Source organism: Rhineura floridana, chromosome 3 (assembly GCF_030035675.1).
Source record: "Rhineura floridana isolate rRhiFlo1 chromosome 3, rRhiFlo1.hap2, whole genome shotgun sequence".
Taxonomy (NCBI): Eukaryota; Metazoa; Chordata; class Lepidosauria; order Squamata; family Rhineuridae; genus Rhineura; species Rhineura floridana.
Genome location: NC_084482.1, coordinates 200,550,665 through 200,693,269, shown reverse-complemented (window position 1 = coordinate 200,693,269; position 142,605 = coordinate 200,550,665). Strand labels below are relative to the sequence as shown.

Below are 142,605 nucleotides of genomic sequence, written 5' to 3'. Positions count from 1 at the left end.
CCACAAATCAGAAGAGCAGAAGACTTATCAGGAGGTTCGTTCTATATAATGTAGGAAATGGACCTTTAGTGTGGCGGCACCTACCCTGTGGAATTTCCTCCCCTTAAATATTAGGCAGGCGCCATCTCTGCTATCTTTTCAGTGCCTTTTGAAGACTTTCCTCTTCCAACAAGCCTTTTAAGTTGAGACCTATCCCAGTCTGTGTCTGTGTTAGAATTGCTTTTAATATGCCTTTTAATATCTTTAACCCTTTTTTAAAAAGATGTTTTTAAAGTTTTTTTTACTGTTTTTAACATTGTTTTGTTTTAATGTCTTTTAAGGTCTTTTAAGGTCTTTTTATGATGTTTTAAAGTGTTTTTAATGTTTCTGTTTGCCACCCTGGGCTCCTGCTGGAAAGAAGGGCGGGCTAAAAATAAAATAATAAATAAATAAATAAGACTTCCCCTGCTTCCCCCTCCCCAGACAATGCCCCAAAGTAATGCTGAAAAACATTACAATTACTCCACAAAAGTAATAACATTGCTCCTAGTTCTATTACAATCAAATTGTAAAGGAATTGCTCACTCGTTCCTCAAAAAAATGATGAATTACAAGTAATGTGTTACTTGTAACAAATTACTTCCAAGCTCTGCTTATTGTCAACACCGACTGGCAATGATTCTCCAGGGGTTCAGGCAGTTTTTTCAGCCCTGCCTAGAGACGCTGGGGATTGATCCTCAGATCTTCTGCATGCAAAGCAGATGGTTCAGTCCTTGGCATTTCTCGGCAGGGATGGAAAAAGCTCCTGCCTGAAACCCTGGAGAGTTGCCTAGAGGTGATGCTGAGCGAGACGGGAGTGGGGCGGGAGACCATTAGGCCTGCGAGATCACATGTGACGCTCCAAACTCCCTCTCTGGCCTTCAGGACTCTCCCCAGGCTCCACCACTCACTGGCCTTGCTTCACAGTCCCCTTGTGGGTTTTTGCCTGGCTGGAATCAGTCCTCTTGCTTGCCTGGAAGAAGGGGGATGTGTGACTGTGTGTAGAAACTGGCCTACTGTAGAAAGGTCGCATTTACATTTTTTGTTGCGCCCACTTTTGCCTCTGGCCCCATCCACCATTGGCATGTGGCCCCCAGGAAGTTCCTGAGAAGGATATATGGCCCTCAGGCTAAATAACGTTTCCTCATTCCTGAGTTAGATCCCATGGTTTGACTTGGTCTAAGGCAGCTTCTTACATTCCTGTGTCCAGTCACCATGTGTACCTCGAAATGTGGGGAGGTGCCACATTCCTTTGCCCTCAGGAAGCAAAATGTCTTGGGTCAGCCCGGCAGGAGGGAAGACGTCCAACAGGGGAATGAGGGGAAGGCAAAGAGACTCCTCCTGACAGAGAAGTCTCGGAGGAAAACTAGAGAATGGGCTAAGCAGGAAACTGGAGTTGAGGAAAGCTGACATCTTGACTTGGAAACAACCAACTAGGCCAGAGGCCTCTAATAAGATATTTTAATGGTCGGCTGCCTGTTTGGCCTTGTGCCACTGACTGGGCAGCTGCAATGGGACTGATTAGGAAGGCTTTGCCGAAGTACAGCTTTGACACATCTCTCCTGGCTGGAGGTAGAGATGGCGGGGGAGAAATTCCGTTCGGTTCGCATTTAAAGGCAAGCCTACCTAAATTGCAATTTCCAAAACAATACAGGAACCATTCTTTGAAATTTACATTTGGCCACAATGCCAAGCAATGTGTACAAAAATGCATACACTAGGATAAGTTGTGCATATCTTAATGGAAACAGCACACACGAATGCAGTGGATAAGGGGATATGGCTTGGTAAAAATGTCTATATTTGGTAAACTATGAAGAGAAATTCTCACAAGAATGCTGATGAATTTTTATGAGAACTTTTTTTTTACCATAAATTGATACAGAAACGTGGAGAATTTAACCTCAGATTGGAAAAATTCAAAACTGAAATAGACAGATTTGCCTATCTCTACTGGAAGGTGCTGGTGGTGGCATGCCCGTCATGCACTTGGTGAACCTCACAACAGATGTGGGATTTGTCCTTCCTTAGCTCTTGTCCAACTAGGGTTGCCAGGTTCAGGGCCTGAGACTGATCCTGTATCTTTAGAAGAGAAAGTCAGCCAAGTGCAGGTGTTCTTGCAACCCTGTAATGGGAAAAACCACAAGGTGGAATTCTCCCTTCCCCCTGCACAACTTTTAAAGATACAGAAGACCTCTTGGTTGCCAGGCCCTATGTGCAACACATGTCCACAATGGGAAGAGTTTTCTTGCCTGATGTGGAGATGCAATCTTGTGGACCCTCTTTTTCTCAGCCCAGGTTCGCAGCAACCCCATTAATGTGTTCTGATCCACTGCGCCTGCATTCTTGAGGGCACAGTGCCCCCTCCAAGGTTCTGTCTCTCTCCCCCTCCAATTCTCCCCACCCATTTTGCATGTTGACGAGAGTTCCCTGGGTAACAGGAAACCTTTCTCCTCCCATTCATTGTGTGGGGCAGGAAACCTTTGACAATGGAGCACAGTCGGCAGGATGTCCCTTGTTCTTGAAGTGGGTGGGGGGGGTATGACGGCGAGGAACTTGTTACACAGTCACACAACACGTCTGCAGATATGGGGGGCTCCATGGGTGGGTGGCACCCAAGGGACACTTCTTGATCCGGTGCTGTCCAATTGCTTGGTGTTGGTTTTTGACACCCTGCTCCAGACACCTGGGTTCTTCATTCCGAGATCAATCCTGGAGCTGAAAGAAAGGGTGGGGGCAATCTGGAAAGTGGAGAGTGGCCTTGAAACAGGATGGAGTCTTTGTTGTTGCTGACATTGATTCCACTCGCTCAAGGTAAGTATAAGTAAAGTAAGCCAACCTGCTTACTTTGCGGGGTGGTGGGCTAGAGCCTTGGACACTGCAGGGATGCTGAAGGGGAGGGTTGCCAACTTTTCAGCCCACCTCTGCAGCTGTGCCTTTAACGGCAGCATGGTCTGACTGCAGCAATGAGCTTACAAAGCTTGTGTTGGTATGGAGATCAGTGTTTATCACTTGATTTAACTGCTGCAGATCAAGCTGCCCTTAAAGACATAGCTGTAATGAATGGTTGAAAAGCTGGCAACCAGCTATATAGGGTTTTTCTTAAAAAATACTTTTTGCATGCATGCAGTTGATGTTTTGGATATATGTAACTGTTTTCCATCTGTATGGTTGTATGTGTGAGCATACACAAAATGCTGTACAACTGCATTCATGGCTATGTGGGGATTTCAACCCTGGTCCAGGTCGTAGTCCAACACCTTAACCATTACACCACACTGGCTCTCTGTGTATTGGACAGATATATGTAAAACAGGTTGGGGTGGGTACTTGTAGCCCTCTGGATATTCCTGGACTATGGCTTCCATCATCCCTGACCACTGGTCATGCTGGCTGGGGCTGATAGGAATTAGAGTCCAACAGCGTCTGGAGGGCCACAGGTTTTCCATTCCATTGTAAAAAGTGTGCGTGAATAACTAAGCAAAAAATGAAGAATTCAGGAATTGTGGCAAACTGTGAAACAGGTGTGAGGGACTCATATAACTGAATGCTGCTCCATATCAAAAAAGTTTAAAAGTTCCTGCATGTAGAAGGCCAGCATCTCAGGGGAGAAGATGGTGCTTGAACCCATCTCTGTGACATGCTAGTTTTTTATGTACAGTTTAAAAAAAAGAAGTCTGAAGGAGCATTTGATCACATTGACCTCCCATCTTGCAATCCAAAACAGTGCAGCCCAGAAATGGATTTACCAGCTCCTTTTTTGTTTATGAGAATTAAGCCAGTTGATTGATCCATCTAGTGTTATGTCATTGGTCTGTTTTGCCCCCTTACTAGGTCTATCCTGCGCCCGCATTCCCTGCAAGAATGGAGGAGTCTGTTTGAGTCACTCCAATGGGACTTTCTCCTGCCTGTAAGTTTCCAGGATTCCAGTTCCTTCCTCAAGGGGTGGGGAGGGTTTCGCCCCAGAAGATCACCCCATGCAGATTTCCCTTCACAACATTCTGCCCATCGTGGGGTAGGAGTGGGAGTGAGCTGGCGATTCCCCATCATTGCATCTCCAGACTGGGGAAAGCTGTGCTAGTTGCATTGTTTTCTGCCCGTTGTACAGCTGACATCACTGAGCCAGTGCTAGCTGTGGTCAGTTGAGAGAGGACCTGAATATAAATCTCTTCTCGTATATGAGAAGGTCGGTGGATGACCTTGGGCTAATCACCTTCTTTTAGTCTGACCTACACCACAAGGTTGTTGTGAGGATCAAAAGGGGGAGGGAAAGAAACTGTATGCCACCCTAAACTTCTTTTAGGAACATCAGACTTATACGTATCTGGACCATTGGTCCATAGGCTGTATTGTCTACACTGACTGGCAGGAAATCTTTCCTAGCCCTACCTGGAGATGCCGGGGATTGAACCCGGGGCATTTTCCATACAAAGCAGGTGCTCTACCACTGAGGTATAAGGGCATAGGAAGCTGCCTTATATTGAGTCAGATCTTTGGTCAATCTAGCTCAGTATTGCCTACACTGACTGGCAGCATCTCTCCAGGGTTTCAGGCAGGGTTCTGTTCCAGCCCTCCCTGGAAATGTCAGCAACAGAACCAGGGACCTTCTGCATGCAAAGGAGATGCTCTACCACTGAGCTACAGCCCTTCCCTATAATAAATAAATAATGCATCTGGGTTAAGGCAGCAAGGCACTGAAGCTAGAGGGGGTAAAGTTTCCAGGAAGGTGTTCTCATTTTAGAAGTGAACCATGCAAAGAATGACTCAGTCTTTATTTATTACCCTTTATCCTCCCCTGCCCTTCCTCTAAAGAGCTCAGGGTGACATTCTTCTTCATTTCCTATCACACCTTCTTTTGTCATCACAACAACCCTGCGAGGTAGGTTAGACTGAGAAACAGTCAGTGGTGTTTTGCTAGAAAAAAAATTGCACAAAATTTGCATATGCGGATTTATATGTATTGATGCAAATTTTGGCCAAATTTCAGAGGGGGCAGGGAGGGAAAACTAATTCTGGCTCCCTCTTACTCTGAGCTACGGAGTGTCAACAGGATTTTCTGGGGCCAGGACACGGTATGTGGATTGGGCCGTCTGCAAATATTGGGGGGAAGGGGTTACTGGCCCTGTGCTTTGAAGTGCATCCAGCTTCCCTGTAAACAAAGTCTTAAATAAAAAAGTCGCTCAGAGAGCAACTCTTCCCAGAGTTCCCTGGGAAGAGGGATTGGCTGTTAAACCACTCTTGGAATTGTAGCTCTGTGAGAGGAATAGAGGCCTCCTAGCAGCACCCTTGACAAAACTATAGTTCCCAGGATTCTTTTTTTGGGGGGAAGCCATAAGTGTGAGTGTTTATAGTGATATGAGAATGCTTTAAATGTATGGTGCAGAAGTAGTCTTTGATCCTATAATATTGTTCAAATCCAAGTTAAAGGAAAGCCTTTGGGGTGGGGGTCATCCGTGTTGTCTTTTTGCCTCGGCAGTTGCCTTGCTGGCTACGTGGGAGAGATGTGCCAGTTTGTGGACCCCTGCACCCCTGGGCGCTGCCAGAATGGGGGCACCTGCACCCTCATGAACCTTCGCCCCCCAACCCCCCCTGCCTATACTTGCCTGTGCCCCCCTGGTTTCACTGGGGAGGAATGCAAGGGAGCAGTTGGAGACCCCTGCTTCCCTTCACCCTGCCAACATGGAGGAACGTGCCAGTGGCTCTCCGGAAAAGGGTACCGATGCCAGTGCATGCCAGGATGGACAGGTATGGCAAGAAAAAAAGAGAGACACCCACCCACCTGAGGCTATTGTTTGGAAAGGTTTGTATCCAATGCTAATCCTACTCAGAACAGATTCATTACAATTAACAGATGTGTTTAACTTCGGTCCATTACTTTCGTTGGGTCTGCTCTGAGTAGAACTTTATTGGACACAACCCACAATGTGATATGGGTTGGATTAGGAAGAACAGGACACTGCCCCACATCTAGACACAGCGGGTGCATCTGCCCATCTCGGTTTCTCTCGTCGTTTAATTTTCCTCAATCTTAAATTCAGTTCTCCGCAATCCCACCTCAGTTTCTGATTCATTTTAAAAAGTCTTCCTGGAAATTCAGTAGTATTTTAGTGCTATTTTCTCTTAAAACATACATTTTTGCTTGCCGTTTCCCCTAATATAATACATTTTAATGATACTTTGTTGATAAATGATTTTGTTGATGCGATTGCCGCCCTAGGCTCCTTTGGGAGGATGGGGAGGATATACATTCAACAACAACAACAACAACAACAACGTTTATTTTAATGCACATTTTGTGCTGGTATACACATATTTGTACCCATTACTTGGCTGGAGAACTGCATTGCAAAAACGCAGAGAAGTGTGAATTTCAAAGGATGGCTGCGTTATTATTCATGTTCTGTTTCGGAAAGTGCAAATGAGGGAAGTTCAACTCTGAATGTGAACTGGATCAAATTTCTCACCCCCCTTCTCTACTTGTATCAAGTCAAGCTAATTGCAGGGGAGCAGATTTTGCCTAAAGATTAGGAGAAATTGTCTAATAGTGAGAGCTTTTTGGCAGCAGAACAGACTGCCTCAGCAGGTGGTGGGCTCTCTTTGGCTGGAGGTGTTTAAAGCAGAGACTGGATGGACAGCCATCTGTCAGCGATGCTGTAATTGCAGCCTGCGTGGCAGATCCTGCAATGAGCAGAGGTTGGACTAGATGACCTCTAAAATCCCTTCAGACTCTAAAATCCTAAGATTTTGTTATTATTATTTATTGCCTGTTTGTTTATTTCATGAGTGGGGAACATTTGGCCCTACAGATGTTGCTGAACTATAACTCCCGTCAGCAAGCATGGTCAATGGCCAAATATGGGGTCTGTAGTTCAGCAACATCGGGTGGGGTAAAGATTCCCCACATCTACTTTATGATAGATAGATAGATAGATAGATAGATAGATAGATAGATAGATAGATAGATAGATAGATAGATAGGATGGGAATTCAAATTCCCATAGATCTATCAGTGACTATTGGCCATGATAGCTTGAGGGAGCCTCCATGTTAAGAGGCAATCTACCACTGAATACCAGTTGCTGCACAGGCAATAGCAGGAAGGATTATTGCCTGTATGCCCCCCCCCCATTTGTGGGCTTCCCGGAACCACCTGGAGGACTACTGTCAGAAACAGGATGCTGGATTACATTGACCTTTCATGTTAATGTTGGAGGGAAGGGAGAATCTGGGAGCCATTGACTTCCGTGTTTGGTTTCTTCCCAGGAAAGAATTGCCAGCTGATGGACTTCTGCCCGGCGAATCCTTGTGCCAATGGAGGGACTTGCGTCATCACTTACCCGGTCATCGTCTGCCAGTGCCAGCCGGGCTTTGAAGGGCACACCTGCCAACACGATGTCAACGAGTGCTTTGGGGACCCTAACCCCTGCCTCAATGGAGGCAGCTGCATTAATAACATTGGCTCTTTCCGCTGTGTCTGCCCGCCCAGCTCCACTGGTCCACTCTGCCAGTACCGCCTAGGACCCTGCTCCCCAGAGATCTGCCTCCATGGCAGCACCTGCCACCACATCAATGACAAGTACCATGGCTGCCTGTGTCTCCCAGGTAAGCGATTGGGCACAGTGGCAAAACCACACGGTTCTGCCTGGACTGAGTATGGCTGAGTTTAGGAAGCTGCCTTATAGCAAGTCAGAGCATTGCTCCATCTAGCTCAGTATTGTCGACACTGACTGGCAGCAGCTCTCCAGTATTTCAGGCAAGGATCTCTCCCAGGCCTGCCTGGGGATGCCAGGAGGGGACTGAACTTGGGGTCTCCTGCAGGTAAAGCAGATGCTCTCCCACTGAGCTATGGCCCTTCCCCAGTATAGATACCCCTTCCATCAGGCCATGAGTGCAACAGCACTCCCCCACGCGTGTTCTCCAGCGAACGGTATCCAGAGGCTGCCTCTGATCCTAAAGCTGGCTACTAAGCCATTGTGATTAGCAGCCATTGACAGCTTTATCCTCTGTGAATTTGTCTAATCGTGTTTTCTGCCCCCATAGGCTACACAGGCCAATACTGCGAGGTGAACCCAGATGACTGTGTGGGGCATCAGTGCCACAATGGGGGCACCTGCCAGGATGGAGTGGGGTCATATACCTGCCACTGCCTACCAGGTTGGACAGGTAATGTGCAAGTATGCTCCCCCCTCAATAGGAACATAGGTAGCTACCTTCTATTGAGTAAGACCAATGGCTCATCTCGGTCAGTATTGTCTACTCTGATTGGCAGCAGCTTTCCAGGGTTTCAGATAGGGGGTATTCTTAGCCCTAAAGTCAGTGTGGTGTAGTGGTTAGAGTATTATAATAATAATAATAATAAATTTTATTTTTCAGTCGCCTATCTGTCCGGGTTAGGGACACTCTAGGCGACGAACAACAAGAATAAAACAATACATATATATATAATAACATCATCAAATTTTAAAATTAAAAAGCCATCCTTTAATTCATAAATTACTCTATCTCAATCTTGTAGGCCTGCCTGAACAGCCAGGTCTTCAAGGCTCGGCGATAGCTGGACAAGGAGGGAGCATGTCTGAGATCAAAAGGGAGGGAGTTCCAGAGGGTGGGGGCCACAATAGAAAATGCCCTCTCTCTGGTCCGCACCAGCCTGGCTGTTCTCACAGGTGGGACCGAGAGAAGGTCTTGCGAGGCTGATCTTGTCAGGCGGCATAATCGGTGATTCTGGAGGCGTTCCTTCAGATATACTGGGCCGAACCCGTATAGGGTTTTAAAGGTCAGCACCAACACCTTGAATTGGGCCCGGTAGACAACTGGTAGCCAATGAAGATCTAATAACACTGGGGTAATGTGATCCCAGCGACGGCTATGCGTGATCAAGCGTGCCGCCGCATTCTGTACCAGCTGTAATTTCCGGACCGTTTTCAAGGGTAACCCCACGTAGAGTGCATTGCAGTAGTCTAAGCGAGAGGAGACCAGGGCATGTATCACTTGGGGGAGCAGATGACCAGGAAGATAGGGTCGCAGTCTCCGTATCAGATGTAATTGATACCAAGCTGCCTGGCTCACTGCTGTAATCTGAGCCTCCATGGACAGCTGGGAGTCAAGTATGACCCCAAGACTGCGGACCTGGTCCTTCAGGGGCAAATTTACCCCATTAAGCATCAGGTCAGTAATTCCTAACCTCCTTTTATCTCCCACAAGTAATACCTCAGTCTTGTCGGGGTTCAGCTTCAGCCTATTCTCTCCCATCCATCCACTTACGGATTCCAGGCACTTGGACATGGTGTTCACAGCCAACTCTGGTGAGGATTTAAATGAGATATAGAGCTGAGTGTCATCTGCATACTGATGACACTGCAACCCAAAACTCCTGATGATTGCTCCCAGCGGTTTCACATAGATGTTGAATAGCATGGGAGAGAGGATAGAGCCCTGTGGCACTCCACAATGAAGGGGCCAAGGGTCTGAAACCTCATCTCCCAATGCCACCCGTTGCTGCCTATCCGAGAGATAGGAACGGAACCACTGCAAAACAGTGCCTCCTATTCCTAATCCCTCTAGGCGATTTAAGAGGATACCGTGGTCAACGGTATCGAAAGCCGCTGAAAGGTCCAGGAGGACAAGGAAGGTGTATTCACCCCTATCCAATGCCCTCCTCATATCATCCACCAGAGCGACCAAGGCTGTTTCCGTTCCATGACCAGTCCTGAAACCCGATTGGTATGGATCTAAATAATCCGTTTCCTCCAAGTGTGTCTGTAACTGCGCAGCCACCACCCTCTCAATCACCTTGCCCAAGAATGGTAAGTTAGAGACTGGGCGAAAGTTGTTTAACTCCTGGGGATCCAAGGACGGTTTTTTTAGGATGGGCTTTATTACCGCTTCCTTGAGGGCTGATGGCATTGCACCCTCTTGCAAGGATGCATTCACCACCGCCTTGATCCCTTTGCCCAGTCTCTCTTTACAGCTCATGATGAGCCATGAAGGGCAAGGATCAACCAGACAGGTGGTTGGCTTCACAGTACCGAGCACCTTGTCCACTTCCTCAGAGAGAAGAGGCTGAAACCGATCCCAACAGACCGGAATGCAACTGGCCGACTCTGGCCCACTTCCTGTCTCCACGGCGAGCGGAAGCATGCTCTTCAGGCGCTCGATTTTATCGGCAAAGTGTTTAGCAAAAGTATCACAGGAGATTTTAGAATGTTCCATGGGTTCCTGAGCGACTGGACCGACCAGGCTTCGGACCACTTGGAACAATCTCCTGGGACACCACTCTGCCGACGCAATAGAGGCAGCAAAGAAATTGGATTTAGACGTAAGAGATGAGGGTTCAAATCCCTGCTCAGCCATGAAGCTCACTAGGTGATCTTGGGCCAGTCATTGCCTTTCCGACTAACCTACTTCAGAGGGTTGTTTGGAGGATAAAACTGGGAGAGGAAGAAGCATGTGTGCCACTTTGAGCTCCTTGGAGAAAAGGTGGGATATAAATGCAATGACTGACTGAATGAATGAAAACATGAAAATGCCAAGAACTGAACCTGGGATGTTCTGCATGCAAAGCACATGCTCGACCACTGAGCTAGGGCCCTTCCCCACAAAAACATATGAGACTGCCTTATACCAAGTCAGACGATTAGTTTATCGAGCTCAGTCTTGTCTGTCCAAGGAGGGTTTCCAAAGGGCTCTAGGGGATTTTCCGACTGAGAAGACTGGCGCTCCTGTTGAAGCCCTGGTTGAACTGTGGAATACGGAGATGACCCGGGCGGTTGACACAATCGCTCCCATGCGCCCCCTTCTATGTAGAGCTCATACAGCTCCATGGTATACCCCGGAGCTGAGAGCGATGAAGCAAGAGAGGAGGAGGCTTGAGTGCAGATGGAGGCGGACTCCTGACGAATGCAATTATGCTTTGGTAAGTGCCTGCTCTAAGCGATATACAGCAGCGGTGAGGACAGCAAAAAGGAGTTACTTTGCTGTCAGTATTAAGGCATCACTCTCCCGCCCAGCGGAGCTTTTTAAAACTGTACAAGGGCTTTTACATCTTGGCCCTCGGGATACTATAGATCCATCTGTAGCCCGTTGTGATGAGTTCGCCGGACACTTCCAAACTAAGATCGCTTGCATTCGTCGGGACTTAGACTCCAATATTATAGCAGTTGGATTCAATGAAGCATCCAGACCACGGTCTTGTCCTCATTTATTGGATGAGTTTCAGTTGGTGCAGCTTGAGGATGTTGACAAGATCCTTGGACTGGTGCTGGATCCTTGCCCCTCTTGGCTGGTGAAAGCTGGCAGGACCGGAACCGCCGGCTGGGCCAAGGAGGTCATCAATGCCTCTTTGCGAGAGGGTGCGGTCCCTGACTGCCTAAAAGCGGCGGTAGTGAGACCGCTCCTGAAGAAACCCTCCTTGGACCCAGATAACTTGAACAACTATAGACCTGTGGCGAATGTTCCGTTCCTGGGCAAGGTTCTGGAACGGGTGGTGGCCGGCCAGCTCCAGGGACTCTTGGATGACACTGATTATCTTGATCCGTTTCAATCTGGTTTTAGGCCTGGGTTTGGTACCGAAACAGCCTTGGTCGCCCTGTATGATGACCTTTGTCGGGAGAGGGACAGGGGGAGTGTGACCCTGTTGATTCTCCTTGATCTCTCAGCCGCTTTTGATACCATCGACCATGGTATCCTTCTGGGACGGCTCACGGAGTTGGGAGTTGGGGGTACTGCTTGGCGGTGGCTCCGCTCCTACTTGGTGGGTCGTCACCAGAAGGTAGTGCTTGGGGAACACTACTCGACACCCTGGACTCTCCATTGTGGAGTCCCACAGGGATCGGTACTGTCCCCCATGCTTTTCAACATCTATATGAAGCCGCTGGGTGCGGTCATCAGGAGTTTTGGAGTGCGTTGTCACCAGTACGCTGATGACACGCAACTCTACTTCTCCTTTGCATCTTCCTCAGGTGAGGCTGTTAACGTACTAAACCGTTGCCTGGCCACGATAATGGATTGGATGGGAGCTAACAGACTGAAGCTTAATCCAGACAAGACTGAGACGCTGTTAGTGAGTGACTTCTCTGCCCAGATGGTGGATGTTTACCCTGTTCTGGATGGGGTTACACTCCCCTTGAAAGAACAGGTTCGTAGCTTGGGAGTTCTTTTCGACCCTTCCCTGTCTCTTGAGGCTCAGGTAGCCTCAGTGGCATGGAATGCTTTCTACCATCTCCGATCGGTAGCCCAGCTACGTCCCTATCTGGACAGTGACGACCTTGCCTCCGTCATTCATGCTCTGGTAACTTCTAGATTGGACTACTGCAATGCGCTCTACGTTGGGCTGCCCTTGAAGATAGTTCGGAAACTACAGTTAGTCCAGAATGCAGCGGCCAGATTGTTGACGCAGACCAGAAGGTCCGCTCATATAACACCTGTTTTGGCCCGTCTGCACTGGCTTCCTATTTGTTTCCGGGCTAAATTCAGTGCTGGTTTTGACCTATAAAGCCTTACACGGCATGGGACCGCAATACCTGGTGGAGCGCCTCTCCCAATATGAAACTACCCGTACACTGCACTCAACATCTAAGGCCCTCCTCCGAGTACCATCCCATCAAGAAGCTCGGAGGATGGTGACTAGAAATAGGGCCTTTTCGGTTGTGGCTTCCGAACTGTGGAATGGTCTTTGCGATGAGGTGCGCCTGGCGCCGACGCTGCTATCTTTTCGGTGCCAGGTGAAAACCTTTTTATACTCCCAGGCATTTTAAAGTGTATTTTTATAGTATTTTATTACTATGTTGTATTCAGGATGTTGTTTGGTTCTTGTATTGTTTGTATGTTTTTGTTTTTTGAGTTATGGTATTTATTGTATTTATATATTGTCCTTGCTTTTACCTTTTATGTACACCGCCCAGAGAGCCTTCGGGCTTCGGGCGGTATATAAATTAAATTAAATAAATAAAATAAATAAATACACTGACTGGCAGCAGCTCTCCAGGATTACAGGCAGAGTCCTTCCTGGAGATGCCGGGAATTGAACCTGGGAGCTTCTGAAAGCAAAGGCTGGTGGAACATTGCCCCATTTGCCCTAATAGACCAGCCTCTGATGTCTCCAGTGTCCTCTCATCTGGGGAAACAGTGGCAGCTGGTGGCTCTGTATCAGTGGGGCAGTGGTATCCACTCTAGGTTCTAGTCCAAAGTTTCAGATTAAAAACCAGAGTAGATTCCACTGCCCCACTGACACGAAGCCACCAGCTGCCACTGTGGAATAAAGTTTTCAGGGCTCAAGGAAAGCAATGATTATGTAGTGATATGCATTGATGGGTTCTGAACTGAAGGCTTATCTACATGGAAGCATTTCTTCATAGCAAATACACTGCTTTTACCTTCGCTATTGATTTGCACCGTCCACGGTTCCTGCTCAATGGTAGCTGCCAATTGTTTTTTCCCATTCACACAAGTGGGCATTCCTTAGGAAGGATTAGTCTCGCTGTTTTCTTATGGCCCCGTCCTCTAACCACCCTGGGCTCCTGCTGGGAGGAAGGGCAGGATATAAATCAAATAATAAATAATTAATATACATTTCCTCTCCTTCTGGATGCTTGGTGACCGAGCATGCTCAGTCCGTTCTACCAGCTGCAGTAGGTTCCTTTAAGAAAAATCTGGAAGTGTGAATGTCTGTGTTTTCCCTGCCTATGGTTGGTAGGATGCAGCTGAAATACAAATCTTTGTTTGAGCAGTGTTATAAAGGCACCATTTGCAGCAATACAGAAAAGGTCAGCAAAATGAAGGAAAGCAACTAGAAGTTGCTTGTCAGCCCACAGGAAATGAAAGAAGGTAGGAGGAGGTAGTGGGCGTGAAGGGGGAAACACACCCACCTGAAAGCATCAGAGCAAAGCGTCTGTAACTAGAGCAGCCTTTCCCAACCAGTGTGCCTTGTTGGACCACAACCCCCATCAGCCTCAGCCAGCATTGCCAATGACTGAGGCTGATGGGGGTTGTGGTCCAACAACATCTGGAGGCACACTGGTTCGGAAAGGCTGTACTAGAGAAACAGAGTGGAGACTTTTTTTCTCCCCTTTTTGTATTATCAGCAGATTGGGTTGGTACAGATTTACAGGGGGGAAACTGTGTGATCTGTTTGCCAGTAACATCATGTGAACCATGTGAACTAAAAGGGGAAGTGAGTAGCACCAAACCAGTAAACCACCTTGTAGATGAAAAAAAATCCAAGAGTAGTTGCAGAACTCTCACAAGAAGAGGTCAGCTCAGTGTGTTGGCAGCAACAGGGGAAAATATGCAAATTAAACATTAGGAATGGGATCAAAATAAAATAGTTGGCATCACAATTAAATAGCTGCCAATCCTCCAGCTTCCAATGGATAAACAAGGAAGCCAGGAAGCTCCCAGCTTCCTTAATTATCCCTTGTCTTCCTGCGCAGCAAAGTGTATGCAAAATAGCCTGTCTGGCTATCATAGGGAAGCTACTGGCCTAGTGCTGTCTGAGATGCAAAATCTGGGGAGATATCCCATGGTGGGTGGCTGTGCTGTAATGGTCAGAGCACCACACTCTCACACTCATACATTTTAGCCTTAAGTCGGGATGTTCCCCATCCAAGCTGACCTTCCATTTCCCTGACAGAAGTTTGTTTGCTTGTTTCTTTTTATTAAATTTATATCCTGCCTTTCCTCCCAGAAACAGCCCAGGGTGGCAAAGAAAAAAACTAAAAGCACTTTAAAACATATTTTTAAAAGTCTTTAAAAATACATTAAAACAAAACATCATTAAAAAACAACTTAAAAAACTTCTTATAAAGCAGTTCCAGCACAGACACAGACTGGGATAAGATCTCTACTTAAAAGGCTTGTTGAAAGAGGAAAGTCTCCAGCAGGCACCAAACAGATAACAGTAGGGTTGCCAGGTTCTTGGCCTGAGACTGATCCTGTATCTTTAGGAGGCCGGGCCTGGCAACCAAGAGGTCTTCTGTATCTTTAAAAGTTGTGCAGATGGAAGGGAGAATTCCACCTTGTGGTTTTTCCCATTACAGCGTTGCAAGAACACCTGCACTTGGCTGACTTTCTCTTCTCCTAAAGATACAGGATCAGTCTCAGGCCAGGAACCTGGCATCCCTAGATAACAGAGATGGCACCTGTCTAATATTTAAGAGGAGGGAATTCCACAGTGTCGGTGCCACAACACTAAATGTCTGCTTCCTGTTTTGTGTGGAACAGGCCTCCTTATAAGATAGTATCTGCAAAAGGCCTTCACCTGCAGAATGCAGTGATCAACTGGGTATATAAGGGGTGAGACAATCTTTCAGATATCCTGGTTCCAACCTGCATACAGCTTTGTACATCAAAACCAGAACTTTGAATTTGGTCCAGTAGCTAATGGGCAGCCAGTACAATTCTTTCAGTAGCAGGATAACATGTTGGCAATACCCTGCTCCAGTGAACAATTTTTGCATTTTGTACCTGCTACAGCTTCCAGACCAGCCTCAAGGGCAGCCCCACATAGAGCGCATTACAGTAATCCAGCCTGGAGGTTACCAGTGCATGGACCACAGTTGCACTGTTAACATCCTGTTGCAGACACGTTGAGAATGTTTGCAAACATTGCAAGATACTACGACAGCCCAGGCAATCCCATGGAACTGCTGTATACCAAATTAGACCATTGGTGTTTCTATTCTAACTAGATGATATGTTGCAAGGCTTCCTCCAAATGTCTTTTCTGCCCTGCTACCTGAGATCCTTTTACTTAAAGATGCTAAGGACTGAACCTGGGATCTTGGGCATGGCCTGAGCCACTGAGCTATGAGTCCTCCCCAGAACTTGGAAAAGTTACTTTTTTGAACTACAACTTCCATCAGCCCAATCCAGTGGCCATGCTGGCTGGGGCTGATGGGAGTTGTAGTTCAAAAAAAGTAACTTTTCCAAGCTCTGGTCCTCCCAAAGGTGGCTGGAGAGAGGGGCTGCTCACAGGCATGGAGGTGAAAAATAGATGACTGGTTCTTTATATGTTGTGTGCAAGCTGGAATGTTTATGAACATTCCGTGAGATCACCACAATGCTGCCAATACTGACAGAGGAGATGCTGTAGGCTGGGGCTATTGTATGGAGGTGTGCAAGGCTGGTGAAAAATTTAGGGAGTACCAGAGGATGGGGCCAGTTTCTGTCAAGGGCTGTTCTGCCAACCACCTGTATCTGCTCCCACAGGGCTCTTTTGCCACCTGCATGATGCCTGCCTCAGCAGCCCATGTCATCCTGATGCGCATTGTGACACTGACCTCCTGACTGGCCAGGCTGTCTGCACATGCCAGCAAGGTTATGCTGGCCCCATGTGCTATGAGGATATCAACGAGTGCCAGATGGGTAAGATGGGTCAGGTGGGGTGGAGGAAAAGTATGCATCATCATAAGTGGAATCTGATCAGGAAGGCAACCTTACCGTTTTCCCAGGTATAATTTGAGGCACATGTTACCCTTCCTAGGAAAACATTTTGTTTCTAGAGTGGAAAGAACCTGCCCCCATGTGAAGAAGGGATGTGATGCCTGCCCTTTTAAACATTCACCTTCTCTGGCACGCTGCTCTGGAATCCCCATTGCAAGGAGGCTGCTGTAGGACTCAGCTTTTACATCTCTCAGATATGCAGGAGGAGAATTCCCCTTGATGGTGGCCCAGCGCCCATGCTTGGCTAGATTGGACACTGACTGAGGGCCCAGGGGCTTGAAAGGGCCCCCTCATCAGCCTGATCCAATCACACTGATATTTACTGCCCTGCCTGCCAGGCCCCTGGATGTTTTGCAAGAGCAGGTGGCAGTGCCACCTTTGAACAAGAGCCAAGTTCAGCTCTAATCCATGGTGACCAGCTGCCATTTTAAATTACAAGAAATGTAATGCTCTGAGTAGGGTTGCCAGGTTCAGGGCCTGAGACTGATCCTGTATCCTTAGGAGAAGAGAAAGTCAGCCAAGAGCAGGTGTTCTTGCCACACTGTAATGGGAAAAACCAGAAGGTGGAATTCTCCCTTCCCCCTGCACAACTTTTAAAGATACAGAAGACCTGTTGGTTGCCAGGCCCAGCCTCCCAGAGGTCTTCTGTATCTTTAAAACTTGTGGAGGGGGGGAGGGAGAATTCCACCTTGTGCTTTTTCACATTACAGGGTTGCAAGAACACCTGCACTTGGCTGACTTTCTCTTCTCCTAAAGATACAGGACCAGTCTCAGGCCCTGAACCTGGCAACCCTAGGACTCATGAGTGAATGAGTTCTGCCTATCAGTAATATAGCCTTGTAAATAAGCTCACATATGTTACTAGCCTGCAATTTTATTTATTTATTTTACTAGCCTGCTGGAGGCTGGCAGAGAAAGTGTGGATGGCTCCATCCCTCCAGCATCAGCCCACCCATTGCATTTCTGTGGGGGGCGGGAGCTATACTCTGTGATGGCTGCTGCCCATTGGGACTGGGAGGGTGCAAGGCAGACAGGCCAACAGAAGATGGAGCCAGAGCCAATGACAGGCAGAGCCAGCTCTTTCTCCTTTTGTCCCCATCCTGTTCTCCAAGGGGCATCACTGAGACTCAGGAGGAAGCTGACAGCCAAAGCTACCTTCTGGACTGGTTGTAAGTGAGAAAGGTGGGCTTGGAGGAATCAAGACTGAGGGTGGTGGAGCAGTGCCCCGTTTGCCCTAATGGACCAGCCTCCACTGTCTATACTGGGTGCAGAGGAAGGACAGAGTGCTTCATCCTTCCTCTGCTAGCCCACTCACTTGCCTGCCTGCAATTCCTTTTTGCCTATGGCCACCAGGCTAGTGTGTTCAAATGATTGAGAAGAGGTGGGTCAGCGCAGTGAATCATGCAGAGACATGGCAGGCCACCCCACCTGTGGGTGGGGGTGCTTTGGATGGTTGGGCTGGCAGGAGTCTTTGGATATTTGATGAGTCCTTTCCTTGCAGCACATGGGCCTAGTGTGTCCTGGTAGCTACACAATTTGGGAATTACTGTGAGCATTTCCAGGCTGTCACTATTTCTGGGTGGGATTCAGTCAGCTACTGCCAAATTCACATTGCACAATTATAGCTGACTTGGAGCTCTTGTGTAACAAACCTGCTTCCTCCCCAAATAAGAACAGTGATGGCAAAATGCATTGGAAAGTGCGGAATAACACTTTCTGTGACACAGTGTTGCTTAACCTTTCCCATTAACAAATCAGAAGGAATGCTCATTAGATAACCACTGTCGTCTAACCTCTCCGCAAACAAGTCAAAATGAAACTTCATTAAATAAATAAATAACATCATCTAGATCTAATCTCCCTGCAAACAAATCTAACCAACTTCACAGGGTTGTTATGAGGATAAAAGGGGGAGGGGGAGAACCATTTTTGTACCTCGCCTTGAGCTCCTTGGAGGGAAGATGTGATCTAATTGCAGTAACTAAATAAATCAGAATGAATACTCATTGAATAGCCAATGCCATCTAATCTCTCAGCAAACAGATCAGAATGAACGTTCAATCTGGAAGCGCCCTGTGTTAGTGGTAGGGATGGGATCCGTTGGGCGGTGCTGGTTTGAAAACATCCCGTCGACCTAATGGGCTGGCATTGATTCAAGTTCGTTTTTTGTCTGCAAGCCGCTACTTTTACTGATCTGTTTTTGTTGGAATGTATGAGGTTCAACTCTAACTTGGTGGGTTGAGGCTGCATGGGGTTAAAAAGGGTAGCTAGGGAGGAGACCTCCTTGTTGCCAGGCTATACTTGTCCTTTGATCCTTGCCGTCTCTCCCCCCCAGACATCTTTCCTTTGTCTCTCCTCTCAACCAGGATGAGAGCTGCAGTGCAGACTGCTCCAACATAGTTAGTTAGCTAGATGTAAGGACTCTTTCCTATCAAGCATGTACTTCCAGAATAAAGTAGTTGTTTCTTATTTTAAAGCTTAAAGTCTCTGTCTGACTAATTTGCAAGGAAGGTAGAATCTTAGCAAAGATTCAAACACACACACGTAAGCTCACTCAATACTCTCCATTCCGCTACGCAAATCAATAGAAGTCCGACAGTTTTCCCCCTCAGAAAAATATTGATACTATCAATATTTTAAAGGAAATATTGATAAATGAAGGAAATATTGATAAAATATCAATGTTAATATCAATATTTTAGATACAGATTTTTTTAAAAAATCCATTTCTGAAAATAGCAGTGGAAAATCACTGTATAAAAATCCAATCCGCATCAATAGGCAATAAGTGAATTAATGGAAAATATGATACCAAATCCGAATTGAGCAGAATTCTAGCACATCCAGAGTGGCAGTGTGGCGTAGTGGTTAGAGTGTTGCACTATGACCTGGAAGAGCACGGTTCGATTCCCCACACAGCCATGAAGCTCACTGGGTGACCTTGGGCCAGTCACTGCCGCTCAGCCTCAGAGGGAGGCAATGGTAAACCCCCTCTGAATACCGCTTACCATGAAAACCCTATTCATAGAGTCGCCATAAGTCAGAATCGACTTGGGCAGTCCATTTCCATTTTCTAGCACATCCCTGGTTGGTGGATGGATATGTTCTTTCCTTGCATTTATTCCTCTCGTCTCCTCACTGCCCATCCAGGTGCAGACCCCTGTGAACATGGTGGAAGCTGCCACAACACGCCCGGCTCCTTCACCTGTCGCTGCCCCATGGGCTACACAGGCTCTCGCTGCGAAGCAAACCTCAATGAGTGTCTCAGCCAGCCTTGCCATAACGGAGCCTCTTGCCTCGACTTGCTGGGCCAGTTCCAATGTCTCTGCCCCTCCGGTAAGGAGCAAGCTTGGTGCGGTGGGAGACAAGGGCGGGGTAGTAAAAATCATGGGTGGTATAAATCATGGGAACTGTCGTTTGTTAAGGGTGCTGGGAGTTTGTAACTCTGTCAGGGGAAAAGGATTCCTTGGGGGAAGTCATGTGCTTTGAATGTGTGTTGGGTGTGTTTTAGATGTATGGTGCTGATCTGCTGTACACTAGCTCCCCCCCAACCAAAAAATCTCAGATCTTTCTGCTGTTGATATCTGTCCATGTAGGGTTCAGCGGGCCCCTGTGCGAAGTGGAAGAATGTGTCAGTGATAGCTGCCTCAATGGAGGAACCTGTCTCCGACAGATCCACAGAGTTGCCTGCCAGTGTCCTCCTGGTAAGTGAGGAAGGTGGAAAGAGAGGCCAGCTCTAAAACCAGGAAGGGGCTTGTCTAGGGTTACTGCTCTCTCCTATTCAGCTCTTTGCTCCCAATCATGTCCTCAGCCCGATGTCTAGAGAAGGATAAATTCGTCAGGTTCAGTTTCTCATTTCCCCCTCCCAGTCTTAAGTTCTCCACATTTTTGCATCTGTTTGTGGATTTTTTCTTAAAAGTCCTCATGAAAATTCATCAGCATTTTAGTGCTCATTTTTCCTAATCCATCCATTTTTGCATGCAATTTTGCTTAATATAATGCACTGTCGTGCATCACGTGTGCATTTTTAGGCACCTAATATACACATTTTCACCTAATATACACATTTTCATACGCATTATTCGGAGAACAGTGCAAAATATGGAGAAGTGTCAATTTCAAAAGATAGCTGTGGTTCACATATTGCCACCCTAGGCTCCTACTGGAAGGAAGGGTGGGATATAAATCTAATAAATAAATAATAATGAATACTATTTTGGGGGGAAGTGCAAATCCTAATGTGAACAAAACTAATGTCTTCCCTATCCCTACCTGGGACAGCAGCAGCATAGTTGGGTTGACAGCACCTCTGTCTGTTTTTCACAGAGAACATACAAAGCCAGTTGTTTTGCATGTCAGACCATCTAGACTAGTAATGTCTAGGAACGTTGGGTTGAATCCAGCCCTAGTCCTACTCAGAGTAAACCCACTGAAGTTAATAGTCATGGCTAACCCAGGTTCATTAATTTCAATGGGTTTAGTCTGAGTGGAACTTAGCTGGATACAACCCATTGCCTTCCCTGCAGGGATGCCCCATCTGTGGAGTGCCCTCCCCTCACAGATACGATCCGTGTGATGATACTGTTCTCCTTTTGGCACCAAGTGCAGATGTATTTATTTTCCCAGGAATTCTAAGCTTTGTAAATTGATTGCTGTTTAACCTGCTCTGTTGCGGCTTTATTTGCTTGATGGTGTGTTTCACTATGTGTTGTTTGTCTTGTGATCTGGCTGTGTTTATTTTGTGTCCTGTATCCTGCACCTAAACAGGAAGCTGCATAACACCATCTAGCTTAGTATTATCCACGCTGACCCACAGTGGCTCTCCAGAGTTTCAGACAGGGGTCTTTTCCCCAGCCCTACCTGGAGAGGCTGGGGACTGACCATGGGACCTTCTGCATGCAAAGCAGATGCTCTACCCACTGTACTACGGCCCCTTTCCTCCACTTTGATTGGCAGTGACTCGTCAGGGTCTCAAGGCAGAGTCTTTCCCACCACCTGCTACCTGAGACCCTTCTAACTGGAGGTGCCAAAGACTGAACCTGAGACCTGCATGCAAAGCATGTGCTCTGCAGCCCCTACCTTTAACTCTCCATCCCTCTAAAGTTGTACTGTGTGTAGGTGTCTCATGTCTTTATCAACCCTTTTTCATTTTTGTTGTACAGAGCCTTCTCCCACTCCCAGGTGAGTGTGAGCCTAGTATCCACGTGGTTCAGATGATCAGCTGCAATGATTGCAAAAGCTGGAAGGACTGTGACTGCATGTCACATCATCCACTCACCATCTTTTTAATCTGATGGACAGCCTTGATTCCCCCTGCTCCACCTCACCCCCAATGACATGTTCTAACTGGCTGAGTCCCCAGGGTGCAACAGCTTTTCCTGATTCACCCCATCCACCCAGGATTCGGTCCACAGTAATCTTTGACCTTTTGCCCTGCTCCTCTTAGGTTTTGAGGGACCCCAATGCAAGCTGGAGGTGGACAGCTGTGCCAGTTCCCCCTGCAGGAATGGGGGCCAGTGCCAAAACTCTGCAGGGGTTTTCCATTGCACCTGCCCCCAAGGTAACGTGTGTGTGTGTGTGTGTGTGTGTGTGTGTGTGTGTGTGTGTGTGTGTGTGTGTGTGTGTGTAAGAAAGAGAGGGGGGCATGGGGACAGAGGAAGGTAAGAAGGCCAGGTTCAGTAATTTGGAAGCACTGGGCAAGACCCATCAATGTGTTCCCTTAACTCATGCTACTCGACTCAGCTCCCATCATCCTTGACTACTGGCTGTCTGGGCTGGGGCTGATGGGAGTTGGGAGTCCAACAACATCTGGAGGGCCATGCAAGTTCCCCATTCCTTCCTTAATTGGTAAGGGTCAGAAGGGTCAGAAGGCAAAACAGGGCATGTGAATAAAGCAGAATGCTATTTTGTGTTATTATTTATTGTCGTCATCACAAGCACCACCATTACACAAGGCCAGGGGTAACCAATTTCATGCCCTCCAGACATTGTTGGACTACAGCTCACATCATCTGTGACCATTGGCCATGCCGGCTGGGGCTGATGGGCATTATTGTCCAGCAACATATGGAGGGCACCACATTGGCTATCCCATGCACTAGGTGCTTTACAAAGATTTTTTAAAAGATAATGGTCCCTGCTTACAGGCTTAAAAGCTAAGAGACACATTTGTTTGTTTATTGAAAGTATTTGTAACCCAACTTTCACCCAAAGGTCCCAGGGTGGAAAAGCATAAACTTCAAATCAAACTACCAGACCAACGTGATATAATAAAACAAAAGAAAAGACAAGGAATTTATGGGGAAACAAGGAAATCCATGCATTAAGTCTTCATGTAGATCAGGGCCAGCTCCACATTTGAGGGTCTTGGGCAAAGTGAACTCTGGTGGGGCCCCTTTTCTTTTCATGGGCCTCTCATGTGAGTTGGCATCAGCATAGAGCAACATACTGAGCACAGTAATACTGGCAGCACTGGGTGAGTAGGCCTAGTCACCATGTTAATTTCCTACAATCCCCCAGAGTAATGCTATATGAGGTGCCTAGCCACCATTTAAATTTCCCACAGTGCACCAGAGCAATGCTATATCAGGGCCTAGCCATTGTATAAATGTCCCACAACCATCTAGAGTGATGCAATACGAGATATCTAGCCATTGTTTTAATTCCACACAGTGCCCTAGAGTGATGCTGTTTAGGGACTTAGTTGCCATTTTAATTTCCCACAATACCCCAGAATATGGATGGAAATATCTGTTAATTTCAGTTCTCTCATCTTCTCATTTTTCCAATCTTAAATTCAGCTTTCCACATTTCTGCAGCAATTTGTGATTTTTTTAAAAAAAATCCTCATGAAAGTTCTCCAGCATTTTAGTGTGAATTTCTCCCAATAAACACATTTTTGTCAGCATTGATCAATGTACACATTTTTTGCAAGTAACTTCTCTTCATATAATGCATTCTTATGTTATTTTCACTCATATATTCATTTTTATACAGACTTTCCCTTAACATATGCATTTTTGTAAATATTATTTGGTTGGCGAACTACACTGCAAAATTTGACTCAGTGCAAATTTCGAAGGATGGCTCTGTTTCGGTTCTCGTGTTGGAAAGTGTGAATTTGATCGATTCAGCTTGAAATGCAAACTGAACTGAATTTCTCGCCGATCTCTACCCCAGAGAGATGCTATACTGGGGCTTAGCTGCCATTTTAAACTCCCACAGTGCCCAGGACCTAGAGTGATGTCATGTCAGGGGAACTATGGGAAATTAATATGGCCACTAGACCCAGCTGCCTAGTGGTGCTTGAGTATTGCACCTGATAAAGTTACATTAACACATAATAAGCATGCTGTGAACTTCTGTTCGTTCATGGGAAATTCAAAGCAGGGATGGATATTCTGGTTCTTTCCAGCCTTCAAGGTTATAAGATGCCATGTAGAACAGAGTGGAATTATGGGGAAGGGAGAGGTGAAAGAGCAGGACCAGTGTGGATAAAGGCCAATGACAGTGTTGAGGATTCCCCTTCTTGCAGGTTTCGAGGGACACCAGTGTGAGAGAGATGCAGACTTATGCCGCAGCGCCCCCTGTGAGCATGGAACCTGCTTGAATGCACCGGGCTCCTTCACTTGCATTTGCTCTTCAGGCTTCACAGGACCCCACTGTTCAGAGCTCAGCGACCCTTGCCAGAATTGGCAGTGCCTCAACGGGGGCAGTTGCCAAGGGACAGAATTTGGGTATGGACGGGAAAATTGGGAGAAGGGTGTGTAGGGGTGAAGCATGATTCCCAGAAGTAATCTCTGTTAACACAACATTGGTTTTAAGCCTCATTCCCAAGGGCTTAATTTGAAACTAAACTTACCAACAAACATGCTTCCCCAAAATATGTAATGCTTCTCTCATTTAAGATTTTTTCCCCTTAGGAATGAAACTGAATAGACCAGAATTTTCTCTCTTAGCAATAAAATTGACTAGACCAGAAATTGACTACATCAGACCTGATCTAGTCTCATAAATTTCACTACCTTGTTGGTTTGTATTGGGCTGGGGCAGACACCCCTAGCCTGGTGCCCTCCAGATTATTTATTTATTTGATTTATATCCTGCCCTTCCTCCTAGTGGGAGCCCAATATAGTTTTGCACTATAACTCCCATCACCGTAAACCAGGGAGGATCTTCTCATCTGGGGTGAAATTAACTAGACCAGATGGAGCCTGAGGTCTGGTCTAATAAATTTAACTGCTCTATTGATCTGTATTGGGCTAGGGCATCCTTCTTTAAGGACCAGTGCTTTCCCAGTGGGCAGTATGGACTGTGCTGGCTGGAGCTGATGGGAACTGTATAGTCCAAAACTGCTGTGATGCACCAGCTAGACAAGGAGAAGAGGTTACACTTAAGCAACTACATTTTTACACAGTGCATAGCTGAATTGTGGAATTCATTTCACGGTTTGTAATGATGACTACCAGCCTGAACAGCTTTAAAAGGTGGTTAGGCAAATTCATGGAGAGGAAGGCTATCAATGACCTCTAGTTGTGATGGCTGTCTGCTGCCTCCAGTATCGGAGGTGGTATGCTTGCCTCTTAATACCAATTACGGGGGATCTCAAGTGGAAAGAGTGCTGTTGCTCTTCTTGTGTTCTTATGTAATAATTTGGCATTCAGTGACATTAGGATAGGAATTGGCAGGCTTTTCCCCTTTGCAAAGAAGCTCTCTCTCGCTTATCCCCGCCCTGTTTCCAGTGCCCCAGTTATTAAGTTACCACGCCTGGATCAGGGCTAGCATCATGTGGTGCTTCCAGATTGTTGCTATTTTGTGCATATTTGGATTGCACAAAAAAAGTTCCTTTGGAGCTCTTGCACCAACAAACCTGCTCTTCCCCAAAAAAGAAATCAGACTCTTTGGAGTAGGAAAGTGATGGGAAAATGCACTGAAAAGTGTGGGATAATACTTGCTTGAAAGCGCTATATAAATATTGAAAATAACAGTAATCTCTCTCACTCTCTTTCTCTCTCTTTCTCTCTCTCTCTCCCCAGGCTGCACTGTCTCTGTCCTCCAGGTTGGACAGGCCGGGACTGTGGCATGGAAGTAAATGCCTGCGATTCCAGTCCCTGCCACCAGGGGGCCACTTGCCTGAGTCGTCAAGGTGCCTTCAGCTGCACCTGCCCCAGCGGCTACGTAGGTAACATGCCCCTCAATCCCAAACCCCAGCGGGGCTTCCCAACACTGATGATTTCCCATAATCCTGGCCAGTTCTCTCCCCTCATCCCAGCCCCCCATGACGCCTCCCCTCTTTATAAACACAGATTACAGACCTCTCTGCTTCCTTCCCTTGTCACCCCTCCAGGAGTGACATGCAATGAAGATGTGGATGAATGCATATCCAGCCCCTGCCTCAACTCTGGATCCTGCCTTAACAGCCCTGGAACCTTCCACTGCCTTTGCCCTGAGGGTCACACAGGAATGAAATGCCAGGAAAGTCTTGACCTTTGCTCACTCGGTGAGTCTGTGGGACTGCGTCAATATTTCCTCCTACAATGCAGGACTTGCTTCATAAGAACGTTATGATTTGTGTATTGGCAGCAGGGCAAATGAGGATGGGCAAATATGTCTGTTTCTGTTTCTCTCCGTTTCTCATTTTCCAGTCTTAAATTCACTTCTCCACATTTCCACATTAGTTCTAAGGATGAATTTTTTTAGGTCCCCATGAAAACCCATCAGCATTTAAATGTGAATATCTCCTAATATATACATCTGTGTGCCGTCTACCTAGCACACATATTTGCAAAGCGATTTCCCCTAAAATAATGCATTTGTATTTTTATAGAAACTTTACCCTACCTTTTTATGTACATTACTCGGCTGGAAAAAAATACATTGCAAAATATGGAAAAGTATGAATGGCTGTGTTTCAGTTCGCATATTGTGTTAGAAAGTGCAAATTAGGTGGGTTTGCCTTTAAATACAAACAGAATTGAATTTGGTTGCAGCAGCAGGGCAACCTTCTTGAAGCGCAGCTAGAGATAGCTCATCATTGGCGTTATACCTCTCCGTTTACATGACAAAGCTGGTGTCCTAAAGTGTGGTCCATAGCTTTGTCTGGGAAGCTAACACAGCAAAATTGACTGCTGGGGGAGGCAAATATACAGACTATTTTATAGACAGCTGGACTGGGGCATCACTACCGGGGTGCGGAGGGTGCGGACCGCACCCGGGTGACACCCTGAGAGGGGTGACACCCAGAGCTGCCCCGCCCCGTGCCGTTGCCCAGCAAAGGAGCCGAGAAGCACTCCAGGGCAGCGCAGCCAGCTCCTCTTCGGAGGCGGGTGGGCGAGACAGAAAGCAGGTGCCCGCTCGCTGGGGGTGAAGCCAGGACGGGCCTTCCACTGCCAGCCTGGAGTGTGGGTGCAGGGGCACGCACGCACGCACGCAGGAGAGCACACGCCAGAGGTCCGCACCCCCCTTTACTCCCGCTAGTGATGCCGCTGCATCTGGAGTCCCTTCATTGTGTTTATAAACAGGGATTCTGGGACTCTAGTCTGTTACCACTGAGTTCCTAGAGCTCCTTTTGGAAGGATTTATTGCCAAGACATCTATGGCCTCTCCTTGTTCAGGTTTTTTGATGGTGCATTTGTTATATGCGTGTTCTGCTGAACTTGAAAACCCAAATTGTATTCAACTAACTTTTACTCAGAGTAGACCCATTGCAATTAATGGGCCTAAGTTAGTTGTGGCCATTAATTTCAGTGGGTTTGCTCTGAGTAAAAGTGAGTTGAATGCAGCCATATTTATATGTATATCCATCAGTAGAAAAGACCTCCCCCATCCCTAAGTTGTAATCAGACCATGTTAATAATTAACATATTCCATATTTTTATTGTTTAAATCCAGTTTTCAACAAAATAATAAACACAAAACATATTATAAGGCGCAATCACACCTCCACACACACCCAAGCCTGTTGCAATGAGATTTGCAGATTCTCCCCTCCCAGAATGCATTTCAGTTAAAAAGAAAAGTGGAAGACTAAGGCTACATTCAGACATGAGGTTTCTTGTGTTAGTTGTACTGATTATAATGATAGTGCTTCTGTCCCGATTTAGAACATTCCTTTCCCTCTACGGTACCTGTCACCTTATGGAACTGGCTTTTTAACTGATATACCACCGTGTTGCGCTAAATTTCATTCACATCAGTGGGTGTGGTGTGACACAATAATGAATGTCATTGGCCATGTTGCTACTCCCCCACCCTTTCCACACATGCACTCTTCTGTTCCCCCATGATTCCCCCATGAAAACTGCTGGAAAGAACTGTATGCCAGTATATTGCCCCAAAGTTTGTCACTTTATTCCTGCAATTTTCTGGATTAATTGGATTGCAAACAATTTTTTTTCTGGAAGTAGTTAACACAGAAATGAGTGTTTAACTTTCACTATATTCTGCTAGATTTCCAGAAGTGATTTTTACGTCATGTAAAAGATCAAATAAAATGTGGAAATTATCAGGTAAGGTAATGTCAGGAAAACGGAATAAACTGCTGTCTGAATGCTGCCTAGGTCATGAATATGGTGGAAGACTTATCATATGATGGGCCTTAATTCCCGAGTAATAGGATTGGGCTGTACATAGCTTTATTTACTTCTGGCAGAGCCCTTGTGCCTTTAAACTTCTTAACAACAGGCAGAACTACAACAGTTTAAGATTTTCCCATTACTGCATTGATGGGGAACCTCCATGCCACAGGCCTAATTAGGTCTGGCAAGGGTCCTAATTTCTGCAACACCATTTTCCCCAAACAAAACCGGACTCTCTGTCAGTGCCAGTCAGTTGTTCAACACTGACAGCGAGCCCCTTTAAAGTTGTCACATGGTGTCATAATGATTGATAGGTGGGTGGCCCCAGCCATCTGTCCAAGCGATTGACAGAGGTGGGGGACGTCAGTAATGATCACTGCATTGCCTGGCCAGGCCCAGAAGCTGAAATTCTTCAAAGCACTTGACAGCACTGCCAGATACAAAAAGTTGGCACACTTAAACCTGTTACTAAGTGAAAAAATCTATTTACTTTGTTCTCTGTCTGTTTCTTTCCCTCCATCACAACAGACTCCTGCAGGAATGGAGGCCAGTGTGTAACAAAGGGGTCTGCACCCCACTGCCTGTGCCCCCCAGGCTGGGGAGGCTCACAGTGCGAGCAGAGGACAAGCCAGAATGGAGACAATTGCACAGATCAGGCTGGAGGGCACAGCTGCCAGGTGAGCCTGAAAGGAACAGAATCCGCCTCCTGGGTCTGAAGAACTCCCAAAAAGGGTTGCCAACTGAGGTCATGTCCAGACAACCTGTTTACTGAGCATCCGTCCTGATTTACTGTATTTGAACAAAGTTTGCAGGGAGCTTGGATGACATCTGCTGTTGAGCATTCTGATTTGTTTGCATGGAGCATGGTGACGTTGCACGAATCAAGAGTTATCCCACGTTTTCCACTGTGTATTCCCATCATTTTCCTTAAGAACATAACGGCATAAGAAGAGCCCTGCTGGATCAGGCCACATGCCTACCACAGCCCGGCACTTTGTTCTCCCAGTGGCCAGCCAGATGCCCCAATGGGAAGCCCAAACGCAGGACCTGAGCGCAAGAGCCCTCTCCCCACTTGCGGCTCCAAGCAACTGACCAGCTGCTGAGAGTCGCAGGTGGGGAGAGTTCTCTTGCGCAAGAATGTATTTATTTATTTATTTTATTTAATTTATATACCGCCCTAAGCCAAAAAGGCTCTCTGGGCGGTGTACATAAGAGATAAAACAAGCACAATATATAAATACAATAAGTATAACAAAATCAAAGATCAAAACAAACAATAACAAAGAACCAACAACGTCAAAATACAACAATAATGAAAATACGGATAAAATACACTATAAAATACAATTTAAAATACAATTTAAAATGCCTGGGAGTATAAAAAGGTTTTCACCTGGCGCCGAAAGGATAGCAACGTCGGCGCCAGGCGTACCTCATCAGGGAGACTATTCCACAGTTCGGGGGCCACTACCGAAAAGGCCCTAGTTCTAGTCACAACCCTCCGGGCTTCTCGATGGGATGGCACCCGGAGGAGGGCCTTAGATGTTGAGCGCAGTGTACGGGTAGGTTCATATTGGGAGAGGCGTTCCACCAGGTATTGTGGTCCCATGCCGTGTAGGGCTTTATAGGTCAAAACCAGCACTTTGAATTTATCCCGGAAACAAATAGGAAGCCAGTGCAGACGAGCCAGAACAGGTGTTATATGAGCAGACCTTCTGGTCCGCGTCAGTAATCTGGCCGCTGCATTCTGGACTAGCTGTAGTTTCCGAACTATCTTCCAGGGCAGCCCAACGTAGAGCGCACTGCAGTAGTCCAGCCTAGAAGTTACCAGAGCGTGAACAACTGAGGCGAGGTCGTCACTGTCCAGATAGGGACATAGTTGGGCTACCAGTCGAAGATGGTAGAAAGCATTCCGTGCCACCGAGGCCACCTGGGTCTCGAGAGACAAGGAAGGATCGAAAAGAACTCCGAAGCTACGAACCTGTTCCTTCAAGGGGAGTATAACCCCATCAAGAACAGGATGAACATAAGTTGGATTTTGCGATAAGAAAAGTGATGGGGAAAGGCCTTGCAAAGTGTGGGTTAACATTCACTTGACATGACATCACCTAACCCTCCCTGCAAACGAATCAGAATGAAGGCGCAATAGACAGGTCATTTGGAGGTGACTGAAGTTACACAAAAAGGGAGTGTGGAGAAAAAACATTTGTGGGCGGTATTCAAAGAAAGTGTCCTGTCGGCGCAAGGATTTCTGCTTGTGCAATGGGACTTTCCCCCCCTGCACACACCCTGTGGTCTCCCCAAATCCGCTCCAGACAGTTGAGAAAGCCCCTACAACAGGTTTGAGGGGTGTGTAGGGAGAGGAGAGGGGTAGCATGTTTCGCTGTGCAAGCAGAAATCCTTGCACTGATGGAACAATTCCCTTAGCACTATGTTGGTTTCCACCCTGTGATTTTCCACTTCAAATATGGTTGTTGTGAATCACCTCTGCATCTTTCCAGCTGCAGCAGTGCCTACCTAAGGAGAAGTGCCTGAATGGGGGAACCTGTACCAAGATGTTGGATGGATTCCGGTGCTTGTGCCCCCCGGGGACCAAAGGTAAGTGGGAGAACAATTTAACCATCGGCAGAAGAAGTGCACATTACACGCAGGCCCAGCGCCAGGAATTGGCCAAGTTGGGCAATGGCTGAGGGCCCAGGGGCTTGGAAGGGCCCCTCACCAGCTTGATCTGGCCACATAACCATGTACCACCCTCCCTTCTGGGCACAGATGGTTTTCAGTGGTGGGTGTTGGTGCCACTTTTATGAGAGCCAAGCTCAGCTCATAGCCTTGAGTTAACACGGGAGTATGAATGCCTGAGTAGGGGTAGGGGTTACCCCATTGTTCCACAAGAACAATGCTTTGTGTGCATGCTCTAGTCTAAGGCCTTCAAATGTGTATAAACACATGTGTTACCTTTTTCTCAGGGAGTTCCTCAGTCCTATGATGGCCTGTTGGAATATCCCCAATGCATTGGTTAATAAAGACTTATAATTGCTAAACTCAGAGTGGTTATTTTCCACAACAGGGTGCCTCCGGAAATGGCTAATCCCCCAGTCTCATTCTCCCCTTCTGTGACTATGTCGCCCTGCATCCTTCCTTACATGTCCTTTCCACCTTCCGCAGGTCCCAACTGTGATTTGGACCCCTGTTCCCTTCCTGGTCCCCACTGCTACCATGGGGGGACCTGCCAGGCTCAGCCTGAAGGATTTTCTTGCATCTGCCCCCCTGGGTATGTTGGCGAGCGGTGCCAAGGGGTTGTGGATGCCTGCTTCTCCCAGCCTTGCCACCGGCCTGGTGCCCATCACTGCCAATCCCACGAAGAGGGTTTCCACTGTTCGTGCCTATCAGAATACACAGGTGAGGGACGTGGAGCGCGGGAGACATGGGAGAGGATGTCTGCATGCTTTTAAGAAGACAGGTTCACCAATGCCTTTTAAAAAGAAAAGTGTACATGAGAAATTTAATTATTCTAGATTTATTTTTATTTTATTTATTTATTACATTTATACCCCACATTTCCTTCAAGGAGCTCAAGGTCACATTCAGACACAGTTCTCCCTCTCCTCATTTTATCCTCACAACAGCTCTGTGAGGTAGGTTAGGCTGAGAAGCAGTGACTGGCCCATGTACACCTAGCAAGCTTCACGGCTGAGTGGGGATTTGAACCCTGGTCTCCACTTATAACTGAAGCATCGAAATGGCCAACAATAACCATTTTTATTTTTTTTTATTTTTTTTCAATAATTTTTATTCAGATTTTCATAAAACATACAAGACAAAATCATAAAACATTCAAAGACAAAAAACAAAATCAAAAATAGTTAAACAAAAAGAAAAAAAGAAAAAAAAAACAAAAATAAAAAATAAAGAGTAAAATATTGACTTCCCATTTGTCAAAGATCAAATCAGTTATAAGTCTATAATATATAACAATCCTGTCTCTTAAGTCATATTATAAAATCACTTTCCTCCAGTAGTTATCTTACTTAATCATCAAATCTCATAAACATTACTTTATTCTTTCCACAAAAAGTCAAAGAGAGGTTTCAATTCTTTAAGAAATATATCTATCAATTTTTTTTTCCAGATAAGCATATCGATTAATCCATCTCATTACTAATTATGATAATCTTATTGTCATAACCATAGTCAAAATAAACATTTCAATTAATCCATCACATCAGAATCTGTTAGGTTCAATAATTTCAGTAGCCATTGTTCTATTATCTCTATTAGTTCCATTTTCCATCTTCCATCTTCAGTAGTCTTGTTAAGTCCAGTAATTTCAATATCCAATCTTCCATTATCAGTATTCCATAATAATCTTGCTGTCAAAGCCATAGTCATATAGTAAGAGTCTGATGGGGATTACCTCTATCCCAAATATTTTCTTGCCATCCATTCTGAATAGGTTGCTGAAATACTGCTGTAAAATCATATCTCTGTTCTTTTTTTCAAAATACACTGGGTCATCTCTTAAAAGTTTTTCCATTGTCACATGGCTGCAGTTAATTCCATAGATTTTCTCTATATTGGGCTCCATCACATCATTCCAGTCCAGAAGATTATCCATGCCATTGATAACTTTATCTCTAGAATCTTCATTCATTTCTTCAGAGATAACATTGAGTTCCAAACAATAGATTTTATTTCTAAAGTCCATAGACTCCAAATCTTGTTCCTGTTCCACGTTGGTTCCAATCTCCGGGATCTCCTCTCTCACAGGGACCCCTATTCCAGTCTCCAGGGTCACCTCTCTCACAGGGACCCCTGTTCCAATCTCCGGGGTCTCCTCTCTCACAGGGACCCCTTCCAGGGTCACCTCTCTCACAGGGACCCTTATATCTTTAATCTCCTGCTTCATTTTACTCAATTCAATTTTCATTATCTCAATCTCATCCATTATTTTCTGAAACATAGTTATTTCCAGATTTTCAGCCACTTTCTTAATTGCCATTTTAAAAGAAAAATATAGGAAAACCACTTCTTATTTCAGCAACAATTGGGTTAATACTCCAAACTTGGTGACATCACAGTATAAACAGAGCAGACAGCCTTATCTCTCCAATAGTTAAGTAAACAAAATGCAGTTCCCAGGATCGAAACAATTAATGGCAATCGTCAAGAAACAGATTCGTCAAAATAAAATAGACCAAAAAGAGAGTAGTCTCAAAACAGTATAATATTTTTCAAAATAAAAATCTGGAATAGAAATCCCTCTTCTGTGTATATCTTTAGAATGCAAATCCAGGACAGCTTTTTGCAACAAAAACAGAGATAAGCTATTAATTAGTGCGTAGCAGAGAGAAGTTATGGCTCCCCAGTGAGATGTCAAAAACTGATCAATCTGGCAAATCTCTTTTAAACAGCAACAATTTAAGTCAAGTAAAAGAAAAATATAGAAAGAAGGGTGCTTGCCTGTTAGTGCGTTCTCTCTTAGAAGATAAGGTGAACGTTCGCTTTATCAGATAGAGCTTGCTGTTAAAAATCCGTCCCACCTTCGTCGGCTGGACCTCGTCCCATAAATTAATGAGATCTGGTCGTCCCAACAAAAATAGGCTTTGAGGTTAATCTCTTCGTTTCTCCCTACCCGGGAGAAGTTTAATCAGTCAAAAAAAAGAAAAAATCTGACTGATATATCTGAATAAGCTTCTTTTGAGGCAGGAGCCCGTCTCAAAAGCAGGCACAGGCTAAGTCACCCTTCCCGGAAGTCAACAATAACCATTTTTAAAAATCACAAGAACCCCTTCCCCTAAAGACAGCAGATAAAACAACAAATAAGATTTTAAAAAACATTATTTATTTTCAATTTTTTCCAAGGCTCAGGGAAAAGTAGAGAACTGAGGTGAGTTGCACAGAGGGGACAAATTGCAGCAAGCAAACAAGAAAAACAACAACGCATCCCTTACACTTCTTTGTTTTCCTCCTTTCAGGGATTCTGTGTGAATCTTTGATTGACAGTTGTCAATCAGATCCCTGCCTGAATGGCGGAAGCTGTAGTGTCATGCCGGGTAACCCTCTTGAATTCATCTGCCACTGTCCACAGGTATGAATGGGACGGAGGGGCTGTAGCCAGATTGTGCGGAGGGATGGTGCTGCTTAAGTTCTGAAATGAGTGTATCCCAGCAGGTCATAAGCATGTATAGAAGCCATAGCCCTTGGCCTAAAATCTCAAATTACGGGGGCTGGGGGTTGTGGCTGGTAGGAAATAGGACACTGCAATAGGCTTGGGGGAGAAATTAAATTCAGTTCATAGTTTAAGGCGAACCTACTTAATCTGCATGTTTTGAAACAATACATGAACCAAAACACAGCCATTTTTTTAAATTCACCCTTCTCCAAATTTTGCAATGCAGTTTTCCAGGCAAGTAATGTGTACAAAAAGGCATACCTTAAAGGGTGATTGTGCATGCAACCTACAAAAATTCATCCTATTAGGGCAAATTGCTTTGCAAAAGTATGTACATTAGGCAAAATTTCATACAGAAATGTGTACACTGAGGCAAAATTCATTCTAAAATTTTCATGAGGACTTTAAAAAAAAATCACAAACTGATGTGGAAGCATGGTGGACTGAATTTAAGACTGGGAAAATGAGAAACGGAGAAAATCCAAAATTGAAAGATTTGCCCAACCTTACTCTGCAGTCCTGGGATGCTGTCTTGTTAGGCAATCTGTTCAGTCCAAGGATGCTTCCAGAATGGGTGTCTATTGTGGGATTGGTGCTCCTCATGCCTGCAGAGTCCACACAACGTCATGCAGCCTGTATTCCCCCAATTTAACCCAGATTTACCTTTTCTGGAGAAAGTCCAATGTCAAAAACATCTGTTGCCAACAACCCATTTGTGATACCTGGATGGCCCCATCTGGAAGCACCCGAAAACAACATCACAGGGAGGAGATGGGCGTAGTCCCCATCAGGGTAGACCCAGAGGGAGGAGGTGTTCCAGGCCTTGACCAGTTGTTGTGATGTAAGCACTGATGTCAGGCAAGGCAAGGTTCAGGCAGAACTCAGGCTGGATGCAAGGCAAGGGAGGACTTAGGAGGGGTGGGGATAGGATTTGTCCTTTTCATCAAATTGTTGAATGTAGATATGTACAATTTCTGGAAATTTTGAAGCCATGTGGGGAAAAACTGTTATCCCCCAGTTTGTTTGTTTTTTCAGGAGGAAGTGGAATTTTTTGGGGGGAAATGGAAAAATACGCAATCCTTTTTGTTAGCACTTTTTACAGCTTGAAAGTCCTTTAGGAACATAAAATGTATTGTGTATAACTTGGTTTGCCATTAAGTTATCACGTTTGGTATATTAAAAGGACAGTTTATTCGGAGAATAAATTACAAATTGAATTTGCTTTCTAATTTTTTTGTTATAAATGGAGCTACTCGCTGCAGAATTGTAAGGAAGGTAGCGTGCCTTTGGTTTTGCCCGTTTATGCGGCACAGGCAAAAAACACACCCAATAAAAACAGGAGAAACCATCAACATTATAGTAAAAAAAAAGAGAACTATTATGTATTCTAAAGATTATTACATCTCCTACAGTCCTCCACAGTGTCAAGCAGACATAAATCATTCATTGCTGCTGAAGGTACTGGGGGAAAGAGGGGCCAGGGGAGCGAAGGCTCAGAGAATACCCTGTGAAATCTAATCAATCTCCATTTCTGAGCCATCGCTATTGGCTTCTGCTTCTTCTGATTTGTCATCATATTTGTCATGGACTTCTGAAAACTGAGGGCTTGCTTCGGTTAGAACAAGTGCCTATTCACTTTCTCATGCCATAGTCCAAAATGTTGCAATTTTTCCAGTGTTTTGGAAAACAAACAAACAGCGCTTTTTGGGGAAACTTTTTTCCCTTTAATTTTTCAGGCCTTCACGTCTCAACTTGGATGAGCACTTTTTGTTTATTGTAATTTGTTTGTTGCTGCTGCTGCTATTTATTTATTTATTCCCATTTATGAATTGCTTCCCATGAGATATCCTAAAGCAATTTACAATATGGACTTACCATATGGGAGCCCATCTCTGTACTAAAGACACTGCTTTTACCATCGTGATAGATTTGCAAGGTTATCTTCAAATCCGCTGTCTTCTATTCACACTAGCAGATGTTCCTCTGGGAAGGACTAGTGTTGCTGTTTCCTTGTGGCCTCACCCTCTAATTTTACATGTTTACTCCCTCCGGTTCAAGGCTGAAGCAGGGATAGCACCTCAATGTGCAACTGACAAGAAAAAATGAATCTGACTAGATCCCCCCCTCCGCTTCTCCCTTCTCCAAGCCTGAGTGAAAGGCAAAGTAGGCAGTGGTTGTGGCAGTTTTGCAGGCAGCAGAGAGAGAGGGACTGGGTGATGGGGCATAAGAGAGCCCACCCACTAAAAAAACATTGAAGCAAAATGCCTACAAGGAAGGGCGCAGTGCAGCTGAGACGGTTTTTCCTTTCCTTTTTGCATTTATTAGAGGATTGGGTTAATACGGATTTAAAGGGGGAAACTGCGTGATAACTTCTGCTTGCCTGCAACATCATGTGAACCATGTGAATTACAAGGGGATGCAAGTAGCACCAGACACACACGAAATCGCCGTGTGGATGAGCCCTAAAGTAAAAGCCTATATAAGGCAGTTACATATAAAAGAACAGTCAAAACAACTGCATTTAATCAAAAATGTTTTAGCTGCTTTTGCACTTAATGTAGCCACAGGTTGATGAGACATCTTTTTGTATTAAACAATGAATAAATATAAATAGTAGTGATGATAATAATGGGTGGTATCCAATTATTTAGAGTAGATCCATTGAAATGAATGGACCTAAGTAAGCCAGCATGAGCATTGGATACAACCCCAAAACAATAAATTCTAATCACGCCGTCCTGTTTCCAAGACTCACATAAAATTTGTTGGAAATTTCTTAAGCTGGTGAGGCTAATTTTACAAAAGCAAGAAGCCGAACCTTTAGTGTCATCGGCCCAGTCCTGTGGAATGCTCTGACAACAGAGATTCAGCAGGCACCTTCCGTTCTGTTCTTTAAAATGCGTGCTGAAAACATTTCTATGTCGCCAGGCTTATGCAGGCAATCGAAAAGTTGTCTCTGCAGTAGTTGGTTAATGATTTCTGATTTTAAATTTTTATATAGCTTTATTGTGTACTTATTTACAGCGTAAACCGCTTTGATTTTTTTAATGAATAGTGGTGTATAAATGTTTTTATAAATAATATAAATGGATAAATTTTAAAAATGACCTTTACTCCCCATCTAGGGTTATGATGGAGTGACCTGTGATCAGCACGGCCCCCCTTGTGGCTCACTCTACTGCCACAACGGAGGGGTTTGCATAGCCCGTCCATCTGGGCTCCGGTGCCTCTGTATGGCAGGGTTCTCTGGGCCAGACTGCAGCCTACCCCCATGCTCTCCAGGGCCCTGCTCCACCTCCAATACTACCATGACCTCCGAGTGTCGACTGGTGGCAGGAGACGGGCGCTGCGACCGGGCCTGCAGCTCCCCTGAGACCAACTGGGATGGTGGTGACTGTTCCCTGGGGGTGCTTGAACCTTGGGGATCCTGCCCAAAACAGGAGCTGTGCCAGGTGGCTTTCCAGGATGGGGGTTGCCAGCACCGTTGCCATAGCGAGGATTGCCTGTACGACGGATTTGACTGTGCCCAGTGGAAGCTGTGCAAGTGGGTCACCGGCAGGGGTGTGCCGCAAGCGGGGGAGGTGGAGGCAGTGGAAGCTAGTGGCTCCAGGTTTTAATTCTAAGTTTCAAGGAGCTATCCAAGCTACTTTTAAGATCTGTTTTTATGATGTTTTAAAGTGTTTTAGTGCTTTGTTTGCCACCCTGGGCTCCTGCTGGGAGGAAGGGTGAGATACAAATTTAATTAATTAATTAATAATAAATACTGAAACCTATTCGCAGAAAACTGTACTGCTGTTCGGAAGGTTGGTCTAAAACCCAGAGCGGATTCACTGCCCCACTGACATTGGAGCCCCAAATCTCCACTGGCTGCAGGGGAGCCCGGAGATCCCCTCACACCTTTTGATCAAGAGGGCTTTTGAGTATGCAGTTGGATACAAAATGTGAAGTTGGGGGGAAAATTGTGTGGCTGGAAAGCACATTAGGCATGGGTTCTTATTAAAAACACCTCCTGTTTGGCCAGAACCTCCTTTTCTTCACCTTAATCTTTGAGCAGGTAACACTTCGTCACATCCTTTTAAATACCCTTAAAGTACTGCCTCTGTTTTTTGTACCCATTCCTGTCTTAGTGAAGACAGATTCACAAAAGAATCCCCACCGTTTAGTAGACAAGAACTACTGTGTCCTATGGTAAAGCTGCCACTGTATGCAAGGAACAAAGCATGTTTTGCGTTCATTTGGTGTTTTTTTTTAATGTGGGTTGTCTGATGGGGAAGCCCTGCTTTCCTTTGGGAGGGGTAGGGGGTAGGGAAGGAAAAGTCTGAACCTCCCAAGGTCTAGTGCTATATAGGTGAAGGAGAAAATGTTCTCTGCATCCCTTTCTCTGCACGATTCATCATGTTGTGAACCTCTCCTCCTCAGCCCTTCCTATCAGCAATATTGCCGGGACCACTTCTCCGACGGACACTGCGACAGAGGCTGCCATGTGGCCTCCTGCGGCTGGGATGGGGGAGATTGCTGGTCTCATCCTGCCCCCCTGGAGGAGGCGACATTGGGGCTGGCCGTCCTGCTGCCCCGAGAGGGCCTACTCCATTTCTTGTATTCCCTGGCGGTTGCCATGAAGACGGGAATACGAGTTCAGCGGGATCCCCAGGGCAGAGAAAGGATCTACCCCTACACAGGGAGGGAATTGCTTGGAAGCAGGAGCAATTGGACAGAGGTTCAGCCGGAGGCTTCTGCAGAGACCGTAGGGTAAGAGGGAGCCTACATTTCTCTCCATGCACACAACTCGGTTTGCTTGCCCCTCGTGCACCTTAGCACAAGCACCCTATATAACTGCTGGTTATGTGGCATTCGTAGCTCAGTGAGCTCATTACAGGCCTCTCCACACAACCTGTTCATTGAACATTCATCTTGGTTTGCTTGCAGAAAGCTTAAGTGGAGGTTAGACTGTGCCCAGTCTTTATTGAGCATTCATTCTTATTTCTTTTCGGGAAGATTATACAATGAGCCTTCATCCTGCATTCATCCCGATTTGTTTATGGGGTCTTTACACATCTCCCCATGAATCATTTGTTCATCCCACACTTTTCAATGCATTTCCTCATCACTTTCCTTACTGCAGTCTTTTTTTTTTAAGTGGATTTGTTGTGCTAGTGCGACAGAACACTTTAATCCACTCTAATTGCACAAACCTAACTTTCCGGTGTGCACTTGAATCCTTCTTGTAAAATACTGACTGATTTCTGATGGGATAAGTTCACGCATCGCTACTTCTGAAAGAGAGTGTGGGGAACCCAGCCAGACAAAAAAAGTGCTCCATTCCCTAGCTGAGGAGGAGAAGGGAAGCAATCATATTTTTTCTTAGGGTTTCCCGCCCCTGCAAGGCTTTTTATTTATTTATTTAATAGCATGCCCCATCCCCAAGACTTGAAGGAAGGCAGCAAAGCAAAGATCTGTAAAACAGAATAACATTCCTTGGAAACGGTTACATTTCCGCACCTTTGTCTGACTAAGCCCAAACAGGTTAGTCTTCCAAGGCTTCCTAAACCTGTTTGAGCTAAATTCTTTCCATTATTTGAAAATAAGTGTCGATATCTGAAGCCACAAAGCATAAACACCAAAGATACTATAATAGTAGTAGTAATAGTAATAACTATGGTCCGAATCTATGGTCTGAATGCACATGAGGCCACCACCTTGCTGAAGCTAAGTGGGGTCAGGTCTGGTCAGTGCCTGGATGGGAGACCACCTGGGAACCACATGTAAGCCGCCTTGGGTTCCATGGTGAAAGAAAGGTGGGGCATAAATGTAACAAACAAGTAAACAAATAAACTATAGGCATATAGATATATTTATTTATTGACTGATTTGATTTGATTTATATCCTGCCCTTCCTCCCAGCAGGAGCCCAGAGCAGCAAACAAAAGCACTAAAAACACTTTAAAACATCATAAAAACAGACTTTAAAATACATTAAACAGAAAACATCTTTAAAAACATTTAAAAAAGAAAAAAAGTTAAAAACATTGTTTTTTAAAAAAAAGGTTTAAAAAATATTAAAAAGCAATTCCAACACAGACGCAGATATATGAAAATGATAACATCACAGCAGTAATTAACTCTCTCTCTCTCTCTCTCTCTCTCTATATATATATACACAGTAGGGCCCCACTCATACAGCGGGTTACGTTCCAGACCTCCGCCTAAAAGCGAAACATGCCGAAAAGTGGAACTCCGTCAATAAAATGGCGCCCGAAGCTCGAAAAACGCCATAAAAGCAGAACAAGCGCCATGTGTGTGGGGCCTTACTCTAATTGAAAGCTGCTGTATTAGTGGGCCGCCGAAAAGCGGGGTCCTACTGTATATATATTCAAACCATATTAGGCAGACATTGCACAATACTATACAAATCCTTGTACAGATATTACACACACAAATCAGAAAAATGAAAGAAATATTACTTTGAATAGCTTCTGCAAATGTCACAGTTATTGCAAATTCTTGTTTTCTATCCTATTCAACATATCTGCTCTAATTTGCTACCTAAGAAAATCATCTGAGCCATCAAATAACAATTTTTGTAGCACTGCCAAGTTGTTTGTTTCATGTATAAACCTTATTTATCAACAAATTATATTCAATAAATAGATCCCATCTTTCTTATAAAAGGTTGCTCACTTACATGCTCAAGCTTTAACAATGTTCTGTCTTGCCCCCTCTATAATGAGTTTCTGCCGGGCCGTGAAGACCTGGCTCTTCAGGCAGGCTTTTGTAGTGGGCTAGATTTTATCGTCATTGTTTTCAGATTTTTAATGTCTTTTATATTTGTATGCCTATTTTGTACGTTGCCCAGAGTGGCTGGATAGCCAGCCAGATGGGCAACTAAGAAATTCAATAAATAAATTACTTCCATCAATAGGACTAAATTATCATTACATTCTACTACAGGACGATATCTATTATTCACTCATTGTAAAACAGGTGCAGGAAACCTTTGGCCCTCCAGATGTTGTTGGACTACAACTCCCATCAGCCTCAGCATGCATGGACAATGGCCAGGCATGATGGGAGAGTTGTAGTTTAGCAACATCTGGAGATTCCCCCATGCCTCTTGTGAAGACCCGAGGCACATCTGGATCGATGTAGGTTTCTTTTTTACAAGAATCCACACCAAAGTTCTTCAGCCCATTTTTGTGGCTCTAAACATCTGCCGAGAAAACCTGTTTCCTTTGTTCAGAGCTGGGGAACCTCTTTCAGCCTGAGGCCACATTCCATAGCGGGGAACATTCGGGGGGGGGGAGAGAGATGTGCTAGTGATGGGTGGGGCTAGAAGCAAATGTAGGCGGGGCCAAAGTGGGCAGAGCAAAGAGCAGGCAACATTCCAGCCATGCAAAGACTGGAGGTTTCTGCGCACAGGCACCTCTCTCTCCCCAAGAAAAGAAGAGGCATTATCACCATTCAAAGACACATTCCAGCCAGGCAAAAGCATTCACAGAGAGCACAGAGCAGGGCCAGTGAGGGGTGTGGCCTGAGGAGAAGAGATGTATCCTATGGGGGGAAGCCCTGACGACTGGATAGAGAAGCTTGGAGGGCCACATTCAGCACCTGGACCTCTGGCTCCCCATTCCTTTGTTCTTGAGCCAGTGTGGCGTAGTGGCCAGAGTGTCAGACTGGGATCTGGGAGACCAGGGTTCAAATCCCCGCCCAGCCAGGAAGCTCATTGGATGACCTTGGACTAGTCACTGTCTCTCAGCCTAAGCTACTTCACAGGGTTCTTGTGAGGATGCAATTGGGAGAGGAGAATCATGCTCATATGCTACCTTGACTAGGGTTGCCATATTCCAGTTCCACAAATCCGGGTAGGTTAATTTGCATATTATGTAAAGTATTTGCATATTATTTGCATGTTATGCATATTATTTGCATATTAACATTTGGATTGTCCAGTTGTTTTGTTTTTGTGTCTAGGAATTACCACCAAAAACTGGGGAAAGATGTGAGAAATCTTTTTTTTTAAAGCAACATTTTCAGCCTTAAATGCCTAGACTCTACTTTCCAACACTATGGAGTATTTAGTGATTGATTAAGAGAATTTATATCCTGCCCTTTTGCTGTTAAAAACAGAGCTCAGCACAGCTTACAAATATAATAAAAACAATAAAAATACACAATCAATATAAAAACATAATAAAAACACAAAATAGCAACAAACAAAGTAAGTCAGGGCAGCAGTACAGTTAACCATATACGATATATTTCAAAGATGTGGTGGGTGGAGAAAAACAAGAAGCCAAAATGTTAGGAAAAGGAGTCTTTCACACCACATGCTCAGTTCTAAATACTGTTGCAGCAAGTTTTACAAGTTCCTCCAGTATTCCACTGGTGCAGGCACTCAGACATTCAAAGTATTTGTATGTTTCTTAGGTTGTATAAAAGCAGAGCTTTGCTTAACTCAAAATTTCTTCTCCTTTTCATCAACCACATCTACACAGGTTCCACCTCCATACTCAAAATGAAACTGGGCCTGGAAGTGTGCAACAACTCCACACATACCTTGCTAATTAGATTACCAATGCCAGGATGTCTGTCTTATCGACTACTCTCCTGCTCCCCCCCCCCCCAGACATCATGAAAGACCCAGTCCTGGGCTCAGAAAGAAAATAAATATCTGGTCCTCTTCAAAGTATTGATAAGCCTCTTGTTTTAATTGAAATAATAATTATAAATTCTTGTTCTTATCACTAATGGGAGTTAATTATCTTGCATATGCTGCTGTTGCTTCTATAGCTGTAACAGAGTGAGGTTAAAGATAAGTGAAATGCAAATAGGAAAAAAAAACACAGAAGGCAGTAACACTTTCCTAAATGTAATACCATACCAACCACAACAAGATTCCTATGAGTAAGGCAAAAAACTAAGCATCTCACAACCAGTCAGGATTCCTAACCAAAAACCAAAAATATGATAAATGAAGAAATATTTATATAAGCATGACTATCAAATATATTTATTATTTACACAAACTGTAAAGATATTTATAGTGCAATCCTAGGTTTATTTATTCAGAAGCAAGTCCCAGCATATTCAGTGGGGCTTACTCAAACAGGGACAGAAATGCAACCTCAAGTGATAAGCAACTTCATTCACACAAGCCAAAATTCCGAATCATGCCACTTTACGCTGTTTTGCAACTGTTTATACTTGTTTTTATGGTTATTGGATTTTAAATGGCTTTATTTCTTGTTGTGAACTGCCTTGGTTTCCAACCCTACCTCACAGGGTTGTTGGAAAGACTCCATACACGCACACGCACACACTGCAGATGTATAAATACATACAGCCCATATAATAGTTTATTGTCAAACCAGCTGGTCATTGCAGAAAAATCAGTATTAGTTTTAAAAAAAATCAGTATTACTCTCCTACAGAATAAAAACTGTAATACCTAAGTAAGCCCTGCCTACTTGCTTTAAAATAGGACTGGAGGGCACAAACACAATTCTTTTTTACACTCACTCCAAAGTCCCATTGATTTTCAGCACATTCATAACCATGTCTACTCAAAAGTAAGTCCAATTGAATTCAATGGGATTTATTCTGGGCATATGGGATTAGCATGCTTTTACCCCCACAAAAGCAAGTATTGGGAAGGTTTTGAAAACACTGCCCAGGATCTGACTCCTGCACACAAGTGGAAAAGAAACTGAAATGTATATACTTACCCAATTTATGAGATTTCAGATAAACAGGGGGGGGGGAACCACCATTTTGTTTTCTAGACACTGCCTCAGGTGAATGAAACTGAAACACAATCCCTGATTGGCTGCAATGCTGAACGGGTTAAAGCTACGAAGTGCTATAGTACTGTATACAGTACTGTTTAAAGAAAGATTTAACAGTCGGGGGGGCGGCTGACGTTTTTATGTATATCTCGAGAACCGGACCACCTAGAAACTTAATTTTTTTTTTAAATTAAAGCTGAGAATCCGGGCCACCTAAGGGGCTAGCCGGGCGCCGGGTGGCATGCATAGAATCCAGGTAAAACCCAGCTAACCGGGCAATATGGCAACCCTAACCTTGACCTTATTGGAGGAAAGGTGGGATATAAATATAATAATAATAATAAATAACTTTGGGCCTTGTCTTATTTGTTGCAGATTTACCATCTTCTTGGCAGTGGATGGGAACCAGTGCCCAGGACAGTGCCTCACCTCCCCCAAGTCCCTGCTGAATTTCTTGGCGGCCTTGTCAGCCAAAGGAACTCTTGAGTCCCTTGTGCCCTATCCAGTGGTCACTGCCTGGGTTGAGTCAACGGGAAATGGTAGGCATACAGTGTTTGAGTGTTTGAGAAAAGAAAAAGGGCCCTTAGCTGGTTAGGACAGAGTGGGATTTTACTTTATATATTATATATATTACATTTCTGCCTGCCTTTCCTCCAAGGAGCTCAAGGTGGCATTTACAGTTCTCCTCCTGCCTATTTTTAATCCTCACCCTGAGAGGTAGGTTAGGCCGAGAGACAGTGATTAGCCCAAGGTCACCCAGTCAGCTTCAGGGCTGAGTGGGGATTTGAAGCCTGGTCTCCCAGGTTCTAGTTCAACACCCTAACCACTACACCACACTGGCTCTTCTAAGATGTGGTTTCTGGTTCTGGGTGAAGATGTGATGGCTCAGTGGTGGGCTGCAATGTCAGATTTTATTGCCAGGACAAGAACTTTCAGGACTGAGGACAGCAACATCCAGAGGCCCTGTTAGGTCTTGAGGAAAATTGGCATTTGGAAATTTGGGGATATTCCCTAACTATGCAGTTTAGTAATTTTGACACAGCCCCTTTGCAGCAAAGAAGTTGCTTGCTGGTTTCACTTGCTCCTTCTTGTTAGTTACACAAGGCTAGAACCAGCAGAAAGGCCTAGCTGTGGACTTAATTAAGTTTCACTGGGTGTTTGCGGAATTGGGCCATTCTTGAACACTCGGACTTAAATTATATATATAAAAAAGATTTGATAACTATTTCTCATAACTTTTTAAAAATACCATATACTCCAAGGCCCCATCTCCACCTTACATTTAAAGCACTATGGCTTCCCCCAAAGAATCCCAGGAACTATAGTTTGTAAAGGGTGCTGAGAGTTGTTAGGGGACTCCTATTCCCCTCACAGAGCTACAACTCCCAGAGTTCCCTGGGAAGAGATTTTGATTGTTAAACCACTTCAGGAATTGTATCTCAGTCAGGGGAACAATTCTCTGCACCCTTAACAAACTACAGTTTCCAGGGGACTTTGGGGGAAATTGTGACAGTTTAAAGTGGTATGGTACTGCTTTAAATGTTTAGTACAGATGGGGCCCAAGTTGCCTCAATTCAGCAGGGACAGATTCTGTCTTCTATACCTGTCTCTGGTAAATGTGGGCCAATTTATAACTTATGTCATTCATACTTTTAATGTCCTTAAACTGGCCCATGGGTGTCCATGGGAATTATCCCCAGGGGTGGGGTTAAAGTAAATACCCCAAATTAAAAATAATAATAAACACAAATAAATGAGAGATGAGAGCAGGCAAGTTTCTCACTAAACAAATGAGGAGAATAGTGCCTGCATATTTTGCCTTATATCTCAAACGCTAGAAACATAAACTTTTAAAAAATGAAACCTTGGAATCTGGGCATTATGATGCATTTGGTGAGGTGGTGTCCCCTTGTCCTCTCCTGACAAACTGGCCACTTTTATTTTGCAGAACAAGTTAGACAAGGAGACGTACCTTTTCTTCCAGACATTTGATAGATTAAGATTGATAGATTAAGATTACGTTTTGTTTTTAATATGCTGCCAAATCTTCCTGTGGCCGTGGGTGGTGGTATTGTTTTGTTTTGTTGTTTATTGTTATGTTTTCATAGTTTATTTGTTTTGTTTTAATATTGTGTAAGTTGCTTGGGGACTTTCAGGTATCAAGTGACTAATAAATCTAATAAATAATAATATTAATAACAATAATAATAGATTCAAAATGTGCTCCCAATTTGGATCAGGGGCCTCGCCTTGTACCAGTTTCCTGCTAGAAATCCTTTCATCCCTCTCCAGCCCACTTTTTGCCCCCCAAGGAGCTGTTTTTCAGTAAACAACACTTTTGGGGCCAAATAGCAATGGAACGTTACCAGAGAATTCTTAGCACCCTCACCAAGCTACATTTCCCAGAATTCTTTAGGGGGAAGCCATGACCTTTAAACTGGTGTGAACCTGATACAAGTTGGTCATGTAGATTGGGGGTGGCTGGGCAGGAAGACTCACCGTTCACAATTTCTCATCTTCCCATCTTCCCATAATCAGATCCCCAGGCCTCCGTTTCCCATTTTTCTGGGCCCCTCATTTACAGCGTGGGGGCTGGAGTCCTGGCAATAGCACTGGGTATCTTTCTTGGGGTATGGAGGATCCGCCGGCCCCAGCGGCGCGAACACGGTGCTCTCTGGTTCCCCCCTGGATTTGCTCCACTCCCAGCCAAGAAGCGGCGCTGTCGGAGGGACCCTGTGGGAGAAGACGCCATCAGGCTAAAGTGAGTATCAAAGGCAAGGCTGCAGGCAACGTTTGCACTGATGAAACCAAGAGCAAGGACAACTTGATATTTGATTTACTTACATAGGACCATAGGAAGCTATATAGGAATTAAATCATGGGCCCATCTAGGTCAGTATTGACTACACTGACTGGCAGCAGCTCTCCAAGGGTTTCAGGCAGGAGTCTTTCCCAGCCCTACCTGGAGATGCCGGGGATTGAACCTAGGACCTTCTGTATGCATTTTGTTGGAAGATTCGGAATAGACAAAGGAAAGTACTTCTTCAAACAACGCATTGTTCAACAATGGAATTGGCTCCCACAAGAAGTAGTGATGGCCACCAACCTGGATGGCTTTAAAAGACAATTAGACAAATCAATGGAGGATAAGGCTATGAATGGCTGCTAGTAACCCCGATGTCCATGTTCTCCCTCCACTGTCGGAGGCAGTGTGCCTCTGAATGCCAGTTGCTGGGAATCACAAGTCTGGAGAGTGCTCTTCTGCTCAGGTCCTGCTTGTGGGCTTCCCATTGGGGCATCTGGTTGACCACTGTAAGAACAGGATGCTGGACCAGGTGGGCCACTGGCCTGATCCAGGAGGGCTCTCCTTGTGTTTGTAAAGTTCTTCTGCAAAGCAGTTGCTGTACCACTGAGCTGTGGCCCTTACATACATTTACTTATTCACTGAGAATATTTCTCCCCTGCTGTATAACCCAAGGACTTTCAGAGCAGATTTCAAGTTTAAAATATATTCAGAAAACATCACAAATAGTTTAAGAGAGTAGTAGTGGGGGTGCAGGGGGACAAAGCAAAACCCCTTCAGCAGACAAAACTCCAGCACAAGCACCTAAAAGACTGGGGCAAATAAAAGTGTCTTCATATGGGGTGTGTGTGTTATGTGCCTTCAAGTTGATTTCGACTTATGGCAACCCTCTGAATCAGTGACCTCCAATAGCATCTGTCATGAACTGCCCTGTTCAGATCTTGTAAGTTCAGGTCTGTGGCTTCCTTTATGGAATCAGTTCATCTCTTGTTTGGCCTTCCTCTTCTTCTACTCCCTTCTGTTTTCCCAGCATTATTGTCTTTTCTAGTGAATCATGTCTTCTCATGATGTGTCCAAAGTATGATAACCTCAGTTTCATCATTTTAGCTTCTAGTGACAGTTCTGGTTTAATTTGTTCTAACACCCAATTGTTTGTCTTTTTCACAGTCCATGGTATGCACAAAGCTCTCCTCCAACACCACATTTCAAATGAGTTGATTTTTCTCTTATCTACTTTTTTCACTGTCCAACTTTCACATCCATGCATAGAGATCAGGAATACCATGGTCTGAATGATCCTGACTTTAGTATTCAGTTATACTTCTTTGCCTTTGAGGACCTTTTCTAGTTCTCTCATAGCTGCCGTTCCCAGTCCTAGCCTTCTTCTGCTTCCTTGACTATTGTCTCCATTTTGGTTAATGATTGCACCAAGGTATTGATATTTATTTATTAATTATTTTATTTATATCCCACCCTTCCTCCCAGCAGGAGGAATCCTTGACAAGTTCAGTGTCCTCATTGTCAACTTTGAAGTTACATAAATCTCCTGTTGTCATTACTTTAATCTTCTTGACGTTCAGCTGGTACCACATTTTTTAAAAAATAGGGCCAAGTACCACTACCCAGGCTACCACCACTGAGAAGGCCCTTCCACTTTCAGAAGGTGGGATGATTTGAAGAAGAGCCTCTTAGGAAGATCTTAATATTCAGGAGGAGGCGGAACAAGAAGGAGAGTGGAAGGTCAGGGCTGCCCCTACTGTGAGGCAGAGTGAAGCTGCTGCCTCAAGGGGCAGATGCTGAAGGGCAGGGAGCAAGGGCAAGGTGATGGAGGACAGGGTTGGGTGGGCCACGTGGCCAGCCTGGTGCCCCCTAAGCTAGCCTTGCTGCTCTCAGGTTTGATGGGGAATGCTGGTCACATCACCCATGTAAGAGATATACACACACCCTGAACAAATCCTGGGAACTGTAGTTAATATATTAAGAGTGCTGGGAATTGTAGCTCTGTGAATGATTGCACTACAATTCCCAGGACTCTTTGGGGGAAGACATGTGCTTTAAGTGTGCTTTAAGTCAGGGGTTCTCAAACTGTGGTCTGCAAGCTTCATTCTGGTGGCCCACAGTGTGTGTGTGTGGATTTGTGGTTGAAGATGAGAGACAGCACATCCATCACACTAACTATTCATATTTTAATTGTATTTTTATTGCTGCTTTTACTTCTGACATTGTACCACACTTTGAATTCTATGGATAGATCAGATATGACATTTCTTTTCTTAGACAAGAAATAAAAGAAGCAATAAAAATGCAATTAAAAAACCATACAGCATCTAACTCAGTGCACTGCAGTTGTTACATCAAGCAGAGAAATCATTAAGCAGCCCCACCAAGACCCTCAGCAATCTTCAAGCGGTCCATGGGGGGAAATGTTTGGGGAATCACGGCTTTAAATGGATGGTGTGGATGTCACCGCTGTCCTGTTGCTGGTGTTGAAGCAACTTTCATCTGCCAGTCTGGTTACAAATGTAAGGACATAAAAAGAGCCTGCTGGATCAGGCCAGTAGCCCATCTAGACCAGCATTCTGTTCTCACATTGGCCACCAGATGGTTGGCTTTTGTACATGGAATGGGAGGGAGGGTCCCATCTTGTCCTTTGACTTGGGCAGCAGACAGTCTTGGGACGGCCCCAGGAAGAGACTTGTTGGTTTGGCCTGAAAGGCTGCGGAAGTCTGATGTACCTGATGTAAGGAGGGAGCATAGTTCAGTGGTTCTGCATGCAGAAGATCCTTGGTTCAATCTTGAGCTTCTCCAGTTAAAAGGAACTAGTTAACAGGCGGCAGGAAGACTCTCTGCCTAAGATTCTGGAGAGTGGCAGCCAGAGTAGACACTACTAGGCTAGATGGACAAGTAATTTGACATGGGATGGATGAGGAATCAGCCTGAGGGTCACATTATCTTTTGGATAATCTTCTGGGAAGGGCACATTGCAGTGGTGGGCGGGGCCAGAGACAAAAGTGGGTGGAGAAATTAATGTTAATTTTGTTGGAAGTGTGGCAAGAGCAACTCCCTTTGGGGTCTCTTTGCATGCCTGAGGGGAGATAGAGAGAGAATCCTCCAGCTGGGTAGGCCTCCCATCCTTTCCTCTGTTCCTCTACCCATTGTAAATTCATACTCTTGGGGAGCTGACCTCACCTCCACAATCTCCTTCCTCCTCCTTCTCCATCCAGCTGAGGGAGAGGAGACATTTTGTCTTTGTTCCTGTTCTCTAGCATGGAGCGAATGAGGAAGCCTGGCCAACTTAGTTAGCTCGAACTAGTTATGCCTTTCCTATCGACTTTGTTGTTATGTGCCTTCAAGTTGATTCCGACTTATGGTGACCCTATGAATCAGCAACCTCCAATAGCATAAATCTCCCTGTTCAGATCTTGTAAGTTCAGCTTTTCTTATTTTACAAAGTCTAAAGTTTCAGTGATTTGAATGCAGGGTAAAAAGCCTGCTCCTTTCAGGTAAATCATACAACACACATAACTTAACTCGGCTGCATCGTTGGTTAAATTCTCTGCTAATGCCTATCAGATTTTACCATCATGCAGTAGGGTACTTTCTCCGCACATCACATTTCTCCTCCATCCAGGCTAGCGAGACGCATTATCAGAGTTCGAGGACACATTCCAGCCAGGCAAAAAGACTCAAGGAAGGGGCAAAGCAGAGCCAATGAGGGGAGAGTTCTGAGGGCCAGATTGAGATGCCTGGAGGGCCGCATTCAGACAAATAGTTAGACCTGATATCAAACAGCTTCCTATGTTCCTACCTATTAAGGAGCGGGAGCATCCTGTGTTGCAGTTTGCTGGTGCTTCCGGACAACCTGTTTGTTGAGCATTCATCCTGATTCATGTGCAGGGAGATTAGATGACGTCAGCTATTTACTGAGCATTCATTTTTATTTGTTTGCGGGGAGGTTAGATGCTGCTGCTCAAAGCAAGTGTTATCCCACACTTTCCCAGCACATTTTCCCACCTTTTTCCTTATTGGGAAAAAGTCCAGTCTTTGGGAGAGAACTGGTTTGTTTTGCTCAAGAAATCCCAACCAACTCTTAGCAGCGCAGCGTGAATTTGCCGGTATGTTATTAAATCCCCCCTGAAAATAGCAACAGTCTGGCAGTGCCCTCATTGAGCTTTTATTTTTTCTACCTTGTACTCTCTCCCCCCAATGCAGGCCAAGAAAGGCAGGTGCTGAATTTGTAGAGGACACTGACATGTGCTCCAGTCCCCACTTTGACGGACCACTGAACATCACAGATATGGAGGTATTTGGGGCTTATTGAAGAGAAACTTAGGCCGCCAGGACTGGACTGCAGGGTGCAGTTCTGGAGCCCCACAGATGGTGTCACAATAGCAGTTGTCACATCTTTTTTAATACTAATCACAGAGCAACTGTGGTGCTGTAGTTGAAGTGAAGGGAGACAGTGAGGAGAAAACAAATGTGGGCCCCATTTTATTTATTATTATTATTATTTATTTATTATTTAATTTGTATCCCACCCTTCCTCCCAGCAGGAGCCCAGGGCAGCAAACAAAGTGCTAAAAACACTTTAAAACATCATAAAAACAGATAATTTTGCTTCTGCACAAGACAAAAGAAAGAAAAAGGGACATATCAGTTCCCTTTCTTCCACCTCCTGTGTGGAATAAGCAACCTGGGTATCACTGGCAGTGGAGAGGAAGTAGCGAAGGGAGGGCTCAGACCTGTCAGACTCAGTACCAGTGTGCAAGGGTTATTCTAACATGCAGCCAGACACATTTGGTGCAGTGTCAACAAAACTGTGCCCTGTGAAATAAGTTTTTGTGCAGCTGAGCATATGGGATTTAGTAAGGAGCTAAGATAGTTTCTAAAAAAAGAAACATATGAGAAAAGATAAAAAGAAATAGGAAATGAAGATAAATACTGGTCCCTTTCAAATCTTCATAACCTTATATTTATAGTCAGCACTTTTTTGGTAAAAAAATGAGGCGCCGGTACTCATATCTTCATAAAAATACTGTGGGTGGCAGCACAAAATGGCTTGCATGGGCAACAAAAAAAAGAGGTACTGGTATGAAGTATTGTCACAAAACAAGACCTGCTAATGGTATATTATAGGACAAATTACTTGAATAGTTCAGGGGCAGGCAGTGCGCTGGCTGCTTGTGCAGTAGGAAAAAAAGGTTAGAATAAACCATGCAAGTGTGAAGAGATGTTTTGGAGACATGTTGGCCTGTTCCACTAGGGGGGAACCAGAACATTGAGAGCAAGCTTTTATACAGCCTTTCTTCTGCAGGGTGATCCTGATTCCATCTCCATCCTAGAGCAAGGCCAGCCTAAGCCAAAGAAGCAGGTGCAGTTCAGCACGCTGATCTCCACTCAGGACGCCAGGCCAAAGGCTGTCAAGACTCAAAAGCCAGGTAAAGAGAAAAGGTGGCCTTCCAGGTGAGCTGTTGGCAAGACAGGAAGTTTTGCCCCTGCACCGTAAAAAAGAGTGATCCCACCCACAGGGCTGGTTCCAACCTATAGAAGAAACCTGCTGTCTTGGGAAGGGCGATTTCAGAGGCTCATCCCTCCACAAATGAAGTGTGTGTAAGAGAGTTACTGCTAGAGATAAATAAACATGTCAGTTTCTGTTTCTCCAAGTTTCTCATTTTTTCCATCTTGAGTTCAGCTCTCCACATTTTCATATCAGTTTGCAAATTTTTATTCTAAAAAGGCCTCATGAGAATTCAGCAGCGCTTGAGTGCACATTTCCCTAATACATACATTTTTATATCAATTTTGCCTAATACACATGTTTGTAAGCAACTTCCCTTGATATAATGCATAAAAACAGAGATTGCATTTCTGTCATGTTTGGAGAAACAGTTTTGTGGCGTCTTAGGAAGCTAACTAATTTATTGTGGCATAAGTCAGCCTTGGCCAACCTGGTGTCCTCTACATATGGACTACAACTCCCATCAGCCCCTGTCAGCACGTGCTGGATGGGAGTGATGGGAGTTGCAGTCCCAAACCTCTGGAGGGCACCAGATGGGCCAAGGCTGGCATGAGCTTTTGTGAGTTAGAGTCTGCTGCATAGGTGCCTGAATCATAATTCTCAGTTGGCAGGTTTATATACAGAAGTTAAAGAAAAACATGGTTGGAGTTCAGGCAACAAAATGCAGAAAGTACAATCTGTGACAATTCACTTAGAGCTCACATGGATGCAGAATAAGCACAGCGACCTTTTTGCAAGAGCAGTAATGGATGATAAAGCAATCATCCAACATTGCTAAGTAAATTTACAACTCTAGGAGGATAGGAAACCGTGGTCTCTATTCAGACCCAAATGATTAGTATCAAACGTTGTTATAGCCCTGGTTGGGGAAGAAATTTGGTTCAGTTCACATTTAAAGGTGAACCTACCTAATTCACACTTTCTGAAAATGCAAAAACAGAAACACGACCGTCCTTCAAAATCTGCACTTCCCCCAATTTTGCAATGCAGTTTTCCAATCAAGTAATGTGTACAAAAATGCACATACTGGGGCAAAACATGCGTAGAAATGCACAGAATAGTGAAACTAATACACACAAATGCATTATATTGGGGGAAATTGTTTTGCAAGCATGTGTATATTAAACAAAAGTGCATACAAGTATGTGTATGTTGAGAGACACATTCACACTGAAATGCTGATGAATTGTCATGAGGACTTTTAAAAAAAAAAACGTAAGCCAATGTGAAAATGCGGAGAATTGAATTTAATATCGTAGAACTGAGAAACGGAAAGAAACCAAAATTGACATAGTCGCTTATCCCTAGTTTATTTTATCTATCTATCTATCTATTATTATTACATTCATATTCCACCTTTCCCCCAAGGAGCTCAAGGTGGTGTACAAACATGGTTTTCCCCTTCCCGTTTTTATCCTCACAACAACCCTGGGAGGTAGGTTAGGCTGAGTTACAAGTCCGGCCTTCATAAAGGGAGAGGTCCCACCTTTCCTCTGCTTTTTTTCTTTTCTTTCCCTTTTCCCACTCCAGTTTGTGGCCTGACGCCATTGATGCCTTTGGCCCATTCTCCTGGCTTGGACCTGGAAGGATCCTGGGCAGACGGGCAAATGGGAAGCTCTGGAGAGACGCCCCTTCACTTGGCAGCTCGATACTCCCGTGCTGACGCCGCCCGCAGACTCCTGGCATCCGGAGCCGATGTCAACTCCCGTGACCAGTGGGGACGGACCCCCTTGCACAGCGCCATAGCAGCTGATGCGTTGGGTGTATACCAGGTTAAAAATAAAATAAAAGCTGAGAGTCAGGGTAGAATACTATCATTCTGCCTGAAGAAGACAGCTTCCTTGTGGGGTTAGCTCATGCAGCATAAGAACCTAAGAAGAAACCTTGCCGGATCAGGCCAAAACACCCATCTAGTCCAGCATCCTGTTCTCACAGTGGGCAACCAGATGCCCCAATGGGAAGCCCAGAAGCAGGACCTCACAAGAGCACTCTCCCCTCTTGCGGGTTCCAGCAACTGATATTTAGAAGTATATACTGGCTCCGATCATGGAGGCAGAGTGTAGCCATCATGGCTAGTAGCTTCTGACAGCCTTGAAATGGAAATGGACTGCCTTCAAGTCAATCCCGACTTATGGCGACCCTATGAATAGGGATTTCATGGTAAGCGGTATTCAGAGGGGGTTTACCATTGCCTCCCTCTGAGGCTAGTCCTCCCCAGCTGGCTAGGGCCTGCTCACCTTGCCACTGCTGCACAAGCCAGCCCCTTCCTTGGCTACAACTGCCAGCTGGGGGGCAACTGGGTTCCTTGGGCCTATGCAGCTTGCCCACGGCTGCACAGGTGGCAGGGCATGTAACCCCTGAGCCACTCCCTGCAGGGTGATCTTTAGCCGGCGCTTGACACCCAGGAGATGTGAGCGGATATTTGAACTGACAGACTCTGGACTCCCAGCCAGGCTCTCCTCCCTGCTGTGCTATACCAGCTGTCTGACAGCCTTACCCTTCCTGAATTTGTCTAATCCTCTTTTAAAGTTTAACTATGCACGTTCTGCAAGGAAGGGCCATCGCTCAGTGAGAGAGCATCTACAGCAGGGGTTCAGAAACTGGTCCGTGGACCACCAGTGGTCCACGAGCTTCACTCAGGCGGTCTGTGGCATTTCTGCCTTAAATATTCATATCAATTTTAATTGTATTTTTATTGCTTCTTTATTTCTCATACTGTATTACAATTAATTCCACCCAGTTTATTTCCATATAATAAAAGAAGCAATAAAAACACAATTAAAAATCACTCGGCATTACAATTGCTACAACAGGCCGAAGAATCATGAAGTGGTCCACTAAGATCCTCTGCATTTTTCAAGTGGTTTGGAAACCACCGATCCATAGCTTTTCCCCATGTTAACAAAACTCTTCGAAGATGGAAGATAAGGCTATCTTTTGCTATCATGCTGGTCATAATAGCTGTGTTCTGCCTCCACTGTTGGCCTCTGAATGCCGGTTGCAGGGAATCTCAAGTGGGTGGAGTAGTGCAGTTGTGCTCAGGTCCTGCTTGCAGGCTTCCCAGAGGCATCTGACTGCCTGCTGTGAGAACAAGATGCTGGACTATGACGGGCCTTTGGCCTGACCCACCAGGGCTGCTCATGTTCTTGACATTGTCTCGTTGAGTGAGATTGTGGCAGAAAACAAAGCGTCATGTTGTCTTTGAATTCAGAACTCGCCAGAGGCACTTTATTACAATAAAGCAAAAGAAAGCAAGCGGCCGCTTAGAGAGAAATTCAGACAAGCATTAGTCCAAAGTGCTCAATTTTCAGCACAATTTATAGCAAATTTCTAAGGCACACAGAAAACTGCTTTCATTAGCGCTACATGCATATACTTATCTACTTTGTAGTTAGAAGGACGAGCATTCAGCAGTTTCTTTTTGGAATGTTCTGTGACATATATTTGCAATATATTCTTCCAGCATGCTTCAGTGTCATTCTTCCCATCACCCCCTTCGTACTTGCAAAGTCTTAACCAAAGATTGAGGCCTAGGAATTTTAATTCCACAAGATAAATTGGGAGGATGGGTTCATATGGGGAGAGATGCTTTCTAAGATTACATAGGTGAAAGCTCACCTCTAAGATCTCCTCTTTCTTTGCTGTTCGGTCTGAAACCTATTTATGGCAAAGTTCTCTCCCACAGATCCTTCTCCGGCACCGGCAGACAGACTTGGATGCCACGGCCCACGATGGCTCCACCCCTCTAATCCTTGCCACACGGCTTGGGGTTGAAAATATGGTGGAGGAGCTGATCGCCAATCATGTAGATATCAGGGCTGTAGATAAGAGAGGTGAGTGCATTGTGGCTGATAACTGAGAGGTAGAAGGGGACCCAGCGGCAAGGGCGGCACATTGCAAAAGCAGTGGCAGAGCCAATCCGGCACTCCTGCAGGTGTGTTTGCAGGTGTGCTACCACCATGGACTAGTTGGACCTTGGTTCCGAACCAACAGAGATCTTCTTCTGCATTTTCTAACATGACTTCTGAACTTACTCTATTATCCCAGCATTGAGGAACCTGTGGCCTTCCAGATGTCGAAAGACCTCCACTCCTACCTATCCCTGACCATAGGCCATGCTAGCTGGGGCTGATGGGAGTTGCGGCCCAGCAATGTCTGGAGGGCCAAAGGTTCCCCTGTGTTCATCTTCCAAGCTCTGGCTACTAATGTAGCATACAAGAACTGAAGGAGAAGTCTCCGTTCACATCTGTCTGCGGTCGAAGAGGGCAATTATACCCCCTTTTCCTCTGCAGATCAGGCTGTGCATTGATATTCCCCTGACATTCCACTTAGTAGTGAAGCACACACCTTGGCATCCAGTGAAGGATCCCATGGCTTTCCTCCAGCAAATCCTACAGAGAGGGAGACTCACGATTTACAAACCGAGTGCACCCTAGAGCTTCCTATGGGCATCTGCTTGTCCACTGTGAGGAGAGAGAGCTTGAACTAGATGCACCTTTGGCCTGATCCAGCAGGGCTCTTCTTATGTTGTTGGGGATGGGGGAGAAATTCAGCTGAGTTCACATTTAAGAGCACATCAACCTAATCCATATTTCTCAAAACAATATGCAAACCAAAATGCAGTTATGTTTCAAAATGTGCATTTCTCTAAATTTTGCAATGCAGTAACCAAAAAATGTCAACAAAAATACATATGTCAGGGCAGGTGTGGGAACCCTTTGGCCCTCCAGATGTTGCTAAGCTGTAACTCCCATCAGCCCCATTAAGCATGGCCAATGACCAAGGAGGATGGGAGTTGTAGTTCAGCAACATCTGGAGGGCCAAAGTTCCCCCACCCCTGTGTCTGGAGAAAGTGTTTATAAAAAACACATATACATGTGAAAATAATGTTCAAAAATGCATGGTATTAGGGAAAAAATGCTGGCAAAAATGTGTGTGGTTGGCAAAATTGCTGGCAAAAATGTATATGATGAATTTGCTGTAAAATGCTGACAAATTTTCATGAGAACTTTAAAAAAAAGATTTTGCAAACTGATGTAGAGATATGAACTGAACTTAAGTTTGGAAAAAAGAAAAATGGAAAGAAAGCAAAATGGATAGATTTGCCCCTCCCTAATTAGCTCTGAGGACTTCAAAATTCGGTAATCTAATAATCCTTGATTCACCTTCTAATTCAGTCCTTGTCTAATCATCTCTGAATTTTCCATGCTCCACAGGAAAGAGCGCCCTCCACTGGGCTGCAGCTGTCAACAACGTGCGTGCCACCCTCATTCTACTCAGAAATGGAGCTGATAAGGATACTCAGGACAATCGGGTAGGTAACAGATTTCTTCTGGATCCACCTCTTAAAAGGACATGTCAGAGCTGGAGAAGATACCAGAATTGGCTGCTAAAGCTGTCAAAAGGGCATGAACATCTTGTGTGTGGAGAAGTTTATTTAAGAAGCTGAGGTACATAGGAAGCTGTCTTTATACCAGGGCAGACCTAGGGATGGGGGAACCTGGGGCCCTCCAGATGTTGCCTTACAACAACTCCCATCATCCCTGACCAGCCAGCATGGCCAATGGTCAGGGATTATGGAAGTTGTAGTCCAAAACATATGGATGGCTTGGATGGCTTTAAAAGAAATTAGACAAATTCATGGAGGACAGGGCTATCAATGGCTACTAGCCATGATGGCTGTGCTCTGCCACCCTAGTCAGAGACAGCATGCTTCTGAAAACCAGTTGCCGGAAGCCTCAGGAGGGGAAAGTGTTCTTGCACTCAGGTCCTGCTTGCGGGCTTTCCCCAGGCACCTAGTTGGCCACTGTGAGAACAGGATGCTGGACTAGATGGGCCACTGGCCTGATCCAACAGGCTCTTCTTATGTTCTTATGAGAGCACCATGTTGACTACCCGTGGAGAAGACAGTACTGTGCTAGATGGAGAAAGAGTCTGGCCTGGTGGGAGGCAGCTGCTGTCATTATCTGTTCTAAACCTTTGGCCTTCCAGTTGTTGCTAAACTACAGTTCCCATCATCCCTCACTATCGGCCATGCTGCCTGGGGCTGATGAGAACTGGAGTCCAGCAACATCTGGGGAGCCACAGCTTCCCCATTCCTGATCCAGCCCAGTATTGTCTGGCGTGACCTACAACGTCTCTCCAGTCTAGGGCAGAGATGGTTTTCCCACATAGCCTGTTACTGGAGATGTTGAGGAATGAACCTTCTGCATGCAAAGCAGGTGCTCTGCCCCTGAGTGGTGACCCTTCGCATTTATACAGAGCACAGGAAGCTGCCTTTGAAATCAGTATTGTCTACAGTGGCTGGCAGTGACTCTCTAGGATTTCAGACGAGGTTCTCTCCCAGCCCTACCTGGAGATGTTGGGGATCGAAGCTGGGACCTTCTGCATGCAAAGCAGATGCTCCACCACTGAGCAACGTCCCTTCCCCAGATCTTATGGTTAGTGGATTCCACCATTTAACTGTGCATTTCCCCCACTTGGCCTCACCACGCTTAATGATAGCTTTGGTCTCAGACCCTACAGGCACCTCCTTCAACCCATTTTTTAAAAGTCTTCGTTTGGGACCACTATAATGAGTGGCCAGGCCAGATTAAGACATGCTGAGTCCTAAGATATGTTTAAGAGTCCCCAAAGTGTACTAAAAAATGAGCTAGAGGGAGCACCAGCTGACGAAGCGTCAAGGCCCCAGCTGACAAAGCGTCAAGGCGAGTTAAGCAGCAGAGCGAGGAGGCCAGGGCCCCCCACTCTGCCCGTCTGTTCCCTGACCTCAACTAAACCACAGTCTCCAACCCATTGACGTAATAAACCTTAAACAAAACCATGCAGGTAAGAAGCCAGAAGGGGTCTGGGGGCTTTCCAGTGTTTTGCACTGCCTGCAGCATGTACGACTATCTGCCTGTTGGACAGAAGTCGTGGGTATGCTCTCGGTGCAATGAGCTCCTGGCTCTCCGGGAACGACTTCATTTCCTTGAGGCCAAGGTGGCGGAGAGAGCTGAGGGAGGCAGAGAGGTGTGTGGAGGAGGCCTTCAGGGATGTTATAGCTGTGTCCTGCTCCAAGGATGATAGCTCTTCTGCTATCATGGAAAACAATGGTCTCGGGGAAGGAGAGCATCCAGCTGAGGAAGAGGGAAACGATCCCTTAGAAGGGACCCATCCCCAAGGAATGGGGGATGAACAGCTATCATCTCGTAATGAGGATATATCTCCAGGGGGTGGAGGGATCCTTGTAGTGGGTGATTCGATCATTAGGAACATAGACAGTGGGGTGTGTGATGGGCGTGTAGACCGCAAGGTGTTTTGCCTGCCTGGTGCGAAGGTTGCGGATATCGCCCGTTGTTTAGATAGTTTGGTAGAAAGTGCTGGAGAGGAGTCAGTGGTCATGGTGCACGTTGGCACCAACGACATGGGGAAATGCAGCCGTGAGGTCCTGGAAGCAAAATTTAGGTTGCTAGGTAGGATGCTGAAAGCCAGGACCTCCAAGGTGGCTTTCTCTGAAATGCTACCGGTTCCATGGACAGGACCAGCCAGACAGGCCCAGCTTTGCAGTCTCAATGCGTGGATGAGACGATGGTGTCGGGTGGAAGGGTTTGGATTTGTTAGGCACTGGGGAACATTTTGGGACAAGCCGGGCCTGTACAAAAGGGACGGGCTCCACTTGAACCAGAATGGAACCAGACTGCTGGCACTTAAGATTAAAAAGGTGGCAGAGCAGCTTTTAAACTGACTGAGGGGGAAAACCCGACAGGAGCTGAGAAAGGTCCGGTTCGGAATAAACCTCCCCCCTGGGATAAAAACCAAAGAAATGATGAAATTTTAAAAGGGGTAGGCCTAGAAGTAGGCATTGTGAGAGCAGGGGCACAGGATATAAATTCAGAAGAGCAAAATTACCACAGGCCAAACCACAAGTGCCAAAGACACTTGAAGAGAGACACTGCTTACAAGTGCCTGTACGGTAATGCTAGGAGCCTCCAAAGCAAGATGGGAGAACTGGAGTGCTTGGTGTTAGAGAAGAGCATTGACATAGTGAGCATAACGGAGACCTGGTGGAATGGAGAAAACCAGTGGGATACGGTTATCCCTGGATATGAACTATATTGGAAGGACAGGGAAGGACGTATTGGTGGCGGAGTCGCTCTATACGTGAAAGAAGGCATTGAATCCAGCAAGCTTGAAACCCCGAAAGAGGCGGACTCCTCCACAGAATCGTTGTGGGTGGTGATACCATGCCACAGGAGGGATTTAATACTGGGAACGATCTATCGTCCCCCTGATCAAAATGCTCAGGGAGACCTTGAGATGAGATATGAAATTGAGGAAGCATCCAAACTAGGAAATGTGGTAGTAATGGGTGACTTCAACTACCCGGACGTAGACTGGCCGCATATGTGTTCCAGTCATGACAAAGAAGCAAAATTTCTAGATATTCTAAATGACTATTCCCTAGACCAGTCGGTCATGGAACCGACCAGAGGGACGGCAACCCTGAACTTAATCCTCAGTGGGGACCGGGACCTGGTGCGAGATGTAAGTGTTGTCGAACCGATTGGGAGCAGTGACCATAGTGCTATTAAATTAAACATACATGTAAATGGCCAATTGCCAAGAAAATCCAACACAGTCACATTTGACTTCAAAAGAGGAAAGTTCACAAAAATGAGGGGATTGGTAAAAAGAAAGCTGAAAAACAAAGTCCAGAGGGTCACATCACTCGAAAATGCTTGGAAGTTGTTTAAAAACACTATATTAGAAGCTCAACTGGAGCGCATACCGCAGATCAGAAAAGGTACCGCCAGAGCCAAGAAGATGCCAGCATGGTTAACGAGCAAAGTCAAGGAAGCTCTTAGAGGCAAAAGGTCTTCCTTCAGAAAATGGAAGTCTTGTCCGACTCGTTTGAGGAGCACATTACTAAGAACATAAAAACCAACAACAAAAAATTCTATAAATATATTCAAAGCAGGAGACAATCTAGGGAGGCAATTGGACCCTTGGATGATAAGGGAGTCAAAGGTGTACTAAAGAACGATAAGGAGATTGCAGAGAAGCTAAATGAATTCTTTGCATCTGTCTTCACAGTGGAAGATATAGGGCAGATCCCTGAACCTGAACTAACATTTGCAGGAAGGAATTCTGAGGAACTGAGACAAATAGTGGTAACGAGAGAGGAAGTTCTAGGCTTAATGGACAATATAAAAACTGACAAATCACCGGGCCCGGATGGCATCCACCTGAGAGTTCTCAAAGAACTCAAATGTGAAATTGCTGATCTGCTAACTAAAATATGTAACTTGTCCCTTAGGTCCTCCTCCGTGCCTGAGGACTGGAAAGTGGCAAATGTAACGCCAATCTTCAAAAAGGGATCCAGAGGGGATCCCGGAAATTACAGGCCAGTTAGCTTAACCTCTGTCCCTGGAAAACTGGTAGAAAGTATTATTAAAGCTAGATTAACTAAGCACATAGAAGAACAAGCCTTGCTGAAGCAGAGCCAGCATGGCTTCTGCAAGGGAAAGTCCTGTCTCAGTAACCTATTAGAATTCTTGGAGAGTGTCAACAAGCATATAGATAGAGGTGATCCAGTGGACATAGTGTACTTAGACTTTCAAAAAGCTTTCGACAAGGTACCTCATCAAAGACTTCTGAGGAAGCTTAGCAGTCATGGAATAAGAGGAGAGGTCCTCTTGTGGATAAGGAATTGGTTAAGAAGCAGAAAGCAGAGAGTAGGAATAAACGGACAGTTCTCCCAATGCAGGGCTGTAGAAAGTGGAGTCCCTCAAGGATCGGTATTGGGACCTGTACTTTTCAACTTGTTCATTAATGACCTAGAATTAGGAGTGAGCAGTGAAGTGGCCAAGTTTGCTGACGACACTAAATTGTTCAGGGTTGTTAAAACAAAAAGGGATTGCGAAGAGCTCCAAAAAGACCTCTCCAAACTGAGTGAATGGGCGGAAAAATGGCAAATGCAATTCAATATAAACAAGTGTAAAATTATGCATATTGGAGCAAAAAATCTTAATTTCACATATACGCTCATGGGGTCTGAACTGGCGGTGACCGACCAGGAGAGAGACCTCGGGGTTGTAGTGGACAGCACGATGAAAATGTCGACCCAGTGTGCGGCAGCTGTGAAAAAGGCAAATTCCATGCTAGCGATAATTAGGAAAGGTATTGAAAATAAAACAGCCGATATCATAATGCTGTTGTATAAATCTATGTTGCGGCCGCATTTGGAATACTGTGTATAGTTCTGGTCGCCTCATCTCAAAAAGGATATTATAGAGTTGGAAAAGGTTCAGAAGAGGGCAACCAGAATGATCAAGGGGATGGAGCGACTCCCTTACGAGGAAAGGTTGCAGCATTTGGGGCTTTTTAGTTTAGAGAAAAGGCGGGTCAGAGGAGACATGATAGAAGTGTATAAAATTATGCATGGCATTGAGAAAGTGGATAGAGAAAAGTTCTTCTCCCTCTCTCATAATACTAGAACTCGTGGACATTCAAAGAAGCTGAATGTTGGAAGATTCAGGACAGACAAAAGGAAGTACTTCTTTACTCAGCGCACAGTCAAACTATGGAATTTGCTCCCACAAGATGCAGTAATGGCCACCAGCTTGGATGGCTTTAAAAGAAGATTAGACAAATTCATGGAGGACAGGGCTATCAATGGCTACTAGCCATGATGGCTGTGCTCTGCCACCCTAGTCAGAGGCAGCATGCTTCTGAAAACCAGTTGCCGGAAGCCTCAGGAGGGGAGAGTGTTCTTGCACTCGGGTCCTGCTTGCGGGCTTCCCCCAGGCACCTGGTTAGCCACTGTGAGGACAGGATGCTGGACTAGATGGGCCACTGGCTTGATCCAGCAGGCTCTTCTTATGTTGTTCTTATGTTCTTATTCTAACAAAAGGGTTCCCAAACTGTGATCCACCAGTGTTCCACGTGCTTCATTCAGGTGGTCAGTGGTGTGACTATAAGCCTACAAAAATACAAACAAAAATAATACAGCCTCTAGCACAGCACATGACAATTGCTGGAACAGGCAGAAAAATAATTAAGTGGTCCGCCAAGACCCTCATCGATTTCAAAATGGTCCATGAGAGACAAAGGGTTTGGGAACCGAATGGACAACTAAATAGAAGCAACAAAGTAAAGCCATAAAGTGTATTTCTGACAGATCAGAATGATGGTGTCTGTTTTTCCCTACTTCCTTGATTTTTTTACATCTTCCTTGATTTTTTACACCAATTATGTAAAACTTGACATTTGGTCAGTTAAAAAATTTATTTAGAGGTCCCTCATAATCTGACCCCTAAACTGTAGCTTACTTAGCTTGTGTGTAAATCTGGCACTGCTTAGTGGGGACCCAAATCCTACCCTGGGGCCAGATGGTGCCAAGCATGGGACCTAGAAGTCTTACTTACAATCCACGGGATATGTAGTCATGGCCCACCGGTGGACAAGCCAAAATATATGGCTGGGGGGAGAAGAGTGTTTAAAGTGGGAGAGGGTGGGGGGAGCGTGTTTAGTGTGGTATAAGGGTGTTTTAAATGGATGCTGTGAACGTGGCCTGAATCTTTTCCTCTTTCGCTCTATCCCAACAGGCACAGACCCCATTGTTCCTGGCTGCCCAAGAGGGGAGCTATAAAGTGGCTTGTCTTCTTCTCCAGCACGGGGCCAAGCAGAGCATCCGGGATCACATGGGCCGCCTCCCAAAGGACGTGGCCCTAGAGCGTCTCCACCACGATATCCTGTCTCTTTTGGACTGCCCCCACCCCTCACATGTCACCAGCCAGAAGGTCTCACCACAAAGGCCATGCCCACCGCCCCATCAGTCTGCTGGCAACCCGCACAAGTTACCATGGCAACCTGGCAACCAACGGCTCACTCCTGTCCAAGAGAATGAGGGCCTGTTGAAGGAACTTCCCTCTCCCATGCTGCTGACTAGCCAATCAGAAAATGCTGTGGGGCCACCTGATGAGTGACTCCTCCCCCTCTGGGTGTGGATTGGACATATGCTAATACTGCAGGTCAGTGACAGCAGATTGAGCCATGGTATGGTGTTCGCCAGTGAGGTCATGCAGGGCAGGAATGCTGATGTCGCAGGAAGGTACCGTGAACAGAGGCAAGCCAGAGCAGAGCGGTGCCTGAGGAGAGATCTAGACGTCCTGCGTGGAGGAATGACGATGATCTGGTGTGACATTGGAGGAGTGCCTGAGGATACATCTGATGTCATACATGATGATGTAACACAGTAGGAGGGTGCTTTAAATGTGTACGCAGCCAGAGCCACATCTGTACCATACCTTTAAAGCACATGGCTTCCCCAGAGAATCCTAGGAACTGCAACATGTTTTAAGATGTCTTGAAAGCTTTTTTTTTTTAAAAAAACTTTTTAAAAGATGTTTTGTTTTAATGTATTTTAAAGTCTGTTTTTGTGATGTTTTAAAGCATTTTTAGTGCTTTTGTTTGCCGCCCTGGGCTCCTGCTGGGAGGAAGGGTGGGATATAAATCAAATAATAAATAATAAATAAATGTGTCACACAGCCTGGAGCATACAGATAAATCCTTGATCATATCTTGCTATAAGATAAGGATGAAGGATCTCAAACTAGTGGGGTCAAACCAGGCTTCTGCCCCACTTTTCCAACCTGCAGTTCCTCAGTATACACTGTTATAATTTGTCCCTTTTTCTTTGCTTTTCCATTGGTGCAGGGTCGAATAGACAAGGGGGTTCTAAAGGCCAGGTCTCACAAACAGGTAGATCACCAATAGTACCAGCCACGTCAAAAGACCCAGCTCTGCCTGCTTTAAAACCTTGAAGACTCTTCTAGCAGTTAGAACCTGAATTGCTCTTGCGGCTAATCTTCCGTGCTCCTCCTCCCAAAGCCTAAGGAAGATTATCAGCGTAAGAGGAGCAGCAGAGCCTGGCTGTACTGGGTCTCTCTCCCTCAGCCTTTAGGAAAATGAGGGAACATCACTGCTGCATCAGGCCAATCAATGGCCCCATCTAGTTCTCACAGTAGCCAACCAGATGCCTCTTCAGGGAAGCTGGCAAGTAAGACCTAAGTGCAAGAGCACTCTCCCTCTTTGCAATTCTCAGCACCTGGCATTCAGAAGCACATACTGCCTCTGACCGTGGAGGCAGAACATAGACATCAGGGTCAGTAGCCATTTTATCCTCCATGTATTTATTACTATTATGTGGGAGCCCAGGGCGGCAAACGAAAACATTAAAAACACTCTTAAACATCTTAAAAACAGACTTTAAAATGTATTAAAAAACATCTTTAAAAATATATTAAAACAAAACATTTTTAAGAACATCTTTAAAAAAAAAAAAAAAGCAGTTCCAGCACAGATGCAGACTGGTATAAGGTCTTTACTTAAAGGCTTATCGAAAGAGGAAGGTCTGCTTCAGTAGGCGCTGAAAAGATAACAGAGATGGCGCCTGCCTAATATTTAAGGGGAGGGAGTTCCACAGGGTAGGTGCCGCCACACTAAAGGTCTGCTTCCTATATTGTACAAAACGAACCTCCTGATAAGAAGGTATCCACAGGAGGCCCTCACCTGCAGAGCGCAGTGATCGACTGGGTATATAAGGGGTAAGACCGTCTTTCAGGTATCCTGGTCCCAAGCTGTATAGAGCTTTGTACACCAAAACCAGAACCTTGAATTTGGCCCGGTAGGTAATGGGCAGCCAGTCTAATCCTTTTAAAGCCCTCCAAGTTGGTGGCCATTGCTGCCTCCTGTGGGAGCCAATCCCATAATTTAACTTTGTGCTGCATGAATAAGGACTTCCTTTTGTATGTCCTGAATCTTCCAACATTCTGCTTCATTGGATGTCCACAAGTTCTAGTGCTGGGGAGAGTGATGGCTCCATGTCAGTGGGGTTGAAACTTCAGCACCTTAGACAGCTCCTGGAAAACCCCAGAGTGGATTCCACTGCCCCATTGACACGGAGCCACCAGCCGCCACTGATAACGAGCGAGGGAGGAAAGCTCATCAAGGGAGGAGCTGGCACAGCCTTCCCCCGCCTTCTTCTGCTGGCCTGCTGCTCCCCTCTGCCCTGACTGCTGGCTATGCTGACGGGGGCTGATGGGAGTTAAGAGGCCAACAACATCTGGATGACACCAGGCTCAGGAAAGCTGAGTTAGGACTTCAAGCCTCTTGAACTTCCATTGCCCCTCGCAGGAAAGCCATCAGGCTTGTAAACAAGCAGAGCCCAGTTGCTTTTGTACAGCAGCTAACATACAACTGAGCTCAGTTTGAAGAACTCACTGAGGAAGGGCTTCGGGGAGTGGCTTCAGGAAAGGGCTGTAGCTCAGTAGCAGAGCATCTGCTTTGCAAGCAAAAGGTCCTAAATTCAATCCCTGGCATCTGCAGGCAGGGCTGGGAAAAGCTCCTGCCTAAAAGCCTGGAGAGCTGCTGCCTGCCAGCGTTGGCAATACTGAGGTAGATATGATCCTGCTGTCAGTACTTTTTGCACCTGCAAAAGTTTCAGGGTGGACATAATGCTTCTTTTTCCAGTTAGTGTCTTTCCTTAACTTCTGGATGAAATCCTGTAACTCTCTACCCCAAACATTGCTGTCGTTTTCCCCCACTTTTGTTGTACGGTTGCGGAAGACAGCCTCTTCAGAAGGCAATAATGTTGTAATGTTCAGGTGGCATCGCAGAACCACTATTCAAACAGAATGTCATGTGGACCATCCAGTATAAATCCACCACTAATCACTATTATTGCATCCACATGTTGAGGAATACATCCACAGGAAGAAAACAAAATAAAATACAAATCTGAAGGGCTCCTCTATCTTGTAGCAGCTGATTCCACAAATTAACTATCACTAGGCCTCTTTTAAAGCCATCCAAGTTGGTGGCCCTCACTACATCTGCTGAGAGGATATTGCATTCTGTTAACGGTGGGCTGTGTAAGGAAGTCCTTCCTTTAGTCTGTGCTGAATCTGCCACTGATCAGCTTCACTGAATGACTCTGAGTTCTAGTATTACAGGAGAAAAATCCTCTTATCCCACTTTACACCATGCATTATTTTATAGGCCACTGTCATATTCCTCCTTTGTCACTTTTTTTATTTGAAACCAAAAAGCTCCAAAGGTTTTCCTCAAAAGGCCAGTGATCCATCCCCCTGGTCATTTTGGCTACACCTTCTCTACATGTTTCTTTTTCGTCTCTGGCGGTGGCAGCAGCATGCGGCCATCGCATCCAGTTGCTCCACAATGCCTCTGGCTGCCGAGGGCTATTTGCTGAACCCTTAGGCAGCAGAAATGTTTTGGGCTGGTTTTGTACACAGTATTATGTGGGCCTATGCATAGCCACATCTGCACTATACATTTGTTCATTAAGGATGCTGCGAGTCGTTAGGAGAGCCCCTTATTCTCCACACAGAGCTGCAATTCCCAGAGTGACTTAATAATCAATCCCTCTTCCCAGAAAATTCTGGGAACTGTAGTCCTGAGGGGAATAAGGGCCTCCTACAACTCTCATCACCCTTCACAAACTACTCTTCCCAGGATTCTTTGGGGGAAGCCATGACTATTTAAAGGAGTATAAGAGTGCTTCAAATGTATAGCGCAAATGAGACTTATGATTACTTAACGGTGAAGGGAGAGCATTCTGTACCAAAGTTGCCAGCTTTTCCTACCCTAGAAACTGAGCTTGTACCTTTAATTCTAGTCTAACCTAAAAACAACTGAAGCAAGTGAGGAGTTTGTTGGCAGCATGGGGGGGAAGAATCACCTGTAGGGCTTGGAAAGTACATTTTAAAATTGAACTAGTTCAAGTTCAACATGTCCAAAAAAGGAACTAATTCCAGTTCACCTTTGTCTCTTAACAAAGTGGACTAATTCATTTCACATTGACTTCACCATTCAGTTCAAGTTCATCCGAAGGATCCTTGGCAATTTCCCCCCCAGCATTCAGAATATTACAAGTTGCTGTGCTGAAGAATACAGTATCTTTAAGAAGATTAAGAAAGCATCAAAACACACATAGTGGAATGTTAATTGCTTAATTTATTTCACCCCAATAATTATGATCTTTAAGCTTTACAGCCCAAAGAGTCTAAAGAACAAAAAAAAATGTAAAAGAATGAACTTGAAAGTGAACTAGAAATAATTCAAAATGCTATCCTAAAAGGAACTTAATTCACCTTCAGCTCACCCGCCAATGAAGGAAACTACTTTCAGGTGTAGTTGAGAGACTTTTGAACTAATTCAGTAAATTTGTTCAACCAAACTAGTTCATTCCAAGCACTGATTACCCGCTAACTTTGTGTGGCAGGCTCCTGTTAAAGACCAATAAAAAGGTAGCTCCCCTACTCTCTGCACATGCTCAAAGACACTCCCCTTGTACCATCAATTCACATACTTAGGGACTGAAAATAGTATTCTGGACTGGCTTCTGCTGAGAACTGGGATTGAAGCCCTGCATATTTGAAAAGAACAGCAATAAAATAATCACAAATTTTTCACTGCCTGAATTGAATTATTGCCTGAATAACGTTTTGGGTTTTGTTTTATTTTTAAGACCCTTTTTTATGAACAACTCATCTGCTTCTGGTTTCATCAAAAATAACATTTAGTGAAAAAGCACCATGATATTTAACTAAAGCACCAACCCCACCATGCATCACTAATTGTCTTGGAAGGATTAAGCTCCAGACTCCCATCTTTTTTTCAAAAGAGGGTTCCTGCATCTTTAACAACTCCATTTAACACAGCACTCACAGCTCTACAGCAAGGATGTGGACACCTGAGGCCCTCCAGATGTCACTGGACTACAGTTCCCATCATCCCTGGCTATTGGCCATCCTGGCTAAGGCTTATGGGAATTTGGGAGTGCAACAACACTTGAGGACACTATTTTTGTTCATTTTTAAGGTGTCACAGAATGTGTATGTGTGTAAGAAGATGGTTCTTATGATCTGCCAAGGCAGGTGCAAGGAACCTGTGGGCCCCCCAGACATTGCCAGATGTTGTTGGGACTCCCAAGACCACATTCACATTTATTCCACTATTAGTCCACTTTAAACAGTTATGGCTTCCCCCAAAGAATCCTGGGAAGGATCATTGAGAGTTGTTTGGAGACCATTCTTCCCCTCACAAAGCGACAATTCCCAGAGTGATTTAAAAGTCAGTTCCTCTTCCCAGAGAATTCTGGGAATTGTAGCTCTGTGAGGAGAACAGGGGGTCTCCTCACAACACCCTTCACAAACAACCCTTCCTAGGATTCTTTGGGGGAAGCCATGACTGCTTAAAGTGGAGTAATAGTGAAATAAATGTTTGGTGTGAAAGTGGACCAGTTCTGACCAGCTTCAACCAGCATGGCCAATGGTCAGGAATGATGGCAGCTAGTTCAACATCTGGAAGGCCAAAGGTTCTCCACACCTCTGTTAAGGGATGTGCCTCCCCCCCCTTTATTAAAAAGACAAAGGAAACTGTAGAACTTTTCTTTACACATTAAAAGCAAAAAAAAACACTTTTAGCAATTATAGTCACTGTGTTAACTTCTGATTGTCATTCCAGTTTTAAACACAAGGTGGCAAACAGTGCCATGGTGAAAAAAATAACCTCTTCATAACAAGTTCCGTTTACATTTCCCCCACAGGTGGCGCTGCTGGTCTCAATTCTTCCTTGGATGAGGCTGAAAGGGGGGGACCCAAACACACACTCCTTTTTTCACAGGTCCCATATGAGGCAGGACCAAAGAGATGTGGGCAGGGGGAGGGGGAGGGGGGAAGGGAGAAAAGAAAGGCACCGTAGACAAGTCACACCAGCCACCAAAAGCGTATGTAGATCATAAGTACCACGAAGATGAAACTGGTGGCAGCAGCTTTGGCATAAGCGGAACGGCTGCTGAGGAGTTTGGCATCCTGGCGGTATTTCTTGGAGAGAGTTGACAAGTTGCTGGCCTTGGAATCCAGAGCTGGAGAGGCAATGAAAAGGAAAATCAGGCTAACTAATGGACCTTTTAAAACAGGTGTGAGGTACTTTTGGCCCTTCAGATGCTGTTGAACTACAGCCATCAGCCCCAGCAAGCAAGGCCAAACAACCAAAGATAATGGGGGCTGTAGTTGCTCATCATGCTCACCATACTGAGTGCCCAGTCAGCCATAGGCGAATAGGTCGAGCCCCAAATTTCCTCCCAACGCTGGGGCTGTGGGGGGAGGAAATGGGATGATCCTTACATCCACTGCAGCCTCAAAGTTTAGGAGGGATTTGGGATTTCATTTTGGGACTGGACTTCCCAGACACAAGGGCCTCCAAAACCCATTAACCCCCACCCCACATGCACAGAGGCAGAGATCTCTCCACACCCTCAACAGCACCCCCCTCCCAATACCTGATAAGGCCTCCCCACGTTGGAGCACCTCTTCAATGTTGGTGACCATGATCTTCTGAACATCCTGTAACTCCAGGTTGATGTGGCTCAGGTGGCGCTTTGACCAGGTGTCCAGGTAGGATTTCTTCAGCTTCTGGATATAGATGTCTAAAGAGGAGGAGAATGCCATTGGTTGGCAATTTTTGTGATGGAACTACTAGAGTAGAGATAGCTGACCTTTTTGGGGTCCGGGGCCACATTCATCCTTGGCCAACCTTTTGGGGGCCGCATCCAGCGGTGCGTGCATGTGGTCAAAAGCAAATGTGGCCACCCAACGCTTTAATGTGTACACACCCACAGAGGTGTATCACACACAAACTCTGTTGACCCATGCAGAATAGCTAAGGAATTGGAGTGGGGGCGTTTCTCTCCTCTTCGCTCATAAACTGACCCAAAGGCTGGGGAGGGGACAGTTTGCATCGCTATGCAGGCACTGGGCTCCACCTGTTAGCACTGGAGCTGAATGCTGGCAGAAGCTGAACTGTAACAGGATCCCACTTTACCCTGGAAACCATCACAATGAGACTTTGGTTTTAAGAAAACAATAAAACTGGCATTTATTACAGGAAATACACATCTGATAGGAGAGATCCCTAGTTCTGGTTAACTAAGGTGAAGATTGCACAAGGCGTGCTTGTTCCTGCATCTTAAGAGATCCAAAAGGTCTCCTCTCAAAGGAGGAGTGGAAGAAGCAAGAACAAGGGCGGTGGAAGTGAGGCCAGCAACCCTAAGAGTATCAGTCTGACACTCGAAGGTAGATCAACGCAGGTTAGAAGGGAAAGGACAGTCTAGGAAGCATGGAGGTTCCTCTCTCTGTCTGCCCCTTCCCATGCAGACACATCAGTCTTCAGCGCAAGCAGAGTTGCACCCCAACATTTCCAACACCACCCACCCCAGCACTGGGTCTCCTTCTATTTTTATTTATTTTTTTGGAGGGGCCAGCAAAAATTGCTTTCGGGGAGGGGAAATTCAGCCCCTAAACGGGGGTTGGCCACTTCTAGATAAATAAAGAAATCTATGTCATGTTTAGTTGGCATTCCTATCTACCTTTCCAAACAGCCGTATTTTATGAATGCATCATAATAGGGGAGCCTTTCCCAGTCTGAGGGCCACATTGCCTCTGGGGGCCACATGCTACTGGTGGATGGGGCCAGAGGCCAAAGTGGCTACAGCACTGGATACGACACTCTTACTTCCATACGGTAAGCTATATTCCATCTGTGCAAAAGTCAGCGTTCGGCTCGCCCACCCATGTCCATCTCTCTCTCTATCCGGGCAAGAAAGAGGCATGAGCGCAGTTCAGAGATATACACCCCAGCCAGGCATCAATAGTCAAGACAGTTGCAGTGCAGAATCAGTAAGGGGTGTGGCCTAAGGGATAAGGGGTGTGGACTGGGGAGATGGCATGACCTAGAGAAAAGTCCCAAGGGCCAGACAGAAAGGCATTCTGGGCCTGAGATATGCTTGGTTTGCACAATGTATCCGTAGCACATAATTCAGCTCTCTCAGCACAGAGTAGGTTTAGGGCAGTGCCAAAATTCAATTACCATCATGGTGTAGTACAGAGCATACACAGCACTGTGTTAAGTATTTTATTCCTTTACTATTCAAATTTGTTATTTCATTGGGCATAGGAATCTGCCGTGTACTGAGACAGATCCATGGGTCCATCTAGGTCAATATTCAAGTTTTAGGTCAAGTTCAAGGTTCTGGTTTTGGTGTATAAAGCCCTATACAGCTCAGGACCAGGATACCTGAAAGACCGTCTTACCCCTTATATGCCCAGTCGATCACTGTGCTCTGCAGGTGAGGGCTTCCAGCAGATACCTTCTTATCAGGAGGTTCATTCCGCACAACATAGGAAGCGGACATTTAGTGTGGTGGCACCTACTCTGTGGAACTCCCTCCCCTTGAATATTAGGCACGCACCATCTCTGCTATCTTTTCGGTGCCTTTTGAAGACCTTCCTCTTTCAACAAGCCTTTTAAGTTGAGACCTATCCCAGTCTGCATCTGTGTTAGAATTGCTTTTTAATATGTTTTTTAAATGTTTTAACCCTTTTAAAGTTTTTTTTAAAATGTTTTTAACATTGTTTTGTTTTAATGTATTTTAAGATCTGTTTTTATGACGTTTTAAAGTGTTTTTAGCACTTCTGTTTGCCGCCCTGGGCTCCTGCTGGGAGGAAGGGCGGGATATAAATTAAATAATAAATAGTAATAAATAATAAATAAATATTCTCTACACTGACTGGCAGCAACTCTCCAGGGTTTCAGGCAGGCCACTCCTATGTGGAGATGCCAGGGACTGAACCTGGGACCTTCTGCATGCAGGCAGATGCGCCACCGAGAGCTGCGGCCCTTTCCCAAAGCCATTGAATCCACTGACCATCACCACATTCTGTGCCAGCAAATTCCATACATTACTTGCTGCGGAAAGTAGAACTCAGTCCCGTACGCCGTGAACCAGTTTCAGTAGATGACTCCCAAGTTCTGGTGTTACAGGAAAGCGATAAGGAAAAAAAGATCCTTTCCATCTAAATACAGAAGGACCTGTCAGAACAGGCCCTTGGAATAAAGGGATTTGGGTTGCCCAACACAGTTTAAACAGTGAGGACTAGAAGGGTGGTGGGGTTGGGTCAGAGAGGTGCCTGCTCTCCCTTTCAGTACATACCAAACTCAATGAAGGCATAAGGCCGTGACACAGAGGACACCTTCTTCCCATACAGCTCCCAGAATTCTGCTTGCAGCTCCTCCAGGAAGGCGAACGCCAGCTTCTTCGAGTAGGCCGCTTCGCACAGCGTCAAGTAGCAAATGCCTTGGCTGATCAGGTAACTGGAGTGGAGGGTGCAGGCAGAGAGTGGGTCAAACAGGAAAGACCACTGCTTGAGATCCATCCAGGGACAAGCGAACAAGCATTGCAAATATAAGCCAGCAATAGTTTCTAGCCCATAAAGAATTTCTGCTAGAGCACCCGCACGTATAATACCTGGGCAAATCATTTTGGACACTCGGAGAGCTTGAGTGAATAGAAGAACCAATGCTCCCCCAACGGGAAAAAAAAGTTTGCTAACTGATCGCCTAGATCACAATGCATACTCACCATAGGTGGCGAGGCAAGTAGCTATTTTACAAGTGTGGTTTAGAAGCAGGCTTTAAGTGTCGCATGAAGCGGCTTTATACACTTTGGCCCATCTAGTCCAGTATTGTGTACTACAGTTGGCAGCAGCTTTTCACCATCAAGGGAAGGGGCCTTTTCTGGATGTGCTTCCTAAGCATCTTTTTGTCTAGAGAAGTGAGGGGTTGAACCTGGGTCATTCTGCATGCAAAGCATGTGCTCTATCCCTGAGCTGGGGTCTCTTCCCAAAATCCTCTGATCAGCTTTCCCTAGAACAGACAGGTTGCCTGTTCAGGATTCGAACCCAGGCTAGGGATGGGATCCATTGACCATTGCAGGTTCGAAAGCATTCTGTCAGCCTAACAGGCCGCTTTCGATTCAAGGTCTTTCTTTGTCCGCTAGCCGCTGCTTTGACCGATCTGTTTTTTCCCCCTCACAAAAATATTGATTTCAAAAGGAAATAGTGATAATTTTAAATAATCAATACATGAAAGGAAATTGATAAAATTATTACTCTTAATTTTAGAGATGGAAAATTGCTACATAAAAATCTGATCTGAAACGATAGAGAATAAGCAAATTAATGGAAAATTCAGCACATCCCTAACTCAAGCTCCTTTGCACTCTAAGCAAAAATCACGCTTCAAGACGAGGGATGGGAGAACCTGCGATCCTCCAGGTGTTGTTGGACTCTCAACTCCCACCAGCCGCAGCCAACAGGGCCAGCGGTCAGGGAGAGAAACACAGGAAGCTGCCTGATACCAAGTGAGACCATTGGTCCCTCTAGGCTAGTATGCAAGGCAGATGCTCTACCACTGAGCTACGGCCCTTCTCTAAAATATGGGAGGTAGAACAAATTAAACCAGAACTATCCCTAGAAGCTAAAATGATGAAACTGAGGTTGTCATACTTTGGACACATCATGAGAAGACAGGATTCACTAGAAAAGACAATACAGGCATACCCCGCTTTAACATACGCAATGGGACCGGAGCGTGTATGTAAAGTGAAAATGTACTTAAAGTGAAGCAATTATCTATGCATGTACTGCACGGCAATCGCCACTAGATGGCAGCGGCGTCATGCCATTAAGTGTCTGTAATTGTGAAGCGCGCATACATTAAGTGGGGAATGGTGGCGTATGGAGCATGTACGTTATAACGAGGCGACGTTAAGTGAAGCGACGTTAAGCGGGGTATGCCTGTAATGCTGGGAAAAACAGAAGGGAGTGGAAAACGAGGAAGGCCAAACAAGAGATGGGTTGATTCTGTAAAGGAAGCCACAGACTTGAACTTACAAGATCTGAACAGGGTGGTTCACGACAGATGCTCTTGGAGGCTGCTGTTTATAGGGTCGCCATAAGTCATAATCGACTTGAAGGCACATAACAACAATAAGGAAGCTGCCTTATACAAAATCAGGCCATTAGTCCATCTAGCTCAGTCACTGGCTGCTCACTGACTGGCAGCGGCTCTGCAGGGTTTCAAGCATGTTCTCTCTCAGCTCTACCTGGAAAGCTGGCGCCTGAACAGAGCCGGCGCCTGGCATGACTGGGCCCTTGGCCACCAGCCTGCCCCAGGTCAACGGTGCCCTAGCCCAACCCCTCCATACAATTTGCGTGGGACTAATAAGCCTGCCCATGCATCCCACCTACCTCTCCTGTCCCTGTGAATGATGTAGGCGTTGTATGTGCATGCCTGCCATCAGCCAAGATGGTGGCAGGGGTGTCAGCCCCTTAGGGAAGCCCCCGTTGCCTTTTTAGTTGATGGCAGGCATGCACAGACAGCGCACACGTCATTTACAGGGACAGGAGAGGTACGTGGGGCATGTGTGCGGGCTTATTGAAGGCTGCACGTTGTCTGTTTTGGAGGGATGCCTGGGAGCTCCCTCTCTGCAATCAGCGGCAGCGTTGGAAGCCGAAGCTGTCACGGATCATGGAAGGGGAGCACTATCCTCCTATCCTGAGGGGCCCCATGGGCCACAGGGGCCCTCAGCCAGGGCCCGACCTGGCCACCTTCTGACGCCAGCCCTGGGACTGAACCTACCTTCTACATGCAAAACAGATGTTGGGAGCTGCAGTCCCAACAACCTCTGGTGGGCGCCAGATTCCCTACCCCAACTCTTGACCAACAGGTCTACTGCTTGTCAGGCTCAGTTCATTTCTAACCTCTTACGTATTTCACCCATTTAAAAAGGGCCTTGCTTTTAATACTCCTCTCCTTCTTATTTCTGAGAGTCGCAAGCACTTACTGGAAAGTCATTGGTCCAGCTTGCAAAGAACAGCGGTTTGGTGAATGGTCCCCAAGCTTCCGAAAAAGTTGTTTTGCTTGGTTGTGATATTCTTGGAAGTTCCGGTTCGACTGTGGAGGAGAGAATTCAGACAAATTCAAAGACGATAAGGCTCTGTCCTCCCTCCGCTTGCCTCTGGATACCAGTTGCTGGGATTCACAAGTGGAGAGAGTTGCTCTTGCACTCAGGTCCTGCGTGTGGGCTTCCTAAGAGGCAACTGGCTAGCTACTGTGAGAACAGGATGCTGGACTAGATGGACCACTGGCCTTATCCAGCAGCCGGCCTCTTCTTATGGTCTTAACACCGGGTTGCACTGTAGGAGAGTTTTGTGCAATTCAAAAGCTTGCACGTGTATATACCAAAGACACAGAAGAAACAGAGCCCAGTGCCTGGTTGGTGCTATGTAAATGCTAGCTGGTAACGCGCCTCCCCTGTAACAAATCTGCATGTTGTCAATCTCTGGCAACATGTCAAGAGAATTTAAAACCTGGTGATCACTTGCATTTGAATTCTGTACCATCTTTTACCCACCTTTTCTCTCCGGCGAGCTTGTTACCCAGGGCTGGCATCAGGTATGATTGGGCCCTTGGGCACCGGCCCGCCGGGGTCCGCAGTGTCCTAGCCCACCCCCACCCCACAAGCTGCACGGGCTAATAAGTCCACCTGCATGTCCCACCTACCTCTCCTGTCCCTGTGAATGATGTGTGTGTGATGCACGCATGCCTGCCATCAGCGAAAATGGTGGTGGTGGTGGGGTGTCAGCCCCTTAGGAAAGCCCCTGTCACCATCCTGGCTGATGGCAGATATGCACATACAGCGCACATGTCATTTACAGGGATGGGAGAGGTAGGTGGGGCATATGTGCAAGCTTATTGAAGGCTGCGCGTTGTCTTTGGGAGGGGGGTGCCTGGGAACTCCCTCTCCGCGGTCTGCAGCAGTGTTGGGAGCCAACGCTGCCAGGGATCATGGAAGTGAAACACTACACTCCTATCCTAAGGAGGGGCCCTTCAGGAGCCGTCAGCCAGGGCCCGACCTGGCCACCCTCTGACGCCAGCTCTGTCTTTGCCTCCCCATTTGCCCGTTAAGGAAAACATGAGGTTAGAAACCTCTTCTTTATGCTATATAGTCCTGCCTTAAGAAGTCAAGGACCAGTTAAAAAGTGGTTGGATGGGACTCATGGGTGCCCTGGCAGCTGATGGGTTAAAGCAAGAGGAATTGCCACTGCTGCTAATTCACATGTATTTTGAGTGACAGTGTGGTGTAGGGGTTAGAGGGGTGGAGAACTTCAGATCTAGCAGGTCAAATGCAACCCTCCAGGCCTCTTTATCTAGCCCTTGCGACTCCCCAAGCCACACCCCTCACAAGCCCTGCTTCACCCTTCCTTGAGTGATTTTGCCTGGTTGGATTGCATCCTCGAACTCCACAAATGCCTCTTGCTTGCCCCAGAAGGATGAACAAGAGAGGGGTGGGTAAGTGTATGGGTAGAAACTAGCCTGCTGTACAAAGATAGAATTTACATCCATTGCTCCACCCATTTTTGCCTCTGGCCCCGCCCACCACTGGCATGTGGCCCCCGGAAGGTTGCTCAGAAGGGAACGCGGCCCTTGGGCTGAGAAAGAAACTTGAGGAACCTTTCTCAGCCTTGGACTGGAGGGCTGGATTTGGACGAGATATATTTGGGTTCAAATCCTAGCTCCGCATGGCTTTTAAAAGCTATTTGGAGCATAAGATGGAGGAGGAGAGAAAGAGCCAAGCAGGTTTCTACCTAGTCAGGCCTCTGGTCCATTTGGCTCAGGACTGCCCACAGCAGCGTTCTGCACCAGCATGGCCAACGGCCAGGAATGATGGAAGTTGCAGTCTGGCAAATATCTAGAGGACACAAGGCTGGAGAAGGCTGGTCTGCAGCGACTGGACACCACCTTCTAGGACAGGAGCAAGGAACCTGTGGCCCTCTGGACTCTGTTGGACTCTGACCCCCATCCACTTCAGCCAGCATGGCCAGTGGTCAGGGACATTGGGCGCTGGGAGCCCAGCAACCTCAGGAGGCCACCAGATTCCCCACCTAGGATTTTCATGCAGGGGCCTTTCCCAACCCTAGCTGGACACGCACGCAAAGCAGATGCTCTACCCACTGCAAGCTACAGCCCTTTGTATCCCCACCACAGCAATGGCCTTCCCCCATCCCAGCACCGTGTCTTCCTTTAGCATTCAAAACCTGTGGGATGGGGGGCGGGGGGAAATTGTCCAGGGGGGTCTGGGTCAGGTCCCCAAAGCTTGCTATACATGTCTACCCAGAAGTACGTTGCATTGCTTTTAATGGTGTTTACTCCCAGGTAAGTGTGTACAGGATTGCAGACTTCAAAAAAAAATGCAAGTATCCCCATTGAGCCTGATGCTTAGGAGGCTACTGATTTTTTTTAAAGAAAACATAATTGCTCCCTAAATCAGCGCCTCCAATGAAACCAGTTGCAGACGTTAACCCCTGAAATACTTTTTTTTTAGTTCCGCCTAAAACAATAGAAGAAGCTAAGCGGGTCCCGAAAAGAGGACTGAAACGCGGCTCTTGAGAGGAAAGGAAGGCCTAGTGGTTAGAGCCGGGAAGGGAAGGTGTGTGTGCTGTGAATCCAGCCCAGGACTCCTGGGTTCTCGCAGCTTCCCTTACCTGCTCCGTTTCTTGCATAGAAGCCGCTAAGAGAAGTGCATCTTGGACCCGGCTTATCATCGTAAGCAAGACCATCCTGGTTGGGGCAAAAGGAGGGTCCTAGTTTTAGGGGAGGGGATCGCTACTTCCCCCCTCCCAATCCCGCCCCCCTCCCCTGGAAAAGCTACAGCTGGAACCGGGCTCCAGGCTGACGTGGCCGATAGGAAGGATGCAAACCCCGGAGAAGGGGGCGGAGCCAGAGGGCGAAGAAGTTACTTTTGCAAAAGCAAAAAGCGCCCGCAGATTCTTTCCCTCCCGCCCTCCTTTGGAAGACTCCTCCCTTTCGTCTTGGAGGGCGCTCTCCAGCCAATCGTCAGCGGGGGTTCTTTGAATATATTGTTTGCTCGCTATTAGCCTTAGTGTTAGCAGTAGCAACTCTTTCGTTCGTATTGTTTGAGCGACTGTAGTACTATGCATGTTTGCAGTCTTTATTATTTAGCTTTTAAGGGTTGCATATTTCTAGTTATTGTGGCATTTTGCATTTTTTTTGCAGTTATTCCTATGTAGCTTTTTGGATGCATTGTTTTACTTGTGGCATTTTTGCAATTTCGCAGTTATTCTTGTTTACCTTTTTAGATTGCACTGTTTTAGTTATTGCGGTTACTCTGCACTTTTGCAACTGTGAGCAGCTTGTGATGTTATATTGTTTTGGTCATTGTGGCATTTTGCGAAATTTATACGCCACTTAATCCAAAAATCTCTCTTAGACAAATCATTGTATTCCCTTGGGGTGCCAACTTGCCACCATGTAACTTGGCTGGCCTAGGATCCAACTGTTCACTACATCAGTGGGGGCGGGTTTTGGCAGAATGCCTTGGCACATAGGAAAACCAAGTGTGTCTATGTTAGCTTTTATTTTACAGTAGGGCCCCACTCATACAGTGGTTACGTTCCGGACCCCCGCAGTAAAGCGGAATGCATTGAAGATAATGGTGTGCATCATGCAAAAATGATGCAAAAATAGCGCATGATGAGCAAAAAATGCTGTAAAAGCCAAACAAGGTCTGTAGGAGCGGGGCCTTTCAGCAATTGACAACTGCTGTATTAGCGGAACGCTGTGAAGCGAAGCGGGGCCCTGCTGTATTTTATTTTTAATTGAATGGGACTTGGGCTGCAATTCTACAGAGTTATCTGGGAGTAAACCCCATGGACCACAGGGAAACTCCAGATGATCCTGGGCTTGGACTCCCATTACCCTCCCCAGCCAACATGGCTGATGGCTGGAGGCGATGGGAGTTGTAGCCCAGGCCCAGCAACATCCAGAAGGCTCCAGGTTCCCCATCTACCCTGTAGGGTGTTGAATCATAAGAACATAAGAAGAGCCCTTCAGGATCAGGCCAAGGCCCATCAAGTCCAGCATCCTCTTCTCACAGTGGCCAACCAGATGCCCCAGTGGGAAACCCACATGCAGGACCTGAGGGCAAGAGAACTCTCCCCTCCTGTGGCTTCCAGCAACTGGTTTTCAGAAGCAGACTGCCTCTGACAATGTTGGCAGAGCACAGCCATCATGGCCAGTGGCCAGTTGATAGCCTTATCCTCCATGAATTCATCTTCTTTTAAAGCCATCCAATTTGGTGGCCGTCGCTGCCTCTTGTGGGAGCGAATTCCATAGTTTAACTATGCGCTGCGTGAAGAAGTACTTCCTTTTGTCTGTCCTGAATCTTCCAACATTCAGCTTCATTGAATGTACACGAGTTCTAGCGTTATGAGGGAGGAAAACTGTTCTCTATCTGCTTTTCCCATGCCATGCATTATTTTATATATGTCTGTCTCCTGTTACTCGCCTTTTCTCTAAACTAAAAAGCCCCAAATGCTGCAGTCTTTCCTCATAGGAGAGTAGCTGCATCCCGTTGATCCTTCTGGTTGCCCTTTTCTGAACCTTTTCCAACTCTACAATATCCTTTCTGAGGTGAGGCGATCAAAACTGTACACAGTATTCCAAATGCAGCCGCACCATAGATTTATACAACAGCATTATGATAGTGGCAATTTTATTTTCAATACCTTTCCTAATGATCACAAGCATGGAATTTGCCTTTTTCCCATCTGCTGCACATTGGGTCGACATCTTCCTCAAGCTATCCACTTCAACCCCAAGGTGTCGTTCCTGTTCAGTCACCGCCAGTTCAGATCCCATAAGCATGTATGTGAAATTAAGATTTTTTGCTCCAGTGTGCATTACACTTTACACTTGTTTACACTGAATTGCATTAGCCATTTTACTAAAAAAAATCACTTAGTTTGGAGAGGTCCTTTTGGAACTCTTCGCAATACCTTTTTGTTTTAACCATCTTGAACAATTTAGAATCGGTTCAATGGAACACAAGCCAAGCCCATGGGGTCTTATTGTTGTCCCAGAACCCCTGAAAAGCCTCCAGAAAACCTCCCCAGACTTAGCAGGAATGTGGCCTATTCCCTTCCCAAAATTCAATGTAAAGTCCTTAGCACAAGATCAAAGGGACAAACATCGTACAAAGTGCAATATATTACGTATAAATTCTTCGTAGTGGCAACTGGGTGTGAAGGAGGAAGAGCAGGAGTGGGGTTCAGTCCTCCATCTTTACACCAGGTGTGGGCCACGCAACAGTAGCGGGCAGGGCCAGATGCAAAGGTGCACACAGCATTGGAGGTGACTCTTACCTTTTACAGTAGGTCACAGACACGGAGAAGTCGGAGGTTTTTACACAAGCACACATAGGCTATACATCTCTCCACCCGCCTTCCAGGCAAAGGCATTTGAGGGTATGGTCTAGGAACAGTTGTAAGGGCCAACAATGGATGCCTGGAGGGCCACAGTTGGCCTCCAAGCCTGAGATTCTCCACCACATTTATACCAATCTCCACACTTCGGTATCAGATTTCTTGTCTGACTTTTGTTGCTTCCGGACGAGCTGTTCATTGAGCATCCATCTCGATCTGTATGCAGGGAGCGTATATGACACTGGCGGAGCATTCATTCTTACTTGTTTACAGCAGGGGTGGGGAACCTCTGTCCCGCTGGCCAAACGTGGCCCATCAGGCTTCCCTGTTTGGCCCGCCAGGCCGTTTTGGGGCAAGCCATGCCTACTTGCCCTACACCTGACAACTTATATGACATCAGTTGTGGGGCAGGTAAGGGTGGGGATTGGCTGAAAGGGGCTTTGCAATTGGCAGTGCCTGCAAAGCCCCCTTGTACAGCTTCCAAAGTGCCTGATAACCAGCTGGTTGGAAGCTCTTGGAGATTTGAGCAAAGCAGGACTGCACTCCTGCACAGTGGGAGGGTCGCTCCTGCTCGGTCTGGGTGTACGAGAGAGGTCTCTGCTGGGAGCTCTCTTGCACATCTGAACCCAGCACTGAGGATTGACCTCCCTGCAAGGCCTGATGCAAGGGGAGGTAAATCGCACTTGATTCAGGTGCACAAGTGAATTCTCTGCAAGGAGGTCCCTCAAGCCTCTGAACCTGCTCAGTTTGGCTGCGCTTGAAGTCCCAACTTACATGAGGTCCACACTTTTCTTTTTCCCAGTTGCGTTACCTGTTTGCACCTGTGCCCTTGATTTTCCTGCCATGTGTCTGTCGTACCGTTAGCATCTAGTGATTTTTTTTAATTGCATGTCCATCCATGCAAGCAGAAGCCCAAATCGCTCAACAAACAACAAACTTTTTTGGCAGTGGCAACCAACCGCTACAGTTTAGTTTTGGAATGGCACAACTGGAGACAGTGACTGTGTGCATCATGAGTTTGCGAGTGGGCTGCAATACAACTTGGACATAAATCCATATTCCAATAATGTTATCAGGCTGTGATTCTGCCTGACCTGTTTCTGCTTTCTTAAAGAATAATGGCACAGAGCGCCATTGTGCAATGGCACATTTTTTAAAAGGTAACAAAAGGGTGTGGGCCCCAGCTGCAATGCTGTGGACATGCCCATCAGTACTGTGGCTCCCACCGCTGAATTTGTAGTGTGGAAAGGGATTGCAAGGGAAAACATAGCTCTATTTGTAGTAACCGCTACTTTAATTCCACTTTCAGCTGTTTGTAACAGAGCATTGATTGTGTGGCGCTTCAGGCCTGTAGCGTGGAAGTGGCTAAATAAAACAGCATCCATTATTATTGTTTCAAAAATCAGAAGCATGTAAGAACTGCTTTTTTATAAGCAAATTTCAATAAGCTAAATCTACATTTCATTTCATTCCTCCCCCCCAATACATACTAACCCTGATTTTAGAACAGGGAGGGGAAACCTGTGGCCTCCAGATGTTGCTGGATTACAACTCCCACTGTCCTTGACCATTGGCCATGTTGCCTAGGGCTAATGGGGGCTGAAGTCTGGCAACATCTGGAGGGCCACAGGTTCCCCTGCCATAAAGGATTGTTGGGAGGCTCCAATGCCAGATCCTTGAATTTGTGGTGGTTTAATAGAGCAGCAAACAGTAGTTCTAACAGCTCATTAGAACCTCCATGTTGAAAGGCAGCGTACCCCATTCCTGATTTAGAATATCAGGTTATCCACTAGTACAACTTGCTTTGATGCAGGAATCATTAGCACCAGACACACCTAAATTGCACCATTCCTTTACTACCAGTATTCTCTCTCTCTCTCTCTCCCACCCCCTACCTTTGGCTTAACATCCAACCTAAAGAAGAGTTCTGTGAAACTCAAAAACGTACTACTTTCTGTGGCTCCTAATAAATATTTCATGCTACTACTGCCACCACCGCTTACTGTTGAGGACAGAAATCTTAGCGATTAGCAATTCACAGTGCTGTATTTGAAGACAGCCAGCCTTAGAATCATAGAATAGTAGAGTTGGAAGGGGCCTATAAGGCCATCAAGTCTAACCACCTGCTCAATGCAGGAATCCAAGTAAAGCCCTAGTTTTGCCCATTTTTTTGCTGCAACACACAATACCTTCACAGTATGAAACTTTTTTTTTGAAGTGGCCCAGTTTGATTTCTCAGTCCAAGCCCTGGCAAAGATTCCACCTTTCTGTGTCTCAAGTCACTAGAACCACAACTGTTGAAGGGAAGGGTCTGGCGGTGGACTCATACACTGCATCGGGAAGGAGGAGTGCCCTCTCAGCATGGATGGTGCAGCCAGACTAGGAGGGAGAACCGAGCGTTGATCTTCCATCCGGGTCCCTTGGGCTTTGAGCAGCAGATCTAGTAGGCCCTGAATTCCTAATGGGATGGGGGGCTCAGTGCGCTGGTCTTCGAGACGCTGGCTCTGTCAGGAAAGAGGAGATACTGAGCACTGCTAGGCAACAGGCAACAAAAATGCCATGTCTGCAAGGAAATACTGGTCATTAGCAATGACACCAAAGTTCACAATTATTTGGGCCACGTCTACACCATACATTTATTCCACTTTTATTCCACTTTAAACAGACATGGCTTCCCCCAAGGAATCCTGGGAACTGTAGTTTGTTAAGGGTGCTGAGAGCTGTTAGGAAGCCCCTATTCCCAGAGTACAATTCCCAGAGTAGCTTAACAATCAATCCCTCTTTCCAAGGAACTCTGAGTATTGTAGCTCTGTGAGGGGAACTGGGCTATCCTTTCAGCACTTTTAACAAGCTACAGTTCCCAGGGTTCTTTGGGGGAACCCATGAATGTGGTATGATACTGCTTTAAGTGTATGGTGCAGACATGGCCTTGGTCTGGAATGTAGACCATAGAGCTGTACGGGATCTCAAAGACCATCTGGTGCAGGGGCGGGGAGTCTGCTGCAGCCCAAGGGCTGCATTCTCTTCTGGGCAGCCTTCCAAGGGGCCACATGCTGGTGGTGGACATGCAAGCAAAAGCGGGAGGAGCGAGATTACCTCTGTACAGTAGGCTAGTTTTACATACACTCCCACACCCTTCTCTCTTTCCTCCATCCAGGCAAGCATTATCAGCACACGTCCCAACTGGGCAGAAAGAGTCAAGGAGGATGAAAAGCAGGGCCGGAGAGGGGCATGGCCTGGAGAGAAGGTGTGTGGTGTGGGGAGGGACCCGAGAGTGGAGAGAGGCTTGGAAGGTTCTCTGCCCCGACACAGTCCGACCCGCTGCTGCTGAAACAAATCCATTGCTAAAGCATCACAGGCGGCCATTCAGACTCTGCTTAAACCCACTAACAAATGGGAAGTCTGCCACCTCCTGACATGCTCTGTCCCACTATTGGACAGCTTATACTGTCAGAAAGCCCTTCCTAACGTTTAGCTGTAATTTGAACCCTTTGCTTCAGGTCCTACACTCTGGAGCAAGAGGAAACAAATCTGCTCCGTCTTCTATGGCCACATCCGCACCATACCTTTAAAGCGCTCTTATACCCACTTTAAACAGTCATGGCTCCTCCTCCCCCCAGCATCCTGGGAACTGTAGTTTGTGAAGGATTCTGATCATTGTTAGGAGACTCCTATTCCCCTCACAGAGCTACAATTCCCAGAGTTGTCTGGAAAGAGGGATTGATTATTAAACCCTCTGGATTTTTTTTGGAAAAAAACTACAGTTCCCAGGATTCTTTGGGGGAACCCATATTTGTCCCAATCATTGTTGTTTCTGTTCCGCTGCAGTTCAGGTTCTGCTAAAAACTACATTATTTATTTCATTATCCGCTGTGGCCGAATTTAACATAATAAATTACACTTTCATTGTGTGAACCCATACCATTCATTTCAAAGCAAAGGAAATGTCAGAAAAATGGGGGGGAACACATAATCAATTACATATCTTTTGCAGACTGAAAAAAACAACAAAAGCGAATACCAATCGTATTCACTTGCCTGATGTTCGTTCCTGACTACAAACACATACACAACCTAAGGCAATTTCCATGTCTTCTTGGAGCAGAATTCTGCACCATCTCTAATGAGGACTGAGCATGCTCAATGGCCATAGACTGCTGACTGACGTGAGGAGGGAGATGGAATCCAGAGCAGAAAGACTGCAACATTTTGTTGCAGATCCCATTGTAGTTGGGTTTTAAGATGGGTATGATTAAGCATCTCTGAAGGGTAGTATAGAAATGTCATCATAATAAAGAGGACAAACTAGCACCTGCATCCTTTTGGACCTTTTGTAGGGACAATGCCTCTCACCTGATGGGTCAAGATAGTATCATAGAGCTGCTCTTCAGCTACCCTTGTGCTGCCCGCACACATTTCTTCAGCCCCTGCAAAATCAGCACGCTGATCATTAAGCCTTCGAGCTTGGACTTTGGCCACCATGTCGAAAAACTCCTCCGCCTGGAGCGATGACAAGGAAGAGAAGAACACTGGCAGAAGACAGAAAACAGAAGACTTTGTGTCACAGTACAGCCATACACCAAGGGCAGAAGAATAACAGACACTCCTGGGTAACGGCCTGAAACACTCGATTGCTACTCAATCAAAGTTTTAATTTGCTTAAAGTAGTTCTCTAGTCCTTATGATTAGGGACCAAAACTTGGGAAATGTGTAGTCCATGTGCTTGCTAAAGCCTCAGTTAGGTTGTGGCCCACCAGATGTTGCTCATTTCCAGCTACCGTCAGCCCAGCCAGCATGCCCAATGGTCAGGGATGATGGGCGTTGAAGCCCAATAACATCTGAAGGGCCACAGATTCACAATCCCAGGCATATATAGATGTTAAACTAAAGTATGGTGTAGACAACTCCAATTGTCCCCTGCTGAATTCCCCCTTCAACACAAGTATTAAAAGTGTAGGAGCTCTGGTATCTTTTGCATCTGGCCATCCTGCGTATCAGGTATGGGGAAGCTTTGGCCCTCCCAATGTTGCTAAACTACACTTCCCATAATACCTGGCCATTGGTCATGTTTGCTGGGGCTGATGGGAGTCATAGTTCAGCAGCATCCAGTGGGCCGAAGATTGCCCACACCTGCTGCATGTGCTCCAGACTTGCCCTTGTTTTCTGGTATCTGTCGCAGGTCAATCACTGCCCCTGTTCTGAGTATGAGAGACTTCAGGAAGGGCCTTTTAAAATTTTGTTAGCACAAGTGGACAGAATTGCCATTACATAGGTTAGTTGTTTAGTTGGGTGACTGTGTCCCACTGAAAGCAATGGGCCTTCAGTGAGTTGTGTGCCTAGAACATCTCTCACACATCCGCGTGCACACACACACACACACACACACACACAATCCAATAGGGATCTGTGATAGCCACCCAGCTGAATAGCACACAGCACTTTCAAGGACTGCAGTGGAAACACACTGGCCAGATGACTGGCTGGGGTTGCTTTTAGAACTCAGATAACCCCGGTTCTAAAACATCTGCACTGGTTGCCGGTTAATTTCTGGCTCCAAGTCAAGGTGCTCACGCTAGTGTGTAAAGTCCTAAACGACTTGGGCCCCCATTATCTGAGAGACCCCCTCCTTCCCTACAGACCCCCTCAGGTGTTAAGAGCAGCAGAGGAAGCCCTCTTGGTTGTTCCTCCGCTCTCAGAAGCTCAGAGGAAGGTGGCCTGGGGGAGGGCATTCTCTGTGGCAGCTCCGGAGTTGTGGAATTCCCTCCCTCCCCACAGAGGCATATCTGGCACTTCTGCTGTTCAGTTTTCGTTGAATGCTAAAGGCGCAACTCTTTACCCTGCCCTTTGGCATCTGGGATGTAAAGTGCAGGACCCACCCTGTTCTTGAGATTTGTTTTAACTGTTTTTAATATTGACTTTAAACATCTGTAAGCTGCCCTGAGATCTGCTGATGAAGGGTGGGTCATAAACAGTGGAGACTGCTGGCTCCGATGTCAGTGGGGCAGTGAATCCACTTCGGGTTTTAGTCTGAACTTTCAAGAAGCTGACCGTGCTGCTGAAGCTGGAGCGTATTCACTGTCCCACTAATATCAGAGCCACCAGTCTCCACTGGTAATAATACTAATATTAATAACAACAACAACAGCAACAACAGCAGCAGCAGCTTTGGAAAGTGTGTGTATGTGCATTCCCCCAGCGACATGACATTGCATTTTGGGAAAATGTGGTAGTTCCCCCCTGATCTGGCTCAGGCTTGGGACTTCACAACCCAGCCAAGGGCCCACTGCCTTCCTTGTCATCATGCTGACTTCCTTCACACAGATCGACACCCAGGAAGGGCAGATGCAGCAAAAATGAATTCTGAGGGAGGAAGGGTTTGATCTGCCAACTGACCAAGGCAAAAATAATGCTGGACAGCTCCTGTGCCTTTCAGAGAGAGATCAGCAGATGACTCTTTTCAAAGCCTGGAGCTAAACGTCATGTCAAGAACTGCCAGGACTCAAACTGGGAGCCTCCTGATTTGTGTGCAGCCGCTGCCCCATGTGGTAAGCCATTGAATTGCAGGTTGCAGCACCTTCCTGGACAGAGAAGTAGGCTCAGGCTCTTCTAGACCAGGAACGGGGAAACATTTTTCAGCTCAAGGCTGCATTCTCGTTTGGCCAAACTTCTGCGGGCCACATATCAGTGGTGGATGTGGCCAGAGGCAAAAGTGAGCGGAGCAACAAATGTTAATTTCACCTTTGTACAGTAGGCTGGTTCACATACCCCTCTCTGCCTCCACACAAGCAAGCAAGAGGTGTGATCGGAGTTCAAGGGCCCACTCCAGCCAGGCGAAAACACTCAAGGAGGGTGCACGGCAGGGCTGCTGGCCAGGGGTGTGGCTCCGGAGGGCGTGTGTGCTAGGGAGAGTCCTGAGGTTCCTTGTCCCTGCTCTAGACCAGCTTTCCCCAACCTGGTGCCCTCCAGATGCTGTTGGACTACATCTCCCATCCTCCCTGACCATTTGCCATGCTGGCTGGGGCTGATGGGAACTGGAGTCCCAGAACACCTGGAAGGCATCAGGGTGAGGAAGGCTGCTCCAGACTGACTCTCCCCACCCAAATTTGTGTCACTTGCATAGAAATTAACGTTCACAAATTAGTGCCGTGGGCCTACACTCTGAGACTTTAAAGTACCTACCTACACGGCACGGGCCTGCAATACATGATGAAACGTCTCTCCCGATATGAACCTACCCGTACACTGCGCTCAACAGCGAAGGCCCTCCTCCGGGTGCCTACTTATAGAGACGCCCGGAAGGCAATTATAAGAAAGAGGGCCTTCTCGGTGGTGGCCCCCGAACTTTGGAACACCCTTCCTGACGAGGTTCGCCTGGCGTCTACACTACTATCCTTTCAGCGCCAAGTGAAAACCTTCCTCTTTGCCCAGGCATTTTAACATGTTAATAATATTTTTTAACATTTTTAAAATTTTAGTATTTTGTACTTAATGTTCTAACAGACAGTTAAATTGTAATCTGATGACCAGGTTGTTTTAAATTGTATTTGCTGTGTTTTTACTTGATGTGCACCCCCCAGAGAGCTTGCTATGGGCGGTATAGAAATTGAATCAAATAAATAATAAATAAATAAATAATACACCCCTGGAAAACTGATGGTGAAGATGAGGCCAAAAGCCCACCCCTAACAGGAGACCTTTGGGGTAAGAAAATCCTACAGGGAGGGATTTTTTTTGCCCCTTCCCCTTCAGTTTTCCTGCGTCACCTGTTCAAAGGAAGGATAAGCCTGGAAATCTCTGGACAAGAATTTAGGAGGCTTCTAACTTTTCAGTCCAATATGTATTGACTGCTTGTAGCCATAGGCCACTGCAAATACAGGGGAATGCCTATTAGCACAGACATAAAACACGGATGAATATACTCTCCGTTTAAAATACAATCAAAATTAAAATAAACGGTAGAACTTGGGGTTACTCAAATTAACAAGTCATAGCCAGGCAAATATCTCTGGCATCTATAGTCACTTCCTCATAATCAAGAGAAACTTCTTGGCAGATTGTTGCCAAGCCCAGTGTGTTTTAGCACCTAAGAACTGTTAGCATCAAAAGCAAGAACAGATTGTATTTTTTTTTTAAAGTTCAGAAGCTTTGCATATTTTGCCATGGGCACCTTCCTTAAAGAAATAAGCAGCTTGAGTAAAAAGGACAGATGTGCAGATGAGTTTCTGCAGCCTGTATGCATGTCACGTCTAATGGAAAATTAATTACAGCTGTCTTGAACTAAATGTCTGATGCAGTTCTTGTTTCATAAGACCTACAGGAAGTATAATCTTGCACAGAGAATTGGGGTTAGCAAAAGGTTAACAAAATTTTGTTTGTCATTATTAGGAAGTAAAAACATTTGGTTTTAATCTTGTGTTATGCACAAATAACTAAAAATAGCCTAAAGGGCACAATCTGGCTAAAGTTGATTTATTTTATTTAAGAATCTTTTCCTCCAAGGACTTAAGAGCCGTGGGAGTCTCAAGTTTATCTCCCCACTCCTCCTTCCCTCCCTTTAACCTCACAACAACCCTGCAAAGTAGGCCAGCCTGACAAATGGTGACTGGCCCAAAGTCACCTAACGAGCTTTGTGGCTGACTGGGGATCTTAACTTGGGTTCCCACAGTCTCTAACAACTACATCACACACTGAGTAAAAGTTAAAGAACTTTTAAGTTAAAACAACTGTGATAATGTATGCAGATCAAGCTGTTAAGGCACTGGAACAAGGTTGATAAGAAAAGTTGGTAACGCCTGGTTTAGGAAAAGAGGTTACATCCACACCATGTAGTTAAAGAACATGGCTCCCCCCCCAAAGAATCCTGAGAACTGTAATTTGTTAAGGGTGCTGGGAATTGTAGCTCTGTGAGGAGTAAACTATTTTCCCAGGATTCTTTGGGGGAAGCCACATGCTTTAAATGTGCTTGAAAATATATGGTATGGATGTGACTAAAGTTAGCAGACAGATAAGCATTCCCATCTCACCCGTTTGGTCTTTCTCCATCTCCCCTGTAGGGGTGGCTGGCAGAGACTTCCAGGGCCGTGCAGGATCAGGCTGCCGTGTTCTCTGCCTCGGGCGCAAGAGCGAACCTGGGTTTGGCAGAAAGCTGAGGTTGTCTTGAGAAGAGGCCTGGAGGTGATGTGGGAACAAAGAACGCAGGGAACAAGACTGAAATATAGGATAATTGTTTGAGGTGGGAGCTTTTTGGGAGATTTAGTGAACTATAGGAATAAGAGCTTTTTGTGGGGGTTTTAGGATCACCACTTTTTTTTTCTAACAGGTTGCTAAATGAACCGGGGGACGGGGACTGCTCTAGTTTGCTCCTGTGACTTTTAACAGGGATGGAGGAGAATTTGATTCAGTTCTGATTTTAAGGAGGATCTACCTAATTTACACCCCAAACAACACGCAAACGGAAACACAACAATCCTTCAAAATTCACACTTCTCTGAATTTTGCAGTGCAGTTCTCAAGTCAAGTAATTTGTACAAAGATACATATACTAAGGTAGAATGTGCATTAAAATGTATATATTTGTGAAAATAACATACACAAATGCATTCGACTAAGGAAAATATTAATATTAGGGAAAATAAGCTTTGCAAAAATGTGCATATTAGGTAAAATGGCATACCAAAATGTGTATATTAGGATAAATTCTCACTAAAACACAGATCAATTTTGTGATTTTTTTTTAAACCGGCAACAGGAATGTGGAGTACTGAATTTAAGACTAGAAATATGAGGAACTGAGAGAAACTAAAACGGACACAGTTGTCCATCCCGTCTTTAACAGCAATTTGACCTGCAAGAATCAGCAGGAACACAGGACACTGTCTTATACTGACTCAGACTGTTAGTCTGTCTAGCTCAGTTGGTCCACCTAGGACTGACTAGCCAGCATGGTCAATGGCCAGAGATGGTGGAAACTGTAGTCCAATAACAGTGGGAGGGCTACAGATTCCCCATCCCTCAGCACAACTTTCCTTGTTTCCCTTCCCCAATCCCCACCCATGGGGGAGGAGTCCGGCTCAGGGGTAGGAAGAGCATCTCCTTTGCTTGCAGAAGGTCCCAGGTTCAATTCCTGGCTTCTCCAAGCAGGGCTGGGAAAGACTCCGATCTAAAACTGTGGGGAGCCGCTGCTAGTCAAGGTAGCCCAGGTGTGGGGAACCTTTGGCCCTCCAGATGTTGCTGAACTACAACTCCCACCTGCCCTAGCAAGCATGGCCAATGGCCAGTTGTAGTTCAGCAACATCTGGAGGGCCAAATGGTCCCCACACCTGGTGTAGATAATGCTGAGTTAGGCGGCCCAATGGTCTGACTCAGCATAACACAGCTCCGTATATTCCTGTGTTCAGGCAGCAGGAACCGATGATTTGGAGTGTGGGCTAGCAAACGTGGGACATTGCAAGGTCACAACATGACCAATGTTTTGCCAGACTAGGTGTAGGGAACCTTTGGCCCTCCTGATGTTACTGAACTACAACTCCCATAGTCCCTAGCCATTGGCCATGCTGTCTGGGGCTGATGGGAGCTGTAGTTCAGCAGCATCAAGAGGGCCAACAGTTCCCCAAGCCCGTGCTAAACATTACAGAAGAGAATGCAAGAACCAGATGGCCTCCTCCAACGTGGTGCCCTGAAGATATGATGGACTATAACCCCCACTAGCCCCAGCCACCATGACCTGTGGTGAGGGATGATGGGAGTTGTAGTCTAACAACATCGAGAAGACGCCACGCTGGGGAAGGCTGCACAAACAGAGACAGCAGGCCAGGGAAGGACTTTAAGCTCAGTGGCAGAGCACATGCTTTGTATGCAATAGGTTCAGTCCCTGGAATTCAGTCCCATCATCCCTGACTATCGGCCATGCTGGCTGATGGGAGCTGGAGTCCAACAACATCCTGTGGTTCTCAACCCCTGGTGTAGACAGTATTAGCTGGACCAGTGGTCTGATTAAACCTAAGGCAGCTTCCTCTCTTCCTTAGAAGGACCTGCAACAAAATGTTACAGTGGATCTTCATCCCCTAACAGGAATACTCCTGTTCAGCATTCCAGGCAGCCATACTGCCCTTCAGGATACAACAGGCCAGGGCCCAGGAGTAGTCAACATGGTGTCCTACAGATGTGGTTGGACTACAACTCTCATCAGCCCCACCAGCCAGCATGGCATGGCAAAGGATGATGGGAGCTGTAGTTCAGCAATGGCTGGAGGGCAGCAGGTTTCCCATAGGAAAAGTTAGTTTTTTTGAACTACAACTCCCATCAGCCCCAGCCAGCACGGCCACTGGATTGGGCTGATGGGAGTTGTAGTTCAAAAAAGTAACTTTTCCAAGCTCTACTTTAGCATACCTCTAGTTTGGCCCTTCTTCCAGCATTTGAAAGGTATATGCCCCTTACCTGTTCTCCTCTGGCTCTTGTATCAGGATCGCTGTCCAGTAGCATCTCTTCTTCTACCGCCACATCCATTTCATGCTCCATTATTCTTTGGTTGCTCCCAACCTGCTGGCCGAAGACTGTTGGGGCTGAATGTACAAAAGGGATTGTTTTTCCCCCTCCTCTGCTACACAGAAGAAGAAATAAGTAGATCCTTGCAACCCAAAAGTCCTACCCCAGAATGTAGCAGTTCCTATTTTCTTGAGAGAAAAAAATGGGGGAGGAGGGGAGGAATCAAGACAATGTGCTCCTTCTTGTTGTTCACGCTATACTTCATATATCCTGATATCCTGGAATTTGGCAGAGGGGCACTGTAGCTGGACCCTGCGCGCTGGAAGGATTGAAGGCTCCCCCAATTGTTTGTTAATCAGATGACCTTTCCTTTCACCACAGCTACTTTTACTTGGAGGCACAAAGAATAGAAATACTCTGAGATCCACTTGGAGCTGTTTGCATGAACAGGACACCACGTGGGCTCTGCCGGAGCCTATTCCCTCCCATCACTTCCCCTTCCTTATCTGACTCCTTCTCCCGGTGATTGATGGATTTATATTCCTCTCTCTCTCTTTCTCTTTCAAAAAACATATGTCTGATTTTCTTAATGGCGTTATGATCTGACACGTTTTGCTGCTGTGTCTACCCCCTTGTATTGTTCATGCTTGTTACTCGAATTGTTACAGAAAAAATTGAAAAACTATGCATAACAAATATAATATGCTTTTTGAGTCCAGTAATTAATCATATCCTGCGAGCCATCAGTGTGCATGCCATTTATACATTTATTTATTTATTTGTTCATTCAATTTATATCCCGCCCTTCCTCCTGAAGGAGCCCAGGGTGGCAAAGATAATAATATTAATAAACTTTTTTTTAAAAAGCATTCTAAAAACAGTTAATAAACAGTCCCTCAGAGAGCCAGTGTGATGTAGTGGTGAAGGTGCTGGACTATGACCTAGGAGACAAGGGTTTGAATCCCCACACAGCCATGAAGCTCACTGGGTGACCTTGGGTCAGTCACTGCCTCTCAGCCTCATGAAAACCCCATTCACAGGGTTGCCATAAGTTGGAATCAACTTGAAGGCAGTACATTTACATTTTTAAACAATCTCTCCTCCAGTGATTTGCTTCAGCCGGTGTTGCCATCTTTTGGGGAGGGGGGCTTCCTCCTGTGCCTTTACAGCCTGAGATCCACCAACACTGGGCAAGTGATGTTTATTTATTTATTTTTAGTAGGTTCTTAATGTTATATGTTCTATTTAAATCATCTCTATATTGCTTTACATTTCCAAAACCTAAATAAAAATCTTAAAACATCAAAGAGGACAAAATATCAAAATAAAACATTACAAATGAAAATCGAGTACAAAATACAACAATGATCCACATCTGAAACAGTATCATTAACAAAAACAAAATATTATCTTACATGTAACACAAAATTTCAAATTTAAAAAATACAATTTAAAGTTAGGGTTGCCAACTTTTTTCTTGCTGTGCTCCTGCAGCTTTACGAACTGCAAGGCAGGCAGAATGGAAACCTCTTTCTGACATGGAAATTCACTGGGAGGAATAACTTAACCTTTTGAATTTCTGCCTGGTATGCAGCTGTTAAAGACATGGGAGCCTTGATTGAGATTGGGAAAATTAGGTGGCAGCATCACTCCCTTTCCCCTCATTCTGTTATGCCATCACTTCTTTTCAGCTATGCCTCCCCCCTCCTCCCTCCCTCTGGTCAGGTAAAACGTGTTCAGGCATGGGGGATGGGGTGCTGTTTTCAGTTTCGTCTCCAAATTCAAGGCTGAGTCACTGAGCTTGGTTTATGTTGCAGTCGCAGAAATCATCACGCAAGCTCAGTCTCCAAACCAAGATGGCCAGGTAAAAAAAGAGAAGAGGGCTCATGCACCCTAGAGCTGCTTGACAATGGAATTTCAGCTTGTGTACCCAGCACGAGAAGTTAGGGCCTTTTTATTGCACACATAATCTTTGAGCCTACAAAAGTTTTGAGATGGTCACATTGCTTCAGTTCCAATCATTGCAAACCTTGCAACTTCCTACTGAAATCCCGTAACTTTTCATACCACAAATGTTTTGGTTTATTTTTGCCCTCTCTTCTCTCTCCTGCACTTTAGCCCCTCCGGACAGCAATAATGTGGTAGAGCTGGGGAAGCAGAACAAACTAATGCAGAATATATTTGGCACCAGTGCATTATTATCGTGTCAAAAACATGTTGCACAATACACTCACCAAGAAACCACCGGTCTGGAGGAGTCCTGCTGAGAAAGGGGCAGAAACCTTCTCTTCTTTTTCCATCTGGCCACTCCCCACAACTTGTTTTAGCTGTTCATACATGTGGCATCATTATGAAGAAAAGAGTGTTTCTGAACACATATGAAGTTTGTGTTCCCGTCTATGCCTTTTTCCATCCCTCTAGGTCTGTTTATCTAGAGAAATGACTGGGTAATTGAGGGATGTACAATACAACTGGGATCTGCAACAAAATGCTACAGTGTAGAGTGCTCCTGTTCAGGGTTCCAGCTAGTCATGCTCTCTTGTCCCTTCCCCCATCACTAGTCTCCCCCCCCCCCCGTTTATATGCATTCCATGCCCACTGAGCCACTGAGCTGTTTGGGAAGGTCTCCCCTTAGAGGTTTCCCTCCCCCCTGTGATATAGTGGTTAGAGTGCTGGACTAAGACCTGGGATACCAGGGTTTAAATCCCCACTTGGCCATGAAGCTCACTAGCTTTGGGCCAATCACTGTCTCTCAGCCTAACCTTCCCAACAAGGTTGTTGTTGTGAGGATAAAAATAATAATAATATCCCACATTGAGCTCATTGCAGGAAAAGTGGGATATAAATCTAATAGTAAATAATATAATATAATATTATTTATTTATTTATTATTTAATTTATATCCCGCCCTTCCTCCCAGCAGGAGCTCAGGGCGGCAAACAAAAGCACTAAAAACACTTTAAAACATCATAAAAACAAACATTAAAATACATTAAAAACAAAACAACTTTAAAAACATTTTTTTAAAGCATTGAAGACTTTTTTTAAAAAAAGATTTAAAAATATTGTTTTAAAAAAAGGTTTAAAAGCATATTTAAAAGCACTTTCCTCTTTCAACAAGTCTTTTAGGATGAGACCTATCCCAGTCTGCATCTGTGTTAGAATTGTTTGTTTTTTAATAATGTTTTTAACCCTTTTTTAAAGTTGATTTTTAAAATGTTTTTAACACTGTTTTGTTTTAATGTATTTTAAGATCTGTTTTTATGATGTTTTAAAGTGTTTTTAGCGCTTTGTTTGCCACCCTGGGCTCCTGCTGGGAGGAAGGGCGGGATACAAAGTAAATAATAAATAAATAAATAATATTAAAAAGTAATTCCAACACAGAAGGAAACTGGGATAAGGTCTCAACTTAAAAGGCTTGTTGAAGGAAGAAGGTCTTCAACAGGTGCCGAAAAGATAGCAGAGATGGCGCCTGCCTAATATTTAAGGGGAGGGAGTTCCAAAGGGTAGGTGCCGCCACACTAAAGGTCTGCTTCCTATGTTGTGCGGAACAACCTCCTGATAAGAAGGTATCTGCAGGAGGCCTTCACCTGCAGAGTGCAGTGATAGACTGGGTATATATAACAGATAAGACTGTCTTTCAGGTATCCTGGTCCCAAGCTGTATAGGGCTTTGTACACCAAAACCAGAACCTTGAACTTGGCCTGGTAGCAAATGGGCAGCCAGTGCAATTCTTTCAGCAGCAGGGTGACATGCTGGCAATACCCTGCTCCAGTGAGCAGTTGCGCCACTGCATTTTGTACCAGCTGCAGCTTCCTGACCAACCTCAATGGTAGCCCCACATAGAGCGCATTACCGTAATCCAGCCTGGAGGTTACCAGTGTGTGGACAACAGTGCCCAGGCTATTCCAGTCCAGAAACGGCCACAGCTGTTTTACCAGCTGATAATATGCTATAATCTGATGATGTTTTTGTACTTCTGCAAACTGTGGGCTTTCCCCAAAGCTGCTTCTACTTCCCTTTTGTTTGTGGATTGTGCTGTTTTGAAGATCCACACTCAGTGCATACACTTTGCATGCAGAAAGTCCCAGGTTCAATTCCCATTATCTCTGGGTAGGGCTGCAAAAAGGCTCCTGCCTTAAATCCAGCTGCCAGTCAGCGTAGACAGACTGTCTTCAACCTTTTCAGACCTGGGACCCACCTTTAAAGCAAACATGCGTTTGGGGAACCATTTCATAATGTTTAAACCATCTGTCTGTATGGTGGTACTGCTGCTGTTGCAATCCACATTAGAGCAGGCTGTGACCTGGTTGTGAGTCCTGACCCACCAACTGAAAATCAATGGCAGTACTGAGGTAGATGGACCAATGGTCTGACTCAGGCTCTGTATACACACCATACATTTTGAAAGCAGCCCCCACAAGAATCTGAGGAACTGTAGTTTACCCCTTGGGGGAAAATAATTGAAATAGACTGCCTTCAAGTTGATCCCGACTTATGACACCCCTATGAATAGGGTTTTCATGGTAAGCGGTATTCAGAGGGGCTTTTCCATTGCCTCCCTCTGAGGCTAGTCCTCCCCAGCTGGCTAGGGCCTGCTTAACTTGCCACAGCTGCACAAGCCGGTCCCTTCCTTGGCTACAACTGCCAGCTGGGGGCAACTGGGCTCCTTGAGACTATGCAGCTTGCCCACGGCTGCACACGTGGCAGGGCATGTAACCCCTGAGCCACTCACTGTGGGGGTGATCTTTAGCTGGCCCTTGACACCCAGGAGACACGAGCGGGGATTTGAACTCACAGACTCAGGCCTCCCAGCCAGGCTGTCCTCCCCACTGTGCTATACCAGCTGTTAGTTTACCCGTTACAGAGCTACAACTCCCATCATTCTTAACAAACTATAGTTCCCAGGATTCTTTGAGGGGGGAAACGTGCTTTTGATGTGATTTAAATGTACAGTACGTACACAGCCTCAGTATAAGGACTTGCCTATGTTTTGTTGTTCTTATATGCCTTCAAGTCGATCACGACCCATGGTGGCCCTATGAATCAGCCACCTCCAAGAGCATCGGTTGTGAACCATCCTGTAAGTTCAGGTCTGTGACTTCCTTTATGGAATCAATCCATCTCTTGTTTGGCCTTCCTCTTTTTCTACTCCTGTTTTTCCCAGCATTGTTGTCTTTTCTAGTGAATCCTGTCTTCTCATGATGTGTCCAAAGTATGATGATAACCTCAGTTTCATCATTTTAGCTTCTAGTGATAGTTCTGGTTTATCACTAGAAGCTAAAATGATGAAACTGAGGTTATTATACTTTCCTATGACCCACTACAAAATGTTGCAGCATTTTTCCATACCCTAAAAGAATAATGGGGGATGTAGCCCAACAACTTCCTGAGGGCCACAGGTTGTAGCTTCCCCATCCTGAATGTAGAGTATACAATACTGAGCTAGAGGAACCAGAGGTCTGGCTTGGTTTAAAGCAGCTTCCTATGTCCTTGCATCAAATTCTTTCATAAGCTGCTTTCATCACAGAGAAAAGCCAGTCAGTCAGCACATGACCAGAGTCATTTGGTCCTTAACAAAAAAAAAAGGGGGGGGTTCTCTTGGGAGTAGGAAGGCGAGATACTTTGCACTGTTGAGAAGGCATTCAGGATCAAGCTGCCAGGATTTTTGAATTCTAAAAGTTGACAATCCCAGTTCTCCTCTACATTTTGAAGGGCTTCCTCACACATGACACATTTGCTACCCAGAGAGGCCCTCCCTGGGGCCACACTAGATGTGCTGTTACTGATGCTGTTTGCCCCTCGTTTCTGTTCGTTTAACAAATAGCTAGGGGTGTAGCCTGAGCCAAACTGGGATTGGGGTGTGCATGTGTGTGTGGGGGGGAGAGGACTTTAACCATTTGTTTGCTTGTCTGTTATATGTCTTTATTTGTTGCAAGAAAGAAAGAAAGAAATGCAGCAAAGAAAGGACAACAACAAACAAATGTATATACTGCCTTTCTGCCAAGGTACCCAAGCCAGTTTACAGTTTAAACCAGGGTAGCCAGCATGGTGCCCTCCAGATGATGTTGGACAACAACTCCCATAATCCCTGACCATTGGCCATACCGGCTGGGGTCGATAGGGGGTGGAGTCCAACAACATCTGGAGGGCACCATGTTGGCTAACCCTAATTTAAAATATCAGACTGAAGAAATGCTACAAAATATTCTCAGGCCAGCTCCAGGAGTTGATGCCTGTGTGCTCCCTACCCTGGGCTTCCTGGCTTCTTGCCTTCCTTCAGGGACGACAGCTCTTTAAGTAGCCCCAGGGATGGTACTGCAAGTAGGGTGAGGCTGCCGCACAATTCTGTCAGGCCTCAGGGGCTGGTGGCATGACCTCCTTGGCTTCAACTTCCTGGCTTTCCTCAGGGCTCCCCTCCCATTGCAGATAGCAGATGTGAGGAGGCCCAATTTGGATTGGGACCGTGGCAGGGTCAAAGAGTTAAAACACCCCCTCTCCTCTTTTTCCTGCTGGCTATTTGCTGAAAACAAGAAACAATTACGCAAGACCAGGTGATGCGAATGTTAGCCCACGGTGAAAGACTTGCATGCGCAGCCCTTCACATCACAACCTACAGGAGGGCTTTATGATTCTTTATGTTGGGGATTTATATACCGCCCTTTGCTAGGCTACCAAGCCATTTGCAATAAAAACAAGTAGCTAAGAATATATAAAATCCATTTAAAAAGAAGTCCAAAGCAAAACACACAGTTCAGCTCATCTCCCACCGCACTGCAACCCATGCCACCTAATTGTGTATAAAACCACACAAGGGCAAACAATGTGAAGCATGTCTGGCCAAGTTCAGCCCTGTGTTCAAGGTAGCCAAATCCACCCATCAGGTAGTCGCACAAATGAATTTACATCTGAAGCTGCCTTATATTGAGACAGGCCCTAGTCCAGTACTGGCAGCTCTGACTGGCAGCAGCTGTCAGGGATAGCCAACCTGTTGCTGGAGTCCAGTTCCCACCCTTCCTGTATCCATTGGCCATGCTGATGGGAGCTGGTCCCTAACAACAGCTGGAGGGCGGTGGCAGCACCACATTGGCTATCCTACTGTAAGGCCTCAGATGAGAGAGAGAGAGAGAGAGAGAGAGCCCATCTGCAGTATCACACCACTTTAAACAGTCCTGTCTTCCCCCAAAGCATCCTGGGAAATGTAGTTTGTTAGGGACGCTGAGAGTTGTTAGGAGACCACCATTTCCCTCACAGAGCTACAATTTCCAGAGTGGTTTAACAACCAGTCCCTTTTCCCAGGGAATTCTGAGAACTGTCTCTCTGTGAGAGGAACAGGGGTCTCCTATCACCTTTCAGCACCCTTAAGAAATTACACTTCCCAGGATCCTTTGGGGGAAGCCATGACTGTTTAAAATGGTATAGTACTGCTTTAAATGTCTGGTGCAGAAGGAGCCAGAGAGAAAGAGAGAGGCCTTTTCCAGCTGTCCTCTACTCTGAAGATGTCCCTTCCTAGTGCGGAAGCGACTTGCGTCTGTGAGAAAACCCATCCTATACAAAGCAACCTTCTCTGGAGTTTCAGCTGCTGTCATGCTCACAATTATTTGCTGCTATGCTCACCTTGTTTTTGTTTTTTTTATTGGTCCCCCTCAGGTTTATTCCCACTGTTGATGGCAGTGCCACGTTCCCATCTTCCTCCCTGGCTTCGTTCCCCTCGATTCTGCTGCCCTTCTTGTTTTTCTTGAGTTCCCCGACCCACTTGGGTTGTTTTCTTTCTTCCTTCCTCCTTGCCTGGTCTGTCTCTTTTCTCTTTCCTCTGCCCTGAGAGCTACGCCCCTATTTCTACACGGGAAGCCACCACTTCCTGCTCCGCTGCAGTTGCTGCTCTCATGCTGGCCTTGGCTCTTCAGAAGCCACAAGAGCCTTTCCCACATCCCGCCGCCTTTTATCTCTCCTCCCACTCCTTGGCCAGCAAATTCAGCCAAGGAAGGGGAACAGGTGCACAGAGCTTTTTCTTTCCTTTTACTCGCTCACATACAACCATCACTCTCTGAAAACCCATTTCCCTCTCAAAAGGCTTCAAGGCCTGCTGGGAAAGCGATTCCCTCGGGCCCAGTTTGTTCAGGGTCTCTTGACAAAGCAATGCTGTGTCCCAATTATTATTATTATTATTATTTAAAAATTGGGCTATTTCCTCCGTCTGAAATGGGAAGTTTTTTTGAGTTATTATATTTATTGTATTTATATATTGTGCCTGCTTTTACCTTTTATGTACACCGCCCAGAGAGCCTTCGGGCTTAGGGCGGTATATAAATTAAATTAAATAAAAATAAATAAAATAAATAAATATCAGCTAAAAGATTCGACTCTGCTTAAGATCAGCTCTTTTCATTTCTCCACTTTCTATCCTGTGTCAACAAAGTTCAAGCTTCTTCACATCCACAACATGCATTGAAAGCACACGGCTCCCCTCAAAAAGAATTCTGGGAACTGTAGTTTGTGATAGGTGCTGGGGATGCGAGGTCTGCAAAGGGTAAACTACAGTTCCCAGGATTCTTGGGGGGGTATCCCTTGTGCTTTAATGTGTATGCGACACCAGACTGAAAAAGGCATCCTTGGCGTTACTTCTCAAAACGCTCTTAGGAAAAGTGGGGTCAGGATTAACCAGACATGGCTAGATCCAGGGCTACGTCAGCAAGGAAGGGCTGTAGCTCAGTGGCAGATTATCTCTTTTGCATGCAAAAGGCTCCATGTTCAATTCCTGCCATGCATCTCCAGGTAGGGTTGGGAGAGACTCCATGTCTGAAATCCTGAAGCGTTGCTGCCAGTCAGTATTATTAACAATGCTGAGCTGGCCAGCCCTACCACTAGATAAAGTGAGGTGGCCACCTCAGGCACCAAGTTTGGGGTTTCATGAAAGAGCAGCAAATTTTTGTTCTCCAGCTCCCCCCTTTGAGGAAGCTCAGAGGGTGGTGACAAGGGAGAGAGCTTGTTCAATTGTGGCTTCCCATCTGTGGAATATACTCCCCAGTGAGGTCCACCTGGCACCATCATTAACATCTTTTTGGCATCAGGTAAAGACGTGTTGTTCTCCCAGGCACTTGATAGATTGAGATGTTTTGTTTTAATATGCTGCCAAACCTTCCTGTGGCTGTGTGGGGGTGGTATTGCTATTGTTGTATTCTTGTTTATTGTTATGTTTTTATAGTTTGTTTGTTTTGTTTTAACATTGTGTAAGTTGCTTGGGGACCTTCAGGTATCAAGCAACTAATAAATCTATTGTTGTTGTTGTTGTCATTATTGTTGTTAACTGCCAGGGGATGGGGGTGGGTGGGAAGAGGCACTTCTGGGGTTTTCTGCCTCAGGTGTCAAAATAACATGCCCAGCCTTGGGCACTTTGGCCCTTGGCTTAGGAGTGGGGGAGGGTGTTTCCTTCTCAGGTAGCAAAATGTCTTGGGGCAGCCCTGCATGTGACCGCAGCCCCAAAGTTGCAGAAGGTCCCTGGTGCAACCCTTAGCATCTCTAGGTACTGGGAGAGACCCTGACCTGAAAACCTGGAGAGCTGCTGCCAGTTCGTGTAGACAATAGTGAGTAGATGGACCAATGGTCTGGTTCGGTATATTTATATTTACTTTATTTTTACATTTATCTCCCACCATTCCTCCAAGGAGTTCAAGGTGGCATATAAACATATTTCTCCCCCTCCCCATTTTATCCTCAAAACAAATCTGTGGGGTAGGTTAGGCTGAGAGACAGTGACTAGCCAAAATCACCCAGTGAGCTTCATGGCCAAGTGGGGATTTGAACCTTGGTCTCCCAGGTCCCAGTGTGACACTCTAAACCACTACACCACAGTGGCTTTTCTGTAAGGCAATTTCCTATGTTCCTGCCATGTCATGTTGCCATGCTGTTCTGCCACTGCCACCTCGTGAGTGGAGGAATGGCTGTGGACTTACTCTATGTATGCGCCCTGCAGAATCGCATGCTGCGTGTGAAACTGCACACTGGACTTGAGCTCAACAGTCTGGCACTTCAGTGTGGATGTGTGGGCTACATAGTTTAATTCTGGCTTTTACACAAAATATTCTGGCAACTGGCCCAGAGGTCAAAAAACGGCCAAGTTGATTTTGTTCTGGTTGGGCTTGGTGACATTCTTTTGTCTCCTCTGGGACAGAGAGAGTGAGGGAAGAGGGCTCTAATATAGGGCTCAGTGGGAGCCTGATCAAACGGGGCCTTATCCCTAAAATCAGCCCTGTGCTAAATGTTCACAACTTGCTATACATACCAATAAAGCTGGCGGAAAGTTTGTTGCAGCATGACTCTCTCGGGGATTCACCTGATATATTCAACAAGTCTGCAGTCTGTTTACCTGTGATCACAAATAGCTGAGCTGTACGCTCATACATTTATTCACATGTAACATTCAACAAGTTTACAGTCTATGTACACAATTGTTGAGCTGTACACTTGTACATTTATTCACCTATAACATTCAACAAGTATACAATCTATGTACCTGTATATATAATAGTTCAGCTGTACATTTGTACAGTTTTTCACATCTAACATTCAACTAGTGTATAATCTGTGTACTGTACCTGTGTATACAAATAGCTGAGCTGTGCAAATCAACCTGTGCGCACCCTCTCACACGACAAACACTTGCACATGGGTAGAGAGCAGCTTGTGTCTGTGTTCAGTGCAATGTGTGAACAATCTCACTGTTACACACGCACACCCCAGTTTCTAAGCGGTAAAAGATCTTTCCATCTCATTCAGCCATAAAGCTCACTGGGTGACCTTGGGCCAGTCACTGTCTGTCAGCCTAATCTACCTCACAGGGTTGTTATGAGAATAAGATGGAGGAGAGAACAATGTATGCCACTTTGAGCTCTTTGGAGGAAAGGTGGGATATAAATGCTGTAAGAATTATAATAATAAAGTCGGGTGTCTCTGTACGTACCCCAGGTTTGTGTTTCCTAAGAATGAGGTCACTGGGATGTTTGTGATGTCTTTGTAATATATGGTTTTATTTATGCATGTATACAGGTTGAGCATAAGATGAAAGGGCTCACAGGTGTAATGCCCCAGCAGAGACTGGTACCCCATTAGGTTCTGGGCGGCAGGGAAGTCCTCAGTGGCGTAACACTGGATTCTCGCAGAGAGCAAAACCAGGCCTCTGTATGTGCCCAGCTCCAGTGACAAGATGAGATTGACTACCCTCGCTGCTGGTTTTAGTAAAAAAATGAGGTGCCAGTACTCATACCCTGATAAAAATGCTATGGATGCCAGAACAAAATGACTGCTACTGGCTGCCAGAAAGAGGTGCCGGTGCTCCATCCCGGTGTGTTGTATCACAAAAAAATCCCCGACTATTATTATTTCACATTTCCCCCTAAGTCAGAGGAAGCAGAGGGGGTGGGGGAGAGCTGAGTTTGAATTTCCCAGGGCTCGCTCTCTCCTACCAGAATCGCCCTTCCATTGAGACATCTCCTTGATAAAGGAGGGCCCTTGACGCACTCTGCCAGGGCTATGAGCAGGGAAGGGATGGGGGGGGATTTGTTTCCATTTGCCTTTAAAGTGAACCTACTAAATCTGCATTCTCCAAAACAGGATTCAAACCGAAACAAAATGCAAACTTGAAATACAGCCATCCTTCAAAATTCACACTTCTCTACATTTTGCAGTGGAGTTCTCCAGTGCAAGTAATGTGTACAAAAATGCATATACTAGGGTAAAGTGTGCATAAAAATGTGTATTTTGGTGAAAATAACATTAAAAGTATTTATTTTAGGGGAAATTTATTTGCAAAACTGTGTATATTAAGTGAAATTTGCACAAAAATCCTGATGAATGCTCATGAGGACTTTAAAAAAGATGACAAACTGATGTAGAAATGTGGGGAACTGAACTTAAGACTGGGAAGATAAGAAACTGACAGAAACCAGCACTGACAGATTCACCCATCCCTCAGATGGCATCCCCCCCCAATCCTTTAACAATATAACAGACTGAAATAAGCCTTATCTTGAGTGGTGCAGAATGAATGACTAGGGGACGTTATTCCCTGTTACTGCTTCTCTCCGATAGCAAAGGCTTTGCCTGTTGAATTTCAGTCTGTGGATGTTTGCTCCTGTGTCCAGCAAATAAAGCAGGCTTTGCCTTTACGAGGAGGAATGCTTTCAAAGCTCAAAACAGCAGGAGGAGGGTGGGGTGCCTGAAGACTTATGTGGTCTCTCAGCTGCCCAGCCCACCCAGACACCCAGCCCCTTCATTCGGAGGGGCTGCTGGTGGGAGACAATGTGCGTGGCTGTAGCCGAGCTGGTTTGTTTTAAAGGCCGACATCTGTGGGCGATATTTTCCGTCACCGCCTGGAACCAGTTCCTGCCTTTGTCCTATTGTCACAGCCTAGACGGTGGCCCCTTTGGAGGCCCAAACTCTGCCACCAACTCCTGCCAGCAACTCCCCTACAATTCTGACACACAACTCCCCCCCCCACACCACATATCCCGGCCTTGTTGAATGCGTGTGTGTGTGTATGTTGGGGGGGCAGTCTCCCCATAGTGCTCTTCCATTCCAGCCCAGGGACCCTGAGAGTGACAATGAACGGGCTTGTTCCATGGGGGGTGAGGAATCCATAGAGGGCGGAGGGGACAATGAGGCCCTGTCTGGGCCACTCGCCTCGTCGGCGGGTTCAGGGTCAGGGGGGGCGTGACTCATGCCAGGGGCTGAAATGCCAGGGGGCATCAGCCAGAGGTGGGTGGGGGATTTGCTGCCGCTGCTGGTGATGGAGGGTTGCATGGATGCTGTCCAAGAGAGGTGGGGACTTGGCACTTTCAAACTTCACACGCACACATACACCCAGGCTAGCTGGCTGGAAGAGACAGCTGGCCATCCAGCTGCTATCAGGTTGGAACCTTGAGGGTAGCCGGGAATACAGTCAGTGAGAGAAGCCCTGAGGCGGAGAGGAAACGAAACAGGTAGAGTGTGTGTATGTGTGTGTGTGTATGAGAGAGAGAGAAAGAGAGAGTGTGTGTCTTTGTGAGGTGGGTAGAGATTTTGTAGCATGCACTGCGTTAATGTATGTGCAAAACCCACTGAAAACTATATATTGCTGATGAAGATTAATTAGGCAGGCTTCGCCAATCTGGTGCCCTCCAGATGCTTTGGATTACGCTGACTGGGGCTGATGGGAGCTGCAGCCCAAAACATCTGGAGGACACTAAGCTGGTGAAGTCTGATGTGGGGGCACTGGAACATTGTTACTCCCCCCCCCGCTCCTTTGTTTTTAATCTTGGCTTGGCACACAGAAAGGTAGCAAAAAAAACCCTCTGCCTCTAGCGTGGAGAGAAGCGGTGAAAAGAAAGCTTTAGCTGGTACATTTCTGAGTGCCATTTCTGAATACCAGTTGCTGGAAACCACAGAAAGAGAGAGTGCTGTTGCGCTCAGGTCCAGTCACTGTGAGAACATGATGCTGGACTAGATGGATCACTGGCCTGAGCCAGCAGGGCTTATCTTCTGATGAGTCTCAAGCTGTTCAGTAAAAGGCAACAGGGTCAGGGGAGCCAGTAAGGAGATGGGAAGCCTCATAATGACTGTGCACTACTTCCAGAATCAGAGGCAGCATTCCCTCTGAATACCAGTTGCTGGGAATAATCACTAGTGGGTAGAGCAGTGCTGTTGCACTCAGGTCTGGCTTGCGGGCTTCTCAGAAGCATCCTGATGGCCATTGTGAGAACAGTGCTGGGCCAGAGGGACAGACTGTGAATCCTTTTGGTGTACCGCCCACCTTGCTGCCCAATGGCTTCCCTAACTGAGCTGACGGAAGTGGTCTCGGAGATACTGTTGAGATCCCCCAGACTATTAGTACTGGGAGATCTCAACATTCATGCTGAGGCTACTTTGTCTGGGGCAGCTCAGGACTTCATGGCCGCCATGACAACCATGGGGCTGTCTCAATATGTTAGTGGCCCAACACATACATCGGGGCATACTCTTGACCTGGTCTTTGCTACTGGACATGGGGATAGTGATCTGGATGTGGGGAGTTTTACATCTCTCCCGTTGTCATGGACAGATCATTGCTTGCTGAAGTTTAGACTTTCAGTAGCCTTTTCCCTCTGCAAGGGTGGGGGACCTATTAAATTGGTCCGCCCCCGGAGACTAATGAATTCTGAAGGTTTTCAAAAGGCTCTGGGGGGTTTTCCGGCTGATAAGACTGGCGCTCCTGTCGAAGCCCTGGTCGATCTGTGGAATACAGAGATGACCCGGGCTGTTGACACGATCGCTCCTGCGCGCCCTCTCCTATGTAGAGCTCATACAGCTCCTTGGTATACTCCGGAGCTGAGAGCGATGAAACAAGACAGGAGGCGGCTTGAGCGGAGATGGAGACGAACTCCCGACGAATGCAATTATGAGCTGGTTCGTGCTTCTACTAAGCTCTATGTAGGAGCGGTGAGGGCGGCAAAAAAACAACATTTCGCCGCCACTATTCAGTCATCTCTCTCACACCCACGGGAGCTTTTTAAAGTGGTTCGTGGCCTACTTCATCCAGGCCTACAAGACACGGCAGATACATCGGTAGCTCGATGTAATAAATTTGCTGAACACTTCCAGCATAAGATCTCATGCATTCGCCGGGACTTAGACTCCTATTTAATAGCAGTTAATCCTACTGAGGTGTCCAGAGCACAGTCTTGTCATGTTTTGTTGGATGAGTTTCAGTTCGTTCAGCTCGAGGACGTGGACAAGGTGCTTGGACAGGTTCGTGCGACCACTTCAGTACTGGATCCTTGCCCCTCTTGGCTAATTAAAACTAGCAAGGAAGGAACAGTTGGCTGGGCCAAGGAAGTGATTAATGCCTCTTTACGAGAGGGAGTGGTCCCTGGCTGTCTGAAAGAGGCGGCAGTGAGACCACTCCTGAAAAAACCTTCCTTGGACCCAGAGGATGTCAGCAGCTACAGACCAGTAGCCAATGTTCCGTTCCTGGGCAAGATCCTGGAACGTGTGGTTGCTGACCAGCTCCAGGAGCTATTGGATGAAACCGATTATCTAGATCCATTTCAATCGGGGTTCAGGCCGGGTTTTGGCACTGAGACTGCCTTGGTCGCCCTGTTTGATGACCTATGTCGGGAGAGAGACAGAGGGAGTGTAACTCTGTTGATTCTCCTTGACCTCTCAGCGGCTTTTGATACCATTGACCATGGTATCCTTCTGGAGAGGCTTGCGGAATTGGGAGTTGGAGGCACTGCTTGGCAGTGGTTCCGCTCCTACTTAGCGGGTCGTCTCCAGAAGATAGTGCTTGGGGAACATTGCTCGACACCGTGGGTTCTCCAATGTGGGGTCCCGCAGGGTTCGGTTCTGTCTCCCATGCTTTTTAACATTTATATGAAGCCGCTGGGGGCGGTCATCAGGAGTTTTGGAGTGCGTTGTCATCAGTATGCTGATGACACGCAGCTCTACTTCTCCTTTACATCTTCTTCAGGTGAGGCAGTCGACGTGCTGAACCGTTGCCTGGCTGCGACAATGGACTGGATGAGAACTAACAAACTGAGACTCAATCCTGACAAGACTGAGATGCTGTTGGTGGATGGTTTCTCTGATCGGATGGTGGATATATACCCTGTCCTGGATGGGGTTACACTCCCCCTAAAGGAACAGGTGCGTAGTCTGGGAGTCATCTTAGACTCTTCCCTCACACTTGAGGCTCATGTAGCCTCGGTGGCCCGGAATGGGTTCTACCAACTTCGGTTGGTAGCCCAGCTACGTCCCTATCTGAGTAAGGAGGACCTCTCATCAGTGGTACATGCTATGGTAACCTCACGTCTGGACTACTGCAATGCGCTTTACGTAGGGCTACCTTTGAAGACGATTCGGAAGCTACAGCTAGTGCAAAATGCGGCAGCCAGACTGCTAACAAGAACTAAGCGGTCTGAGCATATAACACCTGTGCTAGCCCGTTTGCACTGGCGTCCAATATGCTTCCGGGCCAGATTCAAAGTGTTGGTACTTACCTATAAAGCCTTATACGGCGCGGGACCACGATATCTGTCGGAACGCCTCTCCCGATATGAACCGGCCCGTACACTACGGTCTACTACGAAGGCCCTCCTCCGGGTTCCGACTCATAGGGAAGCCCGGAGAGTGGTGACAAGATCTAGGGCCTTCTCAGTGGTGGCCCCCGAACTATGGAATGGTCTCCCCGAGGAGGTGCGCCTGGCGCCGACACTATCATCTTTTCGGCGCCAGGTTAAAACCTTTCTCTTCTCTGAGGCATTTTAATTCCTGTTAATTGTAAATTATTATATTTTGATTTTAGACTGTACAGTTTTGTGTACTTGTTATTTTTATTGTATTTTTAATGTTCACCGCCCAGAGAGCTGTTGCTAGTCGGGCGGTATATAAGCTTAATTAAATAAATAAATAAATAAATAACAGAACGCTGGACTAGGAGTGCTTCCAGACAACCTGTTTGTTGTCCTGATTTGTTTCCTATTTGGCTATTAATGATCATTCATTCTGATTTGCCAAAGCAGGTGTTATCCCACCCTTTCCCAGTGTGTTTTCCCATCACTTTTCTTCTCGCAAAAATATATTTTGGGGAAGCAGGATTGTTGCACAAGACCTCCCAATCGGCTTTAATTCTGCAACGTGAATTTTGCCAGGATGTGACTGAATCCTGCCCCCAAATAATAACAGTCCAAAAGCATCCTTGATGGGCCTTTAGCCAGATCCAGCAGGGCTCTTCTTAGATCCTTACATGTAGTAGCTTGAGGGGGGGAAATGAAAATATCTAATGTATTTTTTCTAAAATAAAAATAATCCGAGTATAAACTATGGACCTTTTGTCACAAGGGTTATCAAACAGTGTTTTCTCATTCCTGGAAGGTTTCATGTGCTTTTAACAGCTACTGGATTTCTGAAGGTGCACTGCATTGCAAATCTGTGCAAAGTTTAGTGTTCTCTTGTCCTATATAATCTGAGAGGCAAACAGGAAATCTTATGACTAAGGGGGGGGTTAAGAGACCCCTCAGTACTTTTCCCCCTATGTGTCTATGGGGGGGGTGTATATGTGAGAGAGAAAGCAGGGGATGTGATCTTGTTACACACACCCCGTGCTTTCCATCGCATAGGAACATTAGGAAGCTGCCATAGTCACATGCATACCATATATTTAAAGCCCCCCCCAAGAATCCTTGGAATTGTAGTTTGCTAAGGGTGCTGGGAATTGTAGTGCTGTGTGGGGTAAACTACAGTTCCCAGGATTCTTTGGGGGAGAGCCATGTGCCTTAAATGATCCATGTAGCTCGCTATTGTCTACACTTCCCCCCCCCCATGGCCCACTTACAAAATCGCTGAGGCTCTTGGTGGACCACTTAATGTTTTTTCTGCCATTTGTAGCTCTTGTAATGTGCCGTACTAGATGCTATATGATTTCTAATTGTATTTTTATTTCTTTTGTATTTTTTGTATTGCAGTATGCATCCCATAGAATTCAAACTGTAATTCAGTAAAATGTAATGTGAGAAAATAAAAGAAGCAGTAAAACTGCAATTAGAAATAAATGTGAACATTTAATGTGGACATGCTGCAGACCACCGTTTGGGAACTCCTGGCCTACACTGGCTGGTATCAGTGCTCCCAGGTTCCAGACAGGAAGTCTCACTCAGCCGTACCTGGAGATGCTCCATCACTGAACCATTAAAATGACCTCTCTTCCCCCACAGGTCTTGGGCTTTGAACCCCCTCACTGCCCATGTGCTATGGGGAGGGTGGGCGTTGCTCCCGCAGCCTTCCTTTGTGGGGGGCTCCTCGCTGTCTTCCTCCTAAGAGCAGCATTTGGACAGAGCAAACAGCCTGAGAGGTAAGGAGAGAGACAGACGGGGGATGAGGGGATTCAGTCAGCGCCTGTGAGGCTGCCCTTGGGTCTGGTGCAGCAGCTTCAGCTAGGGCAGAACATACTGTCATCAGCTAGGGATGTAAAGAGGCAGCAACTTCCATCCCATCCTGCGCCTGTCACTGTTTCCATTCTGCTGCAGTTTAGGTTCTTCTAAAACCTGTGTTTTTTATCTCATTGCTTGGCCAAGAGTAACATGATTAATTATGTATTAATTAATTAATTTCAGTGCATTTCAGTGGAAGGGAAACATCAGAAACAATGCAGAAAATAATGTCATTATTTATGCAGTTGTTTGCGGATAAAAAAAATACGACAGTGAACTCCACTCGTATTTGCTTGTGCAATTTCTGTTCCTGACCTCAGACAAACATACAAATTGCTGCAACTTCAGTTTCTGTTTCTGACAGAATTCTGTGACACCCACTGAATTATGGCCCTTCCCGACACATGGCACTGGTGTTAAAAGACCTGCACTGGATTCACATCTGCTTCCAGGCCACGTTCAAGGTTCTTGTACTAGTGCGCAAAACCCTGAACAACTTTGGCCCAGGAAATCTTAAGGACAGCCTTGCCCTGTATGTCCCAGGTCTCTGGAGAAGATCCTGTGGGGGAGCGCTATTATCAGGGATCCCTCACGGATCAAAAGCATGACTCCTGTCAATGAAGAGTCATGCTTTCAGTGCAGCGTGCCCGACTCTATGGAACTCCCTCCCATTAAAAATCAGACAGGCACCATCCTTGCTAAGTTCCAGGCAGCAGGTTAAAACGGCTTTATTTCAGGAGGCCTTTCCACTATAAATGCCATTCTAATGTTTCCATTTCTGATGTTTTACATTTTGTATATTGTTACGCGCCACCCCAATCTCCGAGCAGTGAGAGGTTTCCAGGGGTCTCTGAGCTTTCCCAGGGTTTGGTTTCCTTGGAAAGAAAGTGGAGACTGTGGTATCTTTATGAAATATGGTTTGTTTATTTACTGAAAAAGAAAAAGGGGGGTTCAAAACCCAAAATGACCAAATGGTGTAAAAATTATTTATTCTATCTTCTTAAAAATGCCCAACGCGTTTCGGCTTTTCTGCATATCAGCCTTCATCAGGGGACTTTTCTTTCTAGTTGCTCACAGCGTTTTCTTTACCTTCCTTTCTTGCTTTTCCTTTCTTGAGTTTATTTCTAAACTCCTCTTGTTTATTTACTCACATTCCAACCTGAGCTTGATGGAGGGGTTCAAAGCACCAGCAGTCCAACAGATCTTGCTTTTTCCATGAGGCTTACAGGAGGCACCCCAAAGCCCTGGTGTAGGGAGCCAGCCTCTCTGCCTGCCTCCAGTTTCCAGCCTTTTTTCACTCTCAATTCTATACACAAACCTCTCCTTGGCCTCAGGAGGGGGGGGCTCTCCTGAAGAGTTTCAATAACAATAGGATCTCCCTGGCCCAGTTAGTGGGCACTTGATAAGCCCATTAACTCACCTGGCCACTCTATTAAACTAACAAAAGAGGCTGAAAGGGACTCCTAGAAATCATCTATCTCAACCTCCAAACTGATAACAATATTGTACATTTAATCTTTACTGTCAGGCTCTTTGAGACATAAAATTGAAAGCAGGGTACAATTTCCTTAAATGAATACAGTCAAGGTAGAAGAACAGAAGCATGTCCAACACAGCAGGCAGTTGTAGGTAAATTGGTGCACACACAGCCATACAACCAGACTTTCTTCTCTGTGAAAACCTGAAAAATTGGAATAATGCAATGAAACAGCTAGACAGGAAACTGAAAACCAGCATCACATTAAATCTATCTGTAGAACTCATTGCCACATGATGTGCTGATAGCCACAGCATATACATATTTTTATTTTATTTTTTAAAAGGATCAGATGAACCAATAGAGAGGGTTATCAAGAAACAACACTTTCCCCCCTCCTGACATGTCTCCTATACTTTATGCCAATGTCTTATAGGCCAAAATTCAACAGATGCAGCTGTAATTGCAATAGAGATACACCTGGAAAATGCTTTACCTATTGACATCGACACCATATATTTACAGCTGTGGTTCCCAATTTTTTTTGGTATGGCGACCCACGAGTCCAAGGTTATTTAGTATGGGTGACCCACTGATTTATTTTCACGTGAATTTTGGACCTTAGGTCTTCTCTGCTGCCAGCCACCAGACAGCAATTCCCAAGTGTTAAAATGTGAGACTCAAGCCTTTCCAACGTTCAGTTCCAAGTGTCAACATGGCATTATCATATGCTGGCAAACCAAAATGTTGTCAGAGGTATTCATTCTACCAGTTAAGGGCTAGAAGCAATAATTAGTTTGGGTTTTCTTATGAAGCCCATGACCCACTTGCACTGGCTTCAAAACCCACTTGAAGTTCACATCCCACAGGTTGGGAAATACTAATTTAAAGCACATGAAAGTAGATAGCTTCTCCCAAAGAATCCTGGGAACTGTAGTTTATTAAGGGTGCTGGGAATTGTAGCTCTGTGAGGAGCAAACTACAGCTGACAGGTAGGGATGGAAGGATCTGTCCATTTCAGTTCTCTCTATTTCTAAATTTTCCAATCAGTTCTCCACATTTCTGCAGCAATTTGTTTTTTAAAGAGCCTCATGAAAATTCTTCAGCATTTTACTGCAAATTTCTGCTCAGAAGCACATTTTTATATGCAGTTTTGACTAACGTACACAGTTTTGCAAGCAGTTTCTCAGAATATAATGTATTTTTGTATGTTGTTTCCACAAATATATCCATTTTTATGCATATTTTCCCCTAATATATGCATTTTTGTAAACTTTGGTTGGTTGGAGAATTGCATCGCAAAATTTGGATCCGTGTGAATTTCGAAGGATGGCTGTGTTTCGGTTCTCATATTGTTTTGGAAAGTGCAAATCTGATAGATTTGGCTTTAAATGCAAACAAACTTTTCCCCATCCCTATTCCCAGGAATCTTTGGGGGAACCCATGTGCTTTAAATGTGCTTTAAATGTACGGCGTGAATGTGACCGTTCTGCCTATTATGTAGCTACTAAAGGCGTAAGAGCCCTGTGCTGGCTCAGGGTGATGGGAGTTGTAGTCCAAAATATCTCGGGTGCACCAGGTTGGCAAAGGCTGACATACAGCATCTTTGGTGATTGGTTGGGAGTTAAGAGGCATCTTTCACCGTCCCATCCTACAGATACTTTTCTGGAGCATCTGTTTGGCTTCTGGACTTGCGTATGAGAGACTACCATCACAGACCATGTAGAAAGAGCTTTCATAACCCACAAATTTGTTAACTGCAGAAGTTCACACATTTGGTAGTCAATCTCAGTCAAAAGTCATTGAGTGGTTCACATGTGACTGTGAATCAGTGCATATGCTGCTTGCATTAGAGGCTGGTCTGTTAGGGCAAATGGGGCACTGCCCCACCGATCTCAGCCTGCCACCACCTGCCTTCCTACCCACTTACAACCAGTTGGGGGTGGGGGCTCTGCTTGTCATTGGCTGTGGCTTCATCTCGTGTTGGTCTCCTTGCCTTCCGCCCTGCCAGTCTCAATGGACACCAGCGACCACTATGGATGGGAGAGAAATTAGATTCAGTTTGCATTTAAACACAAACGTAGCTGGGAATGTCCGCCATCTGCAGTTTCTGAAACAATACAAGAACCAACTCAGTCATCCTTTGAAATTTGCACTTCTCCAGGTTTTGAAATGCAGCTCTCCAGCCAAGTAATGTGTGTAAAATCCATCTATTGTTGTAAAATCTCCATGAAAATGTATGTATATTAGTAGAAATAGCATGCAAAAATACATTTTTTAGGGGAAATGCAAAATTTTATATATTGTGCAAAATTGCAGATAAATATGTGTATAAGGAGAAATTCACATTAAAATGCTGATAATTGTTACAAGAACTTTAAAAAAATCACAAAGTGATGTGGTGGCTTATCCTCACTATACATTTAAAAGTACTTTTATGCCATTTTAACTGTCAAAGATTCCTGGGAGCTGTAGTTTGTTAAGGGGTGTTCACAATTTTAGGAGATCACTCTTATCACTCTCAGAGATATAAAATTCCCAGAGTTCTAAGGAAGAAGAATTGGTTGTTTAAATATGTGGTGTGGGTGTGTCTTGCCATATGGAGAACTGGATTTCTGATGCATCTGCTTTGTATACAAAAGGTTCCAGGTTCAATCCCCAGCACCTCCAGATGAGTCTGAAACCCTGGAGAGCTGCTGAAGTAGATGATTCAGTATAAACCAGGTTCCCACGATCCAGGTCACACCCACACCATACATTTAAAGCACATTGTGTCCCCCAAAGAATCCTGGGAAACAGTTTTTTAAGGGTGCTGAGAATTAGCAGTTGCTGGAAACTGAAGGAGGGGAGAGTGCAGTTGCACTCAGGTCCTGCTTGCAGCCCTTCCCATTGGGACATCTGGTTGGCCACTATGAGAACAGGATGCTAGACCAGATGGACTGTTGGCCTGATCTAGCAGCTGGGTTCTTCTTACGTTCTTAAGACTGGGAAAATTAGAAAGTGAAAGAAACCGAAATGGAAAATTCTAGGAACTGTAGTTTGTTAATAGTGCTAGGAACTGTAGCTCTGTGAGGTCAGCACCCTTAACAAAGGGTGCCGAAATTACAGTTCCCAAAGTGGCTTAACAATAGCTCTGTGAGGGGAATAATGGTCTCCTAACACCCTCTCAGCACCCTTCACAAACTACACTTCCCAGGAAGCCATGGCTGTTTAAAGTGGTATCAGAGTGCTTTAAATGGCTGGGGTGGATGCTGAACACAGTGGGACTTATTTCAGTAATAAGCATTTCTAGAACTGTGATGCTCATATTATTAGGGCAGGGATAAGAAACTCTTCTCAGCCTGGGGGCTATATCCTTGGGCAACTTTCCGGGTGCTGCCTACAAGGAGTGGGTGGAGTGACAGATGCCACCCTTACCCTTGCAAAAGTCAGAGATTTCTACACACACACTCCTCCATGTAGGCAAACAAGAGGCATTATCACAGTGCAAGGACACATTTCAGCCAGGCAAAAGCACTTGAAGTGGCACGGAGCAGGACCAATGAGGGGGCATGGCCTGGGAAGAAGGGATGTGACATGAGAGGGAGGTGTGGCCTGGGAAGAGTCCCAAGGACTGAACAGAGAAACTTTGAGGACTGCCGTGGCAGCTGGTAGCTCCATGTCAATGGGGCAGAGGAATCCACTCCAGGTTTTAATCTGGATAGCTCCTTGAAAGTTCAGACAAAATCCCAGAACGGATTCCACTGCCCCACTGCCATGAAGCCACCAGCCACCACTTGAGGGCTGCATTTGAACCCTGGGACTGAGCTGAGGTTCCTAGGAGGACTAGGAGGTTATGTAAACGCTTCACAGGAGACGTGGGTAGGCTTGGAGGGATTTGAAGGTAAACAAGGGAAGTGGCAAGTTCTGAGAAGCAGTTCCAAGCGCAGGGGCGGTGGTGGCTGGTGACCATTGGGACTCTCAGGGCAGAAAACAGGGAGGCCAGTGGCAGGTGGAGGAGCCAACTAATTCTAGTTTTCTCCTCCTCCTCCTCCTCCCTGCTACAAGAGGCAACACGTGGACTAAGGAGGAGGAAGCTGACAGCCAGGACCAACCAACTGCCTGGGCGGGTGGTTAAGTAAGAAGCCAACAGGTGGGCGCTTGCTGACAGCACTCTGGGACTGGTGTGACAGTGCCCCATTCACCATGATGGTCCTCATGGTTTGCATGCAGAAAGTCCCAGTTCAATCTCCAGCTTCTCTGCTAAAGAATCTTGGGTTGCAGGCTGAGGAAAGACCTTGGCACAAGGCATTATAGGGAGCGGCACTGAGACAGAACTGTATACGTGGACCATGTACAAAAGGATCTTCTGTTTGACTCCGGCCAAAGGCAACAGCTTGTCTCTTTAAAGCAAAGGCAATAATTAAAAGGTGAAGGCATCCCCGGGACTTTTGGTTTTCTCTGCCCACCCCCACCCCCCGTTTGGAAAGATGAAACAAAAATACACGGCAAATTATTTTCAGAACCCGGATCATACAAAGATAAGAAATTGACATCAAAGTTATACAAAGGGATTTCCCAAGGCTGGAGACAGAGTCTGTTTCTGCTCACCCCATTCCCCCAGATTGTTGATGGTGGTTTGAAAGAGATGAAAACTGGGGTGAATATAGGCTGCAAGCACACCATCCATTTAGAGCACATCCCCCCAAAGAATCCTGGAGTTAGGTTTTTACTGTTATGGTTTTAAATTTTAACGTTTTAATGTATTGTTTTTTATCTTGTACGTCGCCCAGAGTGGCTGGACAACCAGCCAGATGGGCGACTAATAAATTTAATAAATAATAATAATAATAATAATACCACTCGAAAAAATGGAAATGGACTGCCTTCAAGTCGATCTCAACTTAAGGCAACCCTATGAACAGGGTTTTCATGGTAAGCGGTATTCAGAGGTGGCTTACCATTGCCTTCCTCTGAGGCTGAGAGGCAGTGACTGGCCCAAGGTCACACAGTGAGCTTCATGGCTGTGTGGGGATTTGAACCCTGGTCTCCCAGCACTCTAACCACTACACCACACTGGCTCTCTAGTTTACAACTCACAGAGTCACAATTCCCAGCACCCTTAACAAACTACAGTTCCCAGGATTCTTTTCCAGGATTCCCAGGGGAAATGTGCTTTGTGCTTTGTCCCACAAAGAACAAACCCACTTCATCCTACTTTTTCAAGTGCCAAATAGGTTCTACAGGTTTTTTTTATTTTGTATGGTTTCTGGAGCAGTGTATAGTCAGGACACAGGTGACAATGGGATGACAGAAATATGTGCATATAGGACAGGATGTAAATCCTTTCTCAAATATCATGAAACTCCCTTCAAAACATTGGCTGTCTCTGCTTAATTCAGCAGCGAGCTACGATACCTTGCACACAAAACAATTTAACTGTGACCTGACTCAGTCGTTAAAAAAAGTGGAAGGGTACCGAAAGGTATTTTCAGCAGAGAAGCAGTATGGAGGAGTGTGGAGTCCTTAATCCTTTCCCCACCTGCCATTTCTCCACTCCAAATCATCCACCCACCCACATAGCGTTTCCTCCACAGGTTTCGAAACATACATACCCACCCGACTGCTGTGGGAGGGAGTGGAAGCTGCATGATGGCTAAGCTCCATTAAATCCAAAGGGTTAAGCACCCCTCCATATTTCTCCATTGAAAATCTCACTGTCATGCCATACGGCTTCTTTTTTTTTAAGCTGGTGCCAGGGCGCTTTTGCACACATTTTAGAGGAATGTGCCATTTTAACGTGACTGCAGAGAGAAAATATGGATCGGTTTGGTCTCAGAATTTCGGAATCTATAAATAGCACCCTGATTTAAACAGAAAGCTGCCTTATAAAGCGTCAGACCATTGGTCCATCCAGCTCAGTATTTTCTACGCTGACTGACGGCAGCTCTCCAAGGTTTCAGGCGAGGGGCCTTCCCAGTCCTAGCTGGAGATGCCAGGAGCTGAACCTAAGATCTTCTGAATGCAAAGCAGATGCTCTGTCACTGAGCCACAGCCCTTCCCCTTTATTTCCAATGCAATGAAATGTATGATTTATTTATTTACGGTTTATTATTATTTGATTTATATGCTACCCTTCCTCCCAGTCCATGTGATTTAAACCATCAGCAGCTCTGACCCTAGGGTGCTCTAGGGACTGAAATGAATCACCCCACCCTCTCAGTTACATGCCCTCTTTCGCCCACAGCCGAGTGTGTTCCCGACGCATGTTACGAATCCCCTTATTCTACAATGAAACCTATGCCAAGCCCTTGCACCAGCCTTATTTGACACTGTGCGCTGGACCTCGAGTCTGTAGTACCTACAAGTACGTGAACTCTTCAGTTGCTTGCAAATTGGGGGAGGGGGGAATGGCAGCGGTTACTTCCTGCTTTTTGGTGGGTGGTGAAGACAATTCTGTTTAACTGGGCTTTTTAAAGATCCTGATGTATCTGTTGCTGCTGCTTCTTTTTTTAGAACTGCTGTCTGTTTTAACTGTTCTTGATTTTGGGGGTACCTCTAAGGGAGAGGGCCTTTTCTGTTGTGGCTCCCCATTTGGGGAATGCTCTCCCAAGTGGGGTTTGTCTGACACCATCTTTAACACCCTTTCAGAGCCAGGTAAAAATTTGCCTCTTCACCCACACATTGGTGGATTAGGATGGTTTTCTGTTTATTGATATATCAGGGATAGCCAACATGGTAGCCTCCTGATGCTCTGGACTCCAGCTCCCATCATCCTTGACCATTAGTCATGCTGACTGGGGCAGCTGGGAGCTGGAGTCCAAAAGATCTGAAAGGCACCAGTTTGGCTACCCCCAGATTATATGTTTTTGCTGCTGTTTCATTTACGTCTATTGCAGAGCTTGGGAAAGTTACTTTTTTGAACTACAACTCCCATCAGTCCAATCCAGTGGCCATGCTGGCTGGGGCTGATGGGAGTTGTAGTTCAAAAAAGTAACTTTTCCAAGCTCTGGTCTATTGTATGGGTTATTGCAGGGGTGGGGAACCTTTGGTCCTCCAGATGTTGCTGAACTACAACTACCATCAGTACTGGCCATTGGCCATACTTGCTCGGGCTGATGGGAGTTGTAGTTCATCGACATCCGGAGTACCAAAAGTTCCCCACTCCTGGGCTATTGTGTGGCTTTTTTTATAACGGATTTGTTCTTTTTTTAATGTAATGTTTTATACTCTTAAAATTTTCTAAGTCACTTGGAGACTGCTTATGTGGCAAGCAACTAACAGGTTCAATTAATAATTTTAATAATGGTATGATTTTTTGTCTTTTAGGCTGTATTGTATTTTTTTTAATGCAAGTCGCTTTGTATACAGTCGTTAAAAAGTGAGATATAAATAAACAATTGTCCTCATCCTCCTCTTCAGTGGTTCTTACTGGCTATTACCAACAATAGCTGGGAATGGAACCTCCATGTTCAGGGTGGGTGTATCTCATAATTCCAGATGCTGAAGACAAGCAACAAAGGATGTCTATCCCTTTCCCCACAGTTCTTGCTTAAGATAATAGCAGTGTGTGTCTCATCTTTAAACTATGTGGTGTTAGCAGTGGGATTAATATTTTTATCTAGAGGAGTAGTGAGTGAGGGAGAGAGAGAGAGAGATTCTGATTACCCTCGGCGAGGAGAATGAGAGGCAGCTAAGGACACCTGGGCCCTTCTCTTCCTTAGGACTACTTACAGAGTTGCCACACGGCAGGTACGGAAAGATATCCTGCAGACCAACGTCATCTGTTGCCAAGGTTGGAAGAAACGGCATTTGGCGGACACAAAGTGCGAGGAAGGTGAGTCCTCAAAATGCGACCATAGTTTGTATCAGGAGAGCCACTGAGGGGAAAGACGGCCTTCACTTGCATGTAGCCCTACTGCGTGAGCCGCATATCTCTGCCTTTGATTCCATAGCTTGGTGTAATTCTTACGTTTGACAAAACAACCAGGAATTTGAATTGTTCATATGCAAAAATGTATCCTTGATTTGTAAAAGTTTTTGTGTCCTAGCACAGGGCGCTCAAATAAGACATCATAGCTGCTAACATGCTGTGTCTTCTGAGCAGTTTTACTACCCTGTTTCAATGAATTGTGAATGTGTGAAGCTGCCTTGTGCTGAATCACACCACTGGTCCCTCTAGGTCAGTTACAACTGGGGAGGGGGGAGAAATCTGATTCGGTTCACATGTAAAGTTGAACCTAATTCACACTTTCCAAAATAATATGAGAACTGAAACACCTTTGAAATTCACACTTCCCTAAATTTTGTGATGCAGGCCTCCAGCCAAGTAATGTTTACAAAAACGCAAATATTAGGGGAAAGTGAGCATAAAAACAAACATATTAATGAAAAGAACATTGAGAAATGCATTATATTACAGAAAGTTGCTTGCAAAAATGTGTACCTTAGAACGGCATACAAAAATGTGTTTATTAGGGGAAATTTGCACAGAAATGCTGACATATATTCATGATAACTTAAAAAAACCCTAAATTGCTGCAGAAATGTGGAGGACTGAGTTTAAGACTGGGAAAATGAGAAATGAAAATGGCAGACCCGTCAATCCCCAGTTACAGCCTGTGGGGCTCCCTTTCCCCTCTGGAAAAATGCCTGTGGATACCCATCCTAGGCTGCAGATTGTCTTGTGCTGGCCCTGTATAGATGGATCTTCAGTCTTGCTCTCTCCTTTCTCTTGCCAGCTGTTTGCCACAAGCCATGCCAGAATGGAGGCATCTGTGCCCAGCCAAACCAGTGCCAGTGCCAACCAGGCTGGGGCGGACGGTACTGCCACATTGGTAAGTAGAAGTCAGGGGTGATGGGAGACAAATCAACATATGATGGATGATAGATACTGGCCATTACAACCTTGAAATTAGTAACAGTAGCAATTAGTATATAATTGCTTTTAGATGCTTTAAATGTTTTTAGCTGGTCTTTAATTGTTTCAAATTATGTTTTTATTTTATTTTAAATTGTTTTGTTTTAACATTTTGATGTTTGCCACCCTGGGCTCCCTTGGGAGGAAGGGTGGGATATACAATTTTGGCATATAAGTGGTATATAAATTAATATCAAATAACAAATAACATAAACTTAATAAATAAATCAAATAGCCCTGCTGTCTGTCACCTCTTCCTTTGCTCTGACCCACTGCATCTCGCTCCTGACATACATGGCACATAGGGCTCATCTGCATGGCAGCATTTCTTTGTAGGAAATACACTTCTTTTACCTTCGCTTTTCATTTGCATCATTTGCAGTTCCTGCTCAAAAGTTAGCTGCCAATCACTTTTTCCCATTCACACTGAGCAGACATTCCTCTGGGAGGATTAGTCTCACTTTTTCCTTGTGGCCCACCCAAATTATACATTTCCACTCCCTCTGGTTGCTAAGGTGACCAAGCATGCTCAGTCTATTCTACAGCTGCAGTAGGTTCCTTTAAAAAAAACCCAGAAGTGTGAATATCTGTGTTTTTCCTGGTAGGATACAGCTGAAATATAAATATTTCTTTGAGCGTTGTTATGCTTTTGCACACGTCAGGGGGAAAAGAAAATCAAGGCACCGTTTGCAGCAACATAAAAAAGGCCAGCAGAACAGAGGAGAATAACCAAAAGTTGCTTGGCAGGCTACAGGCAATACATTGAATAAAGGGAGGAGGAGGGAGTGGGCAAGGGAGTGAAGACAGTTTTTTCTTCCCATTTTGTATAGTCAGTGGATTGAGTTAGTATGGATTTACAGGGGTAAAACTTCATGATAGCTTCTGTGTGCCGGTAACATCATGTGAACCATGCAAATTTAAAGGAGATGTATGTAGTACCAGACACACAGTAAACCACTGTGTAGATGAGCTCATAGCCAAGTTCTATTTGTCTTCTCAATTGGCATTGAACAGGATCTGAGAAGAACCCTGCATTAAGAAAATGTTCATTAAACCAACCAACCAACCAAGTTTCTAGCCCTTATGGCTGCAGAGTGTTCAAGGGATGGGGCTTCTGGGTCTTACAGGATTGTGCAACCATTTCTTACTGTCTCTAGTTATACTGGCCTAATAATGTAGCCCTGGTGGGTGACTAGTTTTGCTAGAAGGCTGCTTCAGCAAGCCACAGAGGCTGGTGCATTAGGGCGAATGGGGCACTGCCCCACCAACCTCTGTCTGCTCACAGGCAGCCCCCACCTGCCTGCCTTCTCACATACAAGCAGCCCAGGGGCTGACACCGATCCTCAGCTTCTTTGTTGTTAATCTCAGTGTTGCCTTTGTAAAACTCAGCAGGGAGGAGCATGGGGGCAAAACTAGGCTCTGCCTGTCATTGGCTCTGACTCCGCATAAGAAAATAAGAAGAGCCTGCTGCGTCAGGCCAGCGGTCAGTCTAGTCCAGCATCCTCTTCTCACAGTGGCCAAACAGATGCCCCAGTGGGAAGCCCACAAGCAGGACCTGAGCACACAGCACTCTCCCCTCCTGTGGCTTCCAGCAACTGGTATGAAGAAGCATATGGCCTCCAGCAGCGGCGATAGAACACAACCAGTTGTCACTGATGGCCTTCTCTTCCATTAATTTGTCTAATCTTCTTTTACAGCCATCCAAGTTAGTGGCCATCTCTGCCTCTTGTGGGAGTGAATTCTATAGTTGACATGTACCTTCTGTGGGCGTCTCTGCCTTAGAATCATAGAATCACAGAATAGTAGAGTTGGAAGGGGCCTATAAGGCCATCCAGTCCAACCCCCTGCTCAATGCAGGAATCCAAATCAAAGCATTCCCGACAGATGGCTTTCCAGCTGCCTCTTGAATGCCTCCAGTGTCAGAGAGCCCACTACCTCTCTAGGTAATTCATTCCATTATTGTACGGCTCTAACAGTTAGGTAGTTTTTCCTGATGTCCAGTTGAGCAACTTGAGCCCATTATTCCGTGTCCTGCACTCTGGGACGATCGAGAAGAGATCCCGGCCCTCCTCTATGTGACAACCTTTCATGTACTTGAAGAGTGCTATCATATCTCCCCTCAGTCTTCTCTTCTCCAGGCTAAACATGCCCAGTTCTTTCAGTCTCTCCTCATAGGGCTTTGTTTCCAGTCCCCTGATCATCCTCATTGCCCTCCTCTGAACCTGTTCCAGTTTGTCTGCATCCTTCTTGAAATGCGGAGACCAGAACTGGACGCAGTATTCAAGATGAGGCCTTACCAGTGCTGAATAGAGGGGAACTAGTACTTCACACGATTTGGAACCTATACTTCTGTTAATGCAGCCTAATATAGCGTTTGCCTTTTTTGCAGCCACATCACACTGTTGGCTCAGTTCTGCCCTACCGGTTCCAATGGCAACAGCCACCATTGCTAACAAGGCAATGAGTATGGGTGGACCAAGTCTCATCAGGATGCAGCCCAGCCCCCCATGCCTTCCAGCTGATTCTACAGATGCAGCTCATCTACACTACACTTCCACCTAGGATTGGCCCTGCTATTAGCCAAAGTGAGGCAAACACCTCAGGCAGCAAATGTTGTGGCCTAGCAGCAGCCCCCTAGCTGTTCCTCCTGAGCCTCCCAGCCATCCCTCTCTGTCAGAGGACTGTGCTTAGATTGCTACATAGCTTATCCTGGACCCCCCTAAACTAACCTGCTTCCTTTAAGTGTAGTGGGGGATGCTACCCTGTTGCCAAATTTGAAGTTAGAGTGAAGTGTCAGTCCAGTCAGCTTTTCTGCATAGAACAGGCAGAGGGGAACAGGTGCACTGGTCACATTTGCACCTTATATTTAAAGCACATGGCCTCCCCCAAAGAATCCTGGGAACTGTAGTTTGTTTTGGGTGCTGGGAATTGTAGCTTGGTGGGGGTAAACTACAGTTCCCAGAATTCTTTGGGGGAAGCTACATATCTAAAATATATGGTATGGAAGTGACCATCTTTTCCTTTGCCTCAGGTAACAAGCTGTCTTTGGGCAGCCCTACTTCCACCACTGAGATTGGCAATCGGGGGCAGCAACACCATTCAGAGGGCGGATTTAGCTCAGGGGCTACCACTTGCCGATCCCTGTCTTTATAACGGCCTGTGATTTTTTTTTAAAGTATTCGCAGTTACCGTTATGCACATGACCTTTTAAATGAGATAATGGAATTGCCCTTAAAGGGACAATCACATGTTTCAGCCTAAACCATCCTTGTGTAGTCCTCATGCATCCAGCATGCACACCTCCCCTTCAGTCACTGAACTGCTCTTTTCCCCCCAACCAATCTCTACAACTATTTTTATTTATTTACTATTAAATTTATATCCCACCCTCCCTCCAAGAAGCTCAAGGAGATATACATGGTTCTCCTCCTCCCCCAGTTTATCTTCACAATAACCCTGTGAGGTACGTTAGATTAAGAGAATAACTGGCCCAAGTGAGATTTGTGGCTGAGTGGGGATTTGAACCTTGTTCTCCCAGGTCCTAGTCTCAGTCTAACCACTACCCCATACTGGCTCTCTAAAACCTCAAGCCCTATGCCCAGGCAAAAAGTTGCCTATGTGTTTTCACATGCCTCTCTTACACCATGAGGACCAGAAATGTGATTTTTATAATTATTATTTTTAGCAGAACTCCGTGGATCCCAAAGATTTCCTGAGGATTAGCAGATACTTTGCTAAAGACCTTAATAATCAGGATTAGAAACTTGCTTGTGTTTATCTGAACATGGAGGTTCCCAAGATTTCTGCAGACTGGCAGACTATTAGATTACCTGGGCGGAAGAGGTGATGAGGATACTTCCTCCCCCTTTATTCTCCTCCTGTTTCAAGATTCGCAGCGACCTTCATGGCCATGCAGACTCCTAACCCCTCCTCTTAACCATGTCGCTCGTTTTCTTTAGATGTGGATGAGTGCCGCGCACCGGTCCCTCTCTGTGGCCAACGCTGCCTTAACACTGCAGGGAGCTACCAGTGCCAGTGTGACCCTGGTCATGCCCTGGAGCCAGATGGCAAGACCTGCCGCTTCCTTGCTACTGCCCAGGCAGCTCCTATCCTTGGCAGCAGAGGTGAGGACCACAGAGACGGCATTCATTGGGGCGGAAGAGGGTGAGCTATAGTGCAGGGGTAGGGGACCTTTTTCATCCCAGGGGCCACATTCCCTTTTGGGCAAGGCCACCAGCCAGTGATGGGTGGAGCCAGAGGGGGAAGTGGGTGGAGCCAGAGGGGGAAGTGGGTGGAGCAATGTCAATTCTATCTTTGTACAGAAGCCTAGTTTCTCCACACACTCACTACTCCCGTCCTCCATCCAGGCAAGCAAGAGGCATTATCAGAGCTCAAAGACACATTCAGACAAAAACACTCCAGGAGGGTGCAAAGCAGGGCCAGCGAGGGGCGTGGCCTGGGGAGAGGGGCGTGGCCTGGGGAGAGTCCCAACCGCCTAACAGAGGACATATCCACACCATACATTTAAAGCACATCCAGCAGCACATGACTTCCCCCAAGGAATCTGGGAAATGTGGTTGTCCCTTCACAAACTACATTTCCCATCATTCTTTGGGGCAGTAATGTGCTTTAAATGTATGATGTAGACCTACCCCGTATGGCGAAGACCTGCCCAGAGACTCCTGGGAGGCAGGCAAGTGGGGGCTGGCTGAGGACAGATGGAGGTTGTTGGGGCAGCACCTTGTTTGCTTTATTGGATCACCCTCCGCTGGCTGCCGCCTCCTTGCACAGCAGGTTCACTTGCTGCTTCCAACTAGGGTTGCCAGGTTCAATCCCTGAGACTGATCCTGTATCTTTGGGAGAAGAGAAAGTCAGCCAAGTGCAGGTGTTCTTGCAACCCTGTAATGGGAAAAACCACAAGGTGGAATTCTGCCTTCCCTCTGCACAATTTTTAAAGATACAGACGACCTCTTGGAGGCCGGGCCTGGCAACCTTCCTGGTCTTCTGTATCTTTAAAAGTTGTGCAGAGGGAAGGGAGAATTCTACCTTGTGGTTTTTCCTCATTAGAGGGTTGCAAGAACACCTGCACTTGGCTGACTTTCTCTTCTCCTGAAGATACAGGATCAGTCTCAGGCCCTGAACCTGGCAACCCTAATCTGCATAGAGGGCAAACATACCTGCCCAGAGAGGGAATTCCATAGGCATGGGGCTATCACTGAGAAGGCCCTGCCTCTCGTGCCTGCCAATCTAGTACTTCTTGGTGGTGAGACTGTGAACAATTTTTAGGGCAGGGAGGCTCATACAAGCTCATGAAAATGTGATCTCAAATGTGCATTCACAGTACTTTGAGACTGTTTTTAACAGCTGTAGCTTAGTAGCAGAGCCTCTGCTTTGCATGCAGAAGGTCCCAAGTTCAGTCCCCAGCATCTCCAGGTGAGGCTGGGGAAGACTGCCCATCTGAAACCCTGGAGAGCTGCTGTCAGTCAGTGTAGACAGTACTGAGCTGGATGGACCCCAACGGGCAGGCTCTGCATACAACAGCTTCCTAGGTTTGCAGGCCTGTTTGACACCTTGTTCCTCATTCCCTTTGCTTACACTGTGCTGGCATGGAGAGAATGAGGGTTCGTTTGGGGAAGAGATCCTGCCTTGCGTGGCATGGTGGGCGGAGAGGGTGGTGCATTCCGTTGCACAACTTCCTGGCTTGTTTCTTACGAACGGGCATATTCTTCATGGGTCACAGAGGTAACTGTCTCAGACTATGGCTCAGCAGTATGAAGGCTGAGTGTACTTCACAACTGCACTGGAAAAAGCTTTGGATCTGGATGTTGCGTACAGAATTCATCATGCCAAGAACCTCTGCTTTCGTTTGCAAAAAGAAAAAGCATCCATAGGTTTCCAGCCCCTAAGCCCGCTCAGAGAGTCGTCATTTCTGCCTGGCAAAATTTCAGATGCAAACTCAGCAAGATTTTGAATGGGCAGGGGTAGGCCTTTGGCTTCTGTGTGGCTCCTTCCTCCACCCCATGATGAGCAGAATAAATTAAACAAAATCAGCAGATATCTACATATATTTGCTTAGGGATCTACCCAGCGCTTGTCCTGTTCAGATTAGACCCATTAGAGTTAATGGACATTCATTTCTGTTGGTCTGCTCTGAGAAGGATTAGCATTGAATACATTTTATTTATTTATTTATTTATTCCATTTATACCCCGCCTTTCTTTACATGATAGAAACCCAAGGCGGCTTACATATGGTTCCCAGGTGGTCTCTGTGACGCCCTTCCCTGGCTCTCCCTGTCAGGTTCCGACCTGCTCGTGGCTACTGCCTGTCACTAAGCACCACCAGGGACTCCACCAGTCTGGACTGTCCTTTTCTATGGTTTCTCTCTCCGCTCTAGCATAGACCTCACCAGATCCCCCTGCTAGGCAGCACCACCAGTCACGTCCTATAACCAGTATTCCCAGAGACTCTGCCTGAGTCTCTCTCAATCAGGTTACCTCTGTGACTGCGTGCTCAAGCTGTCCCACTCCCTTTGTATCAATGCAGATAATTCTGGTTTGCTCTGAATACTTGTGGTGTTATATTCTCCCCTTCACCGCTGCCACCATTTGTTATAGTTTCCCTTCAGCCTTGGTATTTACCTTACCCTCCCTTCTGGTCTGTGAAACCCCAGCCAAGGATCAGGCCTTTGGTAAACCAAATATATTTATTAAATAACAGAGATAACAAGATTACTTTATAAAGGCACTTAAGCATATGGTTTCATCTATTCCTGAGGTACTGGTCTTAGTATTAATCCGAACTCCACACTCTCCTCACATCCACCAACTCTCCACCCAATCTCCTCTCAAAAACCCACCAAAACAACCCACTAACTTCCACCCAGATTTAACTGTCATCCTTCCATTTATACTCTCCGCCATTCTCAACCCTCAGCCAATCATCCAGCATTCTACTGCCCATTCACTCCCCCCTCCTCTTTCACTCCACTTACCATGTATCTCCTATACAAACAGCACTTACCATATATACACTAATACAGGAACATCACAGTCTCCCATCCAGCCACTGACCAGACCTGACCCTGCTTAGCCTATTCGTATGCAGCTCTTCAGAATTCTGTCCTTCCCTCCCCCACCCCAACTTAATCATTTTAATTTTGATTGCGTGAGGCAGGCGTATAGAAATGGACCGTCATGTGAAATTACCTGAGGCCCATACCCTGAGACGGCCAAAGGATGGAGTTTGGGAGCTCAAGAGCAGCGCCTGGCAGAGAGTGAGGGGGCAGTGCCTGTCAGGAACCTATCGGCCAAAGCTGGATTATGGCTCTCTTTGCAACGTGTTTTCGAAATATACTTCTTATGCCTTTATCGGCGTCTGCTTCTTGAGTAGGGCTGGCCCTGCCATTAGGCCGAGTGAGGTGACTGCCTCAGTTGGGAGGGTGCCGGTGGGGGTAGCAGTGATGTGGCCACTGGCAAACTAAGAGGGGAAGGCGTGAGTAGGTTAGTGTGGAGTGTGGCGGCAGAGCCAATCTGATGCTTCTGCCACTGGCACCACGCCACATCGTACCGAGCTCCCCGTACTTAAGAGCATAAGAACATAAGAAGAGCCTGCTGGATCAGGCCAGTGGCCCATCTAGTCCAGCATCCTGTTCTCACAGTGGCCAACCAGGTGCCTGGGGGAAGCCCGCAAGCAGGACCCGAGTGCAAGAACACTCTCCCCTCCTGAGGCTTCCCTCCTCAGTCTGTAGCAGCGACCCACAGTGTTGGGAAGCCAGGAGAGCAATGGAGGCCTCACCTGCACTGCCTCACTGGCCATCACTTCTCCAGCTAGGGTAGCAACCTGAAGCACACTGTCAAGGGAGGAAGGCAAACTGCTCCATGGGTTGACTTCTGGTTAATCTTGTACAGCCCTGAAGCTCATGAGTCAGACCTGGAGATGTGTGAACCCTCCATGGTTTCAGAACATATCTGTTGCTCCAGCCCTGCTTCTCACACATCCTTCTGCATATTCCTCCCCTTCCTTTCCTACCAGCGCAAACTTTAGCGGCTCAGGACGTGGTTCCCAATGAGATTCAGGAGCTTCAAGCAAAAGTGGGGCAGCTGGAAGAGGTGAGGTCCTGGTTTGGCAACTCTGTCCCCGAGGGAATCCCGTAACATCGTGCTGCTGAAAGCCCATAACTGTTCATACCACAAATGTTCTGGTTCATTTTTGTCCTGTTTCTGTTGCACTGAAGCCCCTCCAGACTGCAGCAATGTGGCAGCATTGGGGAAGTTTTTCAGAACAGCAAGTAAAGCAGAATAACTCCACCGCTACAAATGCACTGTTATTGCATCAAGAATATGTTGCAGAAGACAGCCACAAATAAAACCACCAGTCTGCAGGGGCCCTCGCTTTAGGGCAGGAGTGGCAAGCCTGACACCCTCCGCCTATGTTCAGGCAGGTGGCAAGGAAGAAAAAATGGTGGGAAGGGGTTAGGGGACGAGAAGAGAAAGGGGGTGACCCATCCACATTTGCACTCGGTGGAGGCTGGCCTGCTAGGACAAGTGGGGGCACTGCTCTGTCAACTTATATCTGTCCTCAGCCCCCCCCCCCGTCTGCTTTCTTAGTTTCATCCAGTCCAGACACCGGCTGCCAGCTTCCTCCTCCTCAGTCTCAGGGTTGCCCTTGTACAATGTCAGCAGGGAGGAGGAGGAGGAGGAGGAGGACAAAGCTCGGGTGAGTTGGCATTGCTGGTCCTTGGCTCTGGCTCCACCTGCTGTTGGGGCTGCCTGCCTTCTACCCCCGCCACTCCCAGTGAACACCAGCCACCGCTGGTTGCGCTCAGGTCCTGCTTACAGGCCTCCCATTGGGGCATCTCCCTGGCCACTGTGAGAACAGGAGGCTGGACTATATGGGGCCATTGGCCTGATCCAGCAGTGGGGCTCTTCTTATGTGCCTATGTTATGGCTCCATTTTGACCTGCTCACCACTGGCTTGAAGTCCTGTACAGGTTACCCCTGATGGAATGTGGACCATTATCGGGGGGGGGGGTGTTCTATGCTCTCACCCCCACTCTGCCCTCCTTTTTGGGGGGGGTCACCACAGTCATTACATGCCAGGGAGGGAGAGACTCTGAGTTCCCAGCAGCTGGCTCTGCTTTCAGATGCTTGCCTGATGATGTTATCTTGCAGCAGGGCCCTGCTGTATAGCACACGCTATATGTGCTATACACACACACAGATATAGAATTGCCAGATGCTAGCTAAATGCTAAAGATTAACAAATCAAACAACTCACATGAATACAATAGCAACACAGCATTTCCCGAAGGCAAAAATAGGGGCAGTGATTTATGCAGGTGGCGAGGAGTGAAGGAGGGGCTCTCATGCAACAAAAAATAAAGGGGCATATATAACTCAACCAGCTTTTTGACTGGCAAGATCAAATGCAAAGCATTTGGCAAAGCCAGCTTCAGATTGATGGTGGATTAAGACCTCACAGTGACTGCCCTTGGGAATGGTCACCTCCGCCTTCACCCTTGGGAGCCCTAGTTGCTATTTTGGGGGAGAAGCTGAGGGGGAAGTGTTTGAAGCCAAATGAGGTGGAACATTCCTGCATTCCCTTCTTAATAATGGATCTTGGGTAGTAGTAATAGTAGTATTTATTACCCTTCACCATAAGGTCCCAGGGTGGGTTGCAACAATTCAAATTACAATATTAAAAACAGTTTAGAGCCATAAGAATAGGGTAGCTCCAAATATCGGGTGTTGGAGGCCAGGGTAAGGAGGTGCATCTTCAGCCCACAATGGGAACTGTATCCTGAAGATGCACTTCTGTGGGGAGGGAATTCCAGAGATTAGGGGCTGCCACAGAGAATGCTCTCTCCTGGGCCACTATCCCCCCCCACTGAACGTCCGAGGGTGGTGGAGCCACCAAGAAGGCCTCCTCCGCTGATCTTAACAATGGAGAAGTTCTCTAGGGAAGGAGGCGGCCTCTCCGATATTTGGTACCACCTACAGGTGGAGGCAATCTCTTGAAGAGGAAGGTGTCAGGGCAAGTGTCTGTGGGTGGGTCTGTGGATATCTACTTTTATCTGTCTATATGACAGACCGAAGCCAGGAACTCCCCCTTCCCAGTATTCGGCTTTACTGTGGCTTCCCATCAGAGAGGGGTGTGTCAGGGAGGGAAGAGAGGGCTGTGGGAGAATGTGGGGGAGCTGGTGGTCCCGAGCTGCTCTCCCAGCTGGCACCATAGTCCTCTTCTCTCTCCACCCCTGCAGCGTCTGGAACGTGCCCTCTCCATCTTGCCAACCTCCCTGGAGCCCACCCAGCTGAAGGAGCTGTGGAGTCGCCTTCGCTACCTGGACCAGGTGGAATCACTCAGCGATCAGCTCCTTTTCCTCGAGGAGAAACTGGGGGACTGTGAGTAGCAGAGAGACTGCACAATACCACCAAGCGTCAACTTTGCAGTTAAGCTCAGGCACCTGGTGACCATGGGCGACAAGTAATTCCGTGCAGGCGAGTGAGCGCTCTGGCCTTCCTCCATGCCCAACAGACGAACCAAGCCAACAGATATATTTTGGCCAGTTCATGGAGGATAAGACTATAAATGACTACTAGGCACAATGGGTATGTTCTGCCTTCACTGTTGGAGGCAATATATGCCTCTGCATACCCATTGCTGAGAAGCACAAGTGTGGAGAGCAGTGCTGTTGCGCTCAGGTCCTGCTCCTGGGCTTCCTATTGGAGCATCTGGTTGGCCCCTGAGAACAGGAGGCTGGACTAGATGAGCCACTGGCCTGATCCAGCTTCAGGGCCCTTCTGATGTTTCATGTGGTAGTGGAGGGAAGGAAGCGCCCTCCTCCATGCCCTGTGCAGAAATGCTGGAGGCTGCTCCACGAGGGACAGAGCTCCATCCCTGCCTCTGGCCACTCCCAGCGGCTAGTAAGTATTTTGCAGGCTGGTGGCCTTTGTGGGCTCATCTACAAGGTTGCAATTAGGAATGGAGGAGAAATTTGATTTTATTTGCATTTTAATGAGAAACTTAATTTGCACTTCTCGGACCAGTGTGCAAACTGAAGCGCAGCCATCCTTCAAAATTGGCAATTCTTCAAATTTTGTGATGCTGTTTTCCAACTGAACAACATGTCAAAAATGCATATGTTGGGGGGAATGTGCATAAAAACACGTGCATTTGTGAAAATAACAGAAAATTTATTTATTTATTATTTGATTCGTACCCCGCCCTTCCTCCCAGCAGGAGCCCAGGGCGGCATTATAAATGCATTATATTAGAGGAAATTGCTTATAAAAATGTGTAAATTCATCAAAACTGCATATAAAATGTGTTTATAAAGAGAAATTCACATTAAAATGCTGATGAATTTTCATGAGGATTTTTTTTTTAAGCAAATTGCTGTGGAAATGTGGAGAAATGAATTTAAGATTGGAGAAATAAGGAGTTTAAAGAACCAAAATTGTCAGATTTGTCCACCATCAGCTGCAGAATACCTCTACTATTTCCTGGAAAGAAATTTCAAATATATTATGTCTTGTAATGTTGGGAACACATTCTTCTGTACCAGCATCTCTCATCATGTGTTTGGGTGTGTGTGTGTATGTGGGGAGTATTTGTAACTTAGGAAACAGTTAAGACAAATACAAGGACTCCAGTGTAGACACGTGAAGGCCCAGGAAAAAATCTGTTCCCCAGAAAAATTGGAAGAAAAAACCCCCCACAGAAAATAATCAGAAACATTAGCGGAAAATGTGAGGATTTTTTCCTTCTGAAATATTCTGACTTTTTTCCAGGCCTTCAGATCTCTACTCCAGTGCAAGGCAGGTCAATGGGGGCAGATGAGCACTGCAATGAAAAAGCCAGTATGTGTCCAGATCTGTCACTACAAACAAAGATCTCCCTTTCTGGCTCGGGGCAGTGTTACCGAGATAGCAGAGAGGCCCACAGTTTGCATGCAAAAGTTCAGTCCCTGTAGCTTTAAGTCAAAGGATCTCTCAAGTGATGGGATAGAACTCAGACGCCTGTACTAGTAGACCAGGTGTGGGGAACGGTTTTCACCCGGAGGGCCACATTTCCCAATGGGCAATCTCCCGGGGGGCGCATACCAGTGACGGGCAGGTTTGGATGCAAAAGTGGGCGGAGCAATGGCTGTGACTCTTAAGATGACATTTCAGCTATGCAAAAACTAGACTTTTCTGCACACCACTCCTTCCAGGCAGGCAAGAGGCATTAACATAGTTCACGGATATATCTAGTCCAGGCAAAAGCACTGGAGGAGGGTGTGGTGTGTGACTACAAAGAGTCCTGAGGGCCAAATGGAGTGGCCTGAAGGGCCACATTTGGCTCCCAAGGCTCCCCACCCCAGGAGTAGACAATAATAGCCTGCGGCTAGCTAGACAAGTTAGCCAGCCTCAAAGTAAGGCAGAGACTTTTGTCTGCCCCAGTCTATTAGCACTGCTGCTTTCCTTCCCTGGAATTGCTCCTTTGCAGATGCTCAACCATGAGCGATGACCCTTCTCTGACTAGGAATAAAGTGCCAGCTGTTTCAGTGCACAGCCTTCCCTCGAGCTCCCCCGCCCAGCATGAGTTGTGTCTCTCCCCCCGCAACGCTTTTACAATCTCATTTTTTCCTTCTGCGTCGTTGCTCCTAGGTGCCTGTCAGAATGGGAAAAATGGCTTTGGCTATGAAATCGCCTAGTGATGGCTGCATCCTGGACTCAAGCTAGATGGATAGGAAACCAGACCCCTGCCAACTCCCAACTCTGGGCTGGTGATTACTGCTCTGTGAAGCTCAAGTTAACACCTCCTCCTTTGTTTATGCTCCTGGGCACACACTGTTCATTACTTTAAAGCAAAACACACAGAGCAAGGGCTACACCTCTAATGGATTAACTAACATTGCAGATGCTGGAAGCAAGCTTTTGAGTCACACAGCATTCTTCTGGAGGCATTCAAAGCAAAGCTACACAGAATTCTTGAAGCATTCATAGCCGATGCCAAAATATATTTTTAAAAAGCGAGCACAATCCAGCCAAAGTAAAGAACTGTTACTCCCTTTTATTTCAGTGAGAGATTTATAAGGAACTCCTATGCACGTTGGCTCACTTGCAAGGTCTTTTGCCTTCAGTGAGGCTTATTTCCAGGTATGTGTGCAAAGGACGGCAAATCTGAAGCACCGTGCTGAAATCTCCCATTGAAATAAATGGGTTTTAAAAGTATTCGTGTCTGCATCATGCCGACTTTAAGTAGCAACTTGGCCTGCCTGTATTTCTTTGCCTGTATTTTCCATGGTGTATTTTCTTTTATAGAGAGACAGTGTGGTGTAGTGGTTAAGGTGTTGGACTACAACCTGGGAGACCAGGGTTCGAATCCCCACACAGCCATGAAACTCGCTGAGTGACCTTGGGCCAGTCACTGCCTCTCAGCCTCATGAAAATTCATAGGGTCGCCATAAGTCGGAATCGACTTGAAGGCAGTACATTTACATCTATTTTCTTTCATGACCTCCCCCCCACCCCTGGCAATTGATCAGTTTTCCCATCTCCTTGTTTATAGAGGGATGTGTAAACTGGTCCCTCTGCCACAGCCAGACAGTCTAGTACTCAGCAGACAGAGCTCTTATTTTAACTCCTTTACTTTGAGAAGCACTCAGCTCTTAACAACCTAACCCATCGTATTCTACATTATATTCCATCCAACTTCTTCCAACCACACATAAATAAGTGAAGGAATTTACTGGCTTTTAAGAGGTCTCTATTCCATCTAAGGTGGGTGTAACTTATTCACAGCAAGGTCCATGAAAAGTGGGGGGGGGAACCTGCAGCGCTGCAGAGATTGTTGGACAACATGACTCCCATCATCCCTGACCATTGGCCATGCTGACTAGGATTGATGGGACTTGGGAGTGCAACAGAACTGCAGGTTCTCCAGCCCTGGACTAGGGGAAGAGATCCGAGCCATAGCTTCTGCCCTGAAGTTCACCAGACAGATTGCGATAAACCTTTATATATGCTCCCTTGAGCTCAGTCACCAGCAGGGTAGATGTGATAGTATGTTACAGCAAAGACAGTTTTGTTGCACCATGATGACCAAGAAATTTATTATGACATAAACTTTTATGGATATGCACGATTAAAATTATTTAAAATAACCAAATCATCAACTCCTGCCTTGGAGTTTCCCCAGGACAGCTGGCTGACCACTGCTAGGCAACAGAATACTGTTCAATGTAGACTTTTGACATAATTTACATTTTAAAAAGTCATTTATTAACATCTTGAATATTAGTTTAGCTTGGGAAAAGATGTGATTTTGATTCTATAGAGCCAACATCTCTAGTGAGATTCTGGTTCAATTAAAGATTGTTCATTGGAACTAATTCTTGGAGCTGGATTTCTTTGGGAAGAGAGAGAATATGCTCGCGAAGTGAATCACCCACCCATTTTGAGTTGCCACAGCTAGAAATGGAACCTCAATGTTCAGAAGCAGTATACCTCCTATGCTGGAACAAAACAAGGGATAAGTAATGCTTGTGAGCCTTCTAGAGGCAGTGGCTGGAAAGGGCGGCAGAGACCAACATACCAAGGCATATAATTGTTTTTTATCACCACCTCTTTCTGGAATAATAAAGACAGTTCCTTCTCCATCAAGTCCTTCTTCAAAATGGAGTTTCCCTAGTCTTTGTGAACCAATATGGTGCATTTCATCTACCCATGCCTCTTCTTACATCGACTTCCCCACAATTTAAGGCCTCTCTCAGTTCTTCTTTCACCCATTTGCTGTAGCTTATAAACCAGCCCTTTAGCTGTTGCTGGACTACAGTTCCCATCATCCCCCACTGTGCTGGGTGGGGTTGATGGGAGTTGGAGTCCAGCTTCTGGAGGGCCACAAGTTCTCTATACCTGTTGTAACCTATGGGTCATTTCAGCAAGAGGCCCCTTGTTTGCATCTGTTCCCAAGGGCTACACCTAAGCCTTCATTTGCCAATCCAAAGAGAGGTGAGAAAGGATTTGCCAGCAAGCCATTTTGGAGAGGAGGAAGTAGGAGGCTTGACACCTCTCTGCCTCAGACTTGAGCCCTTTAATAAGATAAGCTGCTAACCACGGCTCCTGTCATTTCCATGTTATATACAATGCCTTGCAAAAGTAATTGGATCCCTGACCAATGGTCTCATATTAATAAATTACAAATGGTTCTTTGTAATTTCGTTGTGTATGATATTTTATTTTGAAACGCTGAAACTCAAAATCAATTATTATAAGGTGATGTTGGTTGTGTGTTGGTAAACGTTTAAGAAACATAAAAAAACTGAAACATGTTGCTTGCATAAGTATTCAGCCCCCACACATTAATATTTGGTAGAGCCACCTTTCGCTGCAATAACAGCTTTGAGTCTTTTGAGGTAGGTATGTACCAGCGTTGCACACAGTGTCAGAGGGATTTTGTCCCATTCTTCTTGGCAGAGCTTGGAAGATTACTTTTAAAAAGTAATAAATTACAGTTACATGGCCCAAAAAAGGAGTAATTAATGTTACAATTACAATTGCTCTGAAAGTAACTGATTACTTTACTTTTCCTCCAAAGTAATCACTACAATTACATTTCAGTTACTTTTTTTAAAAAGCCCACAAGGTGCTGGCCTTGGCTGCTGCACTTCTAAGTAGCCTAAAACAACATTAAAAATAAACAAACACATACAGAGGTAGTAGAATAATTATTTTTATTCATAAGATAGCAGTGGTGGTCTCTCCACTGGTAAGGGTGGTCACTACTCAGATCTTTGCACGTCAAAGCAAGTGCAACCCCCCCCCACTCAGCCAGCCAGCATAGTCTCTCTCACTTAACCACCTCCCAGACCATGCCCTGCCACCAACTAAGGGGCACTCACTCAAGCAAACATTTTCCTCTGAGATGCAAAAAAGTTAAAATACTGCAAATGCAGCACAGTAGCCAGAGAGGGTGGTGGAGGCCAAGTGCAAACACAGTATTCTCTCTCTCTCTCTCTCTCTCTCTCTCTCTCTCTCTCACACACACACACACACACACACACACACACGTACATTGTCATCTTTCACCTCCACAGTTCTTTATCTCCATTCTGCTGCTGCCTCCTTCTCCTCCTTTATCCATGTTCTTGACCTCCGGATTCTTTTTCCCTCCACTCCATTCTTCACCACCACTATCCATTTTTTTAAATAATTGTTTGTTTGTTTTTAAAACATTTGCGGTCATAGACCCGAAATACAAATAGACATCAACAGTACAAACAAATTTAAAACTTTTAAAATAGGAGATTCCTAATTTACAGTCCGAAGTAATAAAAGCTGCCTTTTCCGTATGATTTGAGCTATAAAAAGGAACTTGGCCACTGTTTTAGTTATAATCTTATCATTATCAGACATTAGTAATTGGAGAAGCTTCTTATGTGAGCAGTCAGGGAAGGCCTTAAGAATTGGAGATATAAGCCTGGAGCGTAAATCCAAATAATAAGTGCATACAAACAATATGTGTGCAATTGTTTCAGCCTCTCCCTGGGAGCAGGGACACAGCCGCAGCTCTGGAAGAATTCCTCGGAAACAACCCTCTGTCATCGCAGAGGGGAGACAGTTGAATCTGGCTCTAGAAAATAGAAAACGGTAATGGGGAATTCTCAGATTTTCAAGATACCCTGCAGATTTTAAAAACGGGAGGGTCAAATCAAAAGAAAGAGGTGAACAGGAAGTACATGCACTAGCTCTTAGGTATTGGGAGTCAATATCCTTAAGGCGCTGTGATATATTCCGCTTTGCTACTTCTAGATCCCAAGCAGACAATGTTTCCAGTGAAAAACCCATACGATTTATCCTTTCATGGTAAATACTAGACCAGAAACTTACAAAAGAATCCTTCCATAATAAATTTGGAAAGCCTAGGGAGGGTCCAGCATAAGCCACTTTGACCCAATAATTAAAAGCCCAGAGCCAAGCTGTACATTCCAATGATGCAAAACCCACCTCAAGTTGGAGCCCAGCTGAGGATGCAAAATGAGGCAGACCAAATAAAGTGCGTACAAAATATGATGCCACTGCCTCAAACTTGGGGGTGAAACTCGTAACCCAAATGGGTATCCCATATAAAAGTTGGGGGAGAATTTTGATCTTAAAGATCTGGAGAGCCGCTGGGATATACTGGCCACCCCTAGAATAAAAGAAACGAATAATTGCTTTAGAAGTGTTATAGGCAGATAAAACTGCAGCCCGACTATGAGCAGCCCATGAAAGTGAAGAGCAAAAGAGTATTCCCAGATACCTAAACTTCTTAACCTGCTCAAATCTTTGTCCATTTATAGTCCAATCGTGTTTCCTTGAACTGCGTGAAAAAAACATTATTTTTGACTTGGTATAATTGATGACAAGGAAATTTTTATCACAGAAAGACATAAATGCAAGAAGGAGGCATTTAAGACCAACCGAGTAGCATCGTCTGCATAAAGTAATAGGGGGCATTTCACATTCGCTAAAGTAGGGGGGTGGAATTTATCCACAGAACAGTAGCTATTCAGATCATTGATATAAAGATTGAAGACAGTAGGGGCTAAAACACAGCCCTGACGAACCCCAACATTTGCAGGGATAGCGTTGGTAAGATTACCGTTTGACCCACATCTAATCCGAATCATGGTACTCTGGTAAAGGCGGCTAATAAGATAAAGAAGACGTTTATCTATCGATGTTTGTGATAGGGGAGAATATACCTTCCTTGTCCTCCTGGACCTCTCAGCAGCTTTCGATACCGTTGACCACGGTATCTTGTTAAACCGCCTAGAGGGATTGGGAGTGGGAGGCACTGTTTTACGGTGGTTCCATTCCTATCTCTCAGGCAGATACCAACGGGTGGCATTGGGGGATGAGGTTTCGGACCCTTGGCCTCTTAATTGTGGAGTGCCACAGGGTTCTATCCTCTCCCCCATGCTTTTTAACATCTATGTGAAGCCGCTGGGAGCCATCATCAGGAGTTTTGGGCTGCAGTGCCATCAATATGCAGATGACACTCAGCTTTATCTCTCCTTTAAATCCTCACCAGAGTTGGCTGTGCAGACCATGTCGAAGTGCCTGGAGTCCGTGAGTGGATGGATGGGCGAGAACAGGCTGAAACTGAACCCCGATAAGACCGAGGTGTTGCTAGTGGGTGACAAAAGAAGGCTGGGAGACATCGACTTGGTACTTAATGGGGTGAAATTATCCCTGAAGGACCAGGTCCGCAGCCTGGGGGTCATTCTCGACTCCCAGCTGTCCATGGAGGCTCAGGTTTCGGCAGTGAGCCGGGCGGCTTGGTATCAATTACATCTGATACAGAGGCTGTGACCCTACCTTCCTGTACATCTGCTCCCACAGGTGATACATGCCCTGGTCTCCTCTCGTCTGGACTACTGTAATGCGCTCTATGTGGGGTTACCCTTGAAAACGGTTTGGAAACTGCAGCTGGTACAAAATGCGGCGGCACGCTTAATTAAGCATAGCCGTCGCCGGGATCATATCACCCCAGTGTTAATAGACCTACACTGGCTACCAGTGGTTTACCGAGCCCAATTCAAGGTGTTGGTTTTGACCTTTAAAACCCTATACGGTTTCGGCCCAGTTTATCTGAAGGACCGCCTCCAGTATCACCAGGTAGGCCGCCTCACAAGATCAGCCACACAGGACCTCCTCTCGGTCCCGCCAGTCAAAACAGCTAGGCTGGTGCAGACCAGGGAGAGGGCCTTCTCGGTTGTGGCCCCCACCCTCTGGAACTCTCTCCCTTATGATCTTCGTCATGCCTCCTCCCTGATGGGTTTCCACCAAGCTTTAAAGACCTGGCTATTCAGGCAGGCCTACAAGAATTTTGGGGTAGATTAGCTCTTTGATATATTATGTTAGAGTAATTGATGATTGTGTTTTTATATTGTATATTGTATTTTATTTTATATTGCGTAAGTCGCCTAGAGTGTCCGTCAATTCGGACAGATAGGCGACTAACAAATAAAATTTATTATTCTTATTTGAGATAGCTTAGCCCATAGTCATTCTCTTGGGACTGAATCAAAAGCTGTCTTAAGATCCATGAAAGCCGCATAAAGGCCCCTCCTTGAGAGGTTCATATATTTTTCTGCTAAGTGTCGTAGCACTAAGCAATGGTCAATAGTTGATCTGCTCCTGCGAAAACCTGTCTGTTCCCTCCCTAAAATGTTCTCCTCCTCAATCCAGGTCTGTAGTCTCACATTTAAAAGACCAGCATATAACTTACCTACCACTGAAAGAAGACTGATTGGCCTGTAATTTGAGGGATCATCCCAATCTCCTTTCTTATATATTGGGATGACCACCGCTTCAAGCCAAGTGGTAGGGAGCTTCCCCGTGAGATTTATCAAGGTGAAAAGATTTGCCAAGAGGGGGGCCCACCACTGGACATGGGTCTTTACTAGCTCCAGAAGGATTTTATCTAGACCTGGCGCCCTACCAGGTTTTAAGGTCCTGATCAGGGAAACAACTTCTGATTGCTGCACAGGGGGCCAGGTAGGTAAGGAGCTAGGGTCTTCAAAAATAAAAGCTTGGAGCTTATTGCAAACAGAATTTTAAAATGATGCTCCCAAGTTGCAGGTGGAATGTTACACTGGGGGGAGGGAGAGGAGGAGCCCAAAGCATCAGTAACCATTGACCAAAAAAGCTTTGAGTTATTATTTAAAGAGGCAGTAATTAAGCCTTGCCATTCCTCTTGACTAAATTGCCTTTTTTCCCAATGATTAACTGTTTATACTTCCTTTTTGTGAGATAATATTCCGGCGGGAGGGAATTCAGATTCTCGCGTCTATAAGTACCATAGAATCTTCTTAGCAGGTTCTTAATTTCATGGCATTCCCTATTGAACCATTTAGGGCAGCGCTGTTTTGCCGAACAGGAAGAAAACGTCAGTGGAGTTAACACACTTTCCAGGGCCGAAGACAAAGAAGAATAGTCACAAAGAGCAGCCGATATTGAATTAGCCGCAGATATGCTAGTTTTAAGCTTTGAAGAACTGAGAAAAGTGGCTATCTTCATAAAGATCTGTTCGTTCCACTGAGGTCTCTTATAATTTACTTGAGATGGACTGATCTTATATTGGGAGACATTAGTCAACTGACCCAGTCCCGCTATTGAGAGATTAAAAGTTAGTGGTAGGTGGTCGCTTTCCATCCTGAAATTAACTGAGAAGTTAAGAGTCTGATATAGTAGAGAGTGGGAAATCAAAAGATAATCCACAACACTACTGCCGCAGTTAGAAATATAGGTGAATTCCGCTGGGGTATCAGCCTGGGAGTGCCCATTAATAATTGTCAGATTTAAACGAGCTACCATCTGAATCAAACAAACTCCTGCGAAATTCACCTTTTGATCTTTTGAGTATCTGTCATAATTTGGAATGACATTTTCAGTGTCCATTTCCTCCCAGAGTGGAGATGCAGCTAAAAATTTATTAGCGGGACCAATCCTGGCATTAAGATCCCCCATTATAACAAGGCGAGCCTTAGGATGTTGTTTTTCTAGCTCCAAGATGTAGTTTTCCAATTTCCCCCATAATGAAGTCGCATCACTTTTCTGAAGAGAGGGGGGGATATATACATTTACTAGGAGGAGGGCAGTGGATCTGAATTCTACTAGTGCTGCAACAGCAAAGTTATCGCATGGGGGGAATTTTCTCATTTCAGAGCAGGAGACGGTAGAAATCATGATTGCAAGACCTGACTTGGATCTTCCTCTCCCTTTGGTAACTACTGCAGGCAAATCAATCAATACATTTCTGTCATGGAACATTGCGGGCTGGGCTTCTAAACAAAATTGTCCGGGCCTGGTTCAATTTCTAAGGTCCTTCGATGTGATCTGTGTCCAGGAAACTTGGTACTCTAAAAACATTGATTTTAATGGGTTTAGGATAAATAATTGTTTTCTCCACTCCACCCCGTCTCATTCTCCACCTCCTCCCTCGTCATCTCCTGCCCATCCACAGAGCATGAGGAAAGAGCGACACTGCGCAGAAGCCCAGTTTGAGGCACATGATTTTCATCCACAAATCAGAGGAGCAGAAGACTTCCCCTGCTCCCCCCCAAGTAATGCCCCAAAGTAATTCTGGAAATGTTACAATTACTCCACAAAAGTAGTAAAATTATTCCTAGTTCTATTACAATCAAAATGTAAAGGAATTACCCACTCGTTACTCAAAATAAGTAATGAATTACAAGTAATTAGTTACTTGTAACTAGTTACTTCCAAGCTCTGCTTCTTGGCAGATTCGCTCCAGGTCATTCAGGTTGGTTGGAT

At 45.9% G+C, this 142,605-nt stretch overlaps 4 protein-coding genes across 11 annotated transcripts; 2 read left to right on the top strand and 2 right to left on the bottom strand.

Moving 5' to 3' along the window:
* The first annotated feature begins 2,606 nt into the window (after positions 1-2,606).
* NOTCH4 (notch receptor 4) lies at positions 2,607-65,552 on the top strand. 2 transcript variants are annotated; one of them, XM_061619551.1, is made up of 26 exons: positions 2,607-2,832; positions 3,853-3,928; positions 5,495-5,763; positions 7,282-7,620; positions 8,059-8,181; positions 16,225-16,380; positions 19,609-19,794; positions 20,055-20,162; positions 21,905-22,018; positions 23,993-24,194; positions 25,494-25,639; positions 25,805-25,957; positions 28,563-28,711; positions 30,536-30,632; positions 31,200-31,433; positions 34,010-34,122; positions 37,332-37,750; positions 38,626-38,955; positions 44,364-44,527; positions 46,527-46,749; positions 51,004-51,094; positions 52,106-52,229; positions 53,840-54,081; positions 55,995-56,142; positions 57,526-57,623; positions 63,898-65,552. In XM_061619551.1, the coding sequence occupies exons 1-26, from the start codon at positions 2,790-2,792 to the stop codon at positions 64,276-64,278; spliced, it is 4,728 nt and encodes a 1,575-aa protein (XP_061475535.1). In that variant the 5' UTR covers positions 2,607-2,789; the 3' UTR covers positions 64,279-65,552. The 2 variants fall into 2 exon arrangements, with proteins under 2 accessions (XP_061475535.1, XP_061475536.1); XM_061619552.1 differs by lacking the exon at positions 55,995-56,142 and having other exon boundaries at positions 63,898-64,119.
* Positions 65,553-68,308: 2,756 nt separating this feature from the next.
* LOC133381134 (vesicle-trafficking protein SEC22b-like) lies at positions 68,309-78,998 on the bottom strand. 2 transcript variants are annotated; one of them, XM_061619746.1, is made up of 5 exons: positions 78,760-78,998; positions 76,059-76,168; positions 73,365-73,525; positions 70,684-70,802; positions 68,309-70,238 (listed from the first exon to the last, which is right to left on the bottom strand). In XM_061619746.1, exons 1-5 carry the CDS (start codon positions 78,832-78,834, stop codon positions 70,110-70,112), a joined length of 594 nt encoding a protein of 197 aa, XP_061475730.1. In that variant the 5' UTR covers positions 78,835-78,998; the 3' UTR covers positions 68,309-70,109. The 2 variants fall into 2 exon arrangements, with proteins under 2 accessions (XP_061475730.1, XP_061475728.1); XM_061619744.1 differs by having other exon boundaries at positions 70,656-70,802; positions 78,760-78,996.
* A 3,913-nt stretch (positions 78,999-82,911) lies between these two features.
* On the bottom strand, positions 82,912-100,863 carry GPSM3 (G protein signaling modulator 3). 5 transcript variants are annotated; one of them, XM_061619752.1, is made up of 6 exons: positions 100,600-100,863; positions 95,217-95,309; positions 92,935-93,059; positions 90,522-90,666; positions 85,852-86,027; positions 82,912-84,002 (listed from the first exon to the last, which is right to left on the bottom strand). In XM_061619752.1, the coding sequence occupies exons 3-6, from the start codon at positions 93,013-93,015 to the stop codon at positions 83,781-83,783; spliced, it is 624 nt and encodes a 207-aa protein (XP_061475736.1). In that variant the 5' UTR covers positions 93,016-93,059; positions 95,217-95,309; positions 100,600-100,863; the 3' UTR covers positions 82,912-83,780. The 5 variants fall into 5 exon arrangements, with proteins under 5 accessions (XP_061475736.1, XP_061475737.1, XP_061475735.1 ...); XM_061619753.1 differs by having other exon boundaries at positions 92,935-93,097; positions 100,600-100,862; XM_061619751.1 differs by lacking the exon at positions 95,217-95,309 and having other exon boundaries at positions 92,935-93,097; positions 100,600-100,862.
* A 4,988-nt stretch (positions 100,864-105,851) lies between these two features.
* Positions 105,852-136,498, top strand: EGFL8 (EGF like domain multiple 8). 2 transcript variants are annotated; one of them, XM_061619725.1, is made up of 9 exons: positions 105,852-105,959; positions 110,706-110,842; positions 118,625-118,744; positions 120,102-120,214; positions 121,119-121,214; positions 125,257-125,421; positions 129,332-129,408; positions 131,559-131,700; positions 133,948-136,498. In XM_061619725.1, exons 2-9 carry the CDS (start codon positions 110,742-110,744, stop codon positions 133,992-133,994), a joined length of 861 nt encoding a protein of 286 aa, XP_061475709.1. In that variant the 5' UTR covers positions 105,852-105,959; positions 110,706-110,741; the 3' UTR covers positions 133,995-136,498. The 2 variants fall into 2 exon arrangements, with proteins under 2 accessions (XP_061475709.1, XP_061475710.1); XM_061619726.1 differs by lacking the exon at positions 125,257-125,421.
* The last annotated feature ends 6,107 nt before the right edge of the window (positions 136,499-142,605 follow it).

Excerpts from the sequence above, each read along its gene's own strand:
- NOTCH4 (XM_061619551.1), top strand. The coding sequence starts at position 2,790 with ATGGAGTCTTTGTTGTTGCTGACATTGATTCCACTCGCTCAAG. Across the intron at positions 2,833-3,852 it reads ATTGATTCCACTCGCTCAAG|GTCTATCCTGCGCCCGCATT; the intron begins GTAAGTATAAGT and ends CCCCCTTACTAG. Across the intron at positions 25,640-25,804 it reads CTGCCCCAGCGGCTACGTAG|GAGTGACATGCAATGAAGAT; the intron begins GTAACATGCCCC and ends TCACCCCTCCAG.
- LOC133381134 (XM_061619744.1), bottom strand. The coding sequence starts at position 78,834 with ATGGTCTTGCTTACGATGATAAGCCGGGTCCAAGATGCACTTCTCTTA. Across the intron at positions 73,526-76,058 it reads GCTGGACCAATGACTTTCCA|TTACCTGATCAGCCAAGGCA; the intron begins GTAAGTGCTTGC and ends CCTCCACTCCAG. Across the intron at positions 70,239-70,655 it reads ACGTGGGGAGGCCTTATCAG|CTCTGGATTCCAAGGCCAGC; the intron begins GTATTGGGAGGG and ends TTGCCTCTCCAG.
- GPSM3 (XM_061619752.1), bottom strand. The coding sequence starts at position 93,015 with ATGGAGCATGAAATGGATGTGGCGGTAGAAGAAGAGATGCTACTGGAC. Across the intron at positions 90,667-92,934 it reads CAAGAGCCAGAGGAGAACAG|GCCTCTTCTCAAGACAACCT; the intron begins GTAAGGGGCATA and ends CATCACCTCCAG. Across the intron at positions 86,028-90,521 it reads GATGGAGAAAGACCAAACGG|TGTTCTTCTCTTCCTTGTCA; the intron begins GTGAGATGGGAA and ends GTCTTCTGCCAG.
- EGFL8 (XM_061619725.1), top strand. The coding sequence starts at position 110,742 with ATGGGGAGGGTGGGCGTTGCTCCCGCAGCCTTCCTTTGTGGGGGGCTC. Across the intron at positions 121,215-125,256 it reads CGGACGGTACTGCCACATTG|ATGTGGATGAGTGCCGCGCA; the intron begins GTAAGTAGAAGT and ends CGTTTTCTTTAG. Across the intron at positions 129,409-131,558 it reads AAGTGGGGCAGCTGGAAGAG|CGTCTGGAACGTGCCCTCTC; the intron begins GTGAGGTCCTGG and ends CCACCCCTGCAG.